The sequence below is a fragment of the Staurois parvus genome, unplaced genomic scaffold (assembly GCF_062004578.1).
Source record: "Staurois parvus isolate SC_StPar_1 unplaced genomic scaffold, SC_StPar_1.0 ptg000163l, whole genome shotgun sequence".
Lineage (NCBI taxonomy): Eukaryota > Metazoa > Chordata > Amphibia > Anura > Ranidae > Staurois > Staurois parvus.
Window position 1 is genome coordinate 342,731 of NW_028317959.1, and position 144,179 is coordinate 486,909.

Sequence of the window (144,179 nt, forward strand, 5' to 3'; positions counted from 1 at the left end):
CCCATGGGCAAGCAGCGATCAACATAATAACCATCCTGCCACTTACAACCCAACAAATAAAAACTGTCAGGGTGCACCGGCAAGAGGCGAAAGGTGGACTCAATGTCTGTCTTCACCAAAAGGGCCCCCCCCGACCAAAGCGTCTAACCCAACAAACCGCAGCGCCAACCGATGTATAAGAAACCCCTGGGATACGATAAATGATGAATAAGCCGGAATTTGTTTGGCTCTTTTTTGGGAACCACTCCCAAAGGAGAAACCACCAAATCTGGCAATGGTGGAGAGCAGAAGGGACCCCGGCATACGACCCAGTGAAATCTCCTTTGCCAGTTTTACTGAAACCACGGTGACGGTGAGATGAGTGAGTGCTGATTGCAAATTATCCACAGGGGGAGTGGTGAGCGAAGACCACAGGGGATCCTGAACCCATCTGAAAATCCCTACCTCAGCAGGAATGCCCCCCGATAGTCTGGATACCTACTTAGAAAAGGAAGCATCCTTGCTATGCTCACTGGGGTCCTCCCTTTTTTCTGCAGCATCGCCAGACCTTCCTTTTGTGGTACACCGCATGATGGAATGGGAGCCTCCGCAGCCGGAGCACTCATGCTTGAAGTGGAATGTCGATCCAAACTTGCAGGTTTCCTCGTTGTACTGCCACAATGCCCCTTCTTTCGTCCATCCGGCAGACCCAAGGCAGTGGTCCCATCGGCCCCTGGCTGAAAAAACTGATTACCCGCCTGCACTGAAGTCATCAGCCTCATCCAGTGACTGATATCCTTGTGATGTCAACCCAAGGACAGACGAACCGCCTTACACTGGAACTGTTGATCGTAACTTAACCAGGCCAGTACCCCGTAGACACGATGAGCCTCATCAATGGAATTCAAGTAGCAAAAAAGCACTGAACAATGCTCCAGTGCCTTCTCTCCTATGACACTCGCCAAAATCGCAAACGCTTTCAACCAATTACGCTGAATCAGGCGATACTTCCATTTTTCTGGGTCCCTATCGTTAGAATGGGACCCGGGGCTTTCAGTGAGACCCCACCGTGAGGTGCGATCACAGCAGAAAGACAGGTACGCAAATTAGTGGCCCCACGTAAAAAGCTCAGTCCAGTGGGGCCACTAATTTGCATACCATCGGCATGAAGGGTTTAAGGCTTTAAATCCACAACAGTAAAATCAGTCTGTATATGCAGTAAAGCATGCTTGTTATATTCACTGTGGACCCTAAGGGGTTAATCCTCTGCATTATTAAAAAGGCTGTTTGATCCTCCCTTTTTTCCACAGTCCCCAATCCATCTGCTGATAGTACAGAGCCCTAAGGGACACTCTGCACATGCTTAGTTTGGTGTGTATTGCTAGACAGTTTTTTGGGAGGGTACGTGTGAACGGCACAGGGCCAATCAGCACTGTCCAGACAGAGGGTCAGGGGTCATGCAGCTTCATAAGACAGTCAGAGGAGAATGAAAACACCTCCTACAAGCTGTAACGAGTGCTCAGCTGGACATTGATAGAAGTCACAAGACTGCTATATACTGCTGATGAGAAAAGGTATTTAGCAGTTTACATTTACTAAAATAATTTAAAATCGCTGCTTTTAGGAGTGTCTCCATGTTAGTCTATGTGTCGATGCACACATAGGCATTTAGAGGAGTTTAGAGGCAGCAAAAAAACACTTCCAGTACGTCCAGGTGCAGCAGCATTTTAGCAGAAAATGCTTCACGTGCCTAAATGCGTATAAATGCATCTAAACATGCATTAACCTCCCTGGCGGTATGATTATTTCAGATTTTTGGTGCTGAAAGCGGTACCATTTTTTTGCATGGAAATTTTTATGGCGTTTTATATTGTAGGCCTGTAATTTTTAGGAATAACTCACTGAAATCTGTCCGAACAAGAGTCTAGTAAACATCCCGGGTAGGATAAAACTTGAAACACGAAATCATAAATTATAATTTAATAAATAATCATAAAAAATAATAATATAATAATAATACATTTAATTCAATAATGTAATCAAACCGAAAACACTGAAATTTGAAACAGCGTCAATTTCGCACATCGCTGAGCAAAGTCGCAAAATCATTTTCAGTGTCTGATGACGAATTTCCCCACAAATCATTATCACTCAATTCTGCAAGTGGTTCTAACTTACTATCGCTGTTCTCTAGCTGGTCTAAAACCGCTTTTGACCTAAAGGGACGCTTTTTGGAAGCCATGGACGTTTCTCAGTTTCCAGGCACAAAGAACAGTAAAAATGCAGGCAGGGCGCCGGACAAAGCACTCGGGACAAAATGTATGTGAAATGGTTTGATACAGTAATGTTATATTATGTGATTTTAGTGAATGTCACTTTTTGTCATTTTCAAATTTCCCGCCGCTCCGTCCCCCGTATGTCCCGACGCTCGCAGGGGACGGAACCCAGATGACAGATGCCGGCATCGGCCGGATTACATTGCCGGGGACACTGCAGGAGGGACATGGAGGGAGTGCAGGACAAGGTAAGTGATCGAGGGATCACGGAGCAGTGCCGCATGGTAAGCCTGAGTGTAGCTCGGGGTTACCGCTTGTGGTACTGAAACTTTACCTCGAGCTACACTCGGGAATACCGCCAGGGAGGTTAAGGCTGGGTTTATCAAGCACATGAGCATTCATATATTTCCATTGGCAAAATAAATTATTCTGTTCAATGAAATTTAATGCCCAAGTGCCTGGCACAACTAAACACATTTAGAAGTATTTACACACACCAATCGTTTTTTTTTTTTTGCCCAAAAAGCTGCTGCCAGGAGGAAAGGCATTTAGGAAAGCTGGGCAATCGCCCTGTGTGCATGAGGCCTAAGAGGTACTTTAGAAAATGATCAATTTACAGTGTACTTGAAATAAACGATTAGACAAGTTAAAGTAATTGTTTATTTTTTAATAATAAAAATTAGTAATAAAATAAATAATGCTGATGTGCATGACAAAAAGCACAAGTGAGACAAAAAACACTATAAATAGACGAAGAATAGTAGTTTAGGAACCCCAAAATCTACCAGGACAGGTGTAGATGACAATATGGGGATCATTTACTAAAATTGCATGGTGTAAAATCTGGTGCAGCTCTGCATAGAAACCAATCAGCTTCCGGGTTTTATTGTCAAAGTTTCATTGAACAAGCTGAAGCTGATTGGCCACCATGTACAGAACCAGATTCTGAGTGCTCCAGTTTTAGTAAATCTCCCCCTATTAGTCAGTTCAAGGAAAGGGTGGGTGCCAAAGGAACATAATCAATCAAGTATTTGTGCTTTTCACTTTGTTTCCAAAGCACAGAGCCAAAGGCCAACATCTTCAGGAGCCTTGAGACCCTTCTTCAAGGGTTTGCAGATAGGAAAATGCAGATTGACTGCTAATTGGGGGAAAACTGCTTTCCGCAGTTGTATATACAATAGATTGTATGACCGTAGGCATTGTTGTCAAGTGTTTGATCTGCTTTTCTCGGCCAGGGTTTCATGGAACTCTAGGGTTCCTCCAGAGGTTGCTAATGGTTCCTTGAGCCCTGAGCAACTTCTACCTCTCAGATAAGTATCCAATAACACCAGTGATCTTTTTAGCTGTAAGTTGGAATCCTTCCAATGAACACAGATGTAAGAGCATCATGGGACCATAATAATTACTGTGAACTTTTGATACAGAAGTTATTAGCAAGGGTTCCCTAAACCTGGAAAGTTATGTCAAAGGGTTCCTCTATGTTAGTAAAGTTGAGAAAGGCTGTGTTAGGGGAAAAAGTCTGATTGTTGGTGTTTTGCTTTGTCCTTCCGAACTCACATCTGGATCCCAATTACAGTTATTGAGGACATATTCACATTTCAGAGCAGTTTAGGAAACTCAAAGCACTTCTTCTTAAATCAATATATAGATAAATATTATATTGGATCAAACCATCACATCTGATATTTTAATATTTTTTACTTGTGTTCCAAAACTTCAAAATCTTGCTGAAACAAATTCAATGTCTTAGTTTCAGACTGTCTCCTGATTTTACAAGGTCCTATTTGGAGACCTCATTTTTATATTCTTTAGTACAAAAACAACAGGGAAAGAGGTCTCTCTGTGCCTCCTCTTTACATTTCCAAAATGAATAAACATTGCCTTTGTCAACTGTTCATTTCCAACCATTGAACCATTGGAGTTGTTCAGTAACCACAAACTGTTCATCAGTGGAATTCAGCAGGCAGGAGCATACAACGTCTTGAAGATTTTCATCATGATTAGAAGCATAAATCAATTATTGCTCCTAGTAATAGGAGTATGACTGGCATGCCGTAAGCAAGTCTGCTGGCACCATTGTAACAGGTCCTCTTTGTTTGCAAGCTGATGTCATCTGCTGATACATAACTCTGGTCTGTGACACATACACTCTCTGAGGCACACCCACCATAGAAAAGAGTGTTTTTTGTAGAACCTGAAAAAATAAATAGAAATAAAGCCACTATGGTTATGGGAATGGAAAATTGATGATTCAGCATTTTTTGATGCTCATGAATATCTGTGTGTAGATCAGTCTCTAAAAAGTATGTGCTTATGTGCTCACCAGTGTCTCCTCCACATCAGAGTTCCCAGCATTCTCCTCTACATCAGAGTCTGCCGGATTACCCCTTACAGTGAAAAGGGGAACTCTGCAGACCCTGATGTAACTGGAAACTCTGAGGTAAAGGGGAACAGAGGGGGCTCTGATATAGGGTGGTCTCTGGTCATCAGAGCCCCCCCTTACATCAGAGTTCCCCTCTACACTAAACTCTATAGCATCCCCCCTTACATCATGATCTGCAGCATTCCCCTTTACATCACAGTTCCCCTTGCATTGTAAAGGGGAATCTTGAAGACTCTGATATAATGGCAAACTTTGTGCTGGCTGCATTATATTAACCTCCCTAGCGGTATGATTATTTCAGATTTTTGGTGCGGTACCATTTTTTTTGCATTGAAATATGTATTTTTTTTAATTGTAGGCCTGTAATTTAGGAATAACTCAATGAAATCTGTCCGAACAAGAGTCTAGTAAACATTCCGGATATGATAAAACGTGAAACACAAAATCATAAATTATAATTTAATAAATAATCATAAAAAATAATAATATAATAATAATACATTTAATTCAATAATATAATCAAACCAAAAACACTGAAATTTGAAATAGAGCGCCAAGTTCGCACATCGCAAAGTCGCAGAATCGTTTTCAGTGTCTGATGACGAATGTCCCCACAAATCATTATCACTCAATTCTGCAAGTGGTTCTGATTTACTATCGCTGTTCTCTAGCTGGTCTAAAACCGCTTTTGACGTAAAGGGACACTTTTTGGACTTTTCTACGTTTCCGGGCAGAAAGAACAGTCAAAATGCAGTCAGGGGACAGGACAAAGCAGTAGGGACAAAATGTGAAATGTTTTGAAACAGCAATATTTTACTATGTGATAATCATTTTTTAAAAATTCCAAATTTGACGCCGGTTCCGGCGCCCGTATGTCCCGATGTCACAGGGACCGGAACACGGAAGCCGGATGCTGGCATTGGCCGGAGGAGATGGCCGGGGACGCTGCAGGGGACACATCGCGGGAGCGAAGGACAAGGTAAGTGCTGCAGGGACTCCCTATGCAACGCTGCATGGTAAGCCCGAGTGTAGCTCGGGGTTACCGCTTTTGGTACTGAAACTCTACCCCGAGCTACACTCGGGAATACCGCTAGGGAGGTTAACCTGACCTTCACATAAATGGAGAAATATGTTTTTTGGCTTTTTTATATAACTTAAACACATTGCTAATTGCATTGGCTGCATATCTGTAGCTTAAATATTGATATGTGCACTGTTTTGAACTTAAAATGGCCATTGTATGGACTTTTTGGAAGTGTCAATAAAATGTGTGGCTCTGTCAGTAAATTTCATGTTTTTTGTCAGTAAAAAAATTGGTGCTGCTTGCAAATTTTGGGTGTCCTGTCAGTAAATTCCGCTTCGTGGGGATGGTAACACTAGTTTAGGAATCAAAGAAATGATGGTTCATAGTGTGAATGGTATGTTATATATCAGATGATTTTCAAGGATATACTCTGCTAATTCACCTGGTTTCTTATCTTGCTACCTGTTTTTTACAAAATACTATTTACAAGGAGTAGATATAATGAAATGGCCCCTGCACTGGGCCAAGAAAAACCAGAGAGGATGGAGGGGGCCCATTTGGAAACTTTCCACTAGAGCATCATGGCTCCTGACAGCTGTTGCATTTCTTAACCCCTTAACAGCTCAGTAACATATATGTGCAGTATCAAAAAGGTGGGCTTTAACACCCACACGCACATATATGCGTTGCAAGGCGGCCAATGTTTATGTGTACTCCTAGCACAAAGACTGAGATGTTAAAGACAGCTCTTGGTCTGGACAAAAGATTGGTAGCCGGCAGAACTGGCTTCCAATCACGTGAACACTGTGAAAGCTAATGACAGTGGTCACATGATCACCAATCTGCCCCACCCCCTGATCATTCAGAACTATTAAAAGGGACGTCTGGGCAGGCAGGAAGGGGTTAAAGTCAACACCCAAAAACAAAAATATAATGTATTGCAGTTTACCAGTCCCTAGAGGTGGGGGTGTCATTAGTTTTGTTTGTTTAGGCACTTTTCAGTGTATTTTCACCTAGTGATTCTAGCAAAGGATGAAATGTTTTGGCACACTCAAGAGAGGCTGGAGTGGCCGCTGCAATAATTTACCACTAGCTGGGGACCAAGCAAGTGCGGCAGTCCTGGTTGAAGAAACAAAAAAGGATTCCTATATGGTACAAATGTCAGTCCATATATAAGTCCATATGCAGTTAGCTAGACTTAGAGGCTGCCAGCTTGCATTGAGCTAGAAGAAACTCTGTGGGAAGATGAGGAGAAAGAGGTGGCACCATCTAAGTGCAGCAAGTGTATATCTACACCAAGATGGCCCTGTTGTGGCCTGAACTGGACTGGAAGTGACGTTGGCCTTCCCCTTCCTGGTGTACCTGTGACTGCAGGAAATGCTGGGAGTCACCAGTGCTGCCTTAGACACAGGTCACAGCCAGCACTCTGGACCACAATGGATGAATTTCATAGGACAAGCACTTTTTATTATCTATCTTGTGTCTCCATTTTTATACGTGAATAAATGTTCTCAACTTGCTGCACTTAGATGGAGCCTCCTGATTCTGCCTAGCACATTTTCTGTCTTATAGAAATGTGCGTTTTGGTTCGTAATTAACTGATTTTCAGACGGAAATTTGATTTTCGGAGATTTGGATGTATATGAATCTCTAAACGGACATAGGTGTCCGTTTATGAACCAGCAGTAATAGATCGCTGCTCAGTTCTCCGGCATTCTCGGAGAACACAGTTCTCCTGTGAATGCTGTTTATGAAGCATATGTAGATCAGTTCTCCAAACTAAGGGAGAACGGTCTACAAACGCTGGAGAACGGTCTACAAACGCTGGAAAACGGCTGATTTTACTATAATCTCGCGAGATTACAGTAAAAGATCAGTTTGCTAAGCAGAGGTAAATTATCGCTGCTTAGTTTGCGGTCCCTCCAATTCTCCAGCTCTGGGCTGAAGAATCTGGAGGGAGAACACAGATCTCCAGTGAAGGGCTGAACATGTTCTCCTGAGTGTTATAAACTGTTGATGACCAGAGAATAGCTGCGATCCTCTGAATCACAGCTATTCTCTGTGTCATAAAAGGAAACCATAGTACCAAATGTCAATAAATACGAGAAAAAAAGTTATAACAAAATTAATAACTAATATACTTGCTTAATTTGGATGACATCTCATGATGTGATAGTAGTTCAGGACCATGGGGAAATGAATTAAATTTTCAAATGAGTTCAATAAATCAGATTTGAGTACATTTGTGATTTAAATCGAATTTGTAATTGTCAGAGTCAATCAGTTCAATTCCACAATCTATTGCAATTCTTATGTTTGAAAACTTGGGGGCTGCCAGATTTTGCATTATTTATTCTGATGCCACTGAAAATATTGAATATTTTCGATATATTAATAATGAACCCACCGGAAATCTAAACCAAATAGAAATATACACTGTATAGCAATCCTTCGAAAAAAAACTGCAAAATTTTCAAATCCACCCGGATCAACGAATATACGAAACGAATGCCAATGATACGATTCGAATTCTGAAAACAAATTGGTTCGATAAACGAATATGATGAAACTAAATTCTTCAATGAATGAATGCATCCGAAAAAAAATGAAACAAACATTTTCAGTGTGCACATGTCTATCTTAGAGTGTCAACATTTACTGTCTGTGCTGCATCTCTGGAGGAGCAGCATTGTTACCCTAGAACAGAAAGTGTGCTGGGACTTGAGGGGGTAGTGCTACACACACAATCTGGTGGCTGCAACCACCGGGATTGTGTATAAAACTGACAAGCAGACTCCTGTATTCCAGTCTCCGCTTGCCCCTCTGCAGGCCCGGGCCAACACGGCGGGTGCAGACGGGTGGAGGGGAGGGAGGAGAGCGGATACACGTCCACTCACCTCCCCTTCTTACTGTGACCCTGAAAGTGATGTGTGTGAATTCACTTTCAGGTCACCCTGTCATTAGAATAGCCAAGGAGGAATGTATTGCAATGCGATCTGCATTGAAATACATTCAGTGGAGCACGGAGAAGACATGCAGGGTCTTTTAGATCCTGCATGTGTTATTAAAGAGAACCTGTCACCTGCAAATCATCATAGGGAACATTGTGTCCCCTATGTGATAAAGAAAAAAAAAATATAAGCAAAATAAAAATGTTTTTATTGCCCCCCCCCCACCCCCACATATATGCATGTACAAATGTAAACACATGCACCGGGGGTGCCTACGCGTGGAAACATGTGCGACACACGTTATTTATCGCCGCGCACTCCGGAGCGATAGCAATAATTCTAGCACCTCCTCTGTAACACTAAAGTGATTACCTGTATGGACTTTTGAAGCATCGCCTATAGAAAATATAGTGTATTGAATTTTGTTGTCATTTCATGGGCACACATACATTTTAGGTATCTATTTATTGATTCAACCTCATCTTTTATATTTTACCAAAAATGTTGGTGATTTATTGCGTTTGTTTGCCCTAAAATTCATTTTATTCTCTAGGGTGTCTGATTTCAGAAAATATTATTCTCTAGGATGTCTGATTTCAGAAAATACATAATGTTTTGGGGTTTTGTGGAATCTTCAGGCGTAAAATAGTTTTTTAAACATGTGCGCATAAAATGCAAAAACGGCTCTGGCAGAGAAAGGGTTAAAACATTTGGAGACCCCCCTGCCCTATGATACAGTAAAGACTGCATACCTAGTATGGTAGTCGTTGAATATCTAACGCAGCGGTGTTGATCTCCTGTGCATGCTGAGAAATTCTGAAAATTGCAAGGTTCCAATTCTGTGGCAACATAGGAAGGACAAAGTAGGCCATTCAAGGTGAGGTTTCCTGTGGGCACTGATAACAAAAAAAGTTATATTTTCCATAGAAAATGTAAAGAACATTCATCACTATTACAATAATGGAAGTGATCATGTTGAATTATAGCAGAACCAAAGCCACTCATTTTAAAAGACTTCAATACTTCAAAATAGCCTCAGCAGCTGTAGAACAAAGGTAGGTCATAAACAGGGGAGGACTGACCATTTGGAAACTCGGGCACTGCCCGAGGGCCCGGAGTCAGTAGGGGGCCCCCTCAGATGCCCCTGGTACCTTTTTCATAGGCTTTTTTGAGTTTGGGCAAGGACACAGGGGCCCCATGATCCCTATTGCCCGGGGGCCCCATGAGTTGTCAGTCTGCCCCTTGTCATAATATTTTTCAAAATCTTTACTTTGTAGAAATGACCTTCAATTATTCATTTTTCTCAAATTGTTAAGTAGAGATGAGCGAAGAAATGAAAAATTCGATTCGACTGATTCGGCGAATTCGTGGACAATATTCGATTCGAGTCGAATAAATTCGCTGTGAATTTAACTTAAAAAAGGGTGTTTCTAGGCTTCAGAGAGACTTAATATTAGTGCAGAACACTGTACCTTTAATTTAAATGCCCTTGGAGTCTGCTGGGGAAGAGAAATAATACTGTCTGTCAGTATGACATGCAGATGAGTGCCGTCGATCTTAGAATCACTGCACACTTCACTCCTTTGGCCAGTCACGGGGCCAAAACCAGTGTTTGGAGCCACAGTGTGGCGGTGGAGGCAGCAGCAATGGGAGGCCATACAGCAACCTATGACAAAATGGAAACCAGCAGGAGCGTGAGGAGACCTGAAAGTGGCACATGGCAGAGTGGGAGCAATGGGAGGCGGTACAGGGACCCAGGTCACACTATGGGCCCAGCAGCAGCGTGACCAGGCGGTACGGGGGCCCATGGCCGATATGGGGCTTGGTGGCACCTATGGAAGGCCTGTAATCTGCCAGCAACCTATGACAAAATGGACAACCGCAGGAGTGTGAGGAGATTTCAAAGTGGCACATGGCAGAGTGGAAGCAATGGAAGGCCGTACAGGGACCCAGGTCACACTGTGGGACCAGCATCAGCGTGAACAGGCGGTACGGGGGCCCATGGCCGATTTGACCTCATTCATCCCATAGTCCTGCCGACTCACGAATAGCGTGGCCTCCTCAAAGGGCCTGAGCAAGCGCAGGTGTCACACATGAGCTGCCAATGGCTGACATCTAAGTTACACAGGGAGTACCTTTATCCGCTTTTAACATCAGGAAATCTGTGATGGCCTTTAGCTGTTCGTAAAGGCGGTCTAACATATGTAGGGTTGAATTCCACCTTGTTGCAACGTCACAGCATGAGGAGTCGGTACGGGGGCCCATGGCAGATTACATGTCTGGCAGCAGCTATGTGAGGCCCGTAATCTGCCTGCACCCTATGTCAAAAAATTTAACACACCAGCAGTGTGAAGAGACCTGAAAGTGGCACATGGCAGCAGAGTGTGGCGATGGAGACAGCAGCAATGGGAGGCCGTACAGGGACCCATGAGAGACTCTGGACTTGGCAGCAGCATGAGGAGGCGGTATATAGGGGCCCATGGCAGATTAGGGGCCTGGCAGCAGCTATGTGAGGCCCGTAATCTGCCTGCACCCTATGTCAAAAAATGTAACACACCAGCAGTGTGTGAGGAGACCTGAAAGTGGCACATGGCAGAGTGTGGCGATGGAGACAGCAGCAATGGGAGGCCGTACAGGGACCCATGAGAGACTCTGGACCTGGCAGCAGCATGAGGAGGCGGTATATAGGGGCCTATGGCAGATTAGGGGCCTGGCAGCAGCTATAGGAGGCCCATAATCTGCCAGCACCCTATGTCAAAAAATTCTACACACCAGCAGTGTGAGGAGACCTGAAAGTGGCACATGGCAGCAGAGTGTGGCGATGGAGACAGCAGCAATGGGAGGCCGTACAGGGACCCATGACAGACTCTAGACTTGGCAGCAGCATGAGGAGGCGGTATATAGGGGCCCATGGCAGATTAGGGGCCTGGCAGCAGCTATGTGAGGCCCGTAATCTGCCTGCACCCTATGTCAAAAAATTTAACACACCAGCAGTGTGAAGAGACCTGAAAGTGGCACATGGCAGCAGAGTGTGGCGATGGAGACAGCAGCAATGGGAGGCCATACAGGGACCCATGACAGACTCTGGACTTGGCAGCAGCATGAGGAGGCGGTATATAGGGGCCCATGGCAGATTAGGGGCCTGGCAGCAGCTATGTGAGGCCCGTAATCTGCCTGCACCCTATGTCAAAAAATGTAACACACCAGCAGTGTGTGAGGAGACCTGAAAGTGGCACATGGCAGAGTGTGGCGATGGAGACAGCAGCAATGGGAGGCCGTACAGGGACCCATGAGAGACTCTGGACCTGGCAGCAGCATGAGGAAGCGGTATATAGGGGCCTATGGCAGATTAGGGGCCTGGCAGCAGCTATAGGAGGCCCATAATCTGCCAGCACCCTATGTCAAAAAATTCTACACACCAGCAGTGTGTGAGGAGACCTGAAAGTGGCACATGGCAGAGTGTGGCGATGGAGACAGCAGCAATGGGAGGCCGTACAGGGACCCATGAGAGACTCTGGACCTGGCAGCAGCATGAGGAGGCGGTATATAGGGGCCTATGGCAGATTAGGGGCCTGGCAGCAGCTATAGGAGGCCCATAATCTGCCAGCACCCTATGTCAAAAAATTCTACACACCAGCAGTGTGAGGAGACCTGAAAGTGGCACATGGCAGCAGAGTGTGGCGATGGAGACAGCAGCAATGGGAGGCCGTACAGGGACCCATGACAGACTCTAGACTTGGCAGCAGCATGAGGAGGCGGTATATAGGGGCCCATGGCAGATTAGGGGCCTGGCAGGAGCTATGTGAGGCCCGTAATCTGCCTGCACCCTATGTCAAAAAATTTAACACACCAGCAGTGTGAAGAGACCTGAAAGTGGCACATGGCAGCAGAGTGTGGCGATGGAGACAGCAGCAATGGGAGGCCATACAGGGACCCATGACAGACTCTGGACTTGGCAGCAGCATGAGGAGGCGGTATATAGGGGCCCATGGCAGATTAGGGGCCTGGCAGCAGCTATGTGAGGCCCGTAATCTGCCTGCACCCTATGTCAAAAAATTTAACACACCAGCAGTGTGAAGAGACCTGAAAGTGGCACATGGCAGCAGAGTGTGGCGATGGAGACAGCAGCAATGGGAGGCCGTACAGGGACCCATGAGAGACTCTGGACTTGGCAGCAGCATGAGGAGGCGGTATATAGGGGCCCATGGCAGATTAGGGGCCTGGCAGCAGCTATGTGAGGCCCGTAATCTGCCTGCACCCTATGTCAAAAAATTTAACACACCAGCAGTGTGAAGAGACCTGAAAGTGGCACATGGCAGCAGAGTGTGGCGATGGAGACAGCAGCAATGGGAGGCCATACAGGGACCCATGACAGACTCTGGACTTGGCAGCAGCATGAGGAGGCGGTATATAGGGGCCCATGGCAGATTAGGGGCCTGGCAGCAGCTATGTGAGGCCCGTAATCTGCCTGCACCCTATGTCAAAAAATTTAACACACCAGCAGTGTGAAGAGACCTGAAAGTGGCACATGGCAGCAGAGTGTGGCGATGGAGACAGCAGCAATGGGAGGCCGTACAGGGACCCATGAGAGACTCTGGACTTGGCAGCAGCATGAGGAGGCGGTATATAGGGGCCCATGGCAGATTAGGGGCCTGGCAGCAGCTATGTGAGGCCCGTAATCTGCCTGCACCCTATGTCAAAAAATGTAACACACCAGCAGTGTGTGAGGAGACCTGAAAGTGGCACATGGCAGAGTGTGGCGATGGAGACAGCAGCAATGGGAGGCCGTACAGGGACCCATGAGAGACTCTGGACCTGGCAGCAGCATGAGGAGGCGGTATATAGGGGCCTATGGCAGATTAGGGGCCTGGCAGCAGCTATAGGAGGCCCATAATCTGCCAGCACCCTATGTCAAAAAATTCTACACACCAGCAGTGTGAGGAGACCTGAAAGTGGCACATGGCAGCAGAGTGTGGCGATGGAGACAGCAGCAATGGGAGGCCGTACAGGGACCCATGACAGACTCTAGACTTGGCAGCAGCATGAGGAGGCGGTATATAGGGGCCCATGGCAGATTAGGGGCCTGGCAGGAGCTATGTGAGGCCCGTAATCTGCCTGCACCCTATGTCAAAAAATTTAACACACCAGCAGTGTGAAGAGACCTGAAAGTGGCACATGGCAGCAGAGTGTGGCGATGGAGACAGCAGCAATGGGAGGCCATACAGGGACCCATGACAGACTCTGGACTTGGCAGCAGCATGAGGAGGCGGTATATAGGGGCCCATGGCAGATTAGGGGCCTGGCAGCAGCTATGTGAGGCCCGTAATCTGCCTGCACCCTATGTCAAAAAATGTAACACACCAGCAGTGTGTGAGGAGACCTGAAAGTGGCACATGGCAGAGTGGGAGCAATGGGAGGCGGTACAGGGACCCAGGTCACACTATGGGCCCAGCAGCAGCGTGACCAGGCGGTACGGGGGCCCATGGCCGATATGGGGCTTGGTGGCACCTATGGAAGGCCTGTAATCTGCCAGCAACCTATGACAAAATGGACAACCGCAGGAGTGTGAGGAGATTTCAAAGTGGCACATGGCAGAGTGGAAGCAATGGAAGGCCGTACAGGGACCCAGGTCACACTGTGGGACCAGCATCAGCGTGAACAGGCGGTACGGGGGCCCATGGCCGATTTGACCTCATTCATCCCATAGTCCTGCCGACTCACGAATAGCGTGGCCTCCTCAAAGGGCCTGAGCAAGCGCAGGTGTCACACATGAGCTGCCAATGGCTGACATCTAAGTTACACAGGGAGTACCTTTATCCGCTTTTAACATCAGGAAATCTGTGATGGCCTTTAGCTGTTCGTAAAGGCGGTCTAACATATGTAGGGTTGAATTCCACCTTGTTGCAACGTCACAGCATGAGGAGTCGGTACGGGGGCCCATGGCAGATTACATGTCTGGCAGCAGCTATGTGAGGCCCGTAATCTGCCTGCACCCTATGTCAAAAAATTTAACACACCAGCAGTGTGAAGAGACCTGAAAGTGGCACATGGCAGCAGAGTGTGGCGATGGAGACAGCAGCAATGGGAGGCCGTACAGGGACCCATGAGAGACTCTGGACTTGGCAGCAGCATGAGGAGGCGGTATATAGGGGCCCATGGCAGATTAGGGGCCTGGCAGCAGCTATGTGAGGCCCGTAATCTGCCTGCACCCTATGTCAAAAAATGTAACACACCAGCAGTGTGTGAGGAGACCTGAAAGTGGCACATGGCAGAGTGTGGCGATGGAGACAGCAGCAATGGGAGGCCGTACAGGGACCCATGAGAGACTCTGGACCTGGCAGCAGCATGAGGAGGCGGTATATAGGGGCCTATGGCAGATTAGGGGCCTGGCAGCAGCTATAGGAGGCCCATAATCTGCCAGCACCCTATGTCAAAAAATTCTACACACCAGCAGTGTGAGGAGACCTGAAAGTGGCACATGGCAGCAGAGTGTGGCGATGGAGACAGCAGCAATGGGAGGCCGTACAGGGACCCATGACAGACTCTAGACTTGGCAGCAGCATGAGGAGGCGGTATATAGGGGCCCATGGCAGATTAGGGGCCTGGCAGCAGCTATGTGAGGCCCGTAATCTGCCTGCACCCTATGTCAAAAAATTTAACACACCAGCAGTGTGAAGAGACCTGAAAGTGGCACATGGCAGCAGAGTGTGGCGATGGAGACAGCAGCAATGGGAGGCCATACAGGGACCCATGACAGACTCTGGACTTGGCAGCAGCATGAGGAGGCGGTATATAGGGGCCCATGGCAGATTAGGGGCCTGGCAGCAGCTATGTGAGGCCCGTAATCTGCCTGCACCCTATGTCAAAAAATGTAACACACCAGCAGTGTGTGAGGAGACCTGAAAGTGGCACATGGCAGAGTGTGGCGATGGAGACAGCAGCAATGGGAGGCCGTACAGGGACCCATGAGAGACTCTGGACCTGGCAGCAGCATGAGGAAGCGGTATATAGGGGCCTATGGCAGATTAGGGGCCTGGCAGCAGCTATAGGAGGCCCATAATCTGCCAGCACCCTATGTCAAAAAATTCTACACACCAGCAGTGTGTGAGGAGACCTGAAAGTGGCACATGGCAGAGTGTGGCGATGGAGACAGCAGCAATGGGAGGCCGTACAGGGACCCATGAGAGACTCTGGACCTGGCAGCAGCATGAGGAGGCGGTATATAGGGGCCTATGGCAGATTAGGGGCCTGGCAGCAGCTATAGGAGGCCCATAATCTGCCAGCACCCTATGTCAAAAAATTCTACACACCAGCAGTGTGAGGAGACCTGAAAGTGGCACATGGCAGCAGAGTGTGGCGATGGAGACAGCAGCAATGGGAGGCCGTACAGGGACCCATGAGAGACTCTGGACTTGGCAGCAGCATGAGGAGGCGGTATATAGGGGCCTATGGCAGATTAGGGGCCTGGCAGCAGCTATAGGAGGCCCATAATCTGCCAGCACCCTATGTCAAAAAATTCTACACACCAGCAGTGTGAGGAGACCTGAAAGTGGCACATGGCAGCAGAGTGTGGCGATGGAGACAGCAGCAATGGGAGGCCGTACAGGGACCCATGAGAGACTCTGGACTTGGCAGCAGCATGAGGAGGCGGTATATAGGGGCCCATGGCAGATTAGGGGCCTGGCAGCAGCTATGTGAGGCCCGTAATCTGCCTGCACCCTATGTCAAAAAATTTAACACACCAGCAGTGTGAAGAGACCTGAAAGTGGCACATGGCAGCAGAGTGTGGCGATGGAGACAGCAGCAATGGGAGGCCGTACAGGGACCCATGAGAGACTCTGGACTTGGCAGCAGCATGAGGAGGCGGTATATAGGGGCCCATGGCAGATTAGGGGCCTGGCAGCAGCTATGTGAGGCCCGTAATCTGCCTGCACCCTATGTCAAAAAATTTAACACACCAGCAGTGTGAAGAGACCTGAAAGTGGCACATGGCAGCAGAGTGTGGCGATGGAGACAGCAGCAATGGGAGGCCGTACAGGGACCCATGAGAGACTCTGGACTTGGCAGCAGCATGAGGAGGCGGTATATAGGGGCCCATGGCAGATTAGGGGCCTGGCAGCAGCTATGTGAGGCCCGTAATCTGCCTGCACCCTATGTCAAAAAATTTAACACACCAGCAGTGTGAAGAGACCTGAAAGTGGCACATGGCAGCAGAGTGTGGCGATGGAGACAGCAGCAATGGGAGGCCGTACAGGGACCCATGACAGACTCTAGACTTGGCAGCAGCATGAGGAGGCGATATATAGGGGCCCATGGCAGATTAGGGGCCTGGCAGCAGCTATGTGAGGCCCGTAATCTGCCTGCACCCTATGTCAAAAAATTTAACACACCAGCAGTGTGAAGAGACCTGAAAGTGGCACATGGCAGCAGAGTGTGGCGATGGAGACAGCAGCAATGGGAGGCCATACAGGGACCCATGACAGACTCTGGACTTGGCAGCAGCATGAGGAGGCGGTATATAGGGGCCCATGGCAGATTAGGGGCCTGGCAGGAGCTATGTGAGGCCCGTAATCTGCCTGCACCCTATGTCAAAAAATTTAACACACCAGCAGTGTGAAGAGACCTGAAAGTGGCACATGGCAGCAGAGTGTGGCGATGGAGACAGCAGCAATGGGAGGCCGTACAGGGACCCATGAGAGACTCTGGACTTGGCAGCAGCATGAGGAGGCGGTATATAGGGGCCCATGGCAGATTAGGGGCCTGGCAGCAGCTATGTGAGGCCCGTAATCTGCCTGCACCCTATGTCAAAAAATTTAACACACCAGCAGTGTGAAGAGACCTGAAAGTGGCACATGGCAGCAGAGTGTGGCGATGGAGACAGCAGCAATGGGAGGCCGTACAGGGACCCATGAGAGACTCTGGACTTGGCAGCAGCATGAGGAGGCGGTATATAGGGGCCCATGGCAGATTAGGGGCCTGGCAGCAGCTATGTGAGGCCCGTAATCTGCCTGCACCCTATGTCAAAAAATGTAACACACCAGCAGTGTGTGAGGAGACCTGAAAGTGGCACATGTTTGAGGCATGATTCATGGCGGATTTAGTCAGTTGTGTCAGGAACTGGTGGTTTGAAATCCAGACTAATCCACGCCTGATTCATTTTCACAAACGTGAGTCTCTCCACACTTTGGGTGGACAGTCGTGTCCTCCGCGGAGTTACAATACCTCCTGCCGCACTAAACACGCGCTCCGATGCCACGCTACTGGCCGGGCATGACAGCCTTTCAAGGGCAAATTCAGCTAGTTGGGGCCAAAGGTCAAGTTTCGTTGCCCAGTAGTCAAGGGGATTGTCTACCTCGGTTGGCAGGGTGCTGTCCAAGTAGGCCCAAGCCTGTTGTTTGAGCTCCTGCTCCAGGTCCACCTGATGCTGCTGCTGCTGCTGCGGCTGGTTAGTAGTTTCCTCACTGCGCTGGTGAAGAAAGCTACTCATCATCGACTGCAGACTGAGGCAGCCGCTGCTGGTGGAGCTGCCACTGCTCCTACCACCCCACCCCTCCCCTGCTGCCATGGCAGCGGAACGCGAGCGCACAGGGCCCACAGTGTCTGAGGATGGACGTTGGCGCACAAAGGCAGAGACCAACTGACTACATAGGTGGTTTTTATAGTACGTAATTTTGGCCTCCCTCTCAGCAGGTGTGAAAAAGGCCACCATTTTGGACCGGTAGCGAGGGTCCAACAAGGTGGACAGCCAAAAGTCATCCCTCTGTCTGATGGTTATTATTCGGCTGTCGCTACGCAAGCAACCGAGCATGCTATGGGCCATTTGTGCCAAGGAATGCGAGGGACTCCCTGCCTCCATCTCCACAGCATACTGCCACGGTGCGTCTGGGTCCTCTGTCTCCTCCTCCTCCTCCTCTACCAGATGCTCCTGCTCCTCCACTCCTGTCCGCTGAGTGGAAAAACCACCCATTTCACTCAATAATTCCTGAGCACAAATGTCCTCCTCTACCTCCTCCTCTTCTTCCTGTCCTGCCCCCACAGGGGTCATGTGGCGTTGAGATCTGTGCGCCACGTCTACCGCACCCTGACCAGCCATTGTTAACAGCATTTGTTCCAGGACGTGCAACAGAGGAATGACGTCGTTCATCCCATAGTCCTGCCGACTCACGAATAGCGTGGCCTCCTCAAAGGGCCTGAGCAAGCGGCAGGTGTCACGCATGAGCTGCCAATGGCTGACATCTAAGTTACACAGGGGAGTACCTTTATCCGCTTGTAACATCAGGAAATCGGTGATGGCCTTTCGCTGCTCGTAAAGGCGGTCTAACATGTGTAGGGTTGAATTCCACCTTGTTGCAACGTCGCAGATCAGGCGATGCTGTGGAATTCCGTTCTGACGCTGCAGCTCAATGAGGGTGTTCTTTGCGGTGTAGGAATGGCTGAAATGCATGCACAGTTTACGTGACATTTTAAGGATGTCTTGCAGTGGGATGGTGGATTTTAGGAACCGCTTGACAACCAGATTGAACACGTGAGCCATGCATGGCGCATGGCACAACCTTCCTTGACGCAGAGCAGACACCATGTTCTTTCCGTTGTCAGTCAACATGGTTCCGATTTTTAGTTTGCGCGGAGACAGCCATCTGTCGATTTCTCTGTTCATTACACTCAGCAGTTCCTCCCCTGTGTGACTACGTTCGCCAAGGCATACCAGGTGCAGCACAGCGTGACACCGTTGCGCCCTGCACATGTGATATGCCGGTCGGGTAATGGGACTTGGCACGGGGGTGGCGGCTGAGGACACGGCGGAAAAAGAGGTGGTAGAGGCGGACATGCTTGCTGGACCAAGGACGTGCAAACGTGGAGGCAAAAGCGTCGTGACCTGTCCAAGTTGCTGGTGCGGCTGTGCCGGCACCACGTTCACCCAGTGGGCCGTAAATGACATGTACTGTCCCTGACCGTAGTTACAGCTCCACACGTCGGCGCTGCCGTGCACTTTGGCAGAGACCGACATGCTCAAAGACTGGCCCACCATCTCTTCTACATGTGAATGCAGGGCTGGCACTGCCTTTTGGGCAAAGAAATGACGGCTTGGCACTCTCCACCGCGGCGCGGCACAAGCCATCATTTCTCGGAAAGGTGCTGAGTCCACCAGTTGGAAAGGGAGGGACTGCAGCACCAGCAACTTGGACAGGAGGACGTTCAGCTTTTGCACCGTCGGGTGCGTGCTCGCAAACTGTTGTCTCTTGGATACGGATTCCAAGAAAGACTGTTGACGGAATCCGAGAAGAGGAGTAGCAGGAGAAGGAGCATCTGAACGAGCGGAAGATGCCAATGAGCGACAACTCCCCTCAGCAGAGGTGTTGGAGCCTTGACTGGCTGATAGAGGGCGATTGACGACGTCGGGTGACGGAGCAAGTAACGGAGCGGGTGATGGAGCGGGGGCTGGGGCAGGCAGAACCGCCGTATGTTTATCACGGTTTTCCCAGGCCACCGAATGGTGACGCTGCATATGCTGACGCAACGCTGTAGTCCCAACATGGGCCCCCTGGCCACGCTTGCATTTCTGGCCACATAGTCGACATACGGCTACGTTTACTTCCTCGGGCGGCTTGAGGAAAAATTGCCACACCACCGAGTAGGAAACTTTGCCCCCGCTACTCTTCACTGGCTGACTGCTACTTCCTCCGTGCGCAACGGCACCACTACTGGCCGTGGTGGTAGGCTGCAGTGGAGCTGGTGCTCTACTCCGTGGACGTTTGGCTCCACTGACACTGATGCGACCCTGCTGCTGTCTCCTGGGCAACCCACCGACTGTTTTGCTCGCTGCCAAGCTGCCACCCTCTTCTCCTGATGATGCGGAAGAAATTGCCTGATGACGACGAGGCTGCCAAGTGCGATCAACCTCCTCATCATCAAGTAGGGTCTCCGCCTCACTACTAGCCCCCTCGGCTGCGTCTGGGTCAGGAGACAGACCTGTCTCTAGACCGGCTACCGAGCCACTCTCCTCGCCAGTACTTGTTCGCTTGGCTGCTGAAAAGGCCGATGTCTCCCCCCGTTCCTGACCGCCCTCTGTTAGCTCTTCCTCACTGTACAGTGGGGCTGAGCCCACAGCATGCGATACTTCGCTTGGTGAGGGAACAGCAAAGGACAGGGGCAGGTAGAGGACACGTGATTTCAGTGGGCTTGGTCCCGGGCCATGCCAACTAACGGTTGTGTCTGACGTACCCACCGACCGTTGGCTGTAGGTGTCAGAGGTGACCTGGGAAGAGGAAGACGACCGAGCCAACCAATCAATGACGGCAGGGTTGTCGGTGGAGACACGACCGCTGGATGACACCGGGAGCACTGGCCTCTGGCTGCGAATACTGCTGCCTCGACCCCTTCCTCTGCTGCCACGTCTGCTCGCTCCTAAAACATTGCCTCCTCTGCCACTCCTCTGCATGTTGTCTGACATACTATTTAATTCAACGATTAGGTGTCCCTGAGTAACAATTCTCTGGCACTCAGTAACAATTCTGTCTGTCCCTGAGTATGAATTCTGTGGCCCTGAGTAACAATTCTGTGTCTGTGCGAGTAACAATTCTGTGTCTGTGCAAGTAACAATTTTGTGTCTGTGCGAGTAACAAATCTCTGGCACTCAGTAACAATTCTGTCTGTCCCTGAGTAACAATTCTCTGGCACTCAGTAACAATTCTGTCTGTCCCTGAGTAACAATTCTCTGGCACTCAGTAACAATTCTGTCTGTCCCTGAGTATGAATTCTGTGGCCCTGAGTAACAATTCTGTGTCTGTGCGAGTAACAATTCTGTGTCTGTGCAAGTAACAATTTTGTGTCTGTGCGAGTAACAATTCTCTGGCACTCAGTAACAATTCTGTCTGTCCCTGAGTAACAATTCTCTGGCACTCAGTAACAATTCTGTCTGTCCCTGAGTATGAATTCTGTGGCCCTGAGTAACAATTCTGTGTCTGTGCGAGTAACAATTCTGTGTCTGTGCAAGTAACAATTTTGTGTCTGTGCGAGTAACAAATCTCTGGCACTCAGTAACAATTCTGTCTGTCCCTGAGTAACAATTCTCTGGCACTCAGTAACAATTCTGTCTGTCCCTGAGTAACAATTCTCTGGCACTCAGTAACAATTCTGTCTGTCCCTGAGTATGAATTCTGTGGCCCTGAGTAACAATTCTGTGTCTGTGCGAGTAACAATTCTGTGTCTGTGCAAGTAACAATTTTGTGTCTGTGCGAGTAACAAATCTCTGGCACTCAGTAACAATTCTGTCTGTCCCTGAGTAACAATTCTCTGGCACTCAGTAACAATTCTGTCTGTCCCTGAGTAACAATTCTCTGGCACTCAGTAACAATTCTGTCTGTCCCTGAGTATGAATTCTGTGGCCCTGAGTAACAATTCTGTGTCTGTGCGAGTAACAATTCTGTGTCTGTGCAAGTAACAATTTTGTGTCTGTGCGAGTAACAATTCTCTGGCACTCAGTAACAATTCTGTCTGTCCCTGAGTAACAATTCTCTGGCACTCAGTAACAATTCTGTCTGTCCCTGAGTATGAATTCTGTGGCCCTGAGTAACAATTCTGTGTCTGTGCGAGTAACAATTCTGTGTCTGTGCAAGTAACAATTTTGTGTCTGTGCGAGTAACAATTCTCTGGCACTCAGTAACAATTCTGTCTGTCCCTGAGTAACAATTCTCTGGCACTCAGTAACAATTCTGTCTGTCCCTGAGTAACAATTCTCTGGCACTCAGTAACAATTCTGTCTATCCCTGAGTATGAATTCTGTGGCCCTGAGTAACAATTCTGTGTCTGTGCGAGTAACAATTCTGTGTCTGTGCAAGTAACAATTTTGTGTCTGTGCGAGTAACAAATCTCTGGCACTCAGTAACAATTCTGTCTGTCCCTGAGTAACAATTCTCTGGCACTCAGTAACAATTCTGTCTGTCCCTGAGTAACAATTCTCTGGCACTCAGTAACAATTCTGTCTATCCCTGAGTATGAATTCTGTGGCCCTGAGTAACAATTCTGTGTCTGTGCGAGTAACAATTCTGTGTCTGTGCAAGTAACAATTTTGTGTCTGTGCGAGTAACAATTCTCTGGCACTCAGTAACAATTCTGTCTGTCCCTGAGTAACAATTCTCTGGCACTCAGTAACAATTCTGTCTGTCCCTGAGTAACAATTCTCTGGCACTCAGTAACAATTCTGTCTGTCCCTGAGTAACAATTCTCTGGCACTCAGTAACAATTCTGTCTGTCCCTGAGTAACAATTCTCTGGCACTCAGTAACAATTCTGTCTGTCCCTGAGTATGAATTCTGTGGCCCTGAGTAACAATTCTGTGTCTGTGCGAGTAACAATTCTGTGTCTGTGCAAGTAACAATTTTGTGTCTGTGCGAGTAACAAATCTCTGGCACTCAGTAACAATTCTGTCTGTCCCTGAGTAACAATTCTCTGGCACTCAGTAACAATTCTGTCTGTCCCTGAGTAACAATTCTCTGGCACTCAGTAACAATTCTGTCTGTCCCTGAGTATGAATTCTGTGGCCCTGAGTAACAATTCTGTGTCTGTGCGAGTAACAATTCTGTGTCTGTGCAAGTAACAATTTTGTGTCTGTGCGAGTAACAATTCTCTGGCACTCAGTAACAATTCTGTCTGTCCCTGAGTAACAATTCTCTGGCACTCAGTAACAATTCTGTCTGTCCCTGAGTAACAATTCTCTGGCACTCAGTAACAATTCTGTCTATCCCTGAGTATGAATTCTGTGGCCCTGAGTAACAATTCTGTGTCTGTGCGAGTAACAATTCTGTGTCTGTGCAAGTAACAATTTTGTGTCTGTGCGAGTAACAATTCTCTGGCACTCAGTAACAATTCTGTCTGTCCCTGAGTAACAATTCTCTGGCACTCAGTAACAATTCTGTCTGTCCCTGAGTAACAATTCTCTGGCACTCAGTAACAATTCTGTCTGTCCCTGAGTAACAATTCTCTGGCACTCAGTAACAATTCTGTCTGTCCCTGAGTAACAATTCTCTGGCACTCAGTAACAATTCTGTCTGTCCCTGAGTATGAATTCTGTGGCCCTGAGTAACAATTCTGTGTCTGTGCGAGTAACAATTCTGTGTCTGTGCAAGTAACAATTTTGTGTCTGTGCGAGTAACAATTCTCTGGCACTCAGTAACAATTCTGTCTGTCCCTGAGTAACAATTCTCTGGCACTCAGTAACAATTCTGTCTGTCCCTGAGTAACAATTCTCTGGCACTCAGTAACAATTCTGTCTGTCCCTGAGTATGAATTCTGTGGCCCTGAGTAACAATTCTGTGTCTGTGCGAGTAACAATTCTGTGTCTGTGCAAGTAACAATTTTGTGTCTGTGCGAGTAACAATTCTCTGGCACTCAGTAACAATTCTGTCTGTCCCTGAGTAACAATTCTCTGGCACTCAGTAACAATTCTGTCTGTCCCTGAGTAACAATTCTCTGGCACTCAGTAACAATTCTGTCTATCCCTGAGTATGAATTCTGTGGCCCTGAGTAACAATTCTGTGTCTGTGCGAGTAACAATTCTGTGTCTGTGCAAGTAACAATTTTGTGTCTGTGCGAGTAACAATTCTCTGGCACTCAGTAACAATTCTGTCTGTCCCTGAGTAACAATTCTCTGGCACTCAGTAACAATTCTGTCTGTCCCTGAGTAACAATTCTCTGGCACTCAGTAACAATTCTGTCTGTCCCTGAGTAACAATTCTCTGGCACTCAGTAACAATTCTGTCTGTCCCTGAGTAACAATTCTCTGGCACTCAGTAACAATTCTGTCTGTCCCTGAGTAACAATTCTGTCTGTCCCTGAGAATGAATTCTGTGGCCCTAAGAATTCTCTGGCACTCAGTAACAATTCTGTCTGTCCCTGAGTAACAATTCTCTGGCACTCAGTAACAATTCTGTCTGTCCCTGAGTAAAAATTCTGTGGCCCTAATAACGTTTCTGTGGCCCTAAGTAACAATTCTCTGGCACTGAGTAACAATTCTGTCTGTCCCTGAGTATGAATTCTGTGGCCCTAACTAGCGTTTCTTTGTCCCTAAATAACGATTCTGTGGCCCTCATTAACAAGTCTGTGTCCCTGAGTAATGGTTCTCTGTCCCTAAGTAACTTCTCTCTGTCCCCAATTCTCGTTTCTGTGGCCCTAACTCTGTCCCTGTCCCTAGTACAGAGCGGTCTGCCTCTGTTCAATGACTGCAGGCAAATGAAGATTTCCAAAATGGCCGCTATATATACCTCGACCATTACACAGTGCTGGCTGGCTGGCTGCTGATTGGCTGATGCGATCACATGTCGTTGAGGAATGCATTATGGGGCAGCGCGCCTTGTCTGCGCGCCTTCCCCGACATCCCCGCTCCGTCGCCGCACATGTCAGCCGCCATTTTCGGAAAAATTTCGATTCGCGCGTCCGAATTAGGCTGTTTTTCGGATTCGGCACGAATCGAAATTTTTCCGATATTCGACTCGAATTCCACTTCGGATGCTTCGATTCGCTCATCTCTATCTACTACCTATTCCTTAATTCTTCTGGAGCCAAAGATCTGGTATGGAGAGCTCACAATGTAATGCATGTGCTTAAAGCGGAGTTCCACCTGAAAAAAAAAAAGTCAGCAGCTACAAAACCTGTAACTGCTGACCTTTAAAATACAGCCACTTACCTGTTCCTCGGTCCAGCGGTGTCCTCACCACGGCTGGTTTCACTGGCCGTCTTCTCTCCCTGGCGCCGGCATCTTCAGTGTGGGCACCCGGCTGTGACAGCTTGCGGTTTCACAGCTGGGTGCCCACTACATATGCATGAGAACCACTGCGCTTTGTGAATGGCTCTGTAGTCTTCTGGGACCTGTCATGTGTCCCAGAAGACTACGGGGAGGGAGGGGGGAAGGACAACATCCGCTTCCAAACACCTTAGGTGATCGCAGCAGAAGTGGGAGCTGCTACCTGTCAAATTTGGGTACCCGCTCCCCAAAGGTGCCAATCCTTAATGGGGAGTGGGGGACAAAGACTTAAAGCGGAACTTCCCCTTTTGGGTGGAGCTCCACTTTAAATGGAGTATCCCATACCACCCCAAGCTACCAAACCACCCCAAAAAATTCTGGATTGATCAATGAGATGGCATGAGAAGACTGTTGCTGTGTGTGCCTGGCTGTCTTTGCATTGTTTTGGGAAAAACATGTTCAGTGGCTCCTATGGGGGTAGTGCTACATATGTCTATTCTATTCTATATTTTTTATATCTATTCTATTCTATATCCAAAAATGTGTGTTGGCTTAACATACACATTATAGGTTTCCAAACCTCACATTTTTTTTTAATTTCAGGTTTTAGATGTATGGAAGGGTTGAAATCGCTATCAGGTTTTTATTACTTCATTATTCAAGCTGAGAAGATCCATCTTTTCTATTTGGAGGAGATCTAATAAACACTGTCACCCAAATGAGAAGTGGTGGAAAACCCAAAGTAACCAAAAAGGAACAGAGGAGTGAAGCTCTCTTGTTTCAGATATTGTGTGACCTTTTCCTTGTGGTATTGAGGCAGGAACTAAAAGGAAGTATCCCCAGCATGATAAAAATTTTAACATCCCTTACTGTATCAAAAAAAAATGTTTTGTCTTTTTGTTGTTAGGTATACTAAAACGCAAATTAAATTTTAAATGACATATTTTTTAAACACATGAACGTAACATAAAATACAAATATTTGACTTACAGTTTGCTATATAATTGTTGCAGTTGTCATTGAAGCAGCATGACGTACTAAATGTGGTTTCTGCATATAGGCCTGTCACCCTTCCGTTACTGTGACACTCTGACGTAGGCACACAGGACTTGATTTGAAAATAGCTTACCCAATGGGCTCCTGTATAAGAGAAATACAAATATAAAAAAAGAGAAAATTACATTTTTTTGTTTGAATTATAGAGAGCACTTTTTATTGGAGACATTTATTTAGAGCACAGGCATTACTACTCCCTATAGACAACAATGCAGCTTACATTTTCCAGCCCATTCATAAAATGCAGGATGAGAAGTGAAACCTGCAGTGTGCAAATGAGTTCTTTCTATGTAATGCTGGGGTGGGAATGTTATAATTGTAGGAGAGGATGGTCACATGACATTTTTCAGTTCACGTGATTGTAATTTCTTCCTTTTTTTTTTTTTTGAAAGAATAGGTCTTCCTTAGCTTCTGAGCCCTGTTGCACTTTATATAAAGACCCTCTATAATTTTTTCAAAAGCCGAATATATATTTCTGATAGACCTATTGCCATTTTAAAAGTGGACCTACAAGAATTATATCAACATATATATCTCTATCACCAACTATGAGGAACATAAAAGGCGGACCACAGTATTCACAGCCTTGGAGTGTATATACAGTACTATATTATAAATGGGCCCCTATGTATTTAACAAACTTGCCTCTGCTTTATAAATGGGCCCTCTTGAGTTGTATCAACATACCAAACCATATGTCTCTTAGCTCTACCATTACCATTGAGAACCTACATAATTTTAGGCCCTGTAGGAGTATAAACATGTTACTTAGTAACATTGTTTTTAAAGCTCTAATCTTTCAACCTGCAATTCTATGTACACAACTGAAACCCCCACATGTTTAGCAGTCCACTAGGATCACTTTTTCGGAAAACTTATATAAAGTGAGGACTCATTTCTGTAGTTTTTTTCACGTGTCTAGTCTCCTGGTGCCCAACCTGCGGCCCCTTGGTATATGATATGTGGCCCTCGGACTTCAGCAGTCTGTAGTGGAAACATTGATTAGGGTAATGGCATTGATCTCTGCTAGCCCCGTGTAACATATTCTCAGATTTGTATTGTCTTCTGCAGCATATCCCCAGCCAAAAATGTAGCATGTCCACACTCTCTGAGCCTCGGTTCCTCTATTAGCTCTGCAGTTTCTAACAGTCCTTTCAAGCATAACATACAGTATATGAACAATATGTGTGGCCGTTTGGTGATGTAAGGGGCCGTATTTCAGACCCCCTTTAGCTCAAAAGTTGACAACAACTGGACTAAAGGCAAATGCCTTACACTACAATCACGCATTTGCATTTTCCCTGCCAGAAGTTTTATTGGCATTACCATCCATGGAAAATGAATTTTGATAGAACCTTGCTTCAAAGATACATTCAGCAGGACCTTTTCCAATGCATCACCCTTGACCAAGGCCAAAGCAAAGAGGTGTGGTTGCAGCCATAAACTATTTAGCTTGCAAAGCTTTTGTGTAATTATAGATTGTGTGCAGTTGTAGAGTTCTGAGCAGTATGCGGCTGCTACTGGAAATGGAAGGGTCATTACCTCTGTTCCGGATCAGGGTAGTCGCACATGCTCCTGAAGAGGAGGAGCATTCCACTGTACTGCCATTGCAGTTTGTATCGCTGTAACTGCTACACTGTATACATTTCAGTGCATGAACTAAAGAGAAAAAAACAGAACCGTAAAGATGTACAGTATGTAAGAAAAAGTAATAATGGGAAAATAAGCACAAGCATGTACTGTGATTTAAACCTACTTTTAAATATTTAAAGAAAAATTAAATCTGGCTGGTGACTGGGGGAAAATGCCTTGACTACTACTGAGAAGATACTTGAGTATGGAGAGAGGAGCTCCTGGTGTCCAGAATAAGGAAACTCCTGATGAAGAATACAATTGTTTATTGGAGATAAAACGAGTACAGCTAGAGCAAATGCGTTTTGGGGAACTTCCTTCCCCTTCTTCAGGGCTGTTGGTACACTCTAATGGGGATAGGTAGGCTTGTGACATTGCTTGCGAGTTGCAGATGCAGCAAAAAAGCTACCTACCCATCTCCATTAGAACATACCAACAGCTCTGAAGAAGGGGGAGATAATTACCTTGAAACAAGTACACCTCCAAAAAACTATTATATTCTCCATCAAGGTTTTCCTTATTTTGGACAACAGGAGCTCCTCTCTCTCTGCTCTACTCTAAGTATCTTAGCTGAAGCAACAGCTCTGTCATACCAGTAAGATAGCAGCCCAAATCTCGCTTGAGGTGATTGTAGTCGTATTACTGCACTTGCGACACAAACAATTGTACTGTTTGTGATACTTTTCTATTTGCACTAGCTTAGAATTTTTCAGAACAAGCTTTTAGGGTATGCCCCCTTCTGCAAGGCATTCAAGACTTGGACCTTGAAGAAGGGGACATACCCTAAAAGTTTGTCTTGAAAAAGTTAAAAGTGAAAAATGTTAGTAGACAGTACTCAATTGTTTTTAGCCTATATCTCCAAAAAGAGATCAACACCATCAATCAACCACCTAATATTTATCAAGAGCCATTCTACTGGTCCAGCATCACTACTACTGATACTTTCATAAAGAAGACTCCATGTCAGTTTATGTACAGTAAGAACAAGGTTAATTTACTAGAAACTGAGAGTGCAAAATCTGGTGCAGCTGTGCATAGAAACCAGTCAGCTTCCAGTGTTTATTATCAAAGCTTAATTGAACAAGCTGAAGTTAGGCCGGCCATACAACTTCGTTCGAAAGTCGGACCTAAGAATAATCGTCTGATTTTGGCTCTGTTAGTGGGACAATGGCACTGGCCGATTTTCGTGGTTTCTCTCAAATTCGTTTATCGGGCATGCTGGAACATTTGTGAAAAACGACCGATTTTCAAAATCATTGGTGGCACCTTCGGATTACAGAACAAACTATGTTTTCTATTTCCAATCGAAAAATCATTTGGAAATCGACGCATGTATGGCCTGCTTTAGAAGCTAATTGGCTACCATGCACAGCTGCACCAGATTTTCCATTCTCCAGTTTTAGTAAATTAACCCCTATGTATGTGTATATGTACAGTATATATTGTATGTGTGTATGTTTTACAATTGTAAAGAACAGCCTACACAAAAAGCAGGCACATGATTCTACAGAGAAAGGAATGTAGACAGATTAGCAATGTACATAGAAGCTTCCCTGTGGGTAAAAAAAACTTGTCTGACAAGTTTTTATTATGCAAGCAAAATACGCAAATTAACAGAGAACATATCACACAGTCAAGCACAGAGATTGTCTATAATGAATCATCAGTTCAAAAGAAAAAAAGGCAAGACTAAAATAGATAGATAGATAGATAGATAGATAGATAGATAGATAGATAGATAGAATAAGTGCTTGCAGTAGTTAATTCACACTACATCACAGTTTTAAAGTGGAATTCCAGTCAAATTCTACCTAAGCCTAAACATACGTACTTCCATACCCATTCCAAGACTATTCTATCTAGCCTGTAAAAGAAAAGATGTGTGTACTTACCTATTCTGAAACCGCTCCAGGCCGATCACATGATTGGGTTCCAGTGCTGACTTCATTGTAGATGAACTACAGTCTACAATGGAAGCCCCAAAGTAAGCCTATGGGTGACATGCAGCTGTTTTTGCTGCCTCTCCTCCACATGGTGCAGGGACCCTATCACGTGCCCAGAGTGGAATAGGTAAGTATAGATATCTTTTCTTTTACAGGGTAGATAGAATAGTCTTAGAATGGGGGTGGGAGTAGTCCACTTTAAACTGGCAACATACCAGTAGAGTTTGGTTTGAACATTCGTGAAGAAATTCTAAAAAACGTATTCAGAGCATTTAGTCTTACCGTAGTTTAGTAAACTAATTTAATTAGAAAGCTCTTAAAATTTCATTCAGATCTACTTAAATGGTTTCTCAGATGCATTAAATGGGGTTCTTTTGTGCCTGGAGCATGTGTATTACACTTTTTATGATTTCATTCGACAACAATTTTCCATCTTGCACCTTTGATTTTTCTTGTTGCTAGGGTCAAAAACAATTGTGGATTTGATGCCACCAACCTTTAGAAAATTTACCAAATGTTCTAAAAATGTTCAAAGTTCTGCTAGTGTATGAGTGGATGGTCAGCTTTTGCTCCACCCTGTTGAGATCTAATTTTACATAATGGTAACTTAGCAGGGGGAATTAGAACCACAGAACCAAAAATTGCCTGTGGTTGATATCACAACATGTACAATTTGGAGAACTAATGATGTCCTTGATACTGGCTCATTGGTGCAATTGTGGTCCATACAATCTTGCTTGCAGGCCAGGCGAGGGGTTTCATCACTCTAATCCCTGCTGATCAGCTTTTGGTCATCTCCAAGATCTACATGTAGGAGGGTGGAAGTAGACCCCCCCGATATATTTCCAAATTTGAAGACATTCAGAAGAGGGGGCACTGAATGAAGTTTAATTATATGGGCATTCATTAAAATAACAAATAAACATCCAATAACCAAACAGCAACCAACAAAACAACGATCAACCAACAACAATAAGCCACTAAGCAAGAGGAAACAAAGCAAATGAAACAACTGGCACCAACAAACCAACTAACCAACCAAGCAACCAATCATTCATCCATTCATTCAACTGAAGTAAAACCATAAAGTCAAAATAATAAAACCCAGTGCAAAGTCAAAACTGTTAGTTTTATTTTTGGATTGAGAGGAGAAACTTAAGATCTCACTTGGGTCCAAAATACTATGTCCCTTTTGAGGAGATTCTTCAGCCTTTTCTGTCTCACATCGGTTTATTAGACACTACATGAAAGGAAAACTCTGCAGTGAGGGCACAAACAGCTCAAGAATTTATACAGAAGATAGAGAATCACCATCACTCCAGTGATTTGGTGACTCTCTCTCTCTCTTGTGACTAACTGTCTCTCTGGTGACTCTCTTTCTAATCTGGTTTTTCAAGGTGCCATCAGTTGCAGACACTACAAGCTCCCTCCTGCTACTCCGAGAATACTGAGAGGTGCAGCTCAGATCTAAGAACGTCTAACCTTTCCCAATTGCATCCAAAACAGAAATAGTACAAAATAAACATTTTGTTATATTAAAACACTCACCTGTACCCATAACAACAGAGATCCCTATGATTACACCCACAGTGAGTCTCATCCTGGCAGTGTCCTGTTCAGCTGGTGCTCTTTGATCTGCGGAGGACAGTTAGGCCTGTGTACTGTAGATGAGTTGTAGATGAGATGAATGAACAGCCTGGAGGTGTGGATCTGCACTTTTCGTGATTGTGTAAGAATGAGGTAAATGCAGAGAAAGCAGAATTTTAAGGTGTGTAGAGAGATGAACTGTTGCTGTCAGTAACATTCCATATCGGTGAGTAGGACGTAGAAGCTGGTTAGAGGAGTTTAACAGCTTCTGTACCAGACTTTTGGCACTCCTATATATTCACTATTTGTCATATTGACCATTATCAACAAAAGTGAGAGAAAATCACCATAAGGCTCCGTTCACACCGCTTCCCAAACGCCTCGGATAATTCTGCACATTGCAGCACATAGTGCTGTTTTAACGGGAGCGTTAGCGTCACGTCGCGGCGAAACGGACGCCTCCGGTCGAGTCAGGAGGCGTTGAAGCCTCCTATTCTAGTCTATGGTGCCGCTCCACAAACACCCGGCCGGCAGTTGCGGGGCGTTTGCGAAGTGGTAACACCATTTAAACTTCATTATAGGTGTTTGTGGGGCATTTTTAACGCTCGGCAAATGCCTAGCAACTGCCGCTAAACCGCGCATGTGGCGTTTGCCGAGCGATAAAAAACCCTCTGCAAATGCCAAACGCTATAGGGGTGTTTGGCAAGCGTTGGTAAAACAGTCAAGTGTGAATGAGCCCTAACAAGAATAAAGGGAAAATCTCCCAACCGGGACACTAGTTTTTAATTTTCTGTTCACTTTATGTTGATGCTATAAGGAAGAAAAGGGTAATTTTTTTAAATAAATAAATAAGTAAGCACACCACATAACAAAATGCTTCAGCAATGAAGTTGTATTAGGCATATAAACAGGGCCATGGATAAGGGGGTATCACCAGTCCTCCTTTATGGGACCTGGGCCAGTAGGGGGGCCCAGGCAGCTGGGTGAATCAGATGTGGTGGGGAGGGTAATCATCAGTGTAGGGGGGGGCAATTACTGGTACCTATCCCCTATATGGCTCTCTCTGCAGCAGCTGAAAGCTGGCTTCTTCTCATCTACCTCCTGCTTTCAGCTGCTGCAGAGTGAGCCATACAGGGGATTGGTTCCAGTATTTGCACACTCCACACCCATCACCCTCCCTGTGCACCATATGTTTCCCACTTCTGCCCAGAACCCTGTGTGATGGAGACTGGGGGAAGGGTCCAGTAAATATGTCACATTTACCAGCCCCTTTCTTTCCTCAACAAACACAGTGATTGATTGGTACTGATCAGTGGCGGACTGACAATAGGGGATCATGGGGCCCCTGTGTCCTTGCCCAAACTTAAAAAAGCCTATGAGAAAGGTACCAGGGGCATCTCATGGGGCCCCCTACTGACCCCGGGCCCTCGGCCAGTGCCCGAGTTTCCAAATGGTCAGTCCGCCCCTGGTACTGATCATTCACTGTATTCATTCATAACGGAAGCCTAGTAAACTGCTTTTTTTTTAGGGGGGCTATCAGTTTGGCTATATGGGGCCCCATGGTTTCTAACAGCAGCTTAGCATATACATACAATTCTATAATAGGCGCAAATATCCAAGTATGTTATATCGCATCAAGTATAATACAGCATAGGTGTACGATTTACTGTTGAATTACACCAACAAAAATACATGCATGTATTTTGGTACATACAGGAGTTCAGTATGCAGAATAGGGTAAAGTACTCCCTTTCTCAAGAACCACCCCACTCCCATATAGTCTGTCCCTATCAGAAGCTGGTTGACACATGGTCCAGCCATGCTGTGCTTGGCAGGTCTTGAGAGCAGGGAGGAACCAGAAGTGATGTCACTCCCGGAAATAGGAACCAAAAGTGATGTCACTCCCGGAAATAGGAACCAGAAGTGATGTCACATACGGCCGGCCGGATGGAAGTAGCTGACACAGACACAGCCCTCAATCTCCATCTCTGCAGCCTCAGTAGCACAGAATGAATGGACAGGAATAGCTCTGTTCGGAGCTTCCGGTTCATTCATAAACTGATGTATAGTAAACACTTAAAAAAACAAATGTCTCAGTTATGAATGGACAGACTCATTGATCGGTACCGTTGTTATTCAGACAAGGAAGAGGCTGGTAAATTACATATTTACCAGCCCCTTCCCTGCTCTCCATCCTGACACATCTCCCGCAGCAGCAAGTGGAAGAGGGGAAGGGGGAACCCGGGAGGTCGGGGGCAGGAATGAGCACAGGGGCCCAGAGAGAGCACAGATGGATCAGGAGAGAGGAGAGGGGCCCGGGGAAGCAGAAAGAACATGGATAGGAGGGGTTGTGGGGTGGCATATAGAGGATCCGATCCGCCCATCTCTCTCCTGTAGCCTCTGAATGCCTGCAGTAGGGAGAGAAGGAGAAGCAGGCATTCAGCAGTGGCAAGTGGGAAATGGAAGGATCGATTCCTCTATATGCCGCCCGCTATACGCCTAATGTTCCCTATGGCCAGTCCAGGCCTGGATAAGATTGGTGTGCAGAATTTTTTTGCTAATTACGAGTGAATGGAAATATTCCTACTTTAATCTTCAAATTGCTTTTCAATATTTTTTTTTTAATCTGCAGCATTCATTACAATAGAATCTGGTGATCATGCCTTTAATTCCTTGTTCAGGCCCTTACTGTTATGGGTGACAACTCTTTACCTCATCTCCTAATTGTTCCCCTGCGGTGTCAACCTTTCCTGCAGGCTTCCGACAGAGACTAGAAATAGCCATTTGGACACACATTACTCAGAGACAGCCCACTGTTATCATTATCTGGAAGTCCACCAAGTCTCAAAGCCTTGCTTTGTACAGAGCCTGCATTGGTGTGCATTCCAATTAAATGATGCAGGCATACATTATTGCAACGCAGCGTGTTACTACACACAGCAACATGTCACAATGCACTGCTGCTGCAAGTAGAGTTGAATTAGGTGTCATTTCAATAAAGTAAAAAAAAAGCTATCACTGTGACGAACCGTCCCTTTGTGATAACATTTTGCCCTTTCTGTTTCAGTTTCAGACATTCTACACTGTTTGTTTAGGGTAATGTGACCTTGTAGTCTTTCACTTATATAGAGTTCATACTGTATTGTTGGTTGTAGGGTTTTGTTGTGGGTGGGGAAAACCTGGTGGCAGGCTGTCTGGTGGGGATGGGGGTGAAGCTGTATATACTGAGCTGTGTTTAATAAAGATTGATTCATTTCACCCTACATGAAGTTCCGACTCATGGTTTGGGATATCAGGGAAGGATTGGTTTTGAGCTCTAATACCTGCCTTGGCAGAGCGATGGAAGACTTGCAGGACAAGGGGACCATTGGCTGAGACGCATCGCTCCGCACGAGGAAGCCTAGGCGGAATGGTTCCACCACAATCACTGTGATATAAATATAAATAGAAGGGACATTTCTGAGTTACTGGAATAATTTTTTAAACTAGAGTATAGTGTCACTTTAAAGAATTGGGTAAAGCAATGTGCACTTTCTAGTAGAGAGTAGGAGATTTAAAGAAAAATTTAAAGTTTAACTAACACCGTACACCACTTGACCAGCACTGACAGTTCAGCATCCTCAGAGGTACGTACAGCGGAGTCCAAGGGAGCTGAGGAGGGTTTCTTCCTCCCCAGCACCCCCCAGACCCTACTAGACTTACAGTACCTCCGGGGATGCTGAACTGTCAGTGCCCACAAAGCCGGTTCAGCAATTCAGAGATTTTAAATCCCCACTCTTCTCTCCAGGGTTGGGACAAGGGGCTGGTGGGAGGGGCGGCTGCCCTGGGTGCAATGGTTTACTGTAGTGATGGGGATGCCTTCCTTCTGTAACAAGGCTGACAGGAGTAGTCACAGCGGCATCACTACTCCTGTTAGCCCAGCACTGGGTACGGTGAAGAGAGGAGGAGAGAGCCGGCAAGTGATGCAAGCTGTGTTCTCTTAAAAAAAAAAACTGTGCATTTCCAGATCAATGCAAAACCTGACTGACAGATGAGTGATTTTGACAAGTGAGTGACTGCTGGGCATAGGATCCCCAAAATGTGCATATCATGAACAGGGTGGGGGGGACACTTTGGAGTCTTTGCCCTGGGAGCTGGATGACCTTCTCCTGACACTGCTGCTCCCTCTTCTCCATGCAGCGTTTCCAGGACGGACTACAGTGATTCACTGTGACAGCACTGACCAATCAGGATTGCTCTGATCCAGCCCGGAAGCACTGCATGGACATTGACAGCTCAGCATCAGCTATGTAAGTACAGTGGGATCAAGCTGGTGGGGGTATACAGTATCAGTTATTATTATTATTATTATACAGTATTTATAAAGCGCCAATAGTTCGCTCAGCGCTGTACATTACAAAGGGGGACAGAACATGTGACAGAATAATACCAATACAATGCAAAACATGAGGGGATTGAGGGCCCTGCTCTTTCAAGCTTATAATCAGTTCACCATTTTCTGTAAAGGTGAACTAAGCCTCTAAATAAAAGTTAGATTCTTTCTTTCTTTTTTTCTTTCTTTCTTTTCCAAGATGTTTTATTGGAAAACACTGGCAGTAGATTGTAATTTTGAATTGTGAATTGATTTATTAACTAACCCTTTCAGAAAAAGCTTTCTTTCTTTCTTTCTTGATTGTAACTATGAATTGTGAATTGATTTATTATGGAAACCTTTGTCATGACACACCCTACTGGGCTGGACAGTCTGTATTACATTCCATACACTGCAGGAACACAGAGATTCGTCACATGAGCTGCACCTGAGGGTGTGTAGACTGTGCGTAGTCACTGCAGTTATTTTTCTGTGCGACATCAGAAGGGATTATATCCAAGTTCTACAACACAAATATTTATATCTGAGTCAAATTGGCTTGATGTGGAACTCCTATTTATGGGACTCTAATTGTTAAGGGCCTGTATACAAATAGGACTTAAACTGGATTAGACCTAGAATTACAAATTTACAAACTGATTTTCCCCCGATTCCCCCTAAAATGAACTGCTACCAGTTTGCTTTCATATTCATGAGAGTCCCATGTTATGGAATGATAGCTTCACGCTTCCTTTGCTCTTTGACCAGAGAAGCAAAAACAAAAGAAATTGGTGTCAAAATCACTCTACTCACCCCTAATAAAGGGGAGCTAACCACAAACCAAAAATGCAATTTAATTAATTTCTAATATTCAAAGCAAACTCACCCATCCATCCATGTCCATGCTTTATTTTGTTGAGAAATCATTTTGAAAAACACTCCCGCTAGCATTTCTAGCCACAGTTACCTAAGGTAAGGGCTGAGCATTCATGTAGTATTTACTTCCTGGAATCCATCTGCCCTTAGCTCAGGCACGCAGGCAGGGGGTGTTGCATAGAAAACTTCATGACTTACTGGCATGTAAATTAAGAATGTGAAAGCCAGTAAGACACAACATGCAGTTCACCAACTGACCTCAATAGCACACACACCCTGCAGCCATCTACTATGTTTGCACAAAATCCCTGACATCCCTCCCTGCGTGTATTTGTCTTGCTTGTAAATTAATGCTTCCACAGCTGCTATGTTTGCACAGCATCCCTCCAGATGGGCGCAGGCTACATGCTAAACTCTCTGGGGCCACATGCGGTCCTAGGGCCGTGAGTTGGACACCTCTGATGTAGAGCAAGCATCTGTCTGATTGGATACAGAGAGAATGGATAGATAGGTGAGTCCTCCTATTCCATAATCTTGGTAAATCCAAAGGAAATTGTACAAGGATTGTACAATCAGATTGAATAGTGTGTTCCGCATATTGAATAGGATTACTGCGCTGAACGGTGCTGAGCCCCGGCTTAGTCCTGAGGGGGGAAGAGACATGCTCCCCTCTGTCCAACTCCAAATCCCTGGGCCGAGAACTCCAGCTTCCCCAGAATGCCCTTTGGTTTCTCTCTTTCTGTTAAGTGTAGTCCAGACCAGCCTTTCTCAACCAGGGTGCCCAGGCACCCTTAGGTGCCTTGAGGCTTCTTCAGGGATGCCTTAGCAAAATGTCTAAAAATTTTCCAAAATTGTATACAAGCCAGAGGGTGGAACAAGCCTTCCCTTTAGTTACACAAAGCCACAGGTTTTCATTGTGTACCATTACGACCTTCTGACAACCAATGATGTCATCAGTTGATAAGGAGGATGTCAGCTGCATGCACAGCATCCTAGTTTGACCCTCCCCTGCCCCTCTCCATCAGTACCGGGGTCACATAAGCTCAGTGATGGAGAAAAACTGAGGGAGAAGAGAAACACTGGAATACTAGTCAGTACCAGTGTACAAAGGTGTATTTGCTTTGGAAGAATAAATCACCTCTAATGTTGGGTGTCCTACATGTGTGGATGTTGCTGCGTTATATAAAACTATTAAAATAGTTTTTCACATTTTAGAATGGGGTGCCTCAAGACTGTCCAGAATTTTAAAGAGTGCCTTGGGAACTGTTCATAATTTTAAAGGGTACGTTGGGACTGTTTATAATTTTAAAGGGTGCCTTGAATGCAAAAAGGTTGAGAAAACACTGGTCCAGACAATGCTGAAGAATACAGTGTAACTAGGCTGTGGGACTACAAGTCCCAAGATCCTCTGCTTGTCAGACACAGTTCCCACTCTGCTAACAGGAAATGAGGTGATTCTGAGCTGAACACTAGAGGGGAAGAAAGAGGATGTCAGTCTAGGCTGCAGATGTCCATGGATTACAGAATGACACAGCCTGGACTTGACTACATTCAAATGCTTTACAACTTCTATACTGTCACCATCAAGCTGAAAATTGTGTACAAGATCTTTGTGTTTCAGCCGACAACTTTAAAACCAACAGAGTCTTCTTCCAAATCTACTTTTGTGAAAATGGCCTCACCATATACAGCATGTTACATCCCTGTCTGACACCACGTTTTATAGGAAACCAGTCAGTGTTGCCGTATTCAGTTCTCACCGCAGCTTCTTGATTTTTGTAGAGGTTCTTTAATAACTGTGTTATGTGTTTAAAGTGTTACTGAACCCGGACCCTGCATTCACTATATCTGGTCTCGCACAGTACAAAGAACATATAAATAAATATATCAGTATACTACTAGGTGATAACACAAAATAATAAACCAAAATGTAACAAATGAAAAACCCCCAAAGCCAAAAAACACTTTCTCCCCCGAAAGTCCAAAACAGACCAACTTTTATTCAGAGTCTCTGTGTATAAAATAACCTGTGGTACTAGCAATTTCTTAGTGAATATTCTTCTTCCACAAGTGCCAAAGAATCCTTTTCCTCCTCATAGTGCCCTAAAAAAATATAACTCACATATAGTGCATTATTTACAACGCATGATATTCAACAGAGCAAAACGCATTTACAAAAATTGTGCCAATGCCTGCAAGAATCCACTCCACCGTGTGTGTACCCTTAACCATCCGTCATCGTTATTCATACCCTCTTGTAATTCAAAAAAAGCTTCCACACAATCTTCCTTTATGGTTAGGTTCCTAAATCTGTCCGCCTTCACATAGGAAATATACCTCCAAAAGGAATCGCATATATTGTTGTATCACAAAAATACTTTCACTCTGCTCGTGCTCTCCTGAAAACAAACTCCCAGTGCTAATATGCACACTAACCGCCGCCTCTTATCTTATACACCTAACCAGATGACAAGATCCGTACGCTTTAGAAAAGGGGGGCTCTTCTCACTGTATAGATCATCCAGTTCTCAAATGGCATCATAACATGTAGCAAAGGACAACCAACATAGTGTAGTAGGCAATAATAGGCTTAAAGCTGCTTTAACCTCCCTGGCGGTATTCCCGAGTGTAGCTCGTGGTAAAGTTTCAGCACCACAAGCGGTAACCCCGAGCTACACTCGGGAATACCCTGCAGCGCTGCTCCGGGATCTTTTCTTCACTTACCTTGTCCTTCGCTTCTGCGATGTCCTCCCTGAAGCGTCTCCGGCCATCTACTCGCATCTGTCTTCCGGGTTCCGTTCCCTGCGACGTCGGAACGTACGGAGACGGAACTGGCGGGAAATGATAAAATGTCAAAAAGTGACATTCACTAAATACACTAAAATCACATAGTATAACATTACTGTATCAAAGCCAGGGGCGGACTGACCATTGGGGAACTAGGGCACTGTCCGAGGGCCCGGGGTCAGTAAGGGGCGCCATGAGATGCCCCTGGTACCTTTTTCATAGTCTTTTTTGAGTTTGGCAAGGAAACTGGGGCCCCATGATCCCCTATTGCCCGGGGGCCCCATGAGTTGTCAGTCCGCCCCTGAATAAAGCATTTCACATACATGTTGTCCCGAGTGCTTTGTCCTGTGCCCTGTCTGCATTTTTACTCTTCTTTCTGCCTGGAAACTTAGAAAAGTCCATGGCGTCCAAAAAGCGTCCCTTTAGGTCAAAAGCGGGTTTAGATCAGCTAGAGAACAGCGATAGTAAAATAGAATCACTTGCAGAATTGAGTGATAATGATTTGTAGGGAAATTCATCATCAGACACTGAAAACGATTTTGCGACTTTGCTCAGTGATGTGTGAACTTGGAGCTCTATTTCAAATTTAAGTGTTTTTGGTTTGATTATATTATTGAATTAAATTTATTATTATTATATTATTATTTTTTGTGATTATTTATTAAATTATAATTTATGATTTCGTGTTTCAAATTTTATCATACCCGGGATGTTTACTAGACTCTTGTTTGGACAGATTTCAGTGAGTTATTCCTAAAAATTACAGGCCTACAATAAAAAAAGACATATTTCCATGCAAAAAAATGTACCGCTTTGAACACAGAAATAATGATATAATCAGACCGCTAGGGAGGCTACTGATCAAATTGTCTACAAATGATCTGAAATCCTCCTGCGCTATGAGAATGGAACTCCTAAACCTCTTCTCTAGCTGCCAGCACTCAGAACTGATACCAAAAAACCAGTGTGAATAAATTATAAGTGAATAGTGCAGCGCTCAAAACAACTACAACTCAATATAATAAAAATGACAAAAATATCAATAGTGATATAAATAATAGTGCCAACCCTTAAAAAATATAAAATATAAAGTGCCAAACCATGACCATAAACATAGTGTACACACAGTTAAATATAATAAATGACACTCCAAAAAACAATGTCCAATGAGAAAAAACTTTAGCAGTGCTCACACAGTGCCACAAAAATAAATCAACATTTGTGTATAAATAGGGGACAATGTCCTTTTAGTGAAAAAATAATCATGCGGTGTGCAACTGTGATATTGAATGAAAACGTGACTGTGCAAACTCCTTCCGAAAATGGCTAGATTGCCCCCTCACCTCCTCCTACTGACCCCGAAGGGCCAACAGGCTTGCAGGATCACCCTGGATCCTTAGTTTTGAAAAGGCCAGCAGCTTCCTTCCTTCCCTGGATCTCCTCTGCAGGGTTCCAAAAGCCCCTATTCAGTCAGGGCAGTCCTGAAGGGTAATAGCTCACCAATCCAGTGAGCCAAAAAAAACTCTCTAAGTGTAGTATTAAATCAACTTAATTTATTTCCAAAAGAGTAAAAAAGGTTAACACTCACATTGCAGATAATCTTCCCTCCTCACTGATGTGTGGGTGTACTGCATGTGAATGGGACCTCTTGGGTGTAGCAAAATGGCGTCTCACGCCGGAAATGCGTCACCACGCACCGAAACTACGGACTCGCGTACCTACGCGTTACGTCACCATCTGCTCGTGACTTCATCTGGGTAACCAGGGTGAGCTATTACCCTTCAGGACTGCCCTGACTGAATAGGGGCTTTTGGAACCCTGCAGAGGAGATCCAGGGAAGGAAGGAAGCTGCTGGCCTTTTCAAAACTAAGGATCCAGGGTGATCCTGCAAGCCTGTTGGCCCTTCGGGGTCAGTAGGAGGAGGTGAGGGGGCAATCTAGCCATTTTCGGAAGGAGTTTGCACAGTCACGTTTTCATTCAATATCACAGTTGCACACCGCATGATTATTTTTTCACTAAAAGGACATTGTCCCCTATTTATACACAAATGTTGATTTATTTTTGTGGCACTGTGTGAGCACTGCTAAAGTTTTTTCTCATTGGACATTGTTTTTTGGAGTGTCATTTATTATATTTAACTGTGTGTACACTATGTTTATGGTTAGAGATGAGCGAATCGAAGTAGGCGAAGTGGAATTCGAGTCGAATATTGGAAAATTTCGCGCAAATCAAAATTTTTCCTAAAATGGCGGCGGACATGCGCGGCGACGGAGCGGGGATGTCTGGGAAGGTGCGCAGACAAGGCGCGCTGACCCATAATGCATTCCTTAATGACATGTGATCGCATTAGCCAATCAGCAGCCAGCCAGCCAGCACTGTGTAATGGTCGAGCTATAAATAGCGGCCATTTTAGAATTCTTCATTTGCCTCCAGTCATTCAAGAGAGGCAGACCGCTCTGTATTAGGGACAGAGTTAGGGCCACAGAAACGTTACTTGGGGACAGAGAAACGTTACTTAGGGACAGAGAAGCATTACTCAGGGACACAGAATTGTTAATGAGGGCCACAGAATCGTTACTTAGGGCCAAAGAAACGCTAGTTAGGGCCACAGAATTGTTACTCAGGGACAGACAGAATTGTTACTGAGTGCCAGAGAATTGTTACTTAGGGACACAGAAACGTTAGTTAGGGCCACAGAATTGTTACTCAGGGACAGACACAGAATTGTTATTGAGGGCCACAGAACTGTTACTTAGGGCCACAGAAACGTTAGTTAGGGCCACAGAATTGTTACTCAGGGACAGACAGAATTGTTACTGAGGGCCACAGAACTGTTACTTAGGGCCACAGAAACGTTAGTTAGGGCCACAGAATTGTTACTCGGACAGACACAGAATTGTTACTGAGGGCCACAGAATTGTTACTGAGGGCCACAGAACCGTTACTTAGGGCCACAGAATTGTTACTCAGGGACACAGAATTGTTACTGAGGGCCACAGAACCGTTACTTAGGGCCACAGAATTGTTACTCAGGGACAGACACAGAATTGTTACTCAGGGACACAGAATTGTTACTGAGGGCCACAGAACCGTTACTTAGGGCCACAGAATTGTTACTCAGGGACACAGAATTGTTACTGAGGGCCACAGAACCGTTACTTAGGGCCACAGAATTGTTACTCAGGGACACAGAATTGTTACTTAGGGCCACAGAAACGTTACTCAGGGACACAGAATTGTTACTGAGGGCCACAGAACCGTTACTTAGGGCCACAGAATTGTTACTCAGGGACAGACACAGAATTGTTACTCAGGGACACAGAATTGTTACTGAGGGCCACAGAACCGTTACTTAGGGCCACAGAAACGTTACTCAGGGACACAGAATTGTTACTGAGGGCCACAGAACCGTTACTTAGGGCCACAGAATTGTTACTCAGGGACAGACACAGAATTGTTACTCAGGGACACAGAATTGCTACTGAGGGCCACACAACCGTTACTTAGGGCCACAGAAACGTTAATCAGGGACACAGAATTGTTACTGAGGGCCACAGAACCGTTACTTAGGGCCACAGAATTGTTACTCAGGGACAGACACAGAATTGTTACTGAGGGACACAGAATTGTTACTGAGGGCCACAGAACCGTTACTTAGGGCCACAGAATTGTTACTCAGGGACAGACACATAATTGTTACTCAGGGACACAGAATTGTTACTGAGGGCCACAGAACCGTTACTTAGGGCCACAGAATTGTTACTCAGGGACACAGAACTGTTACTGAGGGACACAGAACCGTTACTTAGGGCCACAGAATTGTTACTCAGGGACAGACACAGAATTGTTACTCAGGGACACAGAATTGTTACTGAGGGCCACAGAACCGTTACTTAGGGCCACAGAAACGTTACTCAGGGACAGACACAGAATTCTTACTCAGGGACAGACACAGAATTCTTACTCAGGGACAGACACAGAATTGTTACTGAGGGACACAGAATTGTTACTGAGGGCCACAGAATTGTTACTCAGGGACACAGAATTGTTACTCAGGGACACAGAATTGTTACTGAGGGACACAGAATTGTTACTGAGGGACACAGAATTGTTACTCAGGGACAGACACAGAATTGTTACTCAGGGACAGACACTGAATTGTTACTCAGGGACAGACAGAATTGTTACTGAGGGCCACAGAAATGTTACTTAGGGCCACAGAAACGTTACTCAGGGACACAGAATTGTTACTCAGGGACAGACACAGAATTGTTACTCAGGGACAGACACAGAATTGTTACTGAGGGACACAGAATTTTTACTGAGGGACACAGAATTGTTACTGAGGGACACAGAATTGTTACTCAGGGACACAGAATTGTTACTGAGGGCCACAGAACCGTTACTTAGGGCCACAGAATTGTTACTCAGGGACAGACACAGAATTGTTACTCAGGGACACAGAATTGATACTGAGGGCCACAGAACCGTTACTTAGGGCCACAGAATTGTTACTCAGGGATAGACACAGAATTGTTACTCAGGGACACAGAATTGTTACTGAGGGACACAGAATTGTTACTGAGGGCCACAGAATTGTTACTCAGGGACACAGAATTGTTTCTCAGGGACACAGAATTGTTACTGAGGGACACAGAATTGTTACTGAGGGACACAGAATTGTTACTCAGGGACAGACACAGAATTGTTACTGAGGGCCACAGAACTGTTACTTAGGGCCACAGAACTGTTACTTAGGGCCACAGAAACGTTACTCAGGGACACAGAATTGTTACTGAGGGACACAGAATTGTTACTCAGGGACAGACACAGAATTGTTACTGAGGGCCACAGAACTGTTACTTAGGGCCACAGAACTGTTACTTAGGGCCACAGAAACGTTACTCAGGGACACAGAATTGTTACTCAGGGACACAGAATTGTTACTGAGGGACACAGAATTGTTACTGAGGGCCACAGAACTGTTACTTAGGGCCACAGAACTGTTACTTAGGGCCACAGAAACGTTACTCAGGGACACAGAATTGTTACTCAGGGACACAGAATTGTTACTGAGGGACACAGAATTGTTACTGAGGGACACAGAATTGTTACTCAGGGACAGACACAGAATTGTTACTGAGGGCCACAGAACTGTTACTTAGGGCCACAGAACTGTTACTTAGGGCCACAGAAACGTTACTCAGGGACACAGAATTGTTACTCAGGGACACAGAATTGTTACTGAGGGACACAGAATTGTTATTCAGGGACAGACACAGAATTGTTACTGAGGGCCACAGAACTGTTACTTAGGGCCACAGAACTGTTACTTAGGGCCACAGAAACGTTACTCAGGGACACAGAATTGTTACTCAGGGACACAGAATTGTTACTGAGGGACACAGAATTGTTACTGAGGGACACAGAATTGTTACTCAGGGACAGACACAGAATTGTTACTGCGGGCCACAGAACTGTTACTTAGGGCCACAGAACTGTTACTTAGGGCCACAGAAACGTTACTCAGGGACACAGAATTGTTACTCAGGGACACAGAATCGTTTAATTAAAGAGTATGTCAGACAACATGCAGAGGAGTGGCAGAGGAGGCAATGTTTTAGGAGCGAGCAGACGTGGCAGCAGAGGAAGGGGTCGAGGCAGCACTATTCGCAGCCAGAGGCTAGTGCTCCCGGTGTCATCCAGTACAGTGAGGAAGAGCTAACAGAGAGCGGTCAGGAACGGGGGGAGACATCCGCCTCTTCAGCAGCCAGGCGAAGAAGTAGTGGCGAGGAGAGTGGCTCGGTAGCCGGTGTAGAGACAGGTCTGTCTCCTGACCCACACGCAGCCGAGGGGGCTAGTAGTGAGGCGGAGACCCTAATTGATGATGATGAGGCTGATCGCACTTGGCAGCCTCGTCGTCATCAGGCTATTGCTTCCGCATCATCAGGAGAAGAGGGTGGCAGCTTGGCAGCGAGCAAAACAGTCGGTGGGTTGTCTCCATCGCCACACTCTGCCATGTGCCACTTTCAGATCTCCTCACACACTGCTGGTGTGTTGAATTTTTTGACATAGGGTGCTGGCAGATTACGGGCCTCCCATAGCTGCTGCCAGACCCCTAATCTGCCATGGGCCCCTATACCGCCTCCTCATGCTGCTGCCAGGTCCACAGTCTCTCATGCCATGTGCCACTTTCAGGTCTCCTCACACTGCTGGTGTGTTGAATTTTTTGACATAGGGTGCTGGCAGATTACGGGCCTCCCATAGCTGCTTTCAGGCCCCTAATCTGCCATGGGCCCCTATATACCGCCTCCTCATGCTGCTGCCAGGCCCAGAGTCTGTCATGGGTCCCTGTACGGCCTCCCATTGCTGCTGTCTCCATCGCCACACTCTGCCATGTGCCACTTTCAGGTCTCCTCACACCCTGCTGGTGTGTTGAATTTTTTCACATAGGGTGCTGGCAGATTACGGGCCTCCTATAGCTGCTGCCAGGCCCCTAATCTGCCATAGGCCCCTATATACCGCCTCCTCATGCTGCTGCCAAGTCCAGAGTCTCTCATGGGTCCCTGTACGGCCTCCCATTGCTGCTGTCTCCATCGCCACACTCTGCCATGTGCCACTTTCAGGTCTCCTCACACACTGCTGTTGTGTTCAATTTTTTGACATAGGGTGCTGGCAGATTACGGGCCTCCCATAGCTGCTGCCAGGCCCCTAATCTGCCATGGGCCCCTATATACCGCCTCCTCATGCTGCTGCCAAGTCCAGAGTCTGTCATGGGTCCCTGTACGGCCTCCCATTGCTGCTGTCTCCATCGCCACACTCTGCCATGTGCCACTTTCAGGTCTCCTCACACACTGCTGGTGTGTTGAATTTTTTGACATAGGGTGCTGGCAGATTACGGGCCTCCTATAGCTGCTGCCAGGCCCCTAATCTGCCATAGGCCCCTATATACCGCCTCCTCATGCTGCTGCCAAGTCCAGAGTCTGTCATGGGTCCCTGTACGGCCTCCCATTGCTGCTGTCTCCATCGCCACACTCTGCCATGTGCCACTTTCAGGTCTCCTCACACACTGCTGGTGTGTTGAATTTTTTGACATAGGGTGCTGGCAGATTACAGGCCTCCCATAGCTGCTGCCAGGCCCCTAATCTGCCATGGGCCCCTATACCGCCTCCTCATGCTGCTGCCAGGTCCAGAGTCTCTCATGGGTCCCTGTACGGCCTCCCATTGCTGCTGTCTCCATCGCCACACTCTGCCAATTGCCACTTTCAGGTCTCCTCACACTGCTGGTGGGTTCCATTTTGTCATAGGGTGCTGACAGATTACGGGCCTCCCATTGCTGCTGCCAGGCCTGTAATCTGCCATGGGCCTCCGTACCGCCTGGTCACGCTGCTGCTGGGTCCACAGTGTGACATGGGTCCCTGTACCGCCTCCCATTGCTCCCACTCTGCCATGTGCCACTTTGAGGTCTCCTCACACTCCTGCTGGTTTCCATTTTGTCATAGGTTGCTGTATGGCCTCCCATTGCTGCTGCCTCCACCGCCACACTGTGGCTACAAACACTGGTTTTGGCCTCGTGACTGGCCAAATGAGTGAAGTGTGCGATGATTCTAAGATCGACGGCACTCATCTGCATGTCATACTGACTGACAGTATTATTTCTCTTCCCCAGCAGACTCCAAGGGCATTTAAATTAAAGGTACAGTGTTCTGCACTAATATTAAGTCTCTCTGAAGCCTAGAAACACCCTTTTTTAAGTTAAATTCACAGCGAATATATTCGACTTGAATCGAATATTGTCCACGAATTCGCCGAATCAGTCGAATCGAATTTTTGAATACTTCGCTCATCTCTATTTATGGTCATGGTTTGGCACTTTATATTTTATATTTTTTAAGGGTTGGCACTATTATTTATATCACTATTGATATTTTTGTCATTTTTATTATATTGAGTTGTAGTTGTTTTGAGCGCTGCACTATTCACTTATAATACTGATCAAATTGTGCTTACAAGAAAGACCAGGCGTCTCAGCATGTATAAGACTGGCAAAAACCTTTTCGAAAATGGCTGCTCCACAACTTCTGGTTTACATCCGACGGCGTTTCTTCACTTCCGACTTCATCTGATCTTCATCTGATCGGGACCTCACACAGAGGTCCCGTACAGCTCCCAGGGAGTGCGCACAGGCAGTGAATGCAGGGGCCGTTTATAAATGGCCACTTGCTTTGGCACTGCTCCTGTCCGGCTGTTTATGTACATGGGCCGGACGGGAAGTGGTTAAAGTCAATTCACAAAAGGAAATAATAATTACATGCACGCGGCAATTAAGTATTGGTCCAGGCATGCGGTATGTACTGGTATCTGTCAGTACTGACATGGGTTGTTAAGGAATGGGTGGCCGTGGAGTCCTTAACAACCTATGAGTCGTCAGCTGTCAACAGGGTTCCCCACTGACAGCTGAATGTAAAAAACGCGTTTCGCCAAATTGGCTTCTTCAGGGATTTGAAAAAGGGAGTTACTGTAAATGGGTGTGTGGGAATGGGTTAAATTATTTGAAATGGATTTCAAGTAAGTATGATTACTACTAGATAATTGTGGAATCTTTGCATTTTCTCTCAAGCCATTTGGTCTCTCAGGGTTTCAAAAAACATGCATAAGCTAAAGCACATTGCTTGCATTTCTTTTTCTTTTGTTAAGGTCCACTTCCCTGTTTGTGTCTGAAATCAGGAGTACTTTAAATACAGCAGGAATAATAGCTACTGCTATAAGACTGTCTGACCGTGATTTTTCTATACTATTCAGGTGCAAGCTAGAGGAATACAAAGAAACCGTGTCCTATGTAGCAGTCTCTAGTGTGCTACTAGAATAGTGTAGAGTAGTATAGGCAAAACATTTTGTGTGACTTGTGGTAGTTGTGTGAGTCATGTGATCGGGTTATTTATTGCAGGTCAGCTGGAAGACTCAGCAGGTTGTGGCTCTGTCTCCTCCTCCTGACTCTGGAGGACCATATAACCTTCTGGCAGTCAGTAAGAAGGGGTGGATGCCTAATCTGCATATTCATGGGAGGTCTGTCCAATCCCAGGTTTGGAGTCCCTGGTAGAGTGGTGGATTGGCCTAGGCTGACAGGGGAGTCAGGTGAAAGATTGAGTGCTGAGGAGACTGCGGGTTCCCCTAGGTCTGGGGGAAGGGCGACCTCTAGGCTGGGCTGGGGCTGGCTCAGAAGGATACATTCTGCAGAGAGGCACGGATGGGATCAAGGTCTGGAGCAGCAGGGAGCAAGGAGGACAGTGTGAGTACAGCAGCACACCTTGGGATCTACAAGGGGAAAGACGTAGAAAGCTTTCTAAGGACAACACTGAGTTCAATCCCTAATCCTTGTCCCAGGAGATTTTCTGAGAAGCCAGGAGGGCTGGTAGTGCCTGCAGGCTGTGGAGCTGGGAGCAGCCGTGTATGGGGAGAGAAGATGTTTCTGCATGTAGCTACAAGAAGTAAAGTGATTTTTGAGGGGTTGCTAGTTCCTTGCCTGTAAAGGGCAGTTGCCACTAATCCCCAACAACTGATGGCTTTCAGGAAAAGAACAGTCCAGGATCTGTTTCATACTTAGGAGGGAAGTGTCCCTCTTCCATTGTTTCAAGCCAAGTTGGGCATCCCATAATCTCTGTTTCCCTATCCAACTTGAATTCCCCTAATAAAACAACAAAACCAAGCTCATGGACTGGTCACTGTCTCTGGATTTATGTGTGAACAATACTTGTTGCCTGGCTGTGTGGAGGGAAGCTTAGGGATACCCACTACACAGCGGCCCTCATGAGGGTGGCACTACACCCATTTAACCCCTTATTAACCTCCTGGTTTACCCTTATCAGCCATAATCAACTCATTCTTCCCCTTCTCTCCTTAACTTTTATTTTCCTGCTGACTTTTTCTGCTTTTCAAATTATTAATATTTAGGTCCCATGTACATTGGACGTTTTTAACATGGCTGTCAGGGGTGTCTGGTGTTTTTTTTCTTCTGCCTCTAACCCCCCCCCCACTGCATGTTAGTCTATGTGTCCATATCTAGAGGCATTTAGAGGTGTTTAGAGGCAAGGGTGTCTAGAGCCAGGAAACAAAAACCCACAGCCAGCATGTGGGTAGTGCACAGGGGTGGACTGACAACTCATGGAGCCCCCCCCCAGCAATAGGGGATCATGGGTCCCCTGTGTCCTTGCCCAAACTCAAAAAAGCCTATGAAAAAGGTACCAGGGGCATCTCATGGGGCCCCCTACTGACCCCGGGCCCTTGGGTAGTGCCTGAGTTTCCAAATGGTCAGTCCTCCCCTGGTAGTACAGTGGCTAAGTGGATAGCACGTCTTCCTAGCAGCACTAGGGTCATTGGTTTGAATGCTAACCATGGCACAACCTGCCTGGAATTTGCATGTACTCCCTGTGCCTGTGTGGGTTTCTTCCCACACTCCAAAGGCATGCTGGTAGGTAAATTAACCCTAGTATGTATGTGAGTTAGGGACCTTAAACTGTAAGCTCCTTGAAGGTCAGGGACTGATGTGAATGTACAATATATATGTAAAGCGCTGTGTAATTTGATGGTGCTATATACAGTAAGTACCTGAAATAAATAAATGTCTGAAAGCAGGCAGGAAAAATGCTAGATATCTCTAGAAGACGGGAAAGTAATCAGAGCAGAAGTCTGTGAGACACTGAGCAGCCCTAACTAATCAACCCCAGCTCCTCTGAGGAGCCAACTAAGTTTACTTAGCAGTCTACACTTCACTAGGAGGGTGCTACATATACTATTTATCCACAGTAAAATTTTTTAACCACTTGCCCTCCTGAAGATTTACCCCCCTTCCTGACCAGGCCACTTTTTGCATTGCGGCGCTGCGTTACCTTAACTGACAATTGTGCGGTCATACAACGCTGCACCCAAATTAATTTTCTTCCCACGAATTGAGCTTTCTTTTGGTGGTATTTGATCGCCTCTGCATTTTTAATTTTTTGTGCTATATAAAGAAAAATAGACCTACAATTTTGAGAAAAAAACAATATTTAGTACTTTTTGCTATTAACCCCCCTGGCGGTATTCCCGAGTGTAGCTCGGGGTAAAGTTTCAGACCACAAGCGGTAACCCCAAGCTACACTTGGGAATACACTGCAGCGTTGCTCAGGGATCTCTTCCTCACTTACCTTGTCCTGCACTCCCGCGATGTCCCCCCTGCAGTGTCCCCGGCAATGTCCTCCGGCCGATGCCGGCATCCGTCTTCCGGGTTCTGTTCCCTGCGACGTTGGGACGTACGGGGACGGAACTGGCGGGAAATTTGAAAATGACAACAAGTGACATTCACTAAATACACTAAAATCACATAGTATAACATTACTGTATCAAACCATTTCACATACAATTTGTCCCGAGTGCTTTGTCCTGTGCCCTGCCTGCATTTTTACTGTTCTTTCTGCCTGGAAACTGAGAAACGTCCATGGCATCCAAAGTGCGTCCCTTTAGGTCAAAAGCAGTTGTAGACCGGCTAGAGAACAGCGATAGTAAATTAGAACCACTTGCAGAATTGAGTGATAATGATTCGTGGGGGAAATTCCTCATCAGACACTGAAAACGATTCTGCGACTTTGCTCAGTGATGTGCGAACTTGGCGCTATATTTCAAATTTCAGTGTTTTTGGTTTGATTATATTATTGAATTAAATTTATTATTATTATATTATTATTTTTTATGATTATTTAATAAATTATAATTTATGATTTCGTGTTTAAAATTTTAACATACCCGGGATGTTTAATAGACTCTTGTTCGGACAGATTTCAGTGAGTTATTCCTAAAAATGACAGGCCTACAATAAAATAAAATACATATTTCCATGCAAAAAAATGTACCGCTTTGAGCGCAGAAATATGGACATAATCAGACCGCTAGGGAGGTTAAACATGTCCAGTAAAAAAATTAAAAAATCAAATATCATAAATTTAGGCCAAAATGTAATCTGTCACGTCTTTGCTAAAAAAAATCCCAATACGTGTAAATTAATTGGTTTACATGAAAGTTGTAGCATTTACAAATGGTGGTGTATATATACTGGGATTTTTTTTTTTAATTTTTACTAGTAATGGCAGCAATCAGCAACTTATAGCGGGACTGCGGTGGGCATTCTGACAATGGGAGGAACTGACTTGGTGTCACTGACATCTCCAGTGACACCAATGCAGTGATCAGTGCTAATAAATAGCACTGACACTGTACTAATGGCACTGGGCAGGAAGGGGTAACATGTGGGGCGATCAAAGGACTAACTGTGTGCTGTGAGTGTGTGTGCTTCACTGTAAGCACACTGCTTTGCATGGCTGTGCTATGCACAACCATGCAAAGCAGTGTGCACGAGCTGACAGGGAGGAGAGCTGTTTTGCTTGCAAACAGTTCTCCTCCCCGTTGGAGATGCTCAGCAATCACCAGGCACCGGCTAGTAATCACCAGGCGGGACCCAGTGATTGACAGCCCTGGCCACAAATGGTGGCGCAGGTAGGGCGCACGTGCGCCCCCTACCCCGGAGATGCAAAATCATGTATATACACCTGATTCTGTGCACCCGTGCCACGCTGTAGCAGTACTTCTGCTATAGGGTGGACGGGAAGCTTAAACTAACACTGATCAAAGTAAATTAAAAAGTGTGGATTTTTTGTTCTTGTTATGTTATGTTATGTTTTTTTGTCTTTGGATTGTATAAAAATAAAATCACTTTTGCAAGACAATATCACCAAAAGCAAGCCCTGTTTGTCCTAAAATAATATCGGTATTATTTTGTTATGTTAAAGGATAAGTTCACCTTTGCTGCCCCCCCCGTGACAGAAGTATGGGGGGAAGTTCCCCATACTATCTGTCAGATTTAAAAACAGTGCGGCAATGCACGTTCTGTGAACGATTGAGACTACAAGCCGACAACCACTAAGGCTGTCGGGACTTGTAGTTCATTCAACTACCATGGCGCTGTGCATCTTCCTGTCAGTATATCTGTTTGCCTGTACATCCCATATGGACAAGCAGATACACTGACAGGTCTACAGGAGACCTGCATGGTCGCTGGTGCAATGTGTTACAGGTTCCTGCAGCCAAAAATAATAAAAGCACATTTTTTTTAACCTGCACAGAAAGTGCATTTATTAGTTTTGGGCAAAATGTGAACTTATCCTTTAAGTAATGATAACGCTATTGCCAAATAAACAGGCCAATAGAAGAAATGTAAAAATTGCTCAGGTCCATAGTGGGTGTACAGATGTACGAGCTGAAATGGTTAAAGACTGCTTGAGTGGAGCTGTTACTGGTCAGATTTTAGAGGTTCAATCTGGATCAGGGTACCAGCTGTCGTTAAACCAAACTCTGGGAGAAACCTAAAATGGATACATAGTTGGTAAGGTTGAATAAAGACACCAGTCCATCCAGTACAACCTGTGTGGGTGCATGTGGTCATGTAAGAAATAAAATCCCATATCCCTTCCCGCTGACACCACTGGTTGTGGAAGGGAGTTTCACATCCTTCCGCCTTAACAGTGAAAACCCCCTATGTTTACTATTGAACCAATTCTCCTCCAATGTTATGGAGTGGCCCCATGTCTTCTTACACTCTCTGAGACTGAATAGTTTATTCCCTATGCTAGAATCACCATTAAGATATCTGTATATCTCTATCATACCTCTTCTCAAGCGTCTCTTCTCCAGGGAGAATAAGGCTCCATGTACACTGCAGCTGATAAACTCACCTTTAGGAGCTGTTCAGCATTTTTTCAGCAGCCCCTGAACTCTCCCTAATGTTTTCCTATGTGTCCATGTACACATCGTCGTTTACAGTTGAGTTTACAGTCGTTTTTTTTTAACGCACCAAACTTGCGTTCAGGAGTAGATTTTATCAGCGTTTCAAATGCCAAATACCTGTAAATGTGGCTAAACACGTTTAGAAGCATTTGCGTTTGGCAAATTTTTTTAACTCTTCCATTTCCAGATGCTGTCCAGAGCCTTTTTTCATCATGAAAAATGCATGCAAAGCGTTTTCCCGGTACTCAAATGGACCTGGTACACCATACTTTGAGGTTTCACATGAAAGGAAATATTTTAGACACTGCTGCAATAATTTCTGCATAGCAATGAGCTGAAACACATCCACACACCACAAAAAAAAAGACAACTAATCTCAACAAGTACTGCTCTCTCTGCTTCTGCTCTCTCTTTCTCTCAAAATTCTGAAATAGTTATTTTTTTAGTGTTTTTCAGTGCATTCTGGGCATTTTGGAAGGTCTCCTGAGGTTATCTTGAACCTCCCTGGCGGTATTCCCGAGTGTAGCTCGGGGTAAAGTTTCAGTACCAAAATTGGTAACCCCTTGTCCTTCGCTCCTGCGATGCATCGCCTGCAGTGTCCCCAGCCATCTCCTACGGTCAATGCCGGCATCCAGTCCCTGCAAGCGTTGGGATGCACGGGACGTAAGGGGGCCAGAACCGGCGGCAAATTTAAACATTTTTAGAAACTGTCATTTTCTAATAAACAAATTTGACTTAGTAAATTATTACTGTATCAAACCATTTCACATACATTTTGTCCCTACTGCTTTGTCCTGTCCTCTGCCTGCATTTTGACAGATCATTTTCAAAAGTACCTCTTAAGCCTCATGCACACAGGGCGATTGCCCAGCTTTCCTAAATGCCTTTCCTCCTGGCAGCAGCTCCTGTGCCTTGCCTGCATTTTTACTGTTCTTTCTGCCTGGAAAATGAGAAATGTCCATGGCGTCCAAAAAGCGTCCCTTTAGGTCAAAAGCGGGTTTAGACCAGCTAGAGAACAGCGATAGTAAATCAGAACTACTTTCAGAATCTATTGATAATGATTCGTGGGGGAAATTCGTCATCAGACACTGAAAACGATTTTGTGACTTTGCTCAGCAATGTGCGAACTTGGCGCTCTATTTCAAATTTCAGTGTTTTTTGGTTTGATTATATTATTGAATTAAATTTATTATTATATTATTATTTCTATGATTATTTATTAAATTATAATTTATGATTTTGTGTTTCAAGTTTTATCCTACCCGGAATGTTTACTAGACTCTTGTTCAGACATATTTCAGTGAGTTATTCCTAAAAATTACAGGCTTACAATAAAAAAAAATACATATTTCCATGCAAAAAAATGTACCGCTTTCACCACAGAAATACTGACATAATCAGACCGCTAGGGAGGTTAAAAAATGCTTCTAAACGCAAACGCTCATAAACGCGGTATGCAAACGTGGCTAAACAGACGTTTTTTAACCTACGCTTTCCATCAGTCAGTTTCCATCGTTCAGAAGTGTCCCATGTACATGGAACCTAAGTTTAATGTTTGTAGTCATTGCTTGTAACTGAGGTCCTCCAGTCTCCTTATCAACTGTGTTGTCCTTCTTTGGACTCTCTCCAGTTCCAGCACATCCTTCCTGAGGACTGGTGACCAGAGCTGGACAACATACTCCAAATGTGGCTGGACCAGAGTTTAGTAAAGTGGTAGGATTAAAGTTTTATCTCTTGAGAAAATACCCTTTTTTATGCATGCTAATATTCTGATAACTTTGCTTACTGACGCTTGGTGTTGCATGCCATTGCTGAGCCTATCATCTACTAGGACCCCAAGATCTTTTTCCATCCTGGATTCCCCCAGAGGTTCACCCCCTAGCAAGTAAAACTTGTGTTCATATTTTTAGCCCCCATGTGCATTACTTTTAATTTTTCAACATTAATCCTCAGTTGCCATGTAGTGGCCCACCCTTTTATTTTACTGAGGTCTTCTTGTAAAATTTCTATATCCTGCTGTGAAGTTATTGCTCTGCTTAGCTTTGTATTGTCAGCAAACACTGAGATTGAGCTATTTATACCCACCTCTATATCATTTATGAATAAATTAACCCCTTGGCACGACGTCACACAAATATCGGCCTCACAGAACTGGGCTTTTTTCCATGGGGCCGCATATTTGCGTACCGGTCTTTCTGCTGGGAGCACGTGGCACAGCATGCTCCCAGCACAGTCCGGGGTGTCACTGAAAGCCCCAGGTTCCGTTCTAACGATCGGGACCCAGGACTCCCGATTTCAGGATATCTGATCGTTGTGATAGCCTCTGATTGGCCTGCCTGCTTTTCCCTATGAATGGAGGAGAGAAAGATACATTGTATCTCTAACTCCAGGCATAGAGAAAAAAAATGCTTGCTAAAGAAAAAAAGATAAATAAATAAATAAATATTTAAAAATAAAATAGAAAATAAAGAAAAATACCTAGATCAAGGTTTGATCTAGTTCAGTGCCAGGGTAAGTGTTTGGGTTAAGGTCAGGGTCAAAGATCAAGGTCAAAAGTCAAGATTTTTTCTTTTTAAATTGGTATCAGTCTCAGTGTCAGTGTGTTTTAGGTAAAAACAAAAAAATAAAAACCAAAATGCGCACTGTTGTTTCTGGGCCATACTACGGGTACAAAGAACAAATAACATACGCATATATGGTATCACTGCAATTGTTTTGAGCTGGAGAATTTATTTTGGGTTGTTCTTTGGTGGTAGGTTATTGTAGTAATAAGAAACACACAGCTAAATTTTTTTACTATTTTGGGCCAGTTTTCCTTCGATAATAAAAAAAAAATGAGGAGACATCCATTACCATTTACCACCAAATGAAAGCCCAATTTGTCCTGAAAAAAAACGCGGTATAATTCACCTGGATGTACAAAGTAGTTGTGATGATATGTACGGTTTTACTAACACATATCAACGTTGAAAAATTGTGCTTAGGCATTAAGATTTGTTTTACACTTAGGCATGAAGGGGTTAAACAGAATTGGTCCCAGTATGGAGCCTTGGGGTACCCCACTTACCACTCCAGACCAGACTGAGTACATGCTATTTATCACCACTCTTTGGATGTGCCCCTTAAACCAGTTTTCTATCCAGAATGTGTTAGAATGTGTTTTTTAAAGGTAATTTTTTTCTCTTTAAAATGTCTTTTTACATTTGACCAACCCAAAAACAAAAAATATGAATATATTGTAGCTTAGCTGTGGTGGTTGCATTAGTTTTCTCTTTTTTTGTCTCATTTCTCTTGACCCTGCTCTGGATAATGGAGCACATTGAATTGAAGCCAAACACCAGCTCATGCTTTATAAACAGTTACAACAAACAGTTTTTTCCTTTTGGGATAAACGTTTTATACAAATAAATAAAAGCTGATCATTGTAAGCACCCCCGTCAGTGGTAAATGGATTGTCTCATGCCTGTAAATTGACAAATCTGCAGGAGAGCTTGTTCTTTTGAACAAGAACTGATTTACTGCTAGATCACCAGGTTAAAATAGAGGAGAAAAAGCCTAAAAAAAAGAAAAATAATACAGCTATTACATCTTAGATTGTAAGCTCCAAGGAGCAGGGCCCTCCTAACCCTCTTGTATTGTTGCTGTATTGTCTCCCGTTATATTGTAAAGCGCTGAGCAAACTGTTGGCGCTATATATATCCTGTATTATAATAATAATAATAATAATAATGTAAGAATTGGTAAGGTGCAATGTAATAAATGTTTTCTTTTGTCTTTAATACTGCTTTAAAGTGTTCATTTGCTAAGAAATTATCATTGTACTTTCTGTGTTACATTTCTTTAAGAATCTATTCCGGACTACAGTCATCTTCAGAATCTGAGAAGGTAGCGATATAACTATGCCTTGGTGTCGGTGACTTAGTTACATAGTTAGTCTGGCTGAAAAAAGACAAAAGTCCATCCAGTTCAATCATAAAAAAAAAAAAAAAGTTATAATCCTATATAATCCTATACCCACTTCAGAGGAAGGAAAAAAACAGCACAGGATGATAAAATTGACTCCTGCAGGGGAAAAAATTCCTTCCTGATCCCCCGAGAGGCAATTGGATATTCCCTGGATCAATGTGAGCGATATCATATTTAAACACTAGATGGTGGCATTGTAGAACATTGACTTCATGCTAGAAAATTGTTATCGCATAACAAGTATAGTAAAGTCTGTTGGCTGTAGAATATTTATCCCACTAATCTCTCTCCAGAACTAAGATGTCTTATTTCTTCAAAGCAAGGGCCCATTCACACCAGAAACTGTACCTTTGCTGTGCCTTTTTGAATGCTCATTTGCAATGCGGATTTTCTAAGCTTGCATCACCTTTGAACCCACTTATGTCTTCATTCTTCATTGGGCTTTTATGTGCAGGGCACTGTGTTGTGGTACATTTTCGCGTATTGTGTTGTACTGCACCGTTCTGTAATGGTGTGAACTATGCCCATGGGATAATCTGGTCTGTTGAGTTGACTGCCCATTCAGTGAGAATGCATGGGTCATAAATGGTTACAATAATTTCTTTCTTTTCCTGTAATGCACCGCCTGGCGGTACCTCTAGCAACCCACGGAATAGGATTCCCCAGAGCGCGGAGTCTAAGTCCAAGTCTGCTTTTTCACCAGGGCCCCTGATGGTGGGGATGGACTTGGAGCAGACAAAGAACAGGTCGCGGCCCCTGAGTACACCCACCCGTGGTAGAGGGTTCCGCCAGAGGTATCTGCTAGCAAAGAGACTGACGTGAAGAGGCAGATGGGTCCCTGTGGGACAGATGGATGGATGGCTTAGCAGAAGGCCATACAGGTCAGACAGGCCGGGTCGGTAACCATGGAAACAGCGTGGTACAAGGCAGCGGGCACAGGATAGTCGGCTCACTCGCCGGGTCAGTAACAGGGGGTCAAATCCAATAGGGAGCATCCAGAGAGAGGTCAGGCAAACCAGGGGTCAGGGCAGGAGAAGGCAGCACGGTCAGGATCAATCAGGGTCGGCAACAATCAAATGACAGGTAGCAGGAACAAAACAGGTAAGACCATACGGCAACCAGTGTCAGTGCAGAGCAGATTTAAATACCGCGCCCTGCACTGTCATTGGTGCCAGGCGCGCCCGTGGTCGCGAGTGCGCATGCGCGAGTTCCACCGTTGCCGCGGCAGCCCAGGACCTAGTGCCTGCACGCCAGTGCACATCAGCACACTGTGCCTGCGCTGGGCCACACGCTGCCGTGGCTCCTGACACCCCCAGATCTTCAAAATATTTTAGTTTGATGCCTCTTGTACCAAATCTAATGGATTTCAACAGGCAGTGGTGTATTTAGGTTTCGTGCTGCCCTAGGCAACACAAAAATTGGCTCCCCCCCCATGGAGAGACCCTAATGCCTACCAACACCCCCCTCCCCAAGAAAGAGTCTGACATTGACCAACAAAACCCCAGCCCCACCCTCACCCGAGAGAGCCTTCCACTATCACCGCCGCCCATACACTGGCAACCCCCTCCCACCCCGGCAAGAGAGAAGACACTCACCTTCACAGCTCCGGACATCACCAGGAACAAGAGTCAGGCATACACCATTAAGCATCCCACAGCCTCTCTCAGATCCCACCTGGTCCTCATGCTGTGTGTGTCCATTCTTCCATCCCTTCTTTTGGGGGCGGCGCTGCCCCCCTGAAAAATGCTGTCCTATGCAAATGCCTGGTTTGCCTTAAATACGCCCCTGTCAACAGGACTGTGGCCATAAATTCCCAGACTGAAAACTCTGTGTGTGTGTATATATATATATATATATATATATATATATATATATATTTTAACTATTTATTTATTTATTTATTTTTGTATGGTAGTGCAGTGTGTTATATTCACTTTTTGTTATCAAAACATTCATAAAATCACCTGCCATTGGATCTTAGCTATAGGACTAAATAATACAAAATACATTAATAATCTATGTTATAAAATGATCTAAATGTGTCTTTTCCTTAAGAATTATGATTTAGGCAAGTTGTGATTTGATTTGTCAGTATGAGATGTTTTTCTGGATAAAGGTTAAGGCACTCTGTTTACTATGATACGATCCATGAGAATGCTGTAGTGCAATGGGGAGTAGACAAGCCGATTTTTCTTTTCTTTTTTTTCTGTGACTTTTTCTTTCATTTTAAAAGAAATAATATATCGCAACGAGACAAAATAGAAGGATGGAAAGATGGACATACGGTGTATAAACCAGAGCTTGAAAAAGGGCATTAGCTTGAAACCAGTTGCAGTTGTGCTTCAATGTGAGAGTTTGGTGTCGCTTTGCATAATGTTCTATATTACTGAGAAGTATTAGTTTAATCTGTCACTCCTAATTGTATGTTAACCTTTGGCTATCCGTGGAATGGTCCTTCTATATGTTAGGCTAGTCATTTTATAGAGCTGTAAAGTTAACCTTGATAATAACATTGCATTTTATATCTCTGAGGAAAAAGTAATAATCATTTGCCGTATCTCTGGACAAGGGAGACACCACTATGGAAGAATAGCGTAATGCATAGTTTCATTTTAGTTGATTTTTTGAAAATACATAGGCAGAAAATTACAAATCAATTTGATATAAGAAGGATTAAAAGCCTCTAATCAAAAAGAAATAAAAAAAAACTGTAAATACAACCACCCAAAAAACAATACTTATAACTTATAATATTAGAGAAATAAAAGAGTACATTTTTTTTCCAGAGGAGAGATGTGATGATTTAAAAAAAATCTTTGAAGAAAATCTTTATCTTCCTCCAAAGTTTTCAACGACTGTCTTTCTTTTTCTGCAAAAAACAAAATATTGAAAAATACTTTCAAAATTATACTTTGGTAAATAGAAATGTAACTAGTATTAAGCTACTTTTTTATTATGCTTCAGGAATAGTTCTCTAAAATTTTCAATAGTATCCAGTTAGCAGGTGATAGAGGTTGAATGACATACAACATACATGTAACAGAATTATTTTGAAATTTTAAAATTACAAGCTCTAAAATCTATTTAGAATTTCTGAGCCTAGCATATACTACAGAGTTTACATTTCCCTGAAGTATTGGCCAAAATGTAGATATTTTTAGCTAGATGTGTCTACAGGACAGTAAGTGACTGGAAATCTTGCTAATGGTACACTGATGGTAAAAAAAAAAATCTAATGGATATTTTGACTCTATATAAAAAACAAAACAAAAACAAACAAAAAACATTTGGTTTGGCTTTAATGTTTTCTTATGTTTTTTTAAGAGTAGAATGGCCTTATTTTTTTCACTGAAAAGTATAAAAGTAAAATGAAAAGCAAGCAACAGCACACAAGTATGGATTAAACACACACACACTAAAATAAAATAAAAAAAAAAAAATTCCCCAAATAATAAAAAATACTAAAAAGTAGACCTTTCTTTTTTTTTTATTTTCAAGCAAATTCACTAAAGCAACTTAATAAGTTAAATATAAAATTCATGCTTCACCAAAATTTTGCTGATGCTGACATTTTTTCAGTAAAACAATTCTGTTGATATTACTATGCTTATCCTTACTGGAAACTACAGGCTTATTTTTTTGAAAACACATCATACAAAAAACACAAGCTCTATGTACAGTGTCAAGCATGTCTTAAAATGTACATAAACTCAAATGTTAACGTTGTGTCAATAATATTTTTTCCTTGTAAGTGTAGGCATACATTTTCTTTTACTGGTGTGCTTGAATGTTCAAAAAACACCTGATGACCCTACCAGTTTCTGCTCTCTGTGACCTCTTTATAGCGTAACATCATCTTCTAAGAGTAGTATGGTGGTCACATTCCTGTGTGAACTACAGGTGCTTGTGCACTCAACCAGTCCACTACAATCAATGGCAGGATCAACAGGTAATAAAACTGTGTTACGGAGGGCTCAGGAAAGCAAAAAGAATTGTGCAAATTCTAGTGACCAACTATATCATACATGCCATTTTTTATTTTGAGCATAATTTTACTTAAAGTGCAGAATTTTAAATAGACATATGTAATTCTAAATGGAAATCCTTTAAAAGAGTTAAATATGGCAAATAAACAGCATATTCTTCATATTGTAAAATTATATTGTATATTAAATTAAAAGACTTGTGTGGGTTTAAAATCAATCAAATAATTTGAGTCAACAGCTATGCAAACTAAAATAAAAGTATATACTTTTTATTGATACGCAAAAAGAAGATAGTCCAGTCTGTAAATTTCTTCAGGTTGAAGTCCAAAACCCACATTTCTATACTAGTTTTTGTTTTTTAAATTAAGACTGTACAAAATACCTATCTGAAAAGTAACCATTTGATGTAAATCTGTGACAATATATGTATGATGGCATTATACTCTAGTGTGCTGGATTTTAGATATTTAATAAGGTCCAATAAGACAAGGAATAGAGCATCCTTTTTAATTATTTTAAAAAGATGTAAAATAAATATAAGCATAACAATATGGTCAGAAAGGTGGGAGAAACATAAGGCATTAGTGTAAAAAAAGAAAATATGATAAGATTTAGCCAATCACAATTAGCATCTTATCTCTTGGGTTGCATTAAACTTATGTATGTATAAATATTATTGGTTGGTAATGGTTTCTTCTTTGTTCATTGCTTTTTTTTGTTACTTTTAAATGGAACTATAATAACTTATATCAATAAAAATATCTTCAACGCCAGAATGCAGTGCAGGAAAGCACTTTTTCTGCACTGTATGGGCATACACTGCCCTTGCTAGATGTCCATGGGTGCTATTAATTGTTAATAGCACCCCAAAAGCATCTAGCAAACACGGCATGTTTTCGGACTCCAAACTGCATAGTACCACAGTACCATATGGTTTGGTGCAGCGAGATTTGTAAAAGTAGCGCCTGCACTACTTTTTGCTCATCCCTATCCATTTGGCAACTGACTGAAATGAATGGGCTGGCAAAACCAGAATGTGCATAAACGCCCAAAAATGCTCACATTTGAACACATGAGTTCTACTGGGTATCAGACCTTGAAGGACAAATGAATATTTATCAGTAAAAGCCGCAAGGCAAAGATGATGGCAGGAGAGGGATCCAAAAATAGGGCACTAGCAAGGGTGGACTAGTGTAAATTTTTACCAAAAGTGCACTTGGGATGGGTTTGTCCAGCTCCCAGGGTGAGGATCCCGAATTGCCCCCCCTTCCCAGCTGCCGATGCATGAAGTAGAATGAGCAAGAGCAGAATGATGGCAGGAGAGGGATCTAACAATAGGGCACTAGCAAGGGTGGACTAGTGTAATTCTTTACCAAAAGTGCACTTTGGATGGGTTTGTACAGCTTCCAGGGTGACGATGCCAAATTGCCCCCCTTCCCAGCTGCTGATGCATGCAGTAGAATGGGCGTACCAAGCTGTGCCCATTATCTGTTCCCTTGTTCCAGCTGCCCATAATTGTATGAGCTGCACTGTGCTCGTGTGGCCCATCTCTTGCTTTTTAACAGCTGAGAGATGATTGCACATACATTTTTTATGTAGGGTATAGGTGGCTGGGCAGAGAGTGGGCATGTTGGACTGTGGTATGATGGCAGTAGCTGTCAGAGCAGACATGAACCTGCATCCTACTGGTTTCCAACCACTGATCTGGAGTGTGGGTGAGGTCAGGGGTTCATGGCTGGATGCGTGCTGCTCCCCCTTGCCTCTACGTCAGTGCTTTGTCCATGGCCGCTGCCCCTCCTGCCCACCCATTGTCCCGGCCTTAGCTTTTTGATATAAAAAACATGAAGTGTCAGTATGAATATCCGCAAACAATCACTCTTGTTAAAAATACACCATATTTAAACTCTTCAAAATTATCAAGTTTTTTTTGAAAATTAAATTTTTGAAGTGCCATGAAAAATATTTAACCTAACAGTTTTATCAGGGTCACAATTACAGCTAAGCTGAGAGAAAACACAGAGTAATGTGTTGAGCATCCATTACAAACACATTTTGTGGTAGCAACTATTTCACTAGTGGTTGTATGAATGGCAGTGGGCGTGAAAGTAATACGGGTCGTATAATGAGTGAAACTGGAGTTATTTGGTGTAGGGTTGGCAATGTCTGTGGTGAAATGGCTATTGGATACATCATTTGTGTGCCTGCCAACTTCTGTACTCCTAGTGATTAAATCAGTGCTGACATGCTGACTGGCCTCATGAGGGCTACTTGTCAGTAACGTTGGCTTAGTAGTTGCCCCATGGCTGGTGCTGGTTGCTAGGGAGGACTTAGTGCTTTCTGTTTTCAGTGTCACATGAGGGGTGCGGTTTTCTACTTGACTGCTAGTATGTATGGAAGATGTAATGGTAGTGGAGGTAGCACTGACAGTGGCATTGTCACATGTGATATTTATCTTGATCGCCCCCAGAGTGCTGGTCGATGTGGTCCCATTGTAGTTTGTGCAAAGGTTTTGCGTGGCACATCCTGCCATGGCCAGGAGGGGTTTTGAAGGCACTGCAGAAAGGAACACAAAATTAGAAAATTATTGTTTTCAAGCAAACCTTTTTCTTTTTTAAATATTAAGTAGTGTTTTTTTCATAACCACGTTATTAATTCTATGAGCATAAAATCACTTCTTGAAAAATGCCAGCCCAGGCTTGTGACTATCTACGCATCTATCTCACTTGTTCTCAAAAAGTGAGACATGTATCCTCAGTTAATGTGGTACATGAATCATCAGTTAAAGTGGTACATGTATTGTCAGTAAGGGCTCGTTCACACTTGACTGTTTTACCAACACTTGCCAAACGCCCCTATAGTGTTTGGTAAGCGTTAGTCCGGCGTTTGCAGAGCCCCACAAACGCCTATAATGAAGTTTAAATGGTGTTACCGCTGCGCAAACGTCCCGCAACTGCGTCGCAACCATGCCGCAAACGCCGGCCGGGCGTTTGCAGAGTGGCACCATAGACTAGAATAGGAGGCTTCAACGCCTCCTGACTCGACGCTCCCGTTAGAACAGCACCATGTGCTGCAATGTGCAGAATTGTCCAAGGCATTTGGGAAGCGGTAAAAACAGTACACCCCAAAAAATTACAAATGTAAATAACTATACCACACATTTGACAAAGTTGAAAAATGAATGAGGTACATAGTACCTCTGATTACCTTTTTTAAAGGGTTCTGGTCACTTATTTTAAAGGGGGCTCCCAGATTCCTTCGCAGATCCCTTTTTTCACTAGCTAGGGTTGTGGGAAAGAGACCATTATCTCATTGGCAAGATACCCATGTTGGTCTGGTATTGAAAAGGTGAGGGGAAGCACATGCTTGCTGCACCCCCCCCCTCCTTTTCCTGTATAAAGTCTTGTATGAAAGTTGCTTTTTTTCTTACTTTCTTGCTCCCCCTAAAATTCAAACCAGATCTCCATTAAGGATAACAGCCTGGTGAGTATTCTTAGGGGGGACCCCAGGCTGTTTTTTGCTTTTGTGGTGGTCCTTATTTAAAAAAATCTGCTCCCTGCAGAACAGTATTGAAAAAAAGAAATGTTTGCATCTTTCTATATCCTTTGTTTAACTTTGGGGGTCCCCAGGGTGTCGGAGAAATTTTATTAACAGCAAATTGTTTTGTTTCTTAGGTAAATTTCATTTTTGCTGTAGTACATTCTACAGATGCCCTACTTTCCCCAAGCATTTTTAATGTTTCACTCCATGCCTTATTAAAATAGCTGCGCTGCGTCGATTGCTTTTTTTTTTACATTTTGGTTTTTCATAGGTATTTGTCTATTCTGGAAGTGCCCTGCTCCCCATGCCCTTTGTTCAACAATCCCTTGTCTCTTAGCTTTGAGAAGAAAAGAATTGACTTCAGTGGGGTTCATGCTCGCTGAACTAATGCTTGAACTGAATCCAATGAGATTCGCCCATCACTACCGCAAATAAATTTAGAATTACCTGAATCTGAACTCATTGAGTATGTGGTACATCGGGTCTCATCTCCTGTGCATGTGATTTTACTGTCTGGCACACAAGTTGCAGAGGATAATTGGAAGCATGAAGGACACTCCAGTCCATTTTGCAGTGTACTAGTTGTCGCTAAAAGGATAAAAATAAAAGAAACAGATGAAATAAAGAGACAAATCACTGTACAGTATGATTAACCTCCCTAGCGGTATGATTATTTCAGATTTTTGGTGCTGAAAGCGGTACCATTATTTTGCATGGAAATATGTATTTTTTTGAAACACGAAATCATAAATTATAATTTAATAAATAATCATAAAAAATAATAATATAATAATAATAATACATTTAATTCAATAATATAATCAAACCAAAAACACTGAAAGTTGAAATAGAGCGCCAAGTTCGCACATTGCTGAGCAAAGTCGCAAAATCGTTTTCAGTGTCTGATGACGAAATTCCCCACGAATCATTATCACTCAATTCTGCAAGTGGTTCTGATTTACTATCGCTGTTCTCTAGCTGATCTCAACCCGCTTTTGACCTAAAGGGACACTTTTTGGACGCCATGGACTTTTCTCAGTTTCCAGGCAGAAAGAACAGAAAAAATGCAGGCAGGGCACAGGACAAAGTACTAGGGACAAAATGCATGTGAAATGGGTTTAAACAGCAATGTTTTACTATGTAAAATTTGTTTGGAAAAAAATGACATTTTTTAAAATTTTCAAATTTCCCGCTGCCGACGGCGCCTGTACGTCCCGACGTCACAGGGACCGGAACACAGAAGCCGGATGCCTGCATCGGCCGGAGGAGATGGCCGGGGACACTGCAGGGGACACATCGCGGGAGCGCAGGACAAGGTAAGCTCTGCAGGGAATCCCTATGCAGCGCCGCATGGTAAGCCCGAGTGTAGCTCGGGGTTACTGCTTTTGGCACTGACATTTTACCCCGAGCTACACTCGGGAATACCGCTAGGGAGGTTAAAGCAATATTACTCCCAAAACAAAAATGGATTGTACTGCAGCTATCAATTCTTAAATGTGATGGCTGCATTAGTTTTATATTTGTAGGATTTTTTCCTCTATTTTCACCTGGTGATCCTGCTAGTAACACCCTTCCTTTCATAAGGTGTCTCCACTCTAGATGATGGAGCAACAGAGCCGCCCTTGGACAGCAACATTGTCAATCCAGTGAGATGGTAGTGTTAGATCCACTAGCAAATTTAGATGGACTTAGCCCTGGTTCACATTTGTGCGGGTGGTGCAGCTGCGGATCCACACGGAAATCCGTGCAGCCGCACCAACCACACAGAGGAATGCAGGCGAGGTTCCCGTGCGGGCTGCGTTTTCAGAAGAAGTGCAGAGACTTCTTCTTTACATGTCATGGGGCATGGGAGTCCATTCAAATGAATGGGCTCTCGTGCCCACGCAAAACCCGCACAGTTGCATATATGTGAACCAGGGGTTAAAGAGGAGCTTTAAGCAGTTCAGCAAAAATTAAAAGTCTTCAACTGAACAAACTGGAGCTGCTGACTTTTACTAAAGAGACACTCACCTGTTTAAGGACCAGCACTGTCCTCACACAAGCCCATTCTTTAGGTCCCCACCGCCATCATGTTAACTGTGGGCAGCTGGCTGTGATTCCTTCAGACTTTACAGCCGGCTGCCCACTGCACATGCACAAGCTACTCTGCATTTTCTGAATGGTCTTGCATTCTTCTGGGCCCTGTGATGTGTCCCAGAAGGTTGAGGGCAGGGAGGGAGGGAGGAGAACTTCTGGTAGATCCTCCCCCGAAGTGGGAGTGGGATACCTGCCAAAATCAGATACCCACTCCACCCCCCCCCCAAAAAAAATGATTCCAAATGTGACTGAGGAGGGGGACAGGAAGAGGAAGAACAAAACTTCTCCTTTTGGGTGAAGTTCCACTTTAACCAACAAATTAAAACTGAACGCCAGCTAACACTTTTTAAACTAGTACAGCAACAGTTTCCTTTAATTTGTGGGCTAAACCTACATCAAGGAAGATTGTAAGCACAATGGGCAATGGTAAATGGATTTTTCCAACCCTCTAACTGCCACTTTTGCTGCGCAGCTTGGTTTGTTAAAGAAAGTTGAAAAGTAACAGACTTGTTGGCTGGATCACCAGGTGAAAATAGAGGAAAAGAGCCTAGAAAAGAAAACAAATGCAGCCAACACCTATAAGAATGAATAAGCTGCAATATACTATTTTTTTGCTTTTGAGTTTATTACTACTTTAATTGTTGGGTTTAGACCCTTAGCTGCTCCTTTTAGCAATCATTTTTGTATGCTGTTATGAAGTAGTATTTCCCTTGCCTTAAAAGCATGTTGTGTAGCAAAACACATACAGTAGAATAATATCAGCAACATATGAAATAATTTTGACTTCCTCTATTTGTAGAGCTATTTGTGACTTAGGGGAAGCATGGTACCCAGAGGAGAGGCTTGCATAAATCCAAACTTCCATTTGGGAAGTGCTTATATCTTCTCTCCTCCTCCATGGTCACTGGCTGGACTACATGTCCCACAATTGGGTGTACACTTCTAGAAATGCCCGTAGCGAATAGGGAAGAATGGAAATAGCGCAGGGCATACATGACTAGGCCCAGAGTGGTGTAGGGAACGAAAAGGGTTAAATTTAGCTCCAGGGGGTGGGGAATTGGTTGGGGAATTACCGGATTGGCAGATGTGGAGTATAGGAGGGGTCTTTGGCACCTTAGGGTGGGGGTTCTGCGGAAGGGGCGTCAGTGGAGCTGGACGTGGCAAGGACCAGAGCTTCCCTCCCGCCCTCCCTGTTTGGTTGGGTATAGGGTCTCGTCCAGGGGAAGGTGAGCAAGAAAAAAAAAAAAGACACCAGTTGGAGAGGTGGGGTTTTTCTGTTGGTTCGTGGGCAGTTGTTGGTCTTTGGAGGCGGTTCTCATCTTGGAAGGAAAAACAATGGTGTGGGACCCCATCCGTGGTATGGGGGGCCCGGTGGATATTCCCAGTTGACCAAGGTTTAACTGGAAGGTGGTGGTGCTGCACTGCGGACGGTATGGTTGTCTCCGAGCTGGTTGGTTGCGGCTGGAGGCCTAGTGTATAGGGTTGTCCGCAGGTGCATTTTGGATCGTTTGTGGGTGCCTTTGAAGACCAACAACAATTCTTTGGTTTCCGTTAAGGAACGGTTGATGTATGTTAAAATGTGAAGTTGTTAATAAAAGGCCATGTTGGCCATTTACTCCAAATTGGTGTCATGTTTTTTGTAAAGTTTATTTGGTTAAGGGGGGTGTGGAGTGGTATGGTTAGGTAATGGTGAAGTAGGAGTGGACAAGCCTATCTATGGTGCATTAGTCATGCACATTTGAACAACTCACAGACTGTTGTCAATTCTAAGCAGGTGGGCAAAGAATGGGCGGGTTACATGCTCTCCTCATTTCCAACCTGTTTGTGCTGTCTACGTGTGTTGGTACAGAGCGGCTGGATGTAGATGTGTACTGCAAAGGTAGAGAGTTTGCATGATGCTGTGTCTACCTAGAGACACCGCTAGTGATAGGAGCCACCACAGCAAATGAGGTTTAACTAAGTAATATAAGCAACTGTTCCTTTGCTAAAAGGGCAAGGCTGATATCAACAAGCACTACAGAACCAGATGCAATGGAGTTGATTTACGAAAGATTGGTCACTTTGCAAGGAATGTGCATTTTGCAAGGGGATTTTCCAGTCTTGTTCAAGGAAAATTGAAAAAAAAGAGGCCTTTATACTTGCACATGATTGGATAATATAAGTCAGTAGGACTTCACCACATTCACTGAGTTCTGTGGATAATTCCTTTGCAAAGTGCAACTTCTCTTACATGGTGAGCAGTCTATTTGCCTTTAGCAAATCCCCTTATGCTATACTATTTAGATGGGCTTAATACCACTTCAATGGATACTTGCCTGTGGGTTCGGTAGTAGAACAGTTATCTGTAGTGCAGCAGCCGGTGTTGCTATTGATTGTCATGAACTGGTTACTCAGAGTCTTTGGCTGGTTGCAATCCGATTGTTGTCCACATCCTCTCACCAATGAATAGGTTGTTGAAGAAAGCAATTCAACTAAAATAGTAGTTATAAAACACAAAGGGATAAGTAAAGTAAATTATTGTACTCTTTTCCATCATCATCACCATTCATCATCATACGTCCTCATCATTCATCATCATCATCATCATCATCATCATCATCATCATCATCATCATCATCATCATCATCCTGTTATCACCATGCATCATAATCTGTCATCACTATTCACCATCTTCTGTAATCACCATTCATCATCATCTCCCATCAACATTCATCATCATCTACTATCACCATCAATCATCATCTGTCATAATCATTCCTTATCTGTAATCACTGTTAATCATCATATGCCATCACCATTCATCATCACCCGTCATCACCATTCATATTCATCATCATCTGTCATCAGCTGATCGATGAATGTAACTATGTAAGTTGGACCATGTTTTATATAGAGGTTTTTGCCATATTCTGGATCAACTGTAGGTAGAGGGTTCTGTTTATAGAGGCTTTCTGTTTATTTATTCCATTTATTTATTTTTTTCTATTGGTTGAATTAGATGGACTTTTTTCAATTCAACTTTCAGTTCAGTTTTGGGCACCAATTCACAAAAAGAACATTGGGGAACTGGAGAAAGTACAGAGAAGAGCAACCAAACTGATATGAGGCATGGAGGAGCTCAGCTATGAGGAAAGATTAGAGGAACTGAATGTATTCTCTCTTGAGAAGAGGAGATTAAGGGGGGTATGATCTCCATGTATAATACATAAGGGGGGATATGATCTCCATGTATAATACATAAGGGGGGATATGATCAACATGTATAATACATAAGGGGGGATATGATCTCCATGTATAATACATAAGGGGGGATACGATCTCCATGTATAATACATAAGGGGGATATGATCAACATGTATAATACATAAGGGGGGATATGATCTCCATGTATAATACATAAGGGGGGATATGATCTCCATGTATAATACATAAGGGGGGATATGATCTCCATGTATAATACATAAGGGGGATATGATCTCCATGTATAATACATAAAGGGGGATACGATCTCCATGTATAATACATAAGGGGGGGATATGATCTCCATGTATAATACATAAGGGGGGATATGATCTCCATGTATAATACATAAGGGGGGATACGATCTCCATGTATAATACATAAGGGGGATACGATCTCCATGTATAATACATAAGGGGGATATGATCTCCATGTATAATACATAAGGGGGGATATGATCTCCATGTATAATACATAAGGGGGATATGATCTCCATGTATAATACATAAGGGGGGGATATGATCAACATGTATAATACATAAGGGGGGATATGATCAACATTTATAAATACATCAGTGGTTCATATAGTGAACACGGTGTAGAGTTATTCACCCTGAGGTCATCACAGAGGACAAGGGGGCACTCTTTACGTCTGGAGGAAAAAAAATGTAATCTCCAAACACGGAAAGGTTTCTTCACAGTAAGAGCTGTGAAAATGTGGAATAGACTCCCTCAAGAGTTGGTTCTGGCCAGCTCAGTGGATTGTTTCAAAAAAGTCCTGGATTCTTTCTTAGATACACAGAATATAACTGGATACTAACATTTCTAGGTAAAGTTGATCCAGGGAATATCTGATTGCCTCTCGGGGGATCAGGAAGGGATGTTTTTTCCAGCAGGAGCAAATTGGATCATGCTTTGCTGGGTTTTTTTGCCGTCCTCTGGATCAGTTGTGGGTATAGGATTATAACTTTTTTTTTTTATTAATTGTTGAACTTGATGGGCATTTGTCTTTTTTCAGCCAGACTAACTATGTAACTATGTAACTGTGTGGGTTATTTATTAAAACTGGAGAATGCAAAATCTGGCACAATACTGGATAGAAACCAATCAGCTTCCAGGTTTTATTGCCAAAGCTTAATTGGACAAGCTGAAGATAGAGGCTTATTGATATTGTTTATGCTTTATTTGTAGGAACATAAGTGGTGTGAGCAGCAATACTAACATTAGTTATACACAGGGGATAAGGGGAAGGTGGGAGGTGGAGAGAAAATAGCTCTCCCAATCCTTATGTAACGGTTTTACTGGTACCACACCCCAAATGAAATAATTGAAACAAACACCCTAACCTCAAAAGCTAATGGTGCTTTAACCACTTGCCCTCCTGAGGATTTACCCCCCTTAAGGACCAGGCCTATTTTTGCTACTCAGTGCTGCACTAATTCAACTGATAATTGCGCAGTCATGCAACGCTGCACCCAAACAAAATTTACGTCCTTTTTTTTCACACAAATAGAGCTTTCTTTCAGTGGTATTTGATCACCTGTGCGCTTTTTATTTTTCACGCAATAAACAAAAAAAGACCAAAAATTTTGAAGAGAAACAATATTTTTTACTTTTAGCTATAAAAAATATATAGTAAACTCAAAGTTGGTTATAAATTTAGGCCAAAATGTATTCTGCTACATGTTTTTGGTAAAAAATCCCAATAAGTGTATATTGATTGCTTTGTGTGAATGTTATAGCATCTACAAACTATGGTACAGATACTGCAATTTATGCCATTTTTTTGCTATACAGCGCTGCGCTAGTTTAACGGACAATTGCGCGGTCATGCAATACGGTACATAAATGAAATTAAATATATGAAATTTATGTCCTTTTTTTTACACAAATAGAGCTTTCTTTCAGTGGTATTTGATCACCTGTGCACTTTTTATTTTTTGCGCTATAAAAAAAAAAAGGCTGACAATTTTGAGAAAAAAAAACAATATTTTGTACTTTTTACTATAAAACATGTCCAGTAAAAAAAAATTTAAATTTTGGCCAAAATGCATTCTGCAACATGTCTTTGCTAAAACAAAACCCAATACGTGTAAATTAATTGGTTTACTTGAAAGTTATAGTGTTTACAAATGGCGGGAAAGATACTCTAATTTTTAAATTTTTTTATACTAATAATGGCGGCGATCAGTGACTTATGGCGGCAATCAGCGACTTATGGCAGGACTGCGGGACTGCGGCGGACATTCTGACACTGGGGGGGAACTGACTTAGGGTCACTGACATCCCCAGTGACACCAATACAGTGATCAGTGCAAAAAACCACTGACACTGTACTAATGGCACTAGGCAGGAAGGGATTAACTTTTTTTTGCACTGAAAGGGTTAACTGTGTGAGGGGAGTGTTTTACTAGGGGGTGGGGGTGTGTACTGTAGGGAGACACGCTGCTGATCAGGACAGAGAAACTCTTTTCTCCTGGTCAGCTTGTCAGGAACTGTCAGGGAACTGAAAGAAAGCAGCCCTGCTCTCTGTCACTGATTACCGATAATCGCCGGGACACAGCTGATAATAACCGGCTGTGACCCGGCGACTGACACCCGCGGCTGAGATCGGCGGTGAAGGTAGGGCGGCGGTGCGCCTTGCGCATGCCCCCTACCTGTTTTGAAACAGCACGTTTTAAAACGTGCTTTTGCCCAGCCGTGCCGCCCTGCCACCGTTTTTATACAGTGGCTGGGCGGCTAGTGGTTAAAAGGTACCATACCCTACCAGTACAAATGAGGTGAAAACAGTAGATAAAAATATATTCTATCTGTACAGTTGAGTCTACCTAGCTCTAAGTTAGTGGCTGTAGTTCGCCATTGCCGATGCCCGTGACGTCCTTTACATCGTGGGCAGCGGCCGTCACCTACTATAACCACTCCTTGTTAATTTTAATCATATGCCCTTTTGTGTCTATGTCTGACTATATGCCTTTTGTATCTATGTCTGACTAAACTTTTTTTATCTACTGGACACGTTCTTATGACCAAGATTTTAAGTGGACTCATACCTGTTTTATTATCACTACCTATAGCGCTGCACTATTTTTATGTTTTTTTATCTACTGTTTTCATGTTTTCACTTCATTTGTACTGGTACAGTATGGTACCTTTAAAGCCCCATTCGTTTTTTAGGTTAGGGTTTTTGTTTCATTTAGTTATACACATGTAAGCCCTAAAGAATAGGGATATTCTTTGGGATTTTACACTTTGATTTTGCACAAATATATATCATTTCACAAAGTTCTTTTAGAGTGATTGCTCTGAGGTTTTCTCTTATCCTACCATGCACAGCTGCAGTAGATTGTGAGTGCACCGGTTTTAGTGGATCTACCCCTATGTAACCGGAAACTACAACTGTTCTGCTCTCCCTGGCAACTATATAACAAGTTATGTATATGGAGGTGAGGGACTGAGGAGTTGGGGCAGCACAGACAGTGACTAGAAACTCTGGGAAGAGGAGAGGGCTATGGCGTTCAATGAGAGAGTTCTGCACTAGGGAATTGAGTCTTTCTGGAGTAGTCCAAGTTTCTAGCAAGTTCAAGGGCATGTTGTAAGTGAATTAAAAATAATTTATGGAAAGGAAATCCCAGAAAGAAAGCATTTAAAATACTTGACTTTTCAATGCTCTTATCTACAATTTGTTAACTTGTTGACCACTTCCCATCCAGCCCATGTACATAAACGGCTGGATGGGAGCAGTACTGCAGCGGGTTGCCATTTATAAATGGCACCCCATTCACTGCTTGTGAATGATCTGGTGCCCACTGTGTTCGGAGGATCACTATACTAGACCTCTGTGTGAGGTCCCAATTCATGTGATCCCTGATTGGCCAATCAGAGATCACATGAATAGTAGTAAACAAGATGTCACTTCCTGACATCATTGCTTACTACTAGTGAAATCTGTGAATGATCACAGAGGTCACATGGTACAAGGCTAATCACAACAGCCTTGTACCAGGTGGCCAATCACAGCTCTCACAGTATTTCTCAATGGCTGCAGGAATGAAGCCGGAGAGAAGGAGAAATGATTGCTTTTACAGCCTCAGTGTAAAAAAAAGAAAAAAAATCTTCATCACCCCTCACAAGTAGTACAGTGTCACTATGGTGACACTGTACTGCTAGGGTGATGGAATGTTAAAAAAAACATAAGTACTAATATAAATAAATAAAATAAAAATGTAAAAATAAAATTAGAAAAATTATAATTTTTGGTTATAAACTAATTTGGGTTATTTTTTTTTTACTAAATAGATAGCTGAATACATTTTGACCAAGATTTATGAAGAAAGATTATTCATTTGCAAAATTTTATAAGAATATAATATATTTTATAAGAAAAACACTTTTTTTCAAAATGTTTGGACATTTCTATAGCAAAAAAATAAAAATCCAAGTGGTGAATAAATACCACCAAAATAAAGTTTTATCTGTCTCAAAAAAATGCTAAAAAATTCATATGGGTACAGTGTTGCATGACCGCGCAATTTGTCATTCAAAGTGTGATAGCACTTAAAGGGGGTGAAAATGTCCGGACTTGAAGTGGTCAAGTGTTTATAACACGGATGACATGGCTTTGATAGATAGAATGAGAGGCTAAAACAATGACAAATGATTCAATTTATCACTGATTGGATGGACAGTTCATCACCCAGTGAATAAAAGATGGTGAATCACCAAAGTGAGTTTCAACAAGATTCACCAATCAGTTTTTGCAAGCATATTTTTGCAACCATACACTCTATGCTCTATTTGAAGAAAAAAAAATAGTGCAAAATCAAATGCTGGTAAATTCAATGCCTTTTTTATAAGTGAAATAACAAAAGTAGGACATAGTGAACATACTTTTGGTTGCGGTGTAGATAGTTGTGCAAACCGCATTGGTGCCGCTGCATTTAACTGAGGATCCTGTACATAGAGCCTGGGACGAAGAAGTGCAACTGATACAGGAAGAGAGAGCATAACCTGAAAAAACAAACAAAAAAAATTAACCCACTATCAAGCACATATTTCAATCATACCATATTAATAAATGTTTCAACTTTTATAAATGCTGAATATCATATAGTAAACCCAATCTATCTACAGTATCTATCTATCTATCTATCTATCTATCTATCTATCTATCTATCTATCTACAGTATCTATCTATATCTATCTATCTATCTATCTATCTATCTACAGTATCTATCTATATCTATCTATCTATCTATCTATCTATCTATCTATCTATCTATCTATCTATCCACACATTGACAATGCTGTCCAAAGGTGACTGTGTTGCCCCTCCATCCAAAGTGGAGCCTTTATTAGACAAGAAGTGTGTTACTGGCAATAAAGTACAAAAAAGCCTAATAAGAGAAAAACATGTAAGGATTGGTAACCACCAAAATATATTACTTTTTTTTATTGATTAAACTCATGTTCAGGATACAGACCTAAAAAAAACCACTTACTAACCCATTTTCCAAAACAAAATGAGGCAAGTGCCCTGGCCCAAGAGGGCTCACAGCAGGGCACTAGAAGACCTTTGCAAAATATTTTCACTTTTTCTCAGCATTCAATGCCTTAAACCTAAAGTACCCTCAATCTTATCCACCTTGAGACCAAGCCTTTTCTGGCACTTTTTGTTCACATGTAAAAATCAGAATTTTTTGCTCGAAAATGTCTTAGACCCCCAAACATTATATCTTTTTTTAAAGCAGGGGTCCTACAGAATGAATTGGTTGATGTTGCAATTTTTTATGCCAGGAAAGCAGCAGGGTTTCAAATAGCACATTCTGTATGACGCTTCCCACTGTTCATCCTTCTTTAGTTGTTAGATATTTGCCTTTTAACCACTTGGTAACCACGCTATAGCTGAATGATGGCTACAGAGCAGTTACCCAGTTCTGGGAGGGCATCATATGATGTAGTCCCAGAACACGCCCTCCAGCGCACCCCCGAGGGCACGCACCCGGCGATCTCCATGATCTCTGTGTCCTATGAACACAGCTGATCACGTGATGCTGTAAAAGGCCAATCACAAGGGCCTTTTACCACCTGATCAGCTGTGTTCAATGACACAGCAGATCACCGGGTAAATACAGTTGCCGGTTATCAGCTGCACTTTCCTCACGCTGTCACATTGTGAGGAAAGTATTGCCAATAACCGGCAATTGTCAAAGAACGGATCGGCACTGGTCATCAGTGCCACCCACCTGTGCCCATCAGTGCCACCCACCTATGCCCATCAGTGCCAGCCACCTGTGCCATCCATCTGTGCCCAGCAGTGCCACCCATCTCTGCTCAGCACTGCCACCCACCAATGCCCAGCAGTATCACCCCATCAGTGCCACCCATCAGTGTTGCCCAGCAGTGCTGCCAGTCAGTGCCCAGCAGTGTCATCTGTCAGTGCTGCCCATCAGTGCCACATATCAGTGCAGCAGCATCAGTGCCGCCTATTAGTGCTGCCTATCAGTGCCCATCAGTGCTGCCTATCCATGCCACCTCATCAGTGCCCATCAGTGCTGCCTATCAGTGCTGCCTATCAGTGCCCATCAGTGCAGATTCATCAACACACATCAGCGAAAGAGAAAAATTACCTGTTTGCAAAACTTTATAATAGAAACAAAGAAAAACTTTTTTTTTAATTTTTTGCTCTTTTTTTGTTTATAGCGCAAAAAATAAAACACCCAGTGGTGATTAAATACCACCAAAAGAAAGCTCTATTTGTGTGAAAAAACTGATAAAAATGTCATATGGGTACAGTGTTGCATGACCGTGCAAAAGAAAGCTCTATTTGTGTGAAAAAAATTATAACAATTTCATATGGGTACAGTGTTGCATGACCGCACAATTGTCATTCATAGTGCAACAGCGCTGAAAGCTGAAAATTGGCCTGGGCAGGAAGGGGGTAATGGCCCCCTCATTGGTGGTTAGTGGTAGTAATAGTAACAGTATTTTCTGTTTTCTGATCACATGCTCCCATGCTGCTGCATCACTTCCCAATGACGCCAGGCCGGGACTATATTCGATCACAATACCTCACAGTATCTCCATTACTTCAGTGCCAGGTTCTGGAATACATAGGATCATTTGAGAGGGAACATCTATCCAGTGTGGGCAGAAATCAAAATCTCTCAAAGATTTTTAACCCTTCTCTACCGTAGCTCAAGGTAAAAAATTTGGGGCTTTGGACACCCTACCTCAAAAGGATTTACCCCCGTCCTGACGGGTAATTGTGTGTGATACGGTGCTGGGTTATTTTGACTGACAATTGCGCGGTCATGCAAATTTATGTCCTTTTTCCCACAAATGGAGCTTTCTTTCGGTGGTATTTGATCACTTAAACTTTTTTTATTTTGTGCGCTATATGGCGGTATATATATACTGGAATTTTTTTTATAATCAGCAACTTATAACGGGTCTGCAGTAGGCATTCTGACAATGGGGGGAACTGACTAACTGCCATTGACATCCCCAGTGACACTAATACAGTATTCGGTGCTAATAAAAAGCACTGACACTGTACTAATGACACTGGTCAAGAAGGGGTTAACATCTGGGGCGATCAAAGGGTTAAGTGTGTGTTAAGGAGTGCTTTAACTGTGTACTGTGTGTTGTTTTACTTCTGAGACATGCTGCCACAGTTTGGAGACCACTGGTCTAGGCCATTCGAGCAGAAGGGGGAACAGGTACCCGCTCCCCCCAAAAAATGTATTAAACAGTGATAAAGGAGGGGGAAGAGGTGGAAAAGTGGAACTTCCCCTTTTGGGTTCAGTTCTGCTTTAATGACGCTGCCAATGATCACCAATGTGGGGGTAATTCCTTGTACGCCAGCAGATTTGAAATGCTTTTTGTAATGGAGATCTTTAAAGCTGCTCATTTCTGCTCATTACATTTTGTTGCCACACCAGGGGCGGACTGACAACTCATGGGGCCCCCGGGCAATAGGGGATCATGGGGCCTCTGTGTCCTTGCCCAAACTCAAAAAAGCCTATGAAAAAGGTACCAGGAGCATCTCATGGGGCCCCCTACTGACCCCGGGCCCTCGGGCAATGCCCGAGTTGCCAAATGGTCAGTCCGCCCCTGGCCACAACCCTAACTAGAAAGGACAGGGACCCGATACTGCAGTATTACTCGTTTCCACTTCTCTTCCTTATCTCCACTCTATGACTGGATAACGAAAGGAAAAGCAACATACTGATGAGTACATCCCTCTGCCACTCTGCTCTCTTCTCCTATCAGCATGCTTCATGCTCCATACTGTATATATAAACTATATGAAGTTTTAATAAATACACAGTTGTATTCATTTGTGTTTTCTATATATGTCTGGAGATCAGCTTGAAGTAATTCTTTATACCTCTTCCATATCTTCTTTATTTTTGCAATTTTATATTCTTACTTTCCTGGACTCATTTCGGGGGGAAGTTTGGGCGCCTGTTGCTGGTTAGGAATCATTGGTTGTTCACCTGTAAAAGTTGCCAACTAGAGATGTGCATGACAGAAAAATTTGTTTTGTTTTGTTTAGGATTCGTTCATTAAGTTAATAATTTTATTTCATCATATTTGCAGATTTTAGAATGATTCATTTTCAGAATTTGTTTCATATTTTTTCATTCATTTTGTATATTCATTATTTTCAAATCAATAAAAAATTTAAAATTCAGATTCAGATTTCAAAATTTGACTTTCCAAATTTGAATTTCAGAAAACAGCTATATTCGTTCAATTCTATTCTATTCTATTTTTGTATTCTATTTTTTTTCAATCCTATTCTACTCTATTGTATTCTTTTCTATCCTATTCTACTCTATTCTATCCTTTTATTTTCTATTCTAGTCTATTCTTTTCTATTCTGTTCTTTTCTATGCTATTCTACTCTAATCTGTTCTATTTTTTCAATCCTATTCTACTCCATTCTGTTCTTTTATTTTCTATTTTAGTCTATTCTTTTCTGTGCTAGTCTATTTTAATCTATTCTATTCTGTTCTATTTTTTTCTATTCTATTTCTTTATTTTGTATTCTATTCGGTTTTATTTTATTCTATCATTTTATATTCTATTCTATAAAGCAGCTTAAGTAGCAATCATCAACTTTTTTCCACTTTTTTTACCTTAGGCTTGGTTCACACCTATGCCTTTTTTTATCCGTTTTTAATGCTTTTTGCATTGCGCTTTACCTTTTTACACATGTGTTTTACTGCATTTTAACTGCATTTTGTGCTTTGTTAAAGTGTAAACTTTTTTGTTGCTGAGCAGAAAAAAAATGCAAAATGCAGTAAAAATGCAGCCATAAAGCAACTACATGCGTTTCAGCAGCTTGTCCGTTGAACTCTATTGTAACAAAAATGCTCCTTTTTGCTTTTAAAAAAGTCCCTGACACTTTCCAAAAATACAGCAGTTCAAAATAGCATAGATGTGAATGTTTTCCATAGGAGACCATGTTAACCACTAGCCTACAGGGCACTTATACCCCCTTCCTGTCCAGGCCAATTTCCAGCTTTCAGCACTGTCACACTTTGAATGACTATTGCGCGGTCATGCAACACTGTACCCATATGAAATTTTTATAATTTTTTTGAGACAGATAGAGCTTTATATTGGTGGTATTTAATCACCTCTGGGATTTTTATTTTTTCTTAAACAAACCAAAAACCACTGAAAATTTTGAAAAAAAAAGTTTTATTCTTAGTTTTTGTTATACAATTTTGTAAATATGTGATTTTTCTCCTTCACTGATGTGCGCTAATGAGGCTGCACTGATGGGTACTGATAGGCTGCACTGATGGACACTGATAGGTGGCACTGATGGGCACTGATGAGGAGGCACTGGTAGGTTGCACTGATGGGCACTGACAGGCATCACTGATGGGCACTGAAAGGCAGCACTGATACATGACACTGATATATGGCACTGATAGGCGGTACTGATAGGCAGCACTGACTGGCACTGATAGACAGCACTGACTGGCACTGTTAGGCGGCACTGACTGGCACTGATAGTCGGCACTGACTGGCACTGATAGGTGGCACTCACTGGCACTGATAGTTGGCACTGACTGGCACTGATAGGTGGCACTGACTGGCACTAATGCGCACTGATAGGTGACACTGACTGGCACTGATAGGTGGCACTGATTGGCAGGACTGATAGGTGGCACTGACTGGCACTGATGGGTGACATTGAAAGGCAGCTCAGATGGGCACTGATATGTGGCATTGATGTGCACTGGTATGCACTGATATGTGGCATTGATGTGGCACTGATGGGCACTGGCACGTGGCACTGATGGGCACTGGCACGTGGCACTGATGAGCACTGACAGGTGGCACTTCTGGGGCCACACTGATCATCAGGGCACACTGATCATCAGTGCCCTGATGATCAGTGTACATGTCCCCTCCGCGGAAAGCCGATAACGGGCTCTCCTCTACTCTCGAGCTGTAAGCGTGACAGCTCGAGAGGAGAGAAATGCCGATAACCGACATTTCCGTGTTTACATGTGATCACCTGTCATTGGACACAGCTGATCACATGACCGCGCCGACATCTTCGGCTCTTTCCGTGATCCGCTGTGTCCAAGGGACACACCGCACCGGCGATTGCCGCGCTACGCGCTCCCTGAGCCGCGCATGCGCAGTGAGAATGGTAGGACGTCATATGACGTCCTATCAGAATGAGAGAACTGTACTATAGGGCGGGCGGAAGGTGGTTAAATAGACTGTAGTGTATTTCTGCAAAAAGCACTAAAAAGCGCATCGGTGTGAACCAAGGGTAACTGTATTTATTGCCATATGTTTCCAATTCAAATATGAATTCCTTTTCAAATTCATTTTCAAATATGAATTCAAATTCATTTTTTAATTCAAATTCATTTTTTAATTCAAATTCATTTTAAAATTTCGGATAATTCATTTTATTATCATTTATTTTGGATTTGTTAATATTTGTTACTATTGTGTGTCATAAAATAGTGCGTGCATATTGGATATGTGGATATAAGCAATAAAGAGCACCTGTTTTGTGAACAAATTATAAACGTATGGATCAAGCACACATTATGGACTTTTAAGTTGTATTCAATGTATTCACCGATGTTGCATAAGCACATGGTTTGGATGTTTTAATTCATATATGAGGTTATAGAGATATATACGTGGCACTATTACATGACATATCTTTCGTGTGTGGAAATGCATGTAAGTGTCAGCAGCACTGATATACACAGGAATTTGAGGAGTTATTTGTTGCGCTGAAGTTTTATTTGTATACATTTTTTTTGTTACTATTGTGATTCGGAAATTTGGACACATCCAAATCTCTGAAGAACAAAAATGTCGTCCAAATTTTGATTCGTAATGAAACAAATCACATATGTCTATTGCCAACTCTCTGGGCTGTCAATGGTAGGAGCCACTCAATAAAAAATATTTAAAAGGCTCCAGATCATTTAAGAAAACTAAACTAGTTTAGTGGCGAAATGTATCAAAATAGTTATAGAAGTTGAATGTTCCTATGTGCTGTCAGCTTCCAGGGTGTATATTAAATTTAGATTGGGGCCTTTTCTATTCCAACACACCTCTGTTTGTTTAGAAAGCATTACAGCAATAAGACGTGTTGATTAACTTGCAGGATACAGTATGTCCTGCTCAACATGGTCACAAGTCACGTGTTTAAAGAGACCCTGTCACCAACTTAAAGAATGCAGGCAAACACATTAAACACTATTTAATTTCCTACTTTTTTTTTTGTAAATTTATTTTGTATTCCCTTGCATTGTGCATTTGAACTTGCTGGAAAAGCTGACCAGTCAATTCCCTATCAACCCCCTTCCCCCCACCCCTCCTTCCTTGCACATCATAGTCTTCTTCTGGGAGTGTCTAATTATTGTCTGTGCAGATTTCATTTTAGCAATTGCCAAAGGAAGTGCCACTGGGAATACTATAAAAACACACAGAGGATACAATTAAAAATAATAATTAGCATTATTTATTTATATATTATTTACTCACTACTAAATCGCAACATTCAGCGCTGGGTACATGGGAGGGCTTAGCCTTTACACCAAATCCCTAAAACCATAAAATCTTATACTCCAACAAAGATCAAAGAAGAAAAATTGCCCTGAATGGACAGTGGCAGTGTCTCTTTAAAGTATATACTATACAACTATAGGCAAAACTTTTTTTTTCATTTTGGATAGAGTAACGGAGGGTTATAACCCATCAGTTTTTTTTACCTTCATGTTTTACCTTCACTCCCTGTCCCATAGCCAAACAGAAAGTGAGAGGAAATCACTGCAAAGTAATGGAATCCCTTGGGGCCCCAGATCACAAGAACTAGTGTCCCTATTGGAAGATTTCCCCTCTATTACTTTTCAGGGAAAAACCTACGTACAGTTAATATTTTATATAAAAACATATATTTTAGTTTTACCATAAAGAGCAAGAAAAAGAAAGGACAGCATAAGAAAAAAAAAACCCTTGCCTCCCTGGGTAGAATTCTCCTTTTAGGTGGACTTTTGGACCAGAGGAAATTTTAAAGTTATGAAGGCTTCCTGCATTATACGAGGGGCGTTCATGTCGAACCAGGACTTTTGAGTTTGTATACACGTATCCCAGCGTTTAACTAATGCCTGGGAAGCTTCGGCATAGAAAGATTTGTAAATACGCCTGAACCACCCTAGGACAGCCGGCTTCACATTGTCATTATCGTGTTGACCGTTCCCACAGAACAATTTGTCTCTTGTGCAATTCCACAACAGGTTATGCATAGATTATCCAGCATCAGGTGTTCCATGCACTGAATGTTCAGAGGAATGACTGCTGTGGCCTGGGAACCACCATGGATGGGATTGTCACTGATGGATGTATGGCCAACTTTGAAACCTTTTCTACCATTCAAATGTCTTACTGCGGCTGATCATCTCAGCACTGTGCTGTACTCTAAGTCTTCTGTAGATATCTGTGGGTTTTTACGCCTTTGTTCACAAGAAATGTCATCACAACACGTTGTTCCATACACACACTAACACTGTTGTCTGCCATCTTGAATAACAGTCTCTAGACTGGCCCGCGGCATGTGTGCCGCCTTATCAGTAACCTACTTGCCACATACTACTATAGTACCACCACTCTAGCATTCCTTTTTATACCTGTAGAACGAAAAGTCCCAGTTTGTCTTGAACGCCTCTTGTATTCTACACCTCTACACACATGTTGTAACTACTGTACTGGCTCGTGCAAAATTTTCTACACTTTTCCTTACTGTCCTGTCTTTATTTTCCACTTTCATGAAAAAATATAATATTTAAACAAATAAATTGCAAACAGTTTAAAAATCTGTTGCTTTTGTCTAACAAGGTTAGCTGGCAGTCCTTGAACCCTTTCCAAAATCTGTATGTCCCTTTTGCAATGAGATGCCCAAAACTGAATCCAATATTCTATGTGTGATTTTTAATATATAAACACTGTGACTTGTTGGGCTTGCTTTACTAAATCTGATGTACTTAAAATTTGGTGCAGCTGTGCATGGTAGCCAATCAGCTTCTAACTTCAGCTTGTTCAATTAAACTTTGGCAATAAAACCTAGAAATAAAAAAGCAAAAGATTATCAGCTTAATACATGAACCACGGTCAAAAGAATATAAAAAGTTCTTATTGGTGCTCCAGAGATGAAAATATAATGAAGTCCTGGCTCATGTTGGTGGGTAAAAGTGTTCAGCAGCCTTAATGATAGTTCTTGTGAAATGAAGACCAGGGATGAGTGGATGGATGGATGGATGGATGGAGAGTTCTAATGAAATTCCACAGCTTGGCACATCAGATCTGGGAGAAATCCTTAATGGCATATAAAAGACAACAAGGTAGCCAAGCACAGGAATGACTAAAAACAATGTGTCATTTATTAAACAAATATCCAAACTTGCATTCAAGTAAGAGAAGTTCTGCTTGGAAGTAGAAGGAAATGACAATATGTGCCTGAGAATGATGAGCTCAGTCTACAGACCGGCTACAGCTGTCATCAATAGGAAAATGGACCCACCTTGTAAGGATGGAAAGCAGCAGCATCAGTGGCCATCCTCAACGAACATGGCATCCACTGGGAAGAAGAGAAGGGGACAAGTACAACGTGTTTCAGAGGCCCTGGCTCCTTTGTCAAGTACTTGATAAAGGAGACAGGGCCTCTGAAACACGTTGTACATGCCCCCTTTGCTTCTTCCCAGTGGATGCCATTTTTGTTGAGGACAGCCAATGGCCTGGCTCATCATTCTCAGGCACATACCGTCATTTCCTTCTACGTCCAAGCAGCACTTCTCTTACTTGAATGTAAGTTTGGATATTTGTTTGTTTAATAAATTACATATTGTTTTTACTAATCCCTGTGCTTTGGCTACCTTGTTGTCCATTACAATAAACCCTGGAAGCTGATTGGTTTCTATGCAGAACTGCACCAGATTTAGCACTCTCCTGTTTTAGTAAATTACCCCCACTATCACAGAAGTCAGGAATGCATTATTACTTCTTCAGCATCATGTGAAGAGTGAGGTCAATAATATGACACAAATTATACAAATTGTGCTTTATTAGGTACACCTTGCTAGTACCGGGTTGGACCCCCTTTTGCATTCAGAACTGCCTTAATTCTTCGTGGCATAGATTCAGCAAGATGTAAGAAACATTCCCAGAGATTTTGGTCCGTATTGACATGATAGCATCACACAATTGCTGCATATTTGTCGGCTGCACATCCATGAACCGTTGATTTAGGGCAGGATAGATCCATGCATTCATGTTGTTTTTATGCCAAATTCTGACCCTACCATCTGAATGTCGCTGCTGAAACTAAGACTCCTCAGACCAGGCAACGTTTTTCCAATCTTCTATTGTCCAATTTTGATGAGCCTGTGCAAATTGTACCCTCCATTTCCTATTCTTAGCTGACAGGAGTGGCACCCGGTGTGGTTTTCTGCTTCAAGGTTCCACGTATTGTGCATTCAGAGATGTTATTCTGTATACCTTGTTTGTAACAAGTGGTTATTTGAGTTACTGTTGCCTTTCTATCATCTCAACCAGTCTGCCCATTCACTTCTGACCTCTGACATCAGCAAGGCATTTTTGTCCACACAACTGTGGCTCACTGGATATTTTCTCTATTTTGGGCCATTCTCTATAAACCCTAGAGATGGTTGTGCATGAAAATCCCAGTCAATCAGCAGTTTTTAAAAAATACTCAGACCAGCCCGTCTGGCACCAATAACCATGCCACGTTCAAGGTAACTTAAATCCCCTTTCTTCCCCATTCTGATGCTCGGTTTGAACTTCAGAAAGTCATCTTCACCATGTCTAGATGCCTAAATGCATTGAGTTGTTGCCATGTGATTGGCTGATTTGCAATTTGTGTTACCAAGCAATTGAACTGGTGTACCTAATAAAGTGGCTGGTAAGTGTTTAATGCCTGCAGTCAATAAATTAATTAAAACCTTTTGAGCCAAACATTTCACAAAGAAGGTATGGTGGTGAGATTGCAGTTGCTGTTTAGCCTCCATTGCCCACTGGTTATATGTCACATAGACCTCATCAATTTTAAGACCATGTGCAAGGTTTTCAGCATTGTGTAATATTGGGTGTAGCTCTGTTGTGTACTCTTGGCAAACATTATCACTTTGTTGTACTATTGCAAAGGGCTCTCTCCTTATGTTGTAGATGTTCTACAGTAAATTATATTGTACAAAATAGATGGTTCAAATCTCAGCCGCTTCAGCAGGGACTTGCTGAGATTCACACCATCAATGGGCAGGTTGAGTGTACCCATTTCGATTGTTCTACAATTTGGGTACAACCAGCCTGTTGGATTTTTCATGCAATTTTTGACAGCTTCTATAGCTGCAAATAATATCAACTGTGTTCTCCCGGCATGGATGGCTCCCACTTTGCCCTCCCCAATGATAGAACACAATAGCTCCCTGGGAGGGATTCAGCATCATCTATGGTAGGCTTAAGTCTCAAGGGTTTTTGCACCCTTACCTAGTAACTAGAGATGAGCGAATTATTCAAAGATTTGGTTCGGCTGATTCGCCGAATTCGCCGAATAAATTCGCTTCGAGCCGAATATATTCGCTGCGAATTTAACTTATAAAAAGGGTGTTTCTAGGCTTCAGAGAGCCTTTATATTAGTGCAGAACACTGTACCTTTAATTTAAATGCCCTCGGAGTCTGCTGGGGAAGAGAAATAATACTGTCAGTCAGTATGACATGCAGATGAGTGCCGTCGATCTTAGAATCACCGCACACTTCACTCATTTGGGCAGTCACGGGGCCAAAACCAGAGTGTGGAGCCACAGTGTGGCGGTGGAGGCAGCAGCAATGGGAGGCCATACAGCACCCTATGACAAAATGGAACCCACCAGCAATGTGAGGAGACCTGAAAGTGGCACATGGCAGAGTGTGGCGATGGAGACAGCAGCAATGGGAGGCCGTACAGGGACCCATGACACACTCTGGACCTGGCAGCAGCATGAGGAGGCGGTACAGGGGCCCATGACAGATTACGGGCCTGGCAGCAGCATGAGGAGTCGGTACGGGGGCCCATGGCAGATTACGGGCCTGGCAGCAGCATGAGGAGGCGGTACAGGGGCCCATGGCAGAGTGCGGAGCGTAAGCAGCTAAAATTGAAGGCCATACAGAGGCCTATGTTAAAAAGTCCCCCCAGCAGCAGCGTGGGGAGACGACTATCAAGAGTCCAATGGCAGAGTGGCGGAGCAGAAGCAGCTTCAATTGAAGGCCATACACAGGCCTAGGTTTAAAAGTCCCTCACAGTTAATTCCAATAACGAACTCTACTCCTCCGTGCAATCTACTTACGAGACCCTGGGCAGGTCTGGGTCCAATTTGTGGTAGAGACTGGTTTTGTTCAGCCATGCTTGAGCGAGTAATAACAGGTCTGTGCTGCCCTTTGGTGTCTGGCTTAATGCGCACAACACTGAACGTCCCAGCGTTTGTCAACGATTTGCCGTTAAGTGATGCAAACCCGCTGAACCACGTTCATGAGGAGCCGGTACAGGGGGCCATGAATCAGTATGGACCTGGCAGCGGCGTGAGCAGACGACAGAGGCACATGGCGCAGGGTGGCGGTGTAGGCAGCATTATTCTGAAGCCATACACAGGCCTAGGTTAAAAAGCGGAAGCCGTCAGCAGCGTGAGCAGACGACAGAGACACATGGCGCAGGGTGGCGGTGGATGCAGCAGTATTCGGAAGCCAAACACAGGCCTCGGTTAAAAAGCGGAAGCCGTCAGCAGCGTGAGCAGACGACAGAGGCACATGGCGCAGGTTGGCGGTGGAGGCAGCAGCAATGGAAGGCCATACAGCACCCTATCACAAAATGGAACCCACCAACAGTGTAAGGAGACCTGAAAGTGGCACATGGCAGAGTCTGGCGATGAAGTCAGCAGCAATGGGAGGCCGTACAGGGACCCATGACACACTCTGGACCTGGCAGCAGCAAGAGGAGGCGGTACAGGGGCCCATGGCAGAGTGGCGAAGCGTAAGCAGCTTAAATTGAAGGCCATACAGAGGCCTATGTTAAAATGTCCCCCCAGCAGCAGTGTGGGGAGACGACTATCAAGAGTCCAATGGCAGAGTGGCGGAGCAGAAGCAGCTTCAATTGAAGGCCATACACAGGCCTAGGTTAAAAAGTCCCCCCAGCAGCAGCGTGGGGAGACGACTATCAAGAGTCCAATGGCAGAGTGGCGGAGCGGAAGCAGCTTCAATTGAAGGCCATACACAGGCCTAGGTTAAAAAGTCCCCCCAGCAGCAGTGTGGGGAGTCAACTATCAAGAGTCCAATGGCTGAGTGGCGATCCGGGAAGTCAGCGTTGTGATTGCAGATGCAATGCAGAAATTCTATGAAGTAATGCCGTGGGTGCGAAGAAGATCATATACCGTCGTACTTCCATCCATAAGACGGAACAACCTGCGAACCGGGAGCTTTATTGCCCTGACCCGCTGAGCAGCTTCTGGGATACCCAAGAGGCCCATGGCAGAGTGGCGGAGCGTAAGCAGCTTCAATTAAAGGCCATACAGAGGCCTATGTTAAAAAGTCCCCCCAGCAGCAGCGTGGGGAGACGACTATCAAGAGTCCAATGGCAGAGTGGCGGAGCGGAAGCAGCTTCAATTGAAGGCCATACACAGGCCTAGGTTAAAAAGTCCCCCCAGCAGCAGTGTGGGGAGACGACTATCAAGAGTCCAATGGCTGAGTGGCGATCCGGGAAGTCAGCGTTGTGATTGCAGATGCAATGCAGAGATTCTATGAGGTGATGCCGTGGGTGCGAAGATCATATACCGTCGTACTTCCATCCATAAGACGGAACAACCTGCGAACCGGGAGCTTTATTGCCCTGACCCGCTGAGCAGCTTCTGGGATACCCAAGAGGCCCATGGCAGAGTGGCGGAGCAGAAGCAGATTCAATTAAAGGCCATACAGAGGCCTATGTTAAAAAGTCCCCCCAGCAGCAGCGTGGGGAGACGACTATCAAGAGTCCAATGGCAGAGTGGCGGAGCGGAAGCAGCTTCAATTGAAGGCCATACACAGGCCTAGGTTAAAAAGTCCCCCCAGCAGCAGTGTGGGGAGACGACTATCAAGAGTCCAATGGCTGAGTGGCGATCCGGGAAGTCAGCGTTGTGATTGCAGATGCAATGCAGAGATTCTATGAGGTGATGCCGTGGGTGCGAAGAAGATCATATACCGTCGTACTTCCATCCATAAGACGGAACAACCTGCGAACCGGGAGCTTTATTGCCCTGACCCGCTGAGCAGCTTCTGGGATACCCAAGAGGCCGATGGCAGAGTGGCGGAGCGTAAGCAGATTCAATTAAAGGCCATACAGAGGCCTATGTTAAAAAGTCCCCCCAGCAGCAGCGTGGGGAGACGACTATCAAGAGTCCAATGGCAGAGTGGTGGAGCGGAAGCAGCTTCAATTGAAGGCCATACACAGGCCTAGGTTAAAAAGTCCCCCCAGCAGCAGTGTGGGAAGACGACTATCAAGAGTCCAATGGCTGAGTGGCGATCCGGGAAGTCAGCGTTGTGATTGCAGATGCAATGCAGAAATTTTATGAGGTAATGCCGTGGGTGCGAAGAAGATCATATACCGTCGTACTTCCATCCATAAGACGGAACAACCTGCGAACCGGGAGCTTTATTGCCCTGACCCGCTGAGCAGCTTCTGGGATACCCAAGAGTTTGGCTTCTGTGGGGAATATGGTTGAAAACTGAAACTTAAAGGCATGTTGACGGAAGGGCACCAGTGTCAGTGCTCCGGAGGGAATATAGCTTCAAAGCTGACACTTAAAGGTATATCGACGGTCAGAGACCACAGGAAGTGGAGCTTGCGTCTTAAATCGACTGAATGTGGCAGACGTGAAACGTCTACGGGCCGTATATGAAACGGGTTGTTCCTCTTTCTGGAATAAGTGTTGGAAATGGCCACTCTTTTTGGTGTGGCGTTTTGTCTATTTAATTCCGATAACGGACTCTACTCCTCCGTGCAATCTAGTTACGAGACCCTGGGCAGGTCTGGGTCCAATTTGTGGTAGAGACTGGTTTTGTTCAGCCATGCTTGAGCGAGTAATAACAGGTCTGTGCTGCCCTTTGGTGTCTGGCTTAATGCGCACAACACTGAACGTCCCAGCATTTGTCAACAATTTGCCGTTAAGTGATGCAAACCCGCTGAACCACGTTCATGAGGAGCCGGTACATGGGGCCATGAATCAGTATGGACCTGGCAGCAGTGTGAGGAGACCCGAAAGTGGCACATGGCGCAGGGTGGCGGTGGAGGCAGCAGTATTCGGAAGACATACACAGGACTAGTTTAAAAAGCGGAAGCCGTCAGCAGCGTGAGCAGATGACAGAGGCACATGGCGCAGGGTGGCGGTGGAGGCAGCAGTATTCGGAAGCCATACACAGGCCTAGGTTAAAAAGCGGAAGCCGTCAGCAGCGTGAGCAGATGACAGAGGCACATGGCGCAGGGTGGCGGTGGAGGCAGCAGTATTCAGAAGCCATACACAGGCCTAGGTTTAAAACTGGAACCCAGCAGCGTGAGCAGACGACAAAGACGCACATGGCAGAGAATGGATCTGGCAGCAGTATGAGAAGGCGGTACAGGGGCCCGTGGCACAGTGTGGTGATGGGGGCTACAGCAACTGGATGCCAGAAAGTGGCCGATAGGGCTATATACTGCATGGAATTATAAAGTTGTAAAGACAGCGGCCTATAAGGCTATACACACTATAACAATCATGACTTGATTGACCATTGGCCTATAAGGCTATACACAGCATGAATATCATGACTTATTCTGAGAGTGGTTTGGAAGGCTATATACAAAAAGTAATTCATAAGCTGTCCGGACAGCGGACAATAAGTACATATATACAAATCAATTCATCAGCTGTCCAGCCAGCGGCCTCAAAGGCGACACATATAGAAAGCAATTCATGAGCTGTTCAGACAGCGGCCTCTAAGGCGACAGATATACAAAGCAATTCCCGAGGTATTCAGGGAGCGGCCTGAACGGCTAGGTTATTACTAAATATATTTTTGTGGCCAAACATCGGCCTATAAATAGATGTCTACACAGGGACAAAAAATTATGTCGCCAGACAGCGGCCCCTAAGGCGACAGATATACAAAGCAATTCCCGAGGTGTTCAGTGAGCGGCTTGAACGGCTAGGTTATTACTAAATATATCTTTCTGGCCAAACATCGGCCTATAAATAGATGTCTACACAGTGACAAAAAAGTAGGTCGCCTTACAGCGGCGTATCCTACTAATTGACATTATAAGAAATGGTTTAGACCAAAAAAAAACAAAAAAACTTGCTATACCTTAGTAGATTGTGGAAAGTCGACAAGTCAAGCGTAACTGTGTACATTACAGAAAATCTTAACAAGACAACCAAACATGTGGCCAAACCGTGACCGATACAACAAGTTAACAATGTAAGAAACAGGAGGGGGCCAAACCGTGGCCAATAAATAAACAGTCCACCTCATTGATGAGATGGACAACACGTGTCAAATAAATATTTAAAAAAATTGCTATTCCATCGGTCTGGAACTGGTCGACTATAAATAATTAAAAAGTTTAAATTCATGTGACAGTCGTCCAGCGACGTATAAATAATTTAAAAACACCAATTCATGAGGGGCCCGACCAGCAGAGTATAAGTCATTAAAAAGGTTCAATTCATGTGACGGTCGTCCAGCGAAGTATAAATAATTTAAAAACCCCAATTCATGAGGGGCCCGACCTGCAGAGTATAAGTCATTAAAAATGTGCAAAACATGAGTCGGCCGACCAGCAGCCTCTCAATAAAATATATATACAAATGTACGGATCAGGTGGAGGTTTTCCATTTGTCCCTAATAACATGTTTGGGGCATGATTCATGGCGGATTTAGTCAGTTGTGTCAGGAACTGGTGGTTTGAAATCCAGACTAATCCACGCCTGATTCATTTTCACAAACGTGAGTCTCTCCACACTTTGGGTGGACAGTCGTGTCCTCCGCGGAGTTACAATACCTCCTGCCGCACTAAACACGCGCTCCGATGCCACGCTACTGGCCGGGCATGACAGCCTTTCAAGGGCAAATTCAGCTAGTTGGGGCCAAAGGTCAAGTTTCGTTGCCCAGTAGTCAAGGGGATTGTCTACCTCGGTTGGCAGGGTGCTGTCCAAGTAGGCCCAAGCCTGTTGTTTGAGGTCCTGCTCCAGGTCCACCTGATGCTGCTGCTGCTGCGGCTGGTTAGTAGTTTCCTCACTGTGCTGGTGAAGAAAGCTACTCATCATCGACTGCAGACTGAGGCAGCCGCTGCTGGTGGAGCTGCCACTGCTCCTACCACCCCACCCCTCCCCTGCTGCCATGGCAGCGGAATGCGAGCGCACAGGGCCCACAGTGTCTGAGGATGGACGTTGGCGCAGAAAGGCAGAGACCAACTGACTACATAGGTGGTTTTTATAGTACTTTATTTTGGCCTCCCTCTCAGCAGGTGTAAAAAAGGCCACCATTTTTGAACGGTAGCGAGGGTCCAACAAGGTGGACAGCCAAAAGTCATCCCTCTGTCTGATGGTTATTATTCGGCTGTCGCTACGCAAGCAACCGAGCATGCTATGGGCCATTTGTGCCAAGGAATGCGAGGGACTCCCTGCCTCCATCTCCACAGCATACTGCCACGGTGCGTCTGGGTCCTCTGTCTCCTCCTCCTCTACCAGATGCTCCTGCTCCTCCACTCCTGTCCGCTGAGTGGAAAAACCACCCATTTCACTCAATAATTCCTGAGCACCAATGTCCTCCTCTACCTCCTCCTCTTCTTCCTGTCCTGCCCCCACAGGGGTCATGTGGCGTTGAGATCTGTGCGCCACGTCTACCGCACCCTGACCAGCCATTGTTAACAGCATTTGTTCCAGGACGTGCAACAGAGGAATGACGTCGTTCATCCCATAGTCCTGCCGACTCACGAATAGCGTGGCCTCCTCAAAGGGCCTGAGCAAGCGGCAGGTGTCACGCATGAGCTGCCAATGGCTGACATCGAAGTTACACAGGGGAGTACCTTTATCCGCTTGTAACATCAGGAAATCGGTGATGGCCTTTCGCTGTTCGTAAAGGCGGTCTAACATATGTAGGGTTGAATTCCACCTTGTTGCAACGTCGCAGATCAGGCGATGCTGTGGAATTCCGTTCTGCCGCTGCAGCTCAAGGAGGGTGTGCTTTGCGGTGTAGGAATGGCTGAAATGCATGCAAAGTTTACGTGACATTTTAAGGATGTCTTGCAGTGGGATGGTGGATTTTAGGAACCGCTTGACAACCAGATTGAACATGTGAGCCATGCATGGCGCATGGCACAACCTTCCTTGACGCAGAGCAGACACCATGTTCTTTCCGTTGTCGGTCAACATGGTTCCGATTTTCAGTTTGCGCGGAGACAGCCATCTGTCGATTTCTCTGTTCATTACACTGAGAAGTTCCTCCCCTGTGTGACTACGTTCGCTAAGGCATACCAGGTGCAGCACAGCGTGACACCGTTGCGCCCTGCACATGTGATATGCCGGTCGGGTAATGGGACTTGGCACGGGGGTGGCGGCTGAGGACACGGCGGAAGAAGAGGTGGTAGAGGCGGACATCTTTGCTGGACCAAGGACGTGCAAACGTGGAGGCAACAGCGGCGTGACCTGTCCAAGTTGCTGGTGCGGCTGTGCCGGCAGCACGTTCACCCAGTGGGCCGTAAATGACATGTACTGTCCCTGACCGTAGCTACAGCTCCACACGTCGGCGCTGCCGTGCACTTTGGCAGAGACCGACATGCTCAAAGACTGGCCCACCATCTCTTCTACATGTGAATGCAGGGCTGGCACTGCCTTTTTGGCGAAGAAATTCCGGCTTGGCACTCTCCACCGCGGCTCGGCACAAGCCATCATTTCTCGGAAAGGTGCTGAGTCCACCACTTGGAAAGGGAGGGACTGCAGCACCAGCAACTTGGACAGGAGGACGTTCAGCTTCTGCACCGTCGGGTGCGTGCTCGCAAACTGTTGTCTCTTGGAAACGGATTCCAAGAAAGACTGCTGACGGATACCGTGAAGAGGAGTAGCAGGAGAAGGAGCATCTGAACGAGCGGAAGATGCCAATGAGCGACAACTCCCCTCAGCAGAGGTGTTGGAGCCTTGACTGGCTGATAGAGGGCGATTGACGTCGGGTGACGGAGCAAGTAACGGAGCGGGTGATGGAGCGGGGGCTGGGGCAGGCAGAACCGCCGTATCTTTATCACGGTTTTCCCAGGCCACCGAATGGCGACGCTGCATATGCTGATGCAACGCTGTAGTCCCAACATTGGCCCCCTGGCCACGCTTGACTTTCTGGCCACATAGTCGACATACGGCTACGTTTACTTCCTCGGGCGGCTTGACGAAAAATTGCCACACCGCTGAGTAGGAAACTTTGCCCCCGCTACTCCTCACTGGCTGACTGCTACTTCCTCCGTGCACACCGGCACCACTACTGGCCATGGTGGTAGGCTGCAGTGGAGCTGGTGCTCTACTCCGTGGCCGTTTGGCTCCACTGACACTGCTGCGACCCTGCTGCCTCCTGGGCAACCCACCGACTGTTTTGCTCGCTGGCAAGCTGGCACCCTCTTCTCCTGATGATGCGGAAGCAATAGCCTGATGACGACGAGGCTGCCAAGTGCGATCAGCCTCATCATCATCAATTAGGGTCTCTGCGTCACTACTAGCCCCCTCGGCTGCGTGTGGGTCAGGAGACAGACCTGTCTCTAGACCGGCTACCGAGCCACTCTCCTCGCCAGTACTTCTTCGCCTGGCTGCTGAAGAGGCGGATGTCTCCCCCCGTTCCTGACCGCCCTCTGTTAGCTCTTCCTCACTGTACAGTGGGGCTGAGCCCACAGCATGCGATACTTCGCTTGGTGAGGGAACACCAAAGGACAGGGGCAGGTCGAGGACACGTGATTTCAGTGGGCTTGCTCCCGGGCCATGCCAACTAACAGTTGTGTCTGACGTACCCACCGACCGTTGGCTGTAGGTGTCAGAGGTGACCTGGGAAGAGGAAGACGACCGAGTCAACCAATCGATGACGGCAGGGTTGTCGGTGGAGACACGACCGCTGGATGACACCGGGAGCACTGGCCTCTGGCTGCGACTAGTGCTGCCTCGACCCCTTCCTCTGCTGCCACGTCTGCTCGCTCCTGAAACATTGCCTCCTCTGCCACTCCTCTGCGTGTTGTCTGACATACTCTTTAATTCAATAAGCACCCAAAAAATAAAACCGGATTTAACTCTTTGAACGTACAATAGTGGTTGTGAAGCAGAAAGTCAGTTTATTTAGCACAATCGGTCAATTGCAGCTTGCCGTTGGCTGTAAACTGTACGTTTATGTCACTGGAATGCACTAATCACCCAAAAAATATTACCGCCACCCGGCGTGTATATGGATTTAACTCTTTGAACGTACAATAGTGGTTGTGAAGCAGAAAGTCAGTTTATTGTACACAATCGGTCAATTGCAGCTTGCCGTTGGCTGGAAACTGTACGTTTATGTCACTGGAATGCACTAATCACCCAAAAAATATTACCGCCAGCCGGCGTGTAAATGGATTTAACTCTTTGAACGTACAATAGTGGTTGTGAAGCAGAAAGTCAGTTTATTGTACACAATCGGTCAATTGCAGCTTGCCGTTGGCTGTAAACTCTACGTTTATGTCACTGGAATGCACTAATCACCCAAAAAATATTACCGCCAGCCGGCCTGTAAATGGATTTAACTCTTTGAACGTACAATAGTGGTTGTGAAGCAGAAAGTCAGTTTATTGTACACAATCGGTCAATTGCAGCTTGCCGTTGGCTGGAAACTGTACGTTTATGTCACTGGAATGCACTAATCACCCAAAAAATATTACCGCCAGCCGGCGTGTAAATGGATTTAACTCTTTGAACGTACAATAGTGGTTGTGAAGCAGAAAGTCAGTTTATTGTACACAATCGGTCAATTGCAGCTTGCCGTTGGCTGGAAACTGTACGTTTCTGTCACTGGAATGCACTAATCACCCAAAAAATATTACCGCCAGCCGGCGTGTAAATGGATTTAACTCTTTGAACGTACAATAGTGGTTGTGAAGCAGAAAGTCAGTTTATTTAGCACAATCGGTCAATTGCAGCTTGCCGTTGGCTGGAAACTGTACGTTTGTGTCACTGGAATGCACTAATCACCCAAAAAATATTACCGCCAGCCGGCGTGTAAATGGATTTAACTCTTTGAACGTACAATAGTGGTTGTGAAGCAGAAAGTCAGTTTATTTTGCACAATCGGCAAACTGCAGCACCAACTGTGCACGACAGCCACCAAAAAAAAAAAGGGTGTATGTCACTTTAAATTTTCGATTCTTTGATAGCTGTGGCCCTAAGTAACGATTCTGTGTCCCTGAGTAACGATTCTGTGTCCCTGAGTAACGATTCTGTGTCCCTGAGTAACGATTCTGTGGCCCTAAAGTCTCTGTGGCCCTAACTCTGTCCCTTAATACACACAGGTCTGTCTCTCTTGAATGACCGGAGGCTAATGGAGAATTCTAAGATGGCCGCGATTTATAGCTCCACCATTACACAGTGCTGGCTGGCTGCTGATTGGCTAATGCGATCACATGTCATGAATGCATTATGGGTCAGCGCGCCTTGTCTGCGCGCCTTCTTAGAGATCCCCGCCCCATCTTCTCTGTCCATTTTCTCCGTCGCCACACATGTCGCCGCCATTTTTGGGAAAATTCGATTCGTGCATCCGAAGTTTGCTAATCTTCGGATTCGTCGCGAATAGAATTTTTCCAAATCTTCGGAACGAATTCCACTTCGTCATGTTCGATTCGCTCATCTCTACTAGTAACCATAAAACCTACTAATAAGATAACGCATATCTAATAATCAATGTGTTGTAAGTTATTGTTTCTTATGAACTGGTGCACGTTGGTGGTGAAGTGGTGAACTGGTCATTTTACCATATATTTGTCAAACTTTTTTTTTGTAATGGTTTTGAACATCGCCTGACTTCATGTAATTTTGGGTGTAGCTCTAATATGTGCCCTTGTCAAACGTTATCAGTAGCTAGTCACACAAATGTACTTGTATTGCTGCAAAGAGTGATCTTATCTTGTGGGTGTTCAACGGTGAATCATATTACGTCATTTCAGATACTATTTTAAGCTGCCAGAAGGGTTTTTTTTCTAGCACTGCACCTAGTATCCTGATAACCTATGAATATCTAGTCCACCCTAACTACTCATAGGGATTGGTTTACTAAAACTGGAAAGTGAAAAATCTGCTGCAGATGAACATGGTAGCCAGTCTAACTTCAGTTTGTTCAATTAAGCTTTGACGAAAAACAACTGGAAGCTGATTGGTTTCTATGCAGAGCTGCACCAGATTTTGCACTCCCCATGTTTAGTAAATCAACCCCAATGTGTGTTAAATTAATGTTCCTCGTTTTTCCATCCACATTTTGGATGAACTGATCCAGGTATGTGGGGAACTGATATTTAAAGAGAAATTCTAGGGATGGATAACCCATACATAGTTACATTGATCCGGCTTGGAGCAATGTAACTATGTACTACCATACCTGGCCGATGCCCCTGGAAGCTGGAAATTACTAAAGGAGGCACTGCTACTCAAGTGAACTCCACTTTCTTCCAAGTTTTGTCTGTCCTACTGCATTGTGAACACAGGAGGTTGGCCGCTTAACATGGGCACCATTCAGAGAAAGCTTAGCATTTTCTGATTGGATGAGGTGGAGAGACGCGGTGGTGATGTCACACTCACCAGCTCATCCAATCAGAGAACACTTTGCATTCTTTTACGAAATTAAAAGAATTCTCTGAATGGTGCCCATACCAAACGGCTGGCCCCTTGTGTTTAGAATGCAGCAGGCCAGCCGCTTGACAGAGGACCTCAAAAGCAAGAGAGGATCACTGGAGTAACAGTGATTTTCAGCTTTCAGTGGCATTGGGAATCCAAGCTGAAACAAGGTAACTATGTATAAAATATACATACCTGGAATTCATCTTTAAAATTGAACAAAATCTATCTTAGCACTGCAAGAGTTACATTGCAATTTTTTAGGGGTGCAAGGTCTCCCTGCCATAAATACCAACTCCATCTGCACCACTTTGAGTTTTTGGTGTTTCTGCCTACCTTTGTGTGCCCCAGGTCTTTCTGCTACATTCTCCATGATATAAAATCAGTGGAACAGTTAACAAGGAGAGTGGGAGATATTCATAATGGGCATAGCAGGCCCAGGAACTCAGTACAGAGATCACACCAGTAGAGTCCCATTCTACTAAAAAGTGAAATATACATTATAAGGAGTTCAGCTTTAATATAGCTAGGGACATTAATGACATTCTCTTGTTGTGTTGTGTGCCTCTGAACCCACTATATGATGCAAAACCCATCATGATTGCTTGTCACCATCATTTGGCTATACAGTGGCTGCAGAAGCTGGACAGTACTGGGAATTAGGCTGGGCATAGCTTACCACTGGGGTCTTTAGAAGATCCCAGTGCGGTTCCACCAGTGCGGCCAAGCGGGCCACAGACTACAGCCCCCCAGCATCCCGGAGCATATCATCTACAGGGGAAGCTTATAAATGTGACATGCGAGCCGTAAAGCTATTCTTGCGAGTTAATATACTAAATAACACAAATAAATAAATAAATACTACTGTCCAAAAATTATATTGTCCACAATAAAAAATAAAATATAATCAAATAAAATAAACAGAATAGACAAAAATCCCCCAGAAAGACAGTCCGCAAAAAGGCTTCCAGCCGAATGTAGATCCAGTGATTATGGAGATCGAACCTCAAAAAAAGAGAGAACTCACATAGTGTGATACCATAAAAACGCATAATGTAATATCAACATCACTGCAAAACGCATGTGAATCACACTAAACCACACGTGGTGACTCATGCAGGTGAGTATAATGTGAGCTGTGCAAACCGCTATAAACACTCTCATGCAGTGTGCAAACCATGTAAACACGTGTCCACTTCTAAGTGTAAGGATAAAACACCCTTACCAGAACATGGATATCACAAGCATGTAAGTCCCAATCCAAAAATGGTTATTCAAACTTAGCAAGTGGGAAATTCCTCCTCCATTACCATATAGATTCCCTCCAAAGCTGAGCAGATTATACTGATAAAGTTCATGTAAAAACTCATCCGGTCATGTTCTTAATGACTCCGGATAATGCCACCACAAACAGCAATAGGAAGTTCTTCAATACCACATAAATTTTATTGCATAAATGTCACATCATATTAAAATTACGAACAGACCCTCCATAGATCCTCAGGAACACTCCTCCTGTGTCTCTGAATGGAATTTCCAGGATCCATGCGTTTTGCAGTGATGTTGATATTACCTTATGCGTTTTTATGGTATCACACTATGTGAGTTCTCTCTTTTTTCGAGGTTCGATCTCCATAATCACTGGATCTACATTGGGCTGGAAGCCTTTTTGCGGACTGTCTTTCTGGAGGATTTATGTCTATTCTGTTTATTTTATTTGATTATATTTTATTTTTTATTGTGGACAATATAATTTTTGGACAGTAGTATTTATTTATTTATTAGTTTATTTAGTATATTAGCACATATATATATATATATATATATATATATATATATATATTTGGATGATACACTTTTTGGGGTGAAAAGTGTTTAGGTGCAATCGGGGAATTATTTAAAGGGTACACCGTTAATTTTTTGTTATTCTTGTGAGTTGCTCTTTTTATTTTAATGAATGGTTTTACGGCGCTTGCTACACTCAGATCAGCGCTGCTTAGCTTTTTTTTTTTTTCTTACTGCTAATTTTTATCTGTGCTTAACTTATGCAATTAGAGTTTTGATGAAATCTATTTTATGTTAAATAAGGCATTTTAGTTACTGGGGTCTATATTTTAGACCAAAAGGAGAGACAGCTGAAAAAGAATCAAGGAATAGAAATATTTGGTCCCAAACGAGGGACAATTGAGAGGTATGAAAGTCAGCAAGTGTTCCATATGACTAATATCTATTCAGAACTGAAGTATCACTTTGGGATTAAGTTGCCCCTCACATTTTATTTACCTGAAAGCATTTTTTAGTTGTTCTATGCAGATTTAATCTGTCATTGTTTTAAAACTTATTTAAACTATAGAGAAATAGAGAACGGAAATGAATACTGGCAGTATTTATAATGCAAAATAAACATGTATTAAGCTAGACAAATGACATATATAATTGCGCTCATTATGTACAGCCATTCAGCCGTCATATTTAATAAATAGTAATTGCCGGATATTATGTGTCCTTACAAACACAGAAGTGTCAATGTCATTATTCCAATACTGGCATAGCACCCAAATCTGTTTTAAAGCCAAGTTCAAGCCAAATCGATTCTCTTCTCAACTTTTCTAGTTTAGCAAATGGATTACATTTCTGACATGTTTAAAAATTCAATGTTCCAATTCTAAAAATCCAACATTTTGTACTAAAAAATGATTAAGTCTTGTTTTACTTGCAGTACCCTAGAAAACTAGGCATTTTTTGTGAGAGCTACGTTGGACTGTAATTCTATGCATTATTAGTGTGTTCCATTTCAATTTGTTTTATTTTTCAAGAAAAGAATGAACAGCCATATTGCTCATGCAGGGGCTGTATAGAACAGTTAAGATATTTCTATGTATACAAAAAATAGTAAAAACAACAAGGTAGTAATGGTAAAAAAAAATGGGCTGTCGAAATGCTTAATGAAAAATGAGTAAGAAGCTCAAGCAAAGATTCTGCATACAATGGTCAATGTGAAGGTTTGCGGAGAAGAGAAGAGAAAAGAGAAGAGAAGAATGACTCCCACCAGGTCTCAGAATGTGTTCTGAGATAGTAACATCCATATAACAGTAGTATACTTCTTACAGAGAGAACCTTACCACTAGATTCAAAACAGATTTGCAGTGGTAAAGTGGACCTATAATATACACATGAAATAAAACCATACTAGCCATAAAAAAACCATTAATGAGACTTTTGAAATACTTAAAGGAAACATTTCGTGAGAAAAACCTGGAGGCTCAAATTGCTAATTCAAAGTGCAAATGCTTGATTTTTGGCCATGTTGACCCTCTGCTTTCAATGCTTGGAGTCCCCAACCCTCAACAAGCATGCAGATAAGGACATCTTACTTTATTCTGACTTGTAAATGCATAATTTTAGATCAGTGATATTTATAAAACAGAGCTAAAAAAGTCAGCACCCATACTCATCTTATGTCACTATTAGAGTGAAATGTCACTTATTATAAATCAATCAATCAAGCAATCAATCAATCTTACTTTACTTTAAGTCTCAAAATAAGAAAAGTAGTCACATAAAATAAAAATAAACAAAAATTAAAAAGTAAATAAATGAAACAATTAAAATCCAATAAAGCAAAAGAGAAAAATAAAATAAAAATGTAATTGAAGTATTGCCATAAAATATAACTTTCAGATAGTAAGAGTATTAGTTCATTAGTCTTACCCTTAGGTATGAATGCAAAGAGAAGGCAGACCAGGGTGATGGAGAGCTTCATGGCTAATGCAGAAGTGTTCAAGAGACGCTGATTGCAGGATGTATGGAGCTCAATGTATGGAGTGTATATTTAAATGTTACCAGAAGGTCACACAGGAAGGAAGGGGAAAGGTGCCACATTATGTCATCTTTTAAAATAAAAGGTGAGTCTGTAAATAATTCATCAAGAGCCTTTCCATTTCAGGGCCTGAGTAATACATCTAATAGATTGGCCGTATCTTAAAGTAAATACTAGTCACCAAAGAAAATTTCTCCTGACTACTATACATAGTTGAGTACTGTATGTGATATGTTTTTTATCTACATGAATGGATCAACTTTCAAGGCAAACTTTCCAGAGATCTACACCCTTCCGGCCATCCAAAAGCAAAAACACAACAAATCTAAAATCTACAATTAAGATAACAAGTAGGGATGAGAAAATACACCCAGGTTTGGTTTGCCACATCATTGATCAACTTGATAGATGTAACATTTCTTCTGGGGACATCAATAACATTTATAATAAAAGCGGGTAAATGTGTGACTGGGTTTAATTTTACTGAAATGACTTTTTAATTCTGTGTGTGCCTATTTTATGTGGGAATTAGTAAGAGATTCTATGGTTCCTTTGTACTTTTTCACCTTGGAGGGGTGGTTGTCCATTTATTATAAAGAGAGATTTCAGATTCACTCATCATTCTCCACCATATTACATCAATTTTGGGATAAGGACAAGGAAGAGCCCCAGGAGACTGGATGGAATATTAAGGAATCCAAAATATTTTTCACTTTAAAAAAAAAGTTTAAACATTATATTACTTTTAGACTAAACTTTATATTTTTTGTACATGATTAATCCCTTTGCGCTGACCACCTCCTTGCCCTTTAAGAGTTCTAAAAGCCAGGAGGCATAGGCGGGCATCCTGATTGGCTGTCACAGCGCTCACATGATTGGAAAGCTCCCAAATGCAAGTATGCATCGGGAGCTTACCGATCCCCACTGGCTACCATGCTGGGAGCATTCAGGAAGTGCGCTTTCAGCATGGTAAGTTGTTTTAACAGGGCCGCATATATTCAGACGTTTGGCATTAAGGCCCACCCGCCGAGAGGCCACATATATGTGTACATGAAGAGGTTAATGTACATCACTAGTGGGGTCCAGGGAGTGTACAATTTGCTAGCAGTGGGACAATTTTAAAGGCAAATTTGTCTTTATTATTTTACGAAAGTTTAACAAACAGAACATAGGAAGTATAAAAAAAACAAGTACAAGTACCTAAACAAATGAAAAACATCAGAGAGGCGGTTATGATCCAAGTGGGTAAATGAAGATAGTGCAATATAACAGTAAGCGGAAGGATCAATAGCCCATATTACAGAGGGAAAACATAACAGATTGTCAGGGGGGGTATCCCCCAGCACGATGTATAGACCAATATGGAAGAACTAAGCACGAACAAGATGATAAATCATAGTGGGACAATTTTAAATAGCAAGCCTAGGCCCACATTTATTAGAGACAGTTTGTTTTTTTACTACAAGAATTCTGGGACTGAAGATGGCACCGCAGTGTACAATTTCCGAGTAGCAGGACAATTTTATTTGTCAATAATTTTTATTGGAAATTTTGCATAGAAATACAAGATAGACCAGTGTGTAGTAGAACAATATTCTACAGTCAGAAAAAAGATAAGAGAAAATAATTAAAATGGAGCAAAACAAATATAAAGAGTCCAGTGACACGTTAACATATACAGTAAACTCGAAATGTTAAAGAAAGCGGCAAAAGAACCTTCTACAGAAGTAAGCAGGATAATTTTAAATAGCAAGGGTTAGCCAAAATTTAATAGAGACAGAGCACATAGGTAAGAGTTTTACTACAAGCATTAACCACTTCAATACTGAGCACTTTCATCCCCTTCCTGCCCAGGCCAATTTTCACCTTTCAGAGCTACCGCACCTTGAATTACAATTGTGCGGTATAGTAACACTTACCTAAATTACATTTTTATAATTTTTTTCACACAAATAGAGTTTTCTTTTGGTGGCATTTAATCACCACTGGGTATTTCATTATTTGCAAAATAAACAAAAAAAGATTGAACATTTTGAAAAAAAAATGCGCTTTGCTTTGTTTCTTTTATAACCTTTTAACAATAAATATTTTTTCTTCATAAATGTAGGCCAAAATGTATACTGTTACATTTCTTTGGTAAAATTAACCCAAATCAGTGTATATTATTTAGTTTCTTGGAAAGTTATAGTATAGAGTACAAACTATGGTGTATACTGTGTAAAGATCAATCCTGATGTACTGATGGCCAGAAAATGCCAGTACAGTGCAAAGATGCCTCCAAATGACCCCTTGGGTGAGTGGCAAGTTTTTGAAGTTGCTATTTTTCGAAGTTTTAATTTTTTGTCAAGTTTTTGGAGAATCAAGAAATTAAAAAAAAATGTTTTCACAATATTTTTATTACATATGCTCCCTAATGCAGTAAACAGCCATTATATAACTGGTGTGGTCATGATCAGGGACTGATGACTTTATGTAAAAAAAAAGAAAATCTTTTTTATTAAACTTTTTCTTTTTTTTACGATTTTTTTTTCTTTTTACATACCTTGACCAGAGCAATACAGTGTTTCCATAAGTAACGCTGTACTACCCTGGGGAGGTGATCAGGATTTTATTTTTGCACACTATGATTGGTTACAAAAGTGAATATTACTATTATAAACATCCATTTTTACTGAATGAAATTGAATTATTCAGTGTCTGCTATTGTAATTAATGTGATTGGCCACAGCTAATTACATGATGGGATTGACCCTGTCTGTACAATGTGATCACTGTGACCAATCACAGAGATCAAAACAATAGTAGAAGCCATCCAGTGTGTACAATTGTTATATGACACAGCGATCACATGGTACCTCCAGTGGGCCAGTACACTGATCTGTCATTCGCCATGTCCGACAGATCACGCCACAGTGCGGCCTATGTGGAACGCGCATTGAGTGTACTGGGCAGGATGTTATTTAGCTTTAGCTTTGCTTTGTTTTAAGGGTATTGCTGGGTGAGATATCCCAGGATGCACTGGGAAACCAACAAGCGAACCAGAAAGATGTCATCATCAGTTACTTCTGGTTCATGTGTATAAATTCTGGAAGTGTCTGGTGCAGACATCACATCTGGTGTGCAGCTTGGAGCAGCAGGAAATTGAGCTGGGTCCAGACTAAAGTGAAGCCATTAGCAGACGGCACATATGATGTGCAAAACAGGAATGCTATACCAGAAAGTGAGCGAGGAGCAGAGAGAGAGAGAATTTAGCCGCAGAGGATCAGCAGAGCTAGGGACCAGAGCAGGAGAAAATAGCAATGTTACATGTGCTGTGCAGCATGGGAGAAACATAGCAAAAAGTGGGTAAGGACTGGAGAGAAAGGAAAATCAGCAAACTAGAGTATCAGCAGAGCTGGGGGTTACTACTGAGTGAGGGATCAGCAGAGCTGAGGGTTATTAAGGAGTGGGGGATCAGCAGAGCTGGGGGTTAATACTGAGTGAGGGATCAGCAGAGCTGGGGGCTATTAAGGAGTGGGGGATCAGCAGAGCTGGGGGTTACTATTGAGCAGGGGGGATAAGCAGAGCTTAGGGTTACTGTGAATGGGGGTTCAACAGAGCTGGGAGTACTATTGAGCAGGGAATCTGATGAACAAGGGTACTAATAAGCTAGGGACCCAATGAACGAGGATACCAATGAGCCAGTGTTCTACTGGACCCCCTTAAAACAAATAGAAAATCAACACACACACAGCATTTGCCAAGCTTCATTTACATTTCAAAAAAGCAACACTGAAGCATCACCGAAGCATAGAAGCATTAACCTCCCTGGCGGTATTCCCGAGTGTAGCTCGGGGTTAATTATCAGTGCCAAAAGCGGTAACCCCGAGCTACACTCGGGAATGCCATGCAGTGTTGCTCTGGGATTCCCATTATCACTTACCTTGTCCTGTGCTTTGTCGATGTGTCCCCTGCAGCATCCCCAGCCATTTCTTCTGGCTGATGCCGGCATCCGTCTTCCGGGTTCCGGTCCCTGCGAGCGTCGGGACGTATGGGGGCCAAAACCGGCGGGAAATTTTAAAATTTTAAAAAGTGACATTCATGAAATACACTAAAATCACATAGTAAATCATTACTGTTTCAAAGCATTTCACATACATTTTGTCCTGAGTGCTTTGTCCTGTGCCCTGCCTGCATTTTTACTGTTCTTTCTGCCTGGAAACTGAGAAAACTTTATGGTGTCCAAAAAGCGTCCCTTTATGTCAAAAGCAGTTTTAGACCAGCTAGAGAACAGCGATAGTAAATCAGAACCACTTGCAGAATTGAGTGATAATGATTCGTGGGGAAATTCGTCATCAGACACTGAAAACGATTCTGCGACTTTGCTCAGTGATGTGCAAACTTGGAGCTATATTTCAAATTTCAGTGTTTTTGGTTTGATTATATTATTGAATTACATGTATTATTATTTTTTATGATTATTTATTGTATTATAATTTATGATTTCGTGTTTAAAATTTTATCATACCCGGGATGTTTACTAGACTCTTGTTCGGACAGATTTCAGTGAGTTATTCCTAAAAATTACAGGCCTACAAAAAAAAATTACATATTTCCATGCAAAAAAATGTACCGCTTTCAGCACAGAAATATGGACATAATCAGACCGCTAGGGAGGATAAAAGCACATCAAAAAAGCATTTTGAAGCAGCAGGCATTTTATTGTGTGTTAGAGTTGAAGCAAGTATCAATGATCCCTTAATGGGCAAGATATGTCCAATAGGTAAAGTGGAGTTGTACACTGGTTATTCTGCTTCAACACTGGAACAGCTCTGGTTGCACGTGTTACATTGATTGAGATACAATGCATGAATTAAGGTGCTGTGGCTTGAGCTTCTAATATTGAAAGTTCCTTTTGCACATGTGGCACTTTCTTCCATTGTCCTTGTTGTTGAAGTGTTTCTTACTGATTTGATTGTTTTAGGTTAGGTGGTTGTCTGCAGACCAGAATTGGACGTTATGAAACTACTAGCAATACATGGCATTTTTCCTAATTTTTTGTATTGTAAGGATTCTCTCTGAATTGTCAGTGTAGTGTTTGTTTTAATGGTTTTGCTGCTCTAATCTTTCCTATGAAAAGATTCTGCTAGTACTCTGAATTACTGTCTACAGTATATGTATTTCTGTTCTTTTCTGTTTCCAGAGCCAGGGCATATGCCAAGATATCTACTGACCTGATTGTTTATGATGGCTTCTTTGGTATGCTTGTCGGGCCCTGAGTGGTAGACATCCAGTCAGGCAGTCAGTAATAAATCCTGGTTTGTCCTTCTTGGCCCATAAAATTCTGTGAGAAAAGTATAGTACCACATCATCTTAATGGTGTCCGTTTATGACACACAGAATAGCTGAGATTCAGAGGATCACAGCTTTTCTCTGGTCATTCACAGTTTATAACACCCAGGAGAATATGTTCAGCCCTTCTCTGGAGATCTGTGTTCTCCCTCCAGATTCTCCAGCCCAGAGCTGGAGAATCGGAGAGACCGATTCTAAGCAGAGATAATTTACCTCTGCTTAGTAAACTGATCTTTTACTGTAATCTCGTGAGGTTATAGTAAAATCAGCAGTTTTCCAGAGCTTGTAGACCGTTCTCCAGCGTTTGGAGATCGTTCTCCCTTCGCTCGGAGAACTGCTTCATAAACTGCATTCACAGGAGAACTGTGTTCTCCGAGAATGCCGGAGAACTGAGCAGCAATCTATTACTTCTGGTTCATAAACGGACACCTATGTCTCCAAAAACCTTAGCCCATCCTTATGGAAAAAGTCCCCTCCACCACCCATAGGTGCACTCTTTAACAAAGTCAATACTAGAGATGAGCGAAGTATTCAAAAATTCGATTCGACTGATTCGGCGAATTCGTGGAAAAATTTTGATTCGAGTCGAATATATTTGCTGCGAATTTAACTTATAAAAGGGTGTTTCTAGGCTTCAGAGAGCCTTTATATTAGTGCAGAACACTGTACCTTTAATTTAAATGCCCTTGGAGTCTGCTGGGGAAGAGAAATAATACTGACAGTCAGTATGACATGCAGATGAGTGCCGTCGATCTTAGAATCACCGCACACTTCACTCATTTGGGCAGTCACGGGGTCAAAACCAGACTGTGGAGCCACAGTGTGGCGGTGGAGGCAGCAGCAATGGGAGGCCATACAGCACCCTATGACAAAAATGGAAACCACCAGCAGTGTGAGGAGACCTGAAAGTGGCACATGGCAGAGTGTGGCGATGGAGACAGCAGCAATGGGAGGCCGTACAGGGACCCATGACACACTCTGGACCTGGCAGCAGCATGAGGAGGCGGTACAGGGGCGCATGACAGATTATGAGCCTGGCAGCAGCAACTTGGACAGGAGGACGTTCAGCTTCTGCACCGTCGGGTGCGTGCTCGCAAACTGTTGTCTCTTGGAAACGGATTCCAAGAAAGACTGCTGACGGAATCCGTGAAGAAGAGTAGCAGGAGAAGGAGCATCTGAACGAGCGGAATATGCCAACAAGCGACAACAGGGGCCCATGACAGATTACGGGTCTGGCAGCAGCATGAGGAGTCGGTACGGGGGCCCATGGCAGATTACGGGTCTGGCAGCAGCAATGGGAGGCCCGTAATCTGCCAGCACCCTATGACAAAAAATGGAACACACCAGCAGTGTGTGAGGAGACCTGAAAGTGGCACATGGCAGAGTGTGGCGATGGAGACAGCAGCAATGGGAGGCCGTACAGGGAACCATGAGAGACTCTGGACCTGGCAGCAGCATGAGGAGGCGGTACAGGGGCCCATGGCAGATTAGGGGCCTGGCAGCAGCTATGGGAGGCCCGTAATCTGCTAGCACCCTATGACAAAAAATGTAACACACCAGCAGTGTGAGGAGACCTGAAAGTGGCACATGGCAGAGTGTGGCGATGAAGACAGCAGCAATGGGAGGCCGTACAGGGACCCATGAGAGACTGTGGACCTGGCAGCAGCATGAGGAGGCGGTACGGGGGCCCATGGCAGATTACGGGCCTGGCAGCAGCAATGGGAGGCCCGTAATCTGCCAGCACCCTATGACAAAAAATGGAACACACCAGCAGTGTGAGGAGACCTGAAAGTGGCACATGTTTGGGGCATGATTCATGGCGGATTTAGCCAGTTGTGTCAGGAACTGGTGGTTTGAAATCCAGACTAATCCACGCCTGATTCATTTTCACAAGCGTGAGTCTCTCCACACTTTGGGTGGACAGTCGTGTCCTCCGCGGAGTTACAATACCTCCTGCCGCACTAAACACGCGCTCCGATGCCACGCTACTGGCCGGGCATGACAGCCTTTCAAGGGCAAATTCAGCTAGTTGGGGCCAAAGGTCAAGTTTCGTTGCCCAGTAGTCAAGGGGATTGTCTACCTCGGTTGGCAGGGTGCTGTCCAAGTAGGCCTAAGCCTGTTGTTTGAGGTCCTGCTCCAGGTCCACCTGATGCTGCTGCTGCTGCGGCTGGTTAGTAGTTTCCTCACTGCGCTGGTGAAGAAAGTTACTCATCATCGACTGCAGACTGAGGCAGCTGCTGCTGGTGGAGCTGCCACTGCTCCTACCACCCCACCCCTCCCCTGCTGCCATGGCAGCGAAACATGAGCGCACAGGGCCCACAGTGTCTGAGGATGGACGTTGGCGCAGAAAGGCAGAGACCAGCTGACTACATAGGTGGTTTTTATAGTACGTTATTTTGGCCTCCCTCTCAGCAGGTGTGAAAAAGGCCACCATTTTTGAACGGTAGCGAGGGTCCAACAAGGTGGACAGCCAAAAGTCATCCCTCTGTCTGATGGTTATTATTCGGATGTCGCTACGCAAGCAACCGAGCATGCTATGGGCCATTTGTGCCAAGGAATGCGAGGGACTCCCTGCCTCCATCTCCACAGCATACTGCCACGGTGCGTCTGGGTCCTCTGTCTCCTCCTCCTCTACCAGATGCTCCTGCTCCTCCACTCCTGTCCGCTAAGTGGAAAAACCACCCATTTCACTCAATAATTCCTGAGCACCAATGTCCTCCTCTACCTCCTCCTCTTCTTCCTGTCCTGCCCCCACAGGGGTCATGTGGCGTTGAGATCTGTGCGCCACGTCAACCGCTCCCTGACCAGCCATTGTTAACAGCATTTGTTCCAGGACGTGCAACAGAGGAATGACGTCGTTCATCCCATAGTCCTGCCGACTCACGAATAGCGTGGCCTCCTCAAAGGGCCTGAGCAAGCGCAGGTGTCACGCATAAGCTGCCAATGGCTGACATCTAAGTTACACAGGGAGTACCTTTATCAGCTTGTAACATCAGGAAATCTGTGATGGCCTTTCGCTGTTCGTAAAGGCGGTCTAACATATGTAGGGTTGAATTCCACCTTGTTGCAACGTCACAGCATGAGGAGTCGGTACGGGGGCCCATGGCAGATTACGGGCCTGGCAGCAGCAATGGGAGGCCCGTAATCTGCCAGCACCCTATGACAAAAAATGTAACACACCAGCAGTGTGAGGAGATCTGAAAGTGGCACATGGCAGAGTGTGGCGATGTAGACAGCAGCAATGGGAGGCCGTACAGGGACCCATGAGAGACTCTGGACCTGGCAGCAGCATGAGGAGGCGGTATAGGGGCCCATGGCAGATTAGGGGCCTGGCAGCAGCTATGGGAGGCCCGTAATCTGCCAGCACCCTATGACAAAAAATGTAACACACCAGCAGTGTGAAGAGACCTGAAAGTGGCACATGGCAGAGTGTGGCGATGGAGACAGCAATGGGAGGCCGTACAGGGACCCATGAGAGACTCTGGACTTGGCAGCAGCATGAGGAGGTGGTATAGGGGCCCATGGCAGATTAGGGGTCTGGCAGCAGCTATGGGAGGCCCGTAATCTGCCAGCACCCTATGACAAAAAATGGAACACACCAGCAGTGTGAGGAGACCTGAAAGTGGCACATGGCATGAGACACTGTGGACCTGGCAGCAGCATGAGGAGGCGGTACAGGGGCCCATGGCAGATTAGGGGCCTGGCAGCAGCTATGGGAGGCCCGTAATCTGCCAGCACCCTATGACAAAAATTGAACACACCAGCAGTGTGAGGAGACCTGAAAGTGGCACATGGCAGAGTGTGGCGATGGAGACAGCAGCAATGGGAGGCCGTACAGGGACCTATGAGACACTGTGGACCTGGCAGCAGCATGAAGAGGCGGTACAGGGGCCCATGGCAGATTAGGGGCCTGGCAGCAGCTATGGGAGGCCCGTAATCTGCCAGCACCCTATGACAAAAAATTGAACACACCAGCAGTGTGAGGAGACCTGAAAGTGGCACATGGCAGAGTGTGGCGATGGAGACAGCAGCAATGGGAGGCCGTACAGGGACCCATGAGAGACTCTGGACCTGGCAGCAGCATGAGGAGGCGGTACAGCGGCCCATGGCAGATTAGGGGCCTGGCAGCAGCTATGGGAGGCCCGTAATCTGCCAGCACCCTATGACAAAAAATGTAACACACCAGCAGTGTGAGGAGACCTGAAAGTGGCACATGGCAGAGTGTGGCGATGGAGACAGCAGCGATGGGAGGCCGTACAGGGACCCATGAGAGACTCTGGACCTGGCAGCAGCATGAGGAGGCGGTATAGGGGCCCATGGCAGATTAGGGGCCTGGCAGCAGCTATGGGAGGCCCGTAATCTGCCAGCACCCTATGACAAAAAATGTAACACACCAGCAGTGTGTGAGGAGACCTGAAAGTGGCACATGGCAGAGTGTGGCGATGGAGACAGCAGCAATGGGAGGCCGTACAGGGACCCATGAGAGACTCTGGACCTGGCAGCAGCATGAGGAGGCGGTATAGGGGCCCATGGCAGATTAGGGGCCTGGCAGCAGCTATGGGAGGCCCGTAATCTGCCAGCACCCTATGACAAAAAATGTAACACACCAGCAGTGTGAGGAGACCTGAAAGTGGCACATGGCAGAGTGTGGCGATGGAGACAGCAGCAATGGGAGGCCGTACAGGGACCCATGAGAGACTCTGGACTTGGCAGCAGCATGAGGAGGCGGTATAGGGGCCCATGGCAGATTAGGGGCCTGGCAGCAGCTATGGGAGGCCCGTAATCTGCCAGCACCCTATGACAAAAAATGGAACACACCAGCAGTGTGAGGAGACCTGAAAGTGGCACATGGCAGAGTGTGGCGATGGAGACAGCAGCAATGGGAGGCCGTACAGGGACCCATGAGAGACTCTGGACTTGGCAGCAGCATGCGGAGGCGGTATAGGGGCCCATGGCAGATTAGGGGCCTGGCAGCAGCTATAGGAGGCCCGTAATCTGCCAGCACCCTATGACAAAAAATGGAACACACCAGCAGTGTGAGGAGACCTGAAAGTGGCACATGGCATGAGACACTGTGGACCTGGCAGCAGCATGAGGAGGCGGTACAGGGGCCCATGGCAGATTAGGGGCCTGGCAGCAGCTATGGGAGGCCCGTAATCTGCCAGCACCCTATGTCAAAAAATTTAACATACCAGCAGTGTGTGAGGAGACCTGAAAGTGGCACATGGCAGAGTGTGGCGATGGAGACAGCAGCAATGGGAGGCCGTACAGGGACCCATGAGAGACTCTGGACCTGGCAGCAGCATGAGGAGGCGGTACGGGGGCCCATGGCAGATTAGGGGCCTGGCAGCAGCTATGGGAGGCCCGTAATCTGCCAGCACCCTATGACAAAAAATGGAACACACCAGCAGTGTGAGGAGACCTGAAAGTGGCACATGGCAGGGGCATGATTCATGGCGGATTTAGTCAGTTGTGTCAGGAACTGGTGGTTTGAAATCCAGACTAATCCACGCCTGATTCATTTTCACAAACGTGAGTCTCACAAACGTGAGACAGTCGTGTCCTCCGCGGAGTTACAATACCTCCTGCCGCACTAAACACGCGCTCCGATGCCACGCTACTGGCCGGGCATGAAAGCCTTTCAAGGGCAAATTCAGCTAGTTGGGGCCAAAGGTCAAGTTTCGTTGCCCAGTAGTCAAGGGGATTGTCTACCTCGGTTGGCAGGGTGCTGTCCAAGTAGGCCCAAGCCTGTTGTTTGAGGTCCTGCTCCAGGTCCACCTAATGCTGCTGCTGCTGCGGCTGGTTAGTAGTTTCCTCACTGCGCTGGTGAAGAAAGCTACTCATCATCGACTGCAGACTGAGGCAGCCGCTGCTGGTGGAGCTGCCACTGCTCCTACCACCCCACCCCTCCCCTGCTGCCATGGCAGCGGAACGCGAGCGCACAGGGCCCACAGTGTCTGAGGATGGACGTTGGTGCACAAAGGCAGAGACCAACTGACTACATAGGTGGTTTTTATAGTACGTTATTTTGGCCTCCCTCTCAGCAGGTGTGAAAAAGGCCACCATTTTTGAACGGTAGCGAGGGTCCAACAAGGTGGACAGCCAAAAGTCATCTCTCTGTCTGATGGTTATTATTCGGCTGTCGCTACGCAAGCAACCGAGCATGCTATGGGCCATTTGTGCCAAGGAATGCGAGGGACTCCCTGCCTCCATCTCCACAGCATACTGCCACGGTGCATCTGGGTCCTCTGTCTCCTCCTCCTCCTCCTCTACCAGATGCTCCTGCTCCTCCACTCCTGTCCGCTGAGTGGAAAAACCACCCATTTCACTCAATAATTCCTGAGCACAAATGTCCTCCTCTACCTCCTCCTCTTCTTCCTGTCCTGCCCCCACAGGGGTCATGTGGCGTTGAGATCTGTGCGCCACGTCTACCGCACCCTGACCAGCCATTGTTAACAGCGTTTGTTCCAGGACGTGCAACAGAGGAATGACGTTGTTCATCCCATAGTCCTGCCGACTCACAAATAGCGTGGCCTCCTCAAAGGGCCTGAGCAAGCGGCAGGTGTCACGCATGAGCTGCCAATGGCTGACATCGAAGTTACACAGGGGAGTACCTTTATCCGCTTGTAACATCAGGAAATCGGTGATGGCCTTTCGCTGTTCGTAAAGGCGGTCTAACATGTGTAGGGTTGAATTCCACCTTGTTGCAACGTCGCAGATCAGGCGATGCTGTGGAATTCCGTTCTGCCGCTGCAGCTCAAGGAGGGTGTACTTTGCGGTGTAGGAATGGCTGAAATGCATGCAAAGTTTACGTGACATTTTAAGGATGTCTTGCAGTGGGATGGTGGATTTTAGGAACCGCTTGACAACCAGATTGAACACGTGAGCCATGCATGGCGCATGGCACAACCTTCCTTGACGCAGAGCAGACACCATGTTCTTTCCGTTGTCGGTCAACATGGTTCCAATTTTCAGTTTGCGCGGAGACAGCCATCTGTCGATTTCTCTGTTCATTACACTGAGAAGTTCCTCCCCTGTGTGACTACGTTCGCCAAGGCATACCAGGTGCAGCACAGCGTGACACCGTTGCGCCCTGCACATGTGATATGCCGGTCGGGTAATGGGACTTGACACGGGGGTGGCGGCTGAGGACACGGCGGAAGAAGAGGTGGTAGAGGCGGACATCTTTTGTGGACCAAAGACGTGCAAACGTGGAGGCAAAAGCGGCGTGACCTGTCCAAGTTGCTGGTGCGGCTGTGCCGGCACCACGTTCACCCAGTGGGCCGTAAATGACATGTACTGTCCCTGACTGTAGTTACAGCTCCACACGTCGGCGCTGCCGTGCACTTTGGCAGAGACCGACATGCTCAAAGACTGGCCCACCATCTCTTCTACATGTGAATGCAGGGCTGGCACTGCCTTTTTGGCAAAGAAATGACGGCTTGGCACTCTCCACCGCGGCGCGGCACAAGCCATCATTTCTCGGAAAGGTGCTGAGTCCACCACTTGGAAAGGGAGGGACTGCAGCACCAGCAACTTGGACAGGAGGACGTTCAGCTTTTGCACCGTCGGGTGCGTGCTCGCAAACTGTTGTCTCTTGGAAACGGATTCCAAGAAAGACTGCTGACGGAATCCGTGAAGAGGAGTAGCAGGAGAAGGAGCATCTGAACGAGCGGAAGATGCCAACGAGCGACAACTCCCCTCAGCAGAGGTGTTGGAGCCTTGACTGGCTGATAGAGGGCGATTGACGTCGGGTGACGGAGCAAGTAACGGAGCGGGTGATGGAGCGGGGGCTGGGGCAGGCAGAACCGCCGTATCTTTATCACGGTTTTCCCAGGCCACCGAATGGCGACGCTGCATATGCTGACGCAACGCTGTAGTCCCAACATGGGCCCCCTGGCCACGCTTGACTTTCTGGCCACATAGTCGACATACGGCTACGTTTACTTCCTCGGGCGGCTTGACAAAAAATTGCCACACCGCCGAGTAGGAAACTTTGCCCCCGATACTCCTCACTGGCCGACTGCTGCTTCCTCCGTGCACACCGGCACCACTACTGGCCGTGGTGGTAGGCTGCAGTGGAGCTGGTGCTGTACTCCATGGCCGTTTGCCTCCACTAACACTGCTGCGACCCTGCTGCCTCCTGGGCAACCCACCGACTGTTTTGCTCGCTGCCAAGCTGCCACCCTCTTCTCCTGATGATGCGGAAGCAATAGCCTGATGACGACGAGGCTTCCAAGTGCGATCAGCCTCATCATCATCAATTAGGGTCTCCGCCTCACTACTAGCCCCCTCGGCTGCGTGTGGGTCAGGAGACAGACCTGTCTCTAGACCGGCTACCGAGCCACTCTCCTCGCCACTACTTCTTCGTCTGGCTGCTGAAGAGGCGGATGTCTCCCCCCGTTCCTGACCGCCCTCTGTTAGCTCTTCCTCACTGTACAGTGGGGCTGAGCCCACAGCATGCGATACTTCGCTTGGTGAGAGAACACCAAAGGACAGGGGCAGGTAGAGGACACGTGATTTCAGTGGGCTTGCTCCCGGGCCATGCCAACTAACGGTTGTGTCTGACGTACCCACCGACCGTTGGCTGTAGGTGTCAGAGGTGACCTGGGAAGAGGAAGACGACCGAGCCAACCAATCGATGACGGCAGGGTTGTCGGTGGTGACACGACCGCTGGATGACACCGGGAGCACTGGCCTCTGGCTGCGAATAGTGCTGCCTCGACCCCTTCCTCTGCTGCCACGTCTGCTCGCTCCTAAAACATTGCCTCCTCTGCCACTCCTCTGCATGTTGTCTGACATACTCTTTAATTAAACGATTCTGTGTCCCTGAGAAACAATTCTGTGTCTGTCCCTGAGTAACAATTCTGTGTCCCTGAGTAACGTTTCTGTGGCCCTAAGTAACAGTTCTGTGGCCCTCATTAACAATTCTGTGTCCCTCAGTAACAATTCTGTGTCTGTCCCTGAGTAACAATTCTGTGTCCCTGAGTAACAGTTCTGTGTCCCTGCGTAACAATTCTGTGTCCCTGAGTAACAATTCTGTGTCCCTCAGTAACAATTCTGTGTCCCTCAGTAACAATTCTGTGTCTGTCCCTGAGTAACAATTCTGTGTCTGTCCCTGAGTAACAATTCTGTGTCCCTAAGTAACGTTTCTGTGGCCCTAAGTAACGGTTCTGTGGCCCTCAGTAACAAATCTGTGTCCCTCAGTAACAATTCTGTGTCTGTCCCTGAGTAACAATTCTGTGTCCCTAAGTAACGTTTCTGTGGCCCTAAGTAACAGTTCTGTGGCCCTCAGTAACAGTTCTGTGGCCCTCAGTAACAATTCTGTGTCCCTCAGTAACAATTCTGTGTCTGTCCCTGAGTAACAATTCTGTGTCCCTAAGTAACGTTTCTGTGTCCCTAAGTAACGTTTCTGTGGCCCTAAGTAACGATTCTGTGGCCCTAAATAACGATTCTGTGGCCCTAAGTAACGTTTCTGTAGCCCTAAGTAACGTTTCTGTGGCCCTAAGTAATGTTTCTGTAGCCCTAAGTAACGTTTCTGTGGCCCTAAGTAACGTTTCTGTGGCCCTCAGTAACAAATCTGTGTCCCTCAGTAACAATTCTGTGTCTGTCCCTAAGTAACAATTCTGTGGCCCTAAGTAACGTTTCTGTGGCCCTAAGTAATGTTTCTGTGGCCCTAAGTAACGGTTGTGTGTCCCTCAGTAACAATTCTGTATCCCTCAGTAACAATTCTGTGTCTGTCCCTGAGTAACAATTCTGTGGCCCTAAGTAACGTTTCTGTGGCCCTAAGTAATGTTTCTGTGGCCCTAAGTAACGGTTCTGTGTCCCTCAGTAACAATTCTGTATCCCTCAGTAACAATTCTGTGTCTGTCCCTAAGTAACAATTCTGTGTCCCTAAGTAACGTTTCTGTGGCCCTAAGTAACGGTTCTGTGGCCCTCAGTAACAATTCTGTGTCCCTCAGTAACAATTCTGTGTCTGTCCCTAAGTAACAATTCTGTGGCCCTAAGTAAAGTTTCTGTGGCCCTAAGTAACGTTTCTGTGGCCCTAAGTAACGATTCTGTGGCCCTAAGTAACGTTTCTGTGGCCCTAAGTAACGTTTCTGTGGCCCTCAGTAACAAATCTGTGTCCCTCAGTAACAATTCTGTGTCTGTCCCTAAGTAACAATTCTGTGGCCCTAAGTAACATTTCTGTAGCCCTAAGTAATGTTTCTGTGGCCCTAAGTAACGGTTGTGTGTCCCTCAGTAACAATTCTGTATCCCTCAGTAACAATTCTGTGTCTGTCCCTGAGTAACAATTCTGTGGCCCTAAGTAACGTTTCTGTGGCCCTAAGTAACGTTTCTGTGGCCCTAAGTAACGATTCTGTGGCCCTAAGTAACGTTTCTGTGGCCCTAAGTAACGTTTCTGTGGCCCTCAGTAACAAATCTGTGTCCCTCAGTAACAATTCTGTGTCTGTCCCTAAGTAACAATTCTGTGGCCCTAAGTAACGTTTCTGTGGCCCTAAGTAATGTTTCTGTGGCCCTAAGAAATGGTTGTGTGTCCCTCAGTAACAATTCTGTGTCTGTCCCTGAGTAACAATTCTGTGGCCCTAAGTATCGTTTCTGTGGCCCTAAGTAACGTTTCTGTGGCCCTAAGTAACGTTTCTGTGGCCCTAAGTAACGTTTCTGTGGCCCTCAGTAACAAATCTGTGTCCCTCACTAACAATTCTGTGTCTGTCCCTAAGTAACAATTCTGTGGCCCTAAGTAACGTTTCTGTGGCCCTAGGTAACGGTTCTGTGGCCTTCAGTAACAATTCTGTGTCCCTCAATAACAATTCTGTGTCTGTCCCTAAGTAACAATTCTGTGGCCCTAAGTAACGTTTCTGTGGCCCTAAGTAACGTTTCTGTGGCCCTAAGTAACGATTCTGTGGCCCTCAGTAACAATTCTGTATCCCTCAGTAACAATTCTGTGTCTGTCCCTGAGTAACAATTCTGTGTCCCTAAGTAACGTTTCTGTGGTCCTAACTAACGATTCTGTGGCCCTAAGTAACATTTCTGTGGCCCTAAGTAACGTTTCTGTGGCCCTCAGTAACAAATCTGTGTCCCTCAGTAACAATTCTGTGTCTGTCCCTAAGTAAAAATTCTGTGGCCCTAAGTAACGTTTCTGTGGCCCTAAGTAACGGTTCTGTGGCCCTCAGTAACAATTCTGTGTCCCTCAATAACAATTCTGTGTCTGTCCCTAAGTAACAATTCTGTGGCCCTAAGTAACGTTTCTGTGGCCCTAAGTAACGATTCTGTGGCCCTCAGTAACAATTCTTTATCCCTTAGTAATAATTCTGTGTCTGTCCCTGAGTAACAATTCTGTGTCCCTAAGTAACGTTTCTGTGGCCCTAAGTAACGTTTCTGTGGCCCTAAGTAACGATTCTGTGGCCCTAAGTAACGTTTCTGTGGCCCTAAGTAACGTTTCTGTGGCCCTCAGTAACAAATCTGTGTCCCTCACTAACAATTCTGTGTCTGTCCCTAAGTAACAATTCTGTGGCCCTAAGTAACGTTTCTGTGGCCCTAGGTAACGGTTCTGTGGCCCTCAGTAACAATTCTGTGTCCCTCAATAACAATTCTGTGTCTGTCCCTAAGTAACAATTCTGTGGCCCTAAGTAACGTTTCTGTGGCCCTAAGTAACGTTTCTGTGGCCCTAAGTAACGATTCTGTGGCCCTCAGTAACAATTCTGTATCCCTCAGTAACAATTCTGTGTCTGTCCCTGAGTAACAATTCTGTGTCCCTAAGTAACGTTTCTGTGGCCCTAACTAACGATTCTGTGGCCCTAAGTAACATTTCTGTGGCCCTAAGTAACGTTTCTGTGGCCCTCAGTAACAAATCTGTGTCCCTCAGTAACAATTCTGTGTCTGTCCCTAAGTAAAAATTCTGTGGCCCTAAGTAACGTTTCTGTGGCCCTAAGTAACGGTTCTGTGTCCCTCAGTAACAATTCTGTGTCCCTCAATAACAATTCTGTGTCTGTCCCTAAGTAACAATTCTGTGGCCCTAAGTAACGTTTCTGTGGCCCTAAGTAACAATTCTGTATCCCTCAGTAACAATTCTGTGTCTGTCCCTGAGTAACAATTCTGTGTCCCTAAGTACTGTTTCTGTGGCCCTAACTAACAATTCTGTATCCCTCAGTAATAATTCTGTGTCTGTCCCTGAGTAACAATTCTGTGTCCCTAAGTAACGTTTCTGTGGCCCTAACTAACGATTCTGTGGCCCTAAGTAACGTTTCTGTGGCCCTAAGTAACGTTTCTGTGGCCCTAACTAACGATTCTGTGGCCCTAAGTAACGTTTCTGTGGCCCTAAGTAACGTTTCTGTGGCCCTCAGTAACAAATCTGTGTCCCTCAGTAACAATTCTGTGTCTGTCCCTAAGTAACGTTTCTGTGTCCCTAAGTAACGTTTCTGTGGCCCTAAGTAACGATTCTGTGGCCCTAAGTAACGTTTCTGTAGCCCTAAGTAACGTTTCTGTGGCCCTAAGTAACGTTTCTGTGGCCCTAAGTAACGTTTCTGTGGCCCTAAGTAACGGTTCTGTGTCCCTCAGTAAAAATTCTGTATCCCTCAGTAACAATTCTGTGTCTGTCCCTGAGTAACAATTCTGTGTCCCTAAGTAATGTTTCTGTGGCCCTAAGTAACGGTTCTGTGGCCCTCAGTAACAATTCTGTGTCCCTCAGTAACAATTCTGTGTCTGTCCCTAAGTAACAATTCTGTGGCCCTAAGTAACGTTTCTGTGGCCCTAAGTAACGTTTCTGTGGCCCTAAGTAACGGTTCTGTGTCCCTCAGTAACAATTCTGTATCCCTCAGTAACAATTCTGTGTCTGTCCATAAGTAACAATTCTGTGTCCCTAAGTAACGTTTCTGTGGCCCTAAGTAACGGTTCTGTGGCCCTCAGTAACAATTCTGTGTCTTTCCCTAAGTAACAATTCTGTGTCCCTAAGTAACGTTTCTGTGGCCCTAAGTAACGTTTCTGTGGCCCTAAGTAACGATTCTGTGGCCCTCAGTAACAAATCTGTGTCCCTCAGTAACAATTCTGTGTCTGTCTCTAAGTAACAATTCTTTGGCCCTAAGTAACGTTTCTGTGGCCCTAAGTAAAGATTCTGTGGCCCTCAGTAACAATTCTGTATCCCTCAGTAACAATTCTGGGTCTGTCCCTGAGTAACAATTCTGTGTCCCTAAGTAACGTTTCTGTGGCCCTAACTAACGATTCTGTGGCCCTAAGTAACGATTCTGTGGCCCTAACTAACGTTTCTGTGTCCCTAAGTAACGTATCTCTGTCCCTAACTCTCTCCCTGAATACAGCCAGGTCTGCCTCTGTTGAATGACTGGAGGCAAATGGAGAATTCTAAAATGGCCTCCATTTATAGCTCGACCATTACACAGTGCTGGCTGGCTGCTGATTGGCTAATGCGATCACATGTCATGAATGAATGCATTATGGGTCAGCGCGCCTTGTCTGCGCGCCTTCCCAGACATCCCCGCTCCGTCGCCGCACATGTCGCCGCCATTTTAGGAAAAATTTCGATTCGCGCATCCGAAGTCTGCTTATTTTCTAATATTCTAATATTCTAAACGAATTCCACTTCGCCTACTTCGATTCACTCATCTCTAGTCAATACTACTATGGAAGCAGAACATTGATGCTTCTTTCAGAAAGATCAATGTGATACATTTTTTGCTATTTGGGCAACATGGATATAACCAGGAATGAAAATGAGGGTAAAAAGTTGAAATGCCACCAGAACAGGAATAGAGGGGAAATCTTCCAATGGAGACCTCTGTTGTGACAGCTTTATAAGAAGGGTGTTATTTCCCATTACAGGAAATGTTCTACAGGACAGGAGTCTACAGGACAGAAAGTGAAGGGAAGTCTCCTTAATGAGACACAATTGGAAAGAAGGGAAAAAATAGACAATCCTAGATATACTTTAAAGTTCACCTTTTGGACAAAAATAATAAATGCAAATTGTTTTGCAGTTAAAAAAATGTGCATTTATTATTTCAGTCCAGTGGATCCTGGAAAGTATTGCACCAGTGATCAGTAGATCACTGATGCCATGCAGGGCTCCTGCAGTCCTGTCAGAATATCTGCTTGGCCATACAATATGTATGAGCAAGCAGATATTCTGACAGGAAGCTTCAATTAACTACTCCGGAGCCCACAGCGCCATGGTAGTTCATTGAAAACTACAAGCTGACAGCTGCTAAGGCTGTTGGGAATTGCAGTTCATTCATTCATGGAAGTCTGTGAATGAATGACAGGGCTGTGTGAGCAGAGCACCACGTGGTCACGCTGTTTTGAAATTTGACAGATAGTATGGGAAACCTTCTCCCTGTGCTATCTGTCAGAGGGGGGGGGGGGGGGGGCAGCGCAGCTGCAGCTATGGGAGCATGTTACATGTTCCACCCTAAAAACAGGTGGAACATGTAACATGTTCCAAAGATGAATTTATCCTTTAAGGACATTTTCTGTAAGACATGTTCTGTCCTCAAAATATTTAAATAATTACCGCGCTCTAATATCATCAAAAAGTGCAAACAAAGAAGTGCAAAGTGCTTATACAATAATATAGCAGTAATAAATATAAAGTGACTGATGTGAATAAATAGTTGAAAAAAATATAAAAATTAAATAAATTGATACAATGATGTCATATTGTCAAATCACTATTTGTGCCATCCTTATATAAATGTGCAACTATTCCATCTGTAAACCACAAGAGAATGTATATACTATAAACCAAAATAAAAATTAAAAATAATATATAAAAATAAAAATAAAAATGAAAAAACTGCTGAAAAAGAACTGCTGAAAAAGAAACAGCAGTACTGTCCCAAATGTGTCCAGCAAAGACAGGAATGCTCTTCTTCAGTATGTAGATCTGGTCTTTGCAATAATGTTGGAAACCTGTGTGATTGCAGGGCTGTGACGGATACTCCCTCCTCTGATCCACTGCTCAATTCTCTGCCTTTATGGTCCTCCTGTGTCTCATGCAAAAGAGAAATAAAGAATATGGTGTCTTATCCCAGGGGTAAAAACAGCTTTTAATGTGCTTCCATATTGCACTCACATGTCATGTAATACAATAGTGCTTTTAGATCTGTCAAAAATCTGTGCCCTGCAGCTAAAACATAGTGGTGGGTGTGTATTCACACACCTTCAGTACTCGCCGTATAGTAGATAGGAATGCGCGGTGACGTCACTGCCCCTCCCCAACGCATTGCGCTACAGGCATTTCATAGCTTTGTCCGGGGGATGATGTCCCCCCAAAGTGGCACAGGTCACCTGTAGGAGTGCTGGTTGGTGGTCCACCCAGAAGTACAGCTGATGTACAGAAATATGCCTGCAGACAGGTGGTGCCTGTGCGAGGTATGCAAGCCCTTCCAGGATTTAGAGATTTACTGGATAGCTGGTTCAAGCCAAGGTCAGGTACCAGGTGGGAATCAGAGCAGATGGGATAGCCGAGGTCATACACAGAGGAGCGAGAGAGAGAGGGAGTATCCGTAAGCCAAGCCAAGGTCAGATCAGGGGTTAAGCAGAGTAGACAGGTCCAAGAGAAAGCCGAGTCGGTATCAGGAAATCATAGGTCACAATAACGCAGGAAACAGGAACAAGGCACGGGGAGCTAGAGATCATCCAGCAACTTGAGGAAGTGATGAGCCTCTGTTACATACCTGATTGGAGATTGAAATGATGAGGTCAGCCTCACTTGGGTCACTAGCCCTGACCCCACTGGAAGTGGAACAGAGGGTGTCTAGGGACCAGGGGGACAAGAGTGCCAGCAGATGTTGTTTGCAGCTCTTGCAGCTGGAGAATTTGAAAGACTGATGAACCTCTGATTCAGGAACAGTATTGATATGCAGAGCTGGTATGGTAGGTTGCTAGGTGTGCACCAGAGCAAGACAGGAAGCTGGGATGGGAGACAGGAGCAATGTCATAGGAATAGCCAGGATCATCAAGGGGCAGACAGCAAAATACCAAATCATAAGCAAGCCAAAGTCAGGAGCGGAGCCGAAGTCAGGAACCAGTATCAAGCAGGAGAGTAATCAGAGTCAGGTCAGGAACAAGCTGGGTCAGCAACAAGGAAATCACACAGGAATGAGCAGGAAACGGGAACAGCTGAAAACCAGTCAGCACTCAGCACAGGCAGAGGCACCTTTTAAATAGTCCGTCTGGTGCCAATCTTCGCCGTGCGTGTGCACGATCGCGTATTTCTGTGCGCATGCGCACGTCTATTCACCAGCCGTCTCCCTTACAGCCTCCTTATAAAGGTTGTCTGGCACCAAACTGAGGCTGATGTGTGCTTCTGCGGCCATGTAGGGTACTGGCAGAAATGTCAGATCTTCCAGAACTTCTGCCGTGGACATGACCCTGACAGGGTGTAAACTCACCACACATTTATCTAAAGCATCCAAAGACATAGCAATTACTAATATCTATGCTGTTAACTCCCCAGTGATTCCATTTTTTTACTCTATAGGCCTTGTGCTCCCATGAACCCCTGCATTTGATGGGAGGGGATTTTAATAGCCTAATGCATCCTGTTGAAGACAGAACTTCATGATCCACTGGATCTAAATTGATCTCCAGTTGCACTCACACCTCCTCGCACTTGGCGGACACTGTATCCCATTGTACATGGCAGACGTATGGCGCCTCTCTCACCTGACTGATAGGGAATTCACCTACTACTTGCCTCTGCACGACACCATGTTCCACCTCCCTTTTACCTATGGTGAGATACTCAGAGATTTTGGAAATAGCCATCTTGGATCACAGCCCGGTTGTGGTTACCCTTGACGATCTACAACCTAGCGGTAACCCACCCCCTTGGCGGTTCCCCTCCTACCTTGTGGACAATGAGGACTTTTGCCATATGATACTCAATGCTTGGAATGACTATGACTATGCCCTCACCAACACAGAACATGCTACCGACCCCATTTTATTTTGGGAGACAGCTAAGGCGTTCCTGCGGGGTAAAATTTTATCTTGTGTTTCCCAGTATAAGCGGCACTCCTTGGACTAGTTCTGCCTGGCCAGCACAACCCTTTGGAAGGCCCAATTGGAACTTGGCCAGAATAGATACATGGAAAGAAACAGAAATGGCAGGAAGCTAAGAGACATTTTGAGTTATGGGTCGAACAAAGGGAACAAATTAAAACTTATCACTCCCTGCAATTCCATAAATACGGCAATAAGGCCAGAAAACTTTTGGCCAACCTTTGTTGTGGTCCCTATGCTCCTACCCATATTATGGCGCTTAAGGACCCTAATGGAAATCTGACGACCTCATCACGCTAAATATCCTCTTTATTAACAAATTTCTACCAAGAGCTGTACTCTGAGGAACAGTTGGATATGGTAAAGGCGGAATCGCTCCTGCAATCTCTTCACTTGCCCCATCTTTCCCAAATTCAATTAGATGCACTAAACGCACCTATCTCTTCGGAAGAGCTCCTGGCGACTATTGCTAACCTATCTAATTGTAAGGCCCCTGGCCCAGATGGCTACTCATCTGAATTTTACAAGCTATCCCACGAATATGTTTATCATATCTTGTTGCAAGCATACAACAATATATGGCAGGGTGGCCCTTACCTCCCTAAGGGATCCACAGCATTTATAAAGTTACTGGCCAAAAGGGGCAAAGACACCACTCTCCCTGGTTCATATCGCTCTATCTCGCTCATTACCGTGAATGCTAAGATTTTGTCCAAAATAGTCACGTCTGGCGAGCATACTCTCTGGCCTCCTGCACCCTGCTCAGGCAGGGTTTGTCAAAGGTAGATCAGCAGTTCTACATATCCGCAAAGTTATTATGGCACTGAAACAGGCTAAGCTTCACTCCGATCAAAATGTGGCCATTTTGTCTCTTGATGTGGAAAAAGCATTTGATAATATTAATCTCCACTGGCTCTTCTTAGTCTTGAGGAAATTCAGTTTTCAAGGACCAATCACACATTTATTTCTTTCCATGTATTCCTCTCCTACGGCTAGGTTAATCACTCAGAGTACAGTCTTGGACCCTATTCATCTAAAAAAGGGAACATGCCAGGGCTGCCCCCTTTCCCCTCTCTTGTTCAACCTGGCCATTGAACCTCTTTCCAGACTGCTCAATTCTCATCCCTTTCTTTCCAGAATTACAATTGGCAGTGCTGCCATAAAAGCTGCTTTATTTGTGGATGACATTCTTATCTTTTTTTCCATGGTATCCACTGACCTTCCTGTCATTCAGGATCTATTTACCACCTTCCAGGTTTGTTCTGGCCTATGCAAAAACTTTACCAAACGTGAAATTCTCCCGCTTACCCCATATCATTCCAGGTCTTGGAATACGTCCTCCCTGCTTCAGATAGCTTCCCATTATATCACCTATTTGGGTATCCGGATAGGGAGGGATCTGTCATCTCTATATCGGCTCAATTTTCTTCCCATTTTTGAGAAGATCAATTGGGAATTGGATAAATGGTCTACCGTTCTCCTATCACTTTTTGGCAGGTGTCATCTATTCAAAATGATATCATTCGCAAGATTTTATACTCTCTGCAAACCTTGCCTTTATTGCTTAAGCATAAAGATATTCAATCTCTGCATAAATCATTACAAACTTTTCTGTGGCACTCTAAATGATCCAGGATTGCACTCCGCAAGCTTTATCTGCCGAAGTGTGACGGAATGAACCTCCCCAATATCAACTTATAGAACCTGGCCTGCCTTCTTAGACAGGGACTAGACTGGTTGTCCCATAAATCTATGTACTCCAACTACACTCGTTAGTCAGTCTTGGTTTACCCCCTTAATTTATCGGTGGTCCTGCATACTACCCTTAAAATGCTACACCCCATACTGAAGCATACCTCTCTCGTTCATGATATGGTGATAGTGTGGTGAGAGATCTGCAAGCTGATTGGCTTCTCCTCTACTATTTCTAATCATCTCCCAATCCTTGGTAATCCTCAGTTTCCTCCCAGTATGGCCCACAAGGCCTTCGTCACATGGGCGTCTAAGGGGCTACACATTGTCACCTCCCTCTGGAATTCTAGATCCTGTGCTCTTCGCCCTTTTACGGAAATTTCTCAACGGTTCCGCCTTGCCCCGCATCACTTGTTTTAATACATGCAACTGGCTAATTTTCTTCAGTCACAATTGCAGGGAGGCAGGAGGGATCTCGCCCGCTGATATAGTGCACTCAAATGCTTTCACTACTGTATATCCTCTCTATATTCACAGCTTTTATGTTGCAACTAGCCCTCGCTATGTGACTCATTATTTCAAGGCTGACCCAAGGACATCCCGGAGCTGGATGACCCCTCCATGCTTTTGGGGGGGTTACACTTTGATCTGTAAGATCATTATTAATGAACAAGGGAAACTCAATTCAAACTTATTCACAGGGCATTCATTCCAGCATGCATTGAGGAATGGCTCATACCGACTCCAACAGTATGTCCTTGGTGGGGAGTCCATAGGCCCACCCTTTTCCACAGATTCTGGCTTTGTTCACCTATTCAAACCTACTGCATCACCATTGTCAACTATATTTATGGCATCACTTGTATACATGTCCCGCTAGACCCGCTACTATGTCTCTTTAGTGCCCCAGTACTCAAACCTACTGCCCCACATAGCACAGACCAACCCAAATCTTTATCCCCCTGGGTTCATTTGTGTCTTCTGTCTGCTCGGAGAGTGTTACTGAGGGCCTGGATATCCCCTGACAGCCCTACCTTATCCTCTGTCAAGAAAGATCTGAAATCACTTTTATACCTGGAAAAACTGGATACCCTGGTCCAAAAGTTTGGCCCCACCAAACGTCTGTTTGATAAAAGCCCTCCAACGTGTGAAAAAAAAAAAACGTTTCCCAGCAGAAATAAATCAACTTATGGTTACATTCCAATACACTGCCTGGTATGCCAAATCCAACCTGGCTAATACCCTAGATTGCTAGAAGGTCTCTGAACCCACATCTACTACGGTAAATGATCCACATCCTGGGGGACGTTCTCTTACACCTGTTGGGCAAATGGAGTAGGAGTCGATAGTCCAAGGCTCTATCGCTATCCCTCCTAGATTTTCATTACGTATCTCTGTCCTGATTTTTGGGGGAATCTGTCAGATGTAGATGCATTCTTGACCATGAGAAGTTTTCTTTCTGTTACCATGACCTTAGTATATGCCACTTTGGGATGGAGTTGAGGTCTCCAGTCCTGAATTCAGCTTTCCTCTGTATATGTCTGCATATGATATGTTTCACTTGTGAATGACAAGCTTTCCTCTGACTATTTGTCTTGAAGTATACATTCTATTTAGTTAATCTGCTGATTTTTTTTGCTTTTGTCTCCTGCCTGGTTTCCATTTATTGGGAATTTGTATTTTAATTTCTTTTGTAATTTTGTGAAAAGGAAAATGTAAAATCTGAATAAAGATAATTAAAAAAAATGCCATGTGGCCAGCTCAACTTTCACAATTTTTATCTTAACTGTAGAATTTGCATTGCCATATTGCTTGACGCATATGTACCTGTGCTAGCTTGACCTAGAGAAAGGTATGGCTTTCCTGAAATCTTGTCCCAACTTTTTATATATATTGGATACTCCAACAGTGAGCTCTCCCTGCCAAAATTCCTAATTCTGTTCTTATCCACCTGGGAGTTTTGGATGTTTCTTCCTGCCTTTGTGTGTTCCAGCTCTTCTTGTTACATTGCCCATAATAAAAAACAAATAAGAATCCAACATGAAAAATGGAAGGCCTTCATAATGGGCAGAGTAGGTGTGCAGACCCAGGAACGTATCACAAAGATCTCACCAACAGAGTCCCCAAGAGACAGAACGAACACCCACATGGTTTAACTCTACAATATTTCAAACACTTTAATGTTTGTTTTGGGTAGACTAATTTGAAAAAAAAGATACAGCATTAGGAATAATTTAATAGCGTTTTTTTTTTTATTTTGTTTATTGGAAAGTAAAAAATACACACTGCACCCAAAACAAAACTAAAATGATTAAAAAAAGAAAGATTAATTCTGCAAAAGGTTATACAGTAAGGCAGAACAACCAGTATAAGGCTTACTTCCAGTTTCCAATATTCCAAGTATGAGATGTTTCGAAATTAATCCATCAAGGCAACCAGGCCAAGTCAAAGTATAGACAAGGCTATAGTGAAACCTAATACATTGTAATACTTCTAATACAACTTTTCCTTTAGAAATGTATTGACTTAATCACCAGCTACCTCCCCTATATATTACACCTTCATTTTCTTGAGCTTCCAATACTAGCTATTCAGAGAAGTCTCCATGGTTACTTGGATATTACAGGATTTCCACTCTATACTTAAAGAGTCCCTATCACTAGACCACATGTACCTTCAATATATTTTATGAATGTTGTTTACTTTGTAAAGCCTCTCTCGGGAGTAGACATCCAAAAGCCCTGAGAGTTTTGTTGGATTCTACCATCTTGGATGTGATGTCAGCAGCCCCAGCAGACTCACTCAAGTGACACTTTATAGTATCCAACTTTGGTCTTCCCCCCAACAGCTACATAAAATATTATATAGGGAGGTGAGGGACAGAGGAGCTGGGCCAGAGCAGATATTAAACACAATCAGAAGACAAGAGGGTTATGACATAGAAAGCATTGACTCCCCTGGAGTAGTCAAGGGCAAAGGAACAATTAAAAAAAATAGTTTTAGGAAAGGAAACACTGCAGTTAAGCACTAGACATATATATTTGTCTGTGTTTTTAACCTGCATTTTTTTTAAACTGGAGGCAGAATCTCTTTAAATATGTCAATCAGTTATTTTTAAATAGTCACAAGCCATCTATTATTTTAATTTTGCAACCAATGCAATAGCTTGCGATTGGCTGTTTTATGTGCCCGTTGGTCTACACAGCCATTGGAGAGCAGTTCTGTTAAGTTCTGTCTATGATTAATATTGTTGACAGTTTTCATTCAAGAAAAGCCTTGTCTAGAATCAAGAAAAATCAATAGGAGAATAGGGAGAACTTCAGTGGTTATAAAGTTACCCAAAGAAAAAAATGTAAAGGAATTTTCTATATACAATATCATTTTTTGAGCTAAGCAAAGTACTACACCTTCTCTAAGAGTTATTGTCTATACCTGGTATTCCTCACTTAGGAGGGGGTGGGGTGGTTAAGCTTTGGTTTTACCACCCCTGAGCACCCACCTAAATGTATGCATCTGTTCAAGGCTGCACACATTACATGACCATGCTGCTTTGTGGCCACAGCAAAATTTAAACCATATGCATCATTGCGCAGCCAGTACATCGTTGATCCCAACCTATTTAAAGAGGAACTTCAGTCCTTTGTATCTTTGTCTTCGCCACCCCTCCACTCCTGCCATTGGAGTCCACTGCCATCTTTGTACATCTGGCACAGAAGGGCTTTGCCCAGCCTTTGAGTCCCAGGGGAGCCCATTGGCACATCTGCACATGTGTGGGCAAAGACACAGAGCTGTTTAGAACTCTAATGAATGGGGACTAGCAAAACATGTGCAGATATGCAAAAGGATTCTACCTGGAGCCGAAATTCTACTCCTCATCAGTGAATATGCAGAATTGGTGTATGTGTGTTGGGTGCTGAGGGGCGGTGGTGACCCATCTGGAAGAAAAATATATTTAAAATATATTTTAAAAACATTCTTCCCAAATATATTGCCATATATTTGAAATGCTACAATTTTGGACATATTCAATATATATATATATATATATATATATATATATATATATACACATATACTGCATGTTGAAATGCGGTTTTATTACAAATTATGCAAAACATATTTTTAAAAATACATTTCAAACATACTGTATGTCTTTAAAAATGCAAATCTGCATTTTTGGAATGCATTTACAAATATATGTAAAAATATATGTTAAAATGACTTTTATATGTGTTAAAAAAAATCTGAAGAATATATTTTTAAAAAAAAATATTTTTAAAACTTATTTGTAAATGCATTCCAAAAATGTAGATTTGAATTTTTAAAGACATACAGTATATTTGAAATGTATTTTTAAAAATACTTTTCATATATGTTGTAATAAAGACGCATTTCAACATAATAAATATATATATATATATATATATATATATATATATATATATATATATATTGAATATGGCCAAAATTGTAGCATTTCAAATATATGGCAATATATTTCGGAAGAAAATTTTTAAAATATATTTCAAATATATTTTTTGATCCATGTGGGGAATGTTATTCTCATGATAAAGATAGAAGTGCTGCATTACACCAAGAAAATCTATTTTGGTAAAAAAAACAAGCAACAATATCCAAATGAAATCAAAGCAGGGAAGCATAATTGTTTTTAGGGTTAAGGTCCACTTTAAGTGTATGGGGTCAAACCGCAATAGCCCGCAGTGCTGTGGTTCATCCTTTTTAAGTCCAAAACGGGTAGTAAGGAGACTTTATATTGCCTCTTCACTGCCCACCAAGCTCTCTCTGAAAAGTGATTCATCGCAGATCACTTTCCAGGGGGGTTTCAAAGGTTGCCAAATGCACCTACTGAGTCACTGAGCTAAAACAAGGATTTCCTGGCTGCACACTTGTTCCAAGTCAATGAAGCCAGGTGGTGGATGGCAGACCCTAAACCTGCAATTTCAAGAATCAAATTAGCAATGGCACCTCCCACCTCCCATAATTCTGCCCTTAACAGTTCACTTTTAGTCAAGCAGATGTTCCTGATTGGCTATGCAAATATGTTGATCTGGTCATTTTTGCCCACAAGGAGGGACTTTCCAATAGGTCAAAAGAGATGGGGTGGTTACATACACAGGCACCAGATCCTATAATTCGAAATACTTATACGCAGGGAGTGACTAACACTTGACACTTATTTACTCACCTAATAGTTTCCTGAATGCTAAAAAAAAACTTCCCAAGAGTGTTTAACCACTTGCCCTCCAGAGGATTTCCCCCCCCTTCCTGACCAGGCCATTTTTGCGGTACAATGCTACGTTACTTTAAATGACAATTGTGCAGTCATGCAACGCTGCACTAAATTAAATTTATGTCATTTTTCCCCCACAAATGGAGCTTTCTTCCAGTAGTATTTGATAATCTCTGTGGTTTTTATTTTTTGAGCTATAAACAAAAAAGACCCAACAATTTTGAAAAAAGAAACAATATTTTTGACTTTTGCTGTAAAACATGTCCAATAAAAAAATGTTAAAAATCAAATTTCATCATAAATTTAGGCCAAAATGTATTCTGCGACATGTCTTTGCTAAAAAAAAAATTTCCAATATATGTAAATTAATTGGTTTATGTGAAAGTCATAGCGTTTACAAATGGCGCTATATATACTGGAATTTTTACATTGTTTTTATACTAGCAATGGCGGCGATCAGCAACTTATAGCGAGACTCTGGCTGATATTCTGACACTGGGGGGGAACTGATTGTCACTGACATCCCCAGTGACACCAATACAGTGAGCAGTGCTAATAAAAAGCACTGACACTGTACTAATGACACTGGGCAGGAAGGGGTTAACATCTGGGATGATAAAAGGGTTAACTGTGTGCTATTTTACTGTGTGCTGTGTGTCTTTCACACTCTGCTATGCAGAGCAATACAAAGCAGTGTGCAGGAGCTGACAGAGGAGAGATCTGTATTGTTTACATACAAGTCTCTCCCACATCAGAGCGCCATGTGCTGTCCGGGAATCATGGGCCGGGACCTGGTGATCGACAGCTGAGGCCGCCAATGGCCCGGAAATGCAAAATCATGTATATAAATGTGATTTTGTGCAGCCCTCCCGCCCTGTAGCAGTATTTCTGCTACAGGGCGGCGGGAAAGCGGTTAAAGGGTTGGTTCACTTTTACCAAAAAACTACCTATGCAGGTAAAGGGTGCCTGTAGTTAAAAACAAACTGTGCAGCATTGAACAAAGCTGAAGAATACCCTTGCTATAGGTGTATTGTTGCTAGGATGTTGCTAGGACACTCCCAGCCATTACTGCTCACCACCAGCATCACAGGAGCAAGCACTTTCTCCAATTCAAACCTCCTCAGCAGCTCTTTCTCTCTCCATCGCAGTAGCGCTTAGGTCAGTGATGCTGCGGTGGAGAAGAGAGTGGACCATGCATGTTTGGTAGTTTAAGAGCTTGTACTTGTGAATGTGAGGGTGAGCAGTAATGGCTGGGAGTGTCTTAGCAAGGTCCTAGCAATGAGCCAAGATGGGAGACTGACATTTCTGGGAGTTTTTTGGCCAGGCTTTGGGAGGTATGTAGATGGCCCACATCTATAGCAAGGGCATTGCCCAAATTTAGTCAACATGAAAGGTACCCTGTTCTTGCATAAGCAGTTTTTTGGTAGAGGTAAGCTAACCTTTGAAGTCATCCACCAATATGCAGGGGGTGTGCCCTTTAAGTGATGACCGTATCTTTTCTGAACAGGGGTTCTCACACTAAAGTCTGCAAACCTAGCTTTGGGAGGTCTCATTGGATAGGACTGTTGAGTTTGACATGGGACATTTTGATAAATTAATAAAGCCAAATATATGAATGATGAAATGCAATGTGAAACAAATCATGCATCAAAGATTCCTTAGAACAACAGAGTCCAGAAAACAGCCACAGTAAGTAGGAGGACACTGAGCTTGTGGGTGCAACTGTTGTCAGTGCATTGCTTTTCTATCCTCATAATGTTGAAGGTGCCTCTCGGAGTGATAAGGTCAGATGAACAAAACTCTTGATTTGCACAACCACGAATAGACCAGCGCTCGTTCGCATAACCTGCGTGTAAAAACAAAATATTTAAGAATAAATAAAACAAAAAAGAATTATACGCTAAAAAACTAACCATTTAGTAATATTACAAATCTGCATATGTGCATAGAAGCTTTCTTTGCGTGTCACAATACCTGTCCCTTTAATTCTTAATAGGTAGTTGCTGACTTTGCCTAGGATGATGCAATGTCATCAATTTGCTGCAGGCAGGAGGATGCATTTCCTCAGTCTCCTCTCCCCCAGTGATCAACATTGCAACTTTGTAGCAAGTTACAAGGTAAGGGGCAGCAGCAGAGCCTGATTTGCGTAAAACATTTGTGAACACAGCCAAGAACTGCACAGTGATATATTCCTGGTGCCTGTAGCACTTAAAGTATTATTTAAGTGGTTATAAACTCTGAAATGAAAAATGAACAAAGCCATACCCCATACCAGCACCCTGATCACCGACATACCCCATACCAGCATCCTGATCACCACCATACCCCATACCAGCACCCTGATCACCGCCATACCCCATACCAGCACCCTGGTCAACGCCATACCCCAGACCAGCACCCTGATCACCACCATACCCCATACCAGTACCCTGATCACCGCCATACCCCATACCAGCATCCTGATCACCATCATACCCCATACCAGCACCCTGATCACCGCCATACCCCATACCAACATCCTGCTCACTGTGATACCACATACCAGCACCCTGATCACCACCATACCCTCCTTATCACCGCCATACCCCATACCAGCACCCTGATCATCACCATACCCCATACCAGTACCCTGATCACCGCCATACCCCATACCAGCACCCTGATCATCGCCATACCCCATAACAGCACCCTGATCATCACCATACCCCATACCAGCACCCTGATCACCATCATACCCCATACCAGCATCCTGATCACCATCATACCCCATACCAGCACCCTGATCATCGCCATACCCCATAACAGCACCCTGATCATCACCATACCCCATACCAGCACCCTGATCACTGCGATACCACATACCAGCACCCTGATCACCACCATACCCTCCTGATCACCGCCATACCCCATACCAGCATCCTGATCACTGCTATACCCCATACCAGCATCCTGATCACCGCCATACCCCATACCAGCATCCTGATCACCGCCGTACCCCATACCAGCATCCTGATCACCGCCATACCCCAAACCAGCATCCTGATCACCTCCATACTCCTTAGCAGCATACTGATCACCCCATATGCCATATCAGCATCCTAATCACCACCATACCCCATACCATCATCCTGATCACCGCCATACCCCATACCAGCATCCTGATCACCGCCATACCACATACTATCATCCTGATCACCGCCATACCCCATAACAGCATCCTGATCACCGCCATACCCCATACCAGCATCCTGATCACCGCCATACCCCATACCAGCACCCTGAGCACTCCCATACCCCAAATCAGCGTTCTAATCACTGCCATACCTCACACCAGCATTTTGATCACCACCATACTCTATACCAGCATCTTGATCACCCCCTTACCCCATAACAGCTTCCTGGCTACTGCCATACCAGTGACCTGCTCACCACCATACCTCATGCTAATATTCTGATCATCACCATACCCCATACCAGCATCCTGATCACTGCCATATGCCATACCAGCATCTGGCATGTTAGGATCTCAACTGATCAATTTTCAAATATATATCCCGTAGTTTGTAGACTCTATAGCTTTTACACAGGCTAAATAATATACAGGTGAAACTCGAAAAATTAGAATATCGTGCAAAAGTTCATTTATTTCAGTAATGCAACTTAAAAGGTGAAACTGATATATGAGATAGACTCATTACATGCAAAGCAAGATAGTTCAAGCCATGATTTGTCATAATTGTGACAAGCACATTAATAGAAAGTTATGTGGAAGGGAAAAGTGGAAGAAAAAGGTGCACAAGCAGCAGGGATGACCGCAGCCTGGAGAGGATTGTCAAGACAAGGCCATTCAAAAGTGTTGGGGACTTTCACAAGGAGTGGACTGAGGTTGGAGTCAGTGCATCAAGAGCCACCACACACAGACGGATCCTGGACATGGGCTTCAAATGTCGTATTCCTCTTGTCAAGCCACTCCTGAACAACAAGCAACGTCAGAATCGTCTTACCTGGGCTAAAGAAAAACAGACCTGGTTGTTGCTCAGTGGTCCAAAGTCCTCTTTTCTGATGAGAGCAACTTTTGCATCTCATTTGGAAACCAAGGACCCAGAGTAAGGAGGGAGAATGAAGAGGCATACACTGCAAGATGCTTGAAGTCCAGTGTGAAATTTCCAGTCTGTGTTGATATGGGGAACCATGTCATCTGCTGGTGTTGGTCCACTGTGCTTCATTAAGTCCAGGGTCAACACAGCCGTCTACCAGGAGATTTTGGAGCACTTCATGCTTCCTTCCACAGACAAGCTTTATGGGGACGCTGACTTCATTTTTCAGCAGGACTTGGCAGCTGCCCACACTGCCAAAAGCACCAAAACCTGGTTCAATGACCGTGGGATTACTGTGCTTGATTGGCTAGCAAACTCGCCTGACCTCAACCCTATAGAGAATCTATGGGGCATTGCCAAGATAGATCAGAGACATGAGACTGAAAAATGCAGAAGAGCTGAAGGCCGCTATTGAAGCATCCTGGTCTTCCCTAATACCCCAGCAGTACCACAGGCTGATAGCTTCCATGCCACGCCGCATTGAGGCAGTAATTGCTGCAAAAGGGGCCCAAACCAAGTACTGAGTACATATGCATGCTTATACTTTTCAGAGGTCCGATATTGTTCTATGTACAATCCTTGTTTTATTGATTGCATGTAATATTCTAATTTTCTGAGATTGTGGATTTGGAGTTTCCATGAGCTGTAAGCCATAATCATCACAATTATGACAAATCACGGCTTGAACTCTCTTGCTTTGCATGTAACGAGTCTATCTCATATATTAGTTTCACTTTTTTAAATTGCATTAATGAAATAAATGAACTTTTGCACGATATTCTAATTTTTCGACTTTCACCTGTAAACTGTTTTGGGTTATTTTTACCCCAAAAAATGCAGCAGAATACATATTGTCCTAAATTTATGAAGAAAAATTATCTATTTTATTACAAAAACTAAGCAACACTTTTTTTCTACATTTTTGGTATTTTTTCATTAATATAGCAAAAAATAAAAAACCCAGTGCTGATCAAATACCACCAAAAAAGCTCTATCTGTCCAAAAAAAAAGAAAAGGATAAAAATCTCATATGGGTACAGTGTTGCATGACTGAGTAATTATCACTCAAAGTGTGATAGTGCTGAAAGCTGAAAATTGGCCTGGACTCTAAGGGGGTGAAAGTGTCTGGACTTGAAGTGCTTAATCATTTACTGAGTATGCAGCTTCTTAATTTTTAATCTTTGCTTTTCTTTCAGTTTAAGCTGGTGCAATGACCACTGCTCCAAGTTTCCTGTATCAGGGTAGATCCTTGCTCTTATAGCATCCTATGAAGCCACCCTTGCATGCAGGGATTCGAGTTGTGTCTCCCTACACAGTGTGCATCAATAGAAACACACAGCCCCATAGCCTAGGATGGCCAGCCATTCCCCTTATCCTCCCTCCTCCTCCTTTCTCAAAGCTAATAGACTGAATCCAGACTACACTGTCCACTGTTATCTTTTTTTCCTGCAAAGCCTGGAAGTTCAGGCAAACAGCACTGAGGGAGCAGGATCCAGTAGCATTGAAAGTTGTAAATTGCAAGAGCTGGCATAAGAATTGTAATGGTTTAATGGGAAATGTTTATTTTAGTGTGCTAAATGTATTAAGTTACAAAAACGGGTTTAATACTACTTTAATATAAAAACTCTCTGTGATGCCAGGTCCACTTTAAAAGGACAACTTTACATTTTAGTTTATAGGTTTAATGATTTATACTTAATACTTAGCTGGATAAAACACATTGCCTGAAACTCATACTGTGTAAAACAACATTTATTTATTGGGACCATTACCTGTCGAATCAATCAAGATACGACCACATTTAGTCTCATTTCCATAACACTTTAGTTTCTCCTCTGGACGACACTGAAAAATGGTGTCGGAATAACACGAGGTGCAGGTGTGGTTATTTGAGGTCTTACTGGCTGGAAACAAATTAACTAGAAAAGAAAAAAAAACAGAAATGGTCAGATTTTAAACACTTTTGTACAGAAATGTAAAAAAGTAACACTGTCATCCTCCTAAATAAATCCCCCAAAGCAATTCAATATATTAATATTATTATTATAATACAGGATTTATATAGCGCCAACATTTAAAAACATGAGGGCAGACAGTACAATTACAATACAATTCAATAGAGAAGGAATCAGAGGGCTCTGCTCATTAGAGCTTACAATCTAAAAGGAAGGGTCAAGGGATACAAAAGTTCTGTGAGGAGATGAGCTGATGGAGAAACTTAAAGTACAATTGTTAGGTGGAATCAGGATAGGTCTCTCTGAAGAGAAGGGGTTTCAGTTGTCGTCTAAAAGTGGACAGAGTAAGAGATAGTTGGACAGATTGGAGTAGGGAGTTAAATAGGATGAGAGAGGCTGGAGAGAAGTCCTTGAGGTGAGCATGGGAGGAGGTGACAAGGGAGATAGAGAGCAGGAGGTCTTGGGGGAACGAGGAGAACAATTTGGTTGGTATTTTGAGACTAGGCTAGTGATGTAGCTCAGGGCAGTTGTGGGTGGCTTTGTAAGTTATTGTTAGTAATTTGAATTTAATTTGTTGGGTGAGCGGAAGCCAGTGTAGGAATTGGCAGAGAGGGGTAGCAGACACTAAATGGTCGGTGAGGTGCATGTGTCTGGCAGCAGCATATTATAAAATATATTATGCTTGCCACTTTGCAGTGTCTGTTAAACTTTTCAGGTTACAAAATGTCCAGGAATGTCAGATGTCTGCATCCCTCACCATGTGTCATGTTCCTTCCACCAACCCTATGTCATTTCTATGTCCTGGTGGGATGTAGGGGCTGTAGGATGTAACCAAAGAGCATAGTAGGGGACACAGACAGCTATTCTCAACCAGGGTTCCTCAAGAGATGTCTACAGGTTCTTTGAGCTGTGACTAATTGACTTCCATACTGATGGTGGCTGTATAATTCCAGGTCCAAATCCACTTTTTTTCCTACTGACCACCAATGTAAAGGACATTCTTCCCACTGACCCCAATGACTTTCAAGGGTTCCCCTTGGGTAAAAAGATTGATAAAAGCTGGTCTATACGATTTATATTACTGCCCTGATGTCTGCATTAGGGATGACCATGGGGAAATTATCATGAACACAATAGGCAATCATATATATGCAGCTATAACCTCAGCCAGACAATGGTGAGCACGGGAAATATCTTCCACAATATTCTTGCTTGGCTTCAATGTGAAAAGTTGAGAATCACTTAATATAACATGATATTGTACCTGGAATAGCACAGGAGTTGCTTGCACAGCATTCCACACCAAATGCAATGGTAACATTAGGATTGCTGATAGTTGCTGGACTTGTGGTGCATTCTTGTTGTCTTATGCATCCTTTGTAGGACCAAGAAGCCACTGTTTTTTGTCCTAGATGAATTATAACACAATCCGCATTAAGACATACACAGTAACTCATTAAATAAAATGCATCATTATTTGAAGTCTTTGATCATTGTGTCTTTCAAAACTAAGTGTTGCACTATCAAATATTATTCAGATACAATTTTTTTTATAAAACAGTGCTGGTGGAGGCATTAATAGCTGGAGTTCCACTTTTTCAGTTAAAGTTGAACTCCAGGTTAAAAAAATATTCTCTAAATAAAAGTGGCATGCTTATTCTTTTTTGAATCTTGGTGTGCTTTGTGGATTTCTTTCACATTTGTGCAGTAATTCAGTGTGAAAATCTTCCTTCCTGTAATAAAGACTGGTCATTGTTGCTCTCTCTTCTTGTGCAGAGTGCCTGGTCTTGTCTCCGCTCCTTGTATAGTTTTCTGCAGACGGACTTTAGTGGGTGGAGTCTGCTGGACCCCTCCCACAGCTTTGCTCTCTGTACAAGGTATGTGTAGTACAGTGATTATACAACCACTACATTTATATGGCAACATCTGAGTTTGTAAATGCATTTGGTGAGCACAAAGTGGAATTATATTCTTTGTGGCTATTGGGATATAAAGTTTTGTCACAAAAAATGAAAATGTGAATTAACACCCTACACCAGTACCAGTGGCAATCTGACAGCCAATTGCCTCTCAGTGCGGGGCCCTGATGCTGTGATCCTTTAGCCCTGCATCAGCCAACATCTGCCCTCGCCAATTGGGGGGGGGGGGATGGTATTTCTGCTGACACACAATGCTTTTACATTTGGGGGGGTGCCTTTCGGCATCTTCGCTCTGGTGCTAGATGACTTTGTGTCGGCACTGGCTATATGGGAGTGTACCCGGCTGGGCAGAGCTATGGAAGGGATGCTTGGAAGAGACTAGTATACTAAAGAGGGCAAAATAGACAAAAAAGTAACAGGTGATCGAGGGGAAACTCACTGCTAAAAGATACAAACTACAGGCATATAAAGTACCTAATATAATAATATATGCCTAGGTCACCCTAGATCACCCATTACTTTTTAGTCTATTTTGTATTCAAGGCTGGGTTGGTTACCTACTGGTAAACTCTGATCCTTCCCACATATATGAATATTATTTCTAAGCTAAAGAAGGCATTTTGATTCTACTTGGTGATGGAAACTGAAGGCTGTGTACTTAGTATAGTACATGGGGGAAGCGGTCCTCGCTCTGTGGTGCACACTAGGAGAGAAGGTCCTAAGGGAAGATGGCTTACAAATTATGTGCTTTCATTCAGAAATGACAACTATTAAATGTCTACTCCTGTGTATGGTGTGTATGGCCTTCCGTGCTAAAGAATTCTGTCAATCTGATGTCAGAGTCCTGCAAAGTTAGAATAGAGTGAGGAAAATGCATTTTATGTATGGACATTCCTTTATTCTTAAATATTAAAGTGGAACTTCACCCATTTTTAGAAGTTCCCCCTTGCTCCAACCCTCCTCCCCTCCTCTGCACAAATATGGGAGATTTTTTTTTCCACCTTTTTCTATTGAGAAACAGCTACATTGATGCCAACACCTAGACAATTGTGATCCCCCTTACCAGTGTGCCATGGGTTTTGATTTATTATGCAGCACTTTTAAATAATTCAAATATTACCTCTCCTTTCTGTGAAGTAGGAAGTGGAGCATTGATGATTGGAGTCAGGGCAATCCTTTATTGTTTCATACTTTTCAAGACAGGTGAGTCCTGTTGTGTTTACACAGTGTGTGCATTGTACATAGCAATCCTTTTCTGCTATTAAGAATTTGAAGTCCGGAGTGACAAGGTTGTTTGAGCAATAGTTTGGAGTTGCACAACCACGCATTGACCAGTTGTTTTTTATGGAACCTGCACATGAAAACAAAACATTTAAGAAAATGTCTTTTTTAAAAAGATTCATAGGCTAAAAAGATATCTTTTATTATTATTAAGTAGTCACTGACCTCCATTCAATGACTTTGCCTAGGCTGAGAAAATGTCATCAGTCTGCTGCAGGCAGGAGGAAGCATTTGGTCAGTCTCCTCTGCCCCCAGTGATCAGACTATACATTGTAACTTTGTAGCAAAGTAAGAGACTGCAGCAGAGGTCTGATCTGTGCCTGGAATTTGTGAACACAGCCAAGAATTGCATAGGCACCAGGATTAACATAATTGTATCACTGTAACACCTAAATTGATGTTAAAGTGGTTGTAAACCTCTGAAATGAAAAATGAACTAAGCATATCCCTCTATAGTGTGTAGTTGCCACAATCCAAAGCACTTAGTGTGATTTCTGTCTGCTGCCTCCCATCCTTGCTATCTGCATGTGTCACTTCTGACTCCAAGGGATCCAGGGGGATAGGGATCCAGTACACAGCCTGTGATTGATAGCCTCAGCTGTTCATGTTTCTCTATACGATTGTGTAGAGGGAGGTGTCCATTCCCTCCACTCGCAGGTACACTAGGATTATATTGCAAGCTGACCCTGGAAAAATCTTTTAATGGCCGTGCTGGGACAAGGGCACAAGCAACGGAGAGGCACCATGCAAGGACAATAGCAGAAGGAGAGGCAGCATGGAGGTAGGTATGTGCACCTATTTATGTTTCAGTTTGTCGATATATATTTTTCCATAAGTGGGGGAGGGACAGGTAGTACTCTTTAATGACTTACTTAGTATGCAGCTTCTTTATTTTTTAATCCTTCCTATGTTTCAGTTTAAGCTGGTGCCATGACCGCTGCCCCAGATTTTATGTTTTAGGCTAGCTTCTTTCTCCTGCAGCATCCTATGGAGTCACCCTTGTATGAAGAGGTGTGTCTCCCTACACTGTATGCATCAATAGACATACAGCCCCACAGCCTAAGATGGCAAGGCACTCCCCTGCCCCCCCCTCCCTTCTTCAAGCTGGTTCCAGACCAGGGGTGGACTGACCATTTGGAAACTTGGGCACTGCCCGAGGGCCTGGGGTCAGTAGGGGGCCCCATGAGATGCCCCTGGTACCTTTTTCATAGGCTTTTTTGAGTTTGGGCAAGGACACAGGGGTCCCATGATCCCCTATTGCCCGGGGGCCCCATGAGTTGTCATTCCGCCCCTGTTCCAGACTATACTGTCCATAGTGAACTCCTGTAAAGACCAAGTCAGGGAAGCTGCACTCATATTTGTCAACTGTCTCGAATTTACCGAGACAGCCACGAGTTTTACTAAGCTGTTCTGGGCTAGCCATGTCTTGAGCAACATTCTAGAATCTGGGCTGCGGGGAGAGCAGTAGCCTAATCTACGTTCACAATGACATCTCCCCCCCTCTTCCTTCCCTTTCTGGCGTTCTTCCAGTGGTTTGCACGCATTAAAGTAAAACTAAAGGCAAAACTTTTTTTTAGTTTTGGATAGAGTGGAGATGAATAGTGATGGACCGAACACCCCCCTGTTCGGTTTGCGGTTGAACATCCGAACCTACATAATGTTCAACCGCAAACTTTAAACCCGAACCGAACAACTGAGCGGTATCTTACCTCATCTGAGTATGTGGTAAGATACCGCTCAGTTACTACAATACCGCATGAGTTATATTATTAAATAATGCGGTATTTTAGTAGTGAAACATTCATTCATATTTCAGCTGTCAGTGGGGATCCCTGCTGACAGCTGAATGTAAAAAGAATTGTCAGCATTGCCTGACAATTATTTATTTATTTTAAACAGTGGGGTCCAACCTCCCATTCATACCAAACCCTTTGGGTCTGGTATGGATTTTGAGGGGAACCCCCACGCCAAAATTTAAAAAAAAATGGCGTGGAGGTTCCCCCCCCAGAATCCATACAAGACCATTATCCAAGCATGCAGACCGGCAGGTCAGGAAAGGTTGAGGGCATGTGGCCCTCCATGTTTAGGGCATGTGACCTCATATGGTTCAGGAGGGGGGAACAAGGGCCTCTTCCCCACAACCGTGGCCTGTGATTGTGGGGGTCTGTGGGTGGGGGGCTTATCAGAGTCTGGAAGCCCCCTTTAACAAGGGTGCCCCCAGATCCCGACCCCCCCCCATGTGAATAGGTATGCGATACATGGCACTGCTACCCATTCACAAAAAATGTGTAGTGTAAAAAAGATAGGAGACAGTCTTTGACAAGTCCTCTATTAAAAATAAAAATGTTAAAACTTGTGGTCAGGTGCATTGCTTTGACCAATCACAATGCACTGTCAGGGTGCAGTGCATTGTGGGGCCCAGTGGGCGAATAGCCCACCGAATGCCTGTACCGTGCGTGTGCTCAGCGAGCACATGAATGGCCCATGTTGGAGTCGAACTTATGTTCGACTCAAACATGCAGCCCATCCCTAGAGATGAATAAAACTCCTGTCAGGTTTTTATTGCAGAGAGGGAGATTCATCCTCTCTATTTGTCCTGTTTACCATTATAATTGAACTTGAAAGTAAACAAAACCCCTAAATTTTGGGTTGTCCTCAGAAAAATAATAGAGGGGACATTTTCTAAAGGGGGCACGAGTTAAGGTGACCTGGGTGTCCCCAAGAAACTACTCTAACTTTCAGGGATTTCCTCTTACTTCCTGTTTTGGGACAGGAAGTGAAGGAAAATCTCCCCAATGGGACACAGATGACAAAAAAATGTAACAGGGTTATAATCCTCCCTTAGGCCCCTTTCACACTGGAGTTCCATATGTCCGTTTTTCATCTGTCTGTTTACGGATGAAAAACGGACACCCATGTATTTCTATGGACTAGCAGATGTAAACGGATAATAATCTATTTACATCTGTTAATGTCCACATCCGTTAACATCCCTATTTTTCTTCCGTTAAAAAAACGGAACGGGCGAAAAATGGATGTGAACAGACTAAAATAGGATGAGAAATGGATGTAAACGAATGAAAACAGACAAAAAATTATGAAAAATTGGATGTAAACTGATGAAAACCTGATGTAAACTGATCCATTTTTTTCTTGGAAAAAATGTGACTATAAACCTCTGTTCCATTTTTTTCATCAGTTCAGAGGGCAGTTACATGTAGGTCAGTGTACAGAGGTCAGTTACATGTAGGTCAGTGTACAAAGGTCAGTAACATGTAGGTCAGTGTACAGAGGTCAGTTGTACATAGGGCAGTGTACAGAGATTAGTAGTATGTAGAGCAGTGTGAAAAACATTTTTATGCAGTGTAATTGGAGGTTCATGGATGTGCAGCCGACAAATCTGCAGCAACTGTGTGCTGCTATCACGTCAATATGGACCAAAATCTCTGAGGAAGGTTTTCAACACCTTGTTGAATCTATGCCACAAAGAATTAAGGCAGTTGTGAAGGTAAAAAGGGGGTCCAACCCGGTACTAGCAAAGTGAACCTGGTAAAAGGGGGTCCAACCCGACACTAGCAAGGTGGAGCTAATAAAGTGGCTGGTGAGTATATATATATATATATTACATATCTATAACAAATACATTAATAGGCTAACGATATGCTCTTTGTAGAATCATGCCCATTTTAAATGAACGCCCCACCCCTAATAAAAGTGCATGTTCCTCATACAATTGCTTGCTGGACACACAGCAAACAAAAGTGTCCATGGAAACTATTTTGAAAGCTATGAGAAAGCAGAAGCCAGCAGCATTAAAAGTTGTAAACTGCAAGCGCTGGAATAAATAATTTTACCAGCTCACTGTGGAATGTTTATTTTAATTGTGCTCAGTGTGTTAAACTAAAAATCGATGAGGGTTTAATACTACTTCAACCTAAAAACTACAGTATGTCTAGTGCTAGGTCCATTTTAAAGAAGAACTTTTTAATAATTTTTACTTAATACTTAGCTGTATTAAACACATCTTGCCTGAAAATCATATTGTGTAAAGAAAAAAAAATATTCATCATTCATTACCCCCAAAATCAATTTTGAGACGACCACATTGAGTCTCAGCTCCATAACAGGTTGTTTTCTTTGTAGCATGACACTGTTCAAGTGACTCGGAAAAACACGAGGTGCAGGTGATG

The 144,179-nt window shown here is 44.2% G+C and overlaps 3 protein-coding genes across 3 annotated transcripts in view; all 3 read right to left on the bottom strand.

Annotated features, from left to right (window-relative positions):
• Positions 1–2,901: 2,901 nt before the first annotated feature.
• On the bottom strand, positions 2,902–31,699 carry LOC149462976 (phospholipase A2 inhibitor and Ly6/PLAUR domain-containing protein-like). Its single transcript, XM_089676042.1, has 5 exons — positions 31,530–31,699; positions 27,949–28,065; positions 26,341–26,490; positions 9,366–9,509; positions 2,902–4,449 (listed from the first exon to the last, which is right to left on the bottom strand). The coding sequence occupies exons 1-5, from the start codon at positions 31,579–31,581 to the stop codon at positions 4,256–4,258; spliced, it is 657 nt and encodes a 218-aa protein (XP_089532168.1). The 5' UTR covers positions 31,582–31,699; the 3' UTR covers positions 2,902–4,255.
• A 28,256-nt stretch (positions 31,700–59,955) lies between these two features.
• On the bottom strand, positions 59,956–101,494 carry LOC149462977 (phospholipase A2 inhibitor gamma subunit B-like). Its single transcript, XM_089676043.1, has 6 exons — positions 101,339–101,494; positions 75,087–75,206; positions 69,275–69,430; positions 65,331–65,471; positions 63,772–63,899; positions 59,956–60,229 (listed from the first exon to the last, which is right to left on the bottom strand). Exons 1-6 carry the CDS (start codon positions 101,388–101,390, stop codon positions 60,209–60,211), a joined length of 618 nt encoding a protein of 205 aa, XP_089532169.1. The 5' UTR covers positions 101,391–101,494; the 3' UTR covers positions 59,956–60,208.
• A 29,403-nt stretch (positions 101,495–130,897) lies between these two features.
• The window catches only part of LOC149462978 (uncharacterized), a 21,877-nt gene continuing 8,595 nt past the window's right edge, over positions 130,898–144,179 (bottom strand). Inside the window, exons 4-8 of the mRNA XM_089676037.1 lie at positions 144,067–144,179; positions 139,829–140,059; positions 138,054–138,197; positions 136,607–136,753; positions 130,898–132,583 (exon numbers count right to left, since the gene is read on the bottom strand). The exon at positions 144,067–144,179 is cut by the window's right edge and continues 40 nt beyond it. Coding sequence (XP_089532163.1) covers positions 132,396–132,583; positions 136,607–136,753; positions 138,054–138,197; positions 139,829–140,059; positions 144,067–144,179 — 823 coding nt within the window. The 3' untranslated portion in view covers positions 130,898–132,395. The remainder of the gene's footprint in view (positions 132,584–136,606; positions 136,754–138,053; positions 138,198–139,828; positions 140,060–144,066) is intronic.

What these genes read in the sequence shown, in the direction of transcription:
- LOC149462976 (XM_089676042.1), bottom strand. Translation starts at nt 31,581, where the DNA reads ATGAGACTCACTGTGGGTGTAATCATAGGGATCTCTGTTGTTATGGGT. An exon ending in TACCCTGATCCGGAACAGAG is followed by an intron (nt 26,491 to 27,948) that starts GTAATGACCCTT and finishes TCTCTTATACAG; the next exon opens with GAGCCCATTGGGTAAGCTAT. An exon ending in CAACAATTATATAGCAAACT is followed by an intron (nt 9,510 to 26,340) that starts GTAAGTCAAATA and finishes TTTTGTTATCAG; the next exon opens with TGCCCACAGGAAACCTCACC.
- LOC149462977 (XM_089676043.1), bottom strand. Translation starts at nt 101,390, where the DNA reads ATGAAGCTCTCCATCACCCTGGTCTGCCTTCTCTTTGCATTCATACCT. An exon ending in TATCTACACCGCAACCAAAA is followed by an intron (nt 69,431 to 75,086) that starts GTATGTTCACTA and finishes CTACTATTTTAG; the next exon opens with TTGAATTGCTTTCTTCAACA. An exon ending in TCACATGTGACAATGCCACT is followed by an intron (nt 60,230 to 63,771) that starts GTCAGTGCTACC and finishes TGTTTTTTGCAG; the next exon opens with AAAAAGAAAGACAGTCGTTG.